This window comes from Choloepus didactylus, chromosome 1, assembly GCF_015220235.1.
Source record: "Choloepus didactylus isolate mChoDid1 chromosome 1, mChoDid1.pri, whole genome shotgun sequence".
Classification (NCBI taxonomy): Eukaryota; Metazoa; Chordata; class Mammalia; order Pilosa; family Megalonychidae; genus Choloepus; species Choloepus didactylus.
This window is the reverse complement of record NC_051307.1, coordinates 105281835-105426013: the sequence shown is the minus strand read 5'-3', so window position 1 is coordinate 105426013 and position 144179 is coordinate 105281835. Positions and strand designations below refer to the sequence as shown.

General features: G+C 38.6%; 5 protein-coding genes, 4 non-coding genes and 1 pseudogene across 14 annotated transcripts in view; 9 read left to right on the top strand and 1 right to left on the bottom strand.

Annotated features, from left to right (window-relative positions):
- The window catches only part of HRG (histidine rich glycoprotein), an 8594-nt gene extending 5309 nt beyond the window's left edge, over positions 1–3285 (top strand). Inside the window, exons 5-7 of the mRNA XM_037838757.1 lie at positions 218–298; positions 1220–1321; positions 2484–3285. Of these exons, the coding sequence (XP_037694685.1) occupies positions 218–298; positions 1220–1321; positions 2484–3209 (909 nt within the window). The 3' untranslated portion in view covers positions 3210–3285. The remainder of the gene's footprint in view (positions 1–217; positions 299–1219; positions 1322–2483) is intronic.
- A 5010-nt stretch (positions 3286–8295) lies between these two features.
- On the top strand, positions 8296–47547 carry KNG1 (kininogen 1). Its single transcript, XM_037838744.1, has 11 exons — positions 8296–8637; positions 10506–10616; positions 12682–12766; positions 16272–16444; positions 17566–17673; positions 37269–37353; positions 38198–38370; positions 43041–43148; positions 43271–43357; positions 44822–44899; positions 46936–47547. Exons 1-11 carry the CDS (start codon positions 8446–8448, stop codon positions 47014–47016), a joined length of 1281 nt encoding a protein of 426 aa, XP_037694672.1. The 5' UTR covers positions 8296–8445; the 3' UTR covers positions 47017–47547.
- A 34183-nt stretch (positions 47548–81730) lies between these two features.
- On the top strand, positions 81731–87980 carry EIF4A2 (eukaryotic translation initiation factor 4A2). 4 transcript variants are annotated; one of them, XR_005217350.1, is made up of 12 exons: positions 81755–81843; positions 82649–82697; positions 82786–82918; positions 83200–83339; positions 84100–84268; positions 84381–84490; positions 84703–84846; positions 85153–85290; positions 85540–85629; positions 85853–85932; positions 86380–86490; positions 87195–87333. XR_005217350.1 is itself a non-coding variant. In XM_037838695.1 (11 exons), the coding sequence occupies exons 1-11, from the start codon at positions 81815–81817 to the stop codon at positions 87337–87339; spliced, it is 1224 nt and encodes a 407-aa protein (XP_037694623.1). In that variant the 5' UTR covers positions 81731–81814; the 3' UTR covers positions 87340–87980. The 4 variants fall into 4 exon arrangements, 2 of the variants coding, with proteins under 2 accessions (XP_037694623.1, XP_037694613.1); XR_005217351.1 differs by having other exon boundaries at positions 86380–86486; positions 87195–87318; XM_037838695.1 differs by lacking the exon at positions 86380–86490 and having other exon boundaries at positions 81731–81843; positions 82652–82697; positions 87195–87980.
- On the top strand, positions 83030–83098 carry LOC119510778. The gene has a single exon (XR_005212025.1). It is a non-coding gene; the product is annotated as a small nucleolar RNA SNORD2 (small nucleolar RNA).
- Positions 84888–85065, top strand: LOC119510758. The gene has a single exon (XR_005212013.1). It is a non-coding gene; the product is annotated as a small nucleolar RNA SNORA81 (small nucleolar RNA).
- On the top strand, positions 85345–85477 carry LOC119510585. Its single transcript, XR_005211974.1, has one exon. It is a non-coding gene; the product is annotated as a small nucleolar RNA SNORA63 (small nucleolar RNA).
- LOC119510639 lies at positions 85658–85792 on the top strand. The gene has a single exon (XR_005211990.1). It is a non-coding gene; the product is annotated as a small nucleolar RNA SNORA4 (small nucleolar RNA).
- RFC4 (replication factor C subunit 4) lies at positions 87976–100261 on the bottom strand. 3 transcript variants are annotated; one of them, XM_037838717.1, is made up of 11 exons: positions 100164–100261; positions 98653–98794; positions 97166–97244; positions 94735–94814; positions 92951–93070; positions 91112–91255; positions 90800–90920; positions 89981–90106; positions 88398–88478; positions 88206–88319; positions 87976–88130 (listed from the first exon to the last, which is right to left on the bottom strand). In XM_037838717.1, exons 2-11 carry the CDS (start codon positions 98781–98783, stop codon positions 88035–88037), a joined length of 1092 nt encoding a protein of 363 aa, XP_037694645.1. In that variant the 5' UTR covers positions 98784–98794; positions 100164–100261; the 3' UTR covers positions 87976–88034. The 3 variants fall into 3 exon arrangements, with proteins under 3 accessions (XP_037694645.1, XP_037694651.1, XP_037694659.1); XM_037838723.1 differs by lacking the exon at positions 88206–88319; XM_037838731.1 differs by lacking the exons at positions 88206–88319; positions 88398–88478.
- An 8222-nt stretch (positions 100262–108483) lies between these two features.
- On the top strand, positions 108484–108687 carry LOC119519721 (annotated as a pseudogene).
- A 10364-nt stretch (positions 108688–119051) lies between these two features.
- LOC119519634 lies at positions 119052–125994 on the top strand. Its single transcript, XM_037817430.1, has 5 exons — positions 119052–119057; positions 123575–123765; positions 124673–124757; positions 124951–125230; positions 125307–125994. The coding sequence occupies exons 1-5, from the start codon at positions 119052–119054 to the stop codon at positions 125435–125437; spliced, it is 693 nt and encodes a 230-aa protein (XP_037673358.1). The 3' UTR covers positions 125438–125994.
- The last annotated feature ends 18185 nt before the right edge of the window (positions 125995–144179 follow it).

Sequence of the window (144179 nt, the reverse complement as noted above, 5' to 3'; positions counted from 1 at the left end):
GAGTGGTATTCATTCAATCACTTACGTGATTTAAAATAAAAAAAGCAGACATCATAAGAAAAATGGAACATGTTACTGATTTTAAATCCTCATAGTGCTCACAGGGAATTTGATAGAGGTAATAGAGGTATCTACTGCTTTTTTTTTTTTTTTTTTTTTTTACTGTTTTGTTTTACTGTTTATGTTCCTGAAATTGTTTTGATCCGATCCATTCCAGAGAGGAGAAGAAAGAACCAATTACTATCTGGACTTTTCCATGAGGAACTGCTCCAGACACCGATTTCCCAGGCCCTTTAATGTGAGTATAATGAAAGTCTGTGAAATAATGTCACATTTAGAGAGCACTATGTGCCAGGCACTCATCTAAGGGTTTTATACATATGTGAACTTACTTAACCTTCACACAATCCTGTGCGATAAACTATTTTTAATCACTGATTTATAGGTAAAGAAACTAAGAGACAGAGAAGTTAGGTTAATTATGATAGTATGATCTTATCTTATACATATAATTATACCTAAATTTAAAACTGAGTTATTTAAACCATTAAGATTCACTAAAACTACTAGTCAGCTTGTATTAAAACCTGTACATATGGCTTTTTCATTCACTTCATTCACTTTATCTCATTTATTACTCACAATGATCCCATTTGACAAATGAGGGGGTAACTGAGTGTTCAACAAAGTAAGAATCTTGTTCAATGTTCACAAGAGAGCTGAGATTAGAACCCATTTCTCCTAATGTTCATTACAGGAGGATTTGACATGGTCCAAGAAGACCCTTCTTTACACTGGCTCCCTCCATTCCAACATTTTCCTCCAAGGGACCAGCCAGTTCTGTGAATCCCTCTTCTACATGGTTCCTCATTCTCTGTAGGCACAGGCAACTCATGCCTGCAGTGCCAAAGGGTTGGCCCAAAGCAAGGCAGCACTGCTGTGGTACCCCCACAACCTCCCTCGGGCAAGCCCAGTCTTGGCGACTGCTCAGGAGAGAGAACTACAGCAACTTGTGATGAAACACTTCGGAACCCGCACTTATTGTTAAATAACTGGTGGGAATGTTTGATGATACTACCCTGATTTTTCTAAAGCTCTTCTTCCTTTCCTGAATGTCTGGAAGCCCATGACTGTAGCTGGACGCATTCACATACCTGCAAACTCAACACACACATACACACACACAACACACACTAACAGCCTTCTCTTTCCCTTATAGCTCTTTGGATTCTGCAGAGCATTGTTATCATATGATGTCGGAGCCTCTGACTTGGAAACCCCAAAAGACCTTGACGTAAACTGTGAAGTCTTCAACCTGGAGGTGGGTTGCCTAAGCAGCCTTTGACATGAGCAGTGCCCATGAAGTGGGATTTGATTCTTATGACTCTGTGTGTCTGGGGATGGGGGTGGGCAGACGACTGTTCTCTATTGCATAGAGGGACTTTTACCTAATGCTACTTTGTAAGAAGTAGGTCAACCAGAAAAATGTGAAACTGGAGAAAGAGGGGAAAAGGAAAAAAAGAGAGAGAACAGGCCCTTGGAGAAAGAAATCTAATTGCTGGTTAGACACAAAAACTATGAAAACATTTTTCAAGGATTGGGAAAGGGTGAGATTTTGAGCAGAAAAATAAAAGCATGACCAATTCAATCAGCCTTGACTCAACTTGAATATGGTCCTTTGTCAGGATTCCACTGCTGAGACTTAATAATTGTTAGCTTTTATATTAGGCATACACCCTACCCTAGGGGAATGAATTGGCCTCAAATTTATCATATAAAATAAGGAGCAAAACAATAGTTTATATTTGTCTCAGAAAGCTTTGTTCTGTTTTATGGGTGAGCACAAAGATGTTCTTCACAGTAATTTTATATTAGTAAAAAAAAAACTGAAGATTATCCAAATGTCCAAGTGCCAAGCCAAAAAGGGGAGCGGGGACAGTTCTGGCACCACAAACATGGCTCCATAGATTTAAAAAAAAATAAAACCTGAACAAGAAGGAAAGTGAGGAGGCAAAATGCTCATCTTCCAGGAGGAACGGATGCTTATATCTTAGAGACTCGAGCTTTGTTGAGAATATAAATTATAAGGCACTATTTTTCAAATGTTGGTCTCTATAATACAGTTTCACCACTTTATTTTGAAATGAGAAAAAAACGATAGTGAAGAAAGCTTCTCATAATTCAACCTTTATCCCATCTAAATGACCACCCTTTCTTTACTCTGAGTCTTTTTTTTCTGACCCTGTGTAGTAAAAATATTATTTCTCATGTGAAATAATGGTGGTTGTAAATGATAGTTTTTGTCTACATTTTAAATGCCAACATGACTTGATACAAATTTAATGACCTTTTGTTGGTATCCTATTTTAAAAATTGATTTGAGGAATCCAAAAGTCTAGAAACATATGTCTAAATCAAATTAAACATCTAACTTCTCCTTTTGTGTGAAATGGTGATATGCACTTTTCTGTGTCCTTTACCAGGAACATAGAAACTTCAGTGGTCGACAACCCCATTCCGGTGGGCATGAGCATTCTCCTGCTGGCAATCCCCCACTTAAGCCCAATGGGCTCAGAGAGCAGCATCGTCCCCACAAGCCACATGGATTTGGATGCCCACCTCCCCTAGAAGATAAAGATCATCCAGGTAGACCACCATTTCAAGCAGGAGATCCTCCACCATTGCCCCCTCCAGGGTCAAGATGTCATCAAGCCCATTTTTGCAAGAACAGAACCCATGATTCCAGTGAGCACCATCCCCAGGGACATCATCCCCAGGGACACCATCCCCATAGACACCGTCCCCATGGACACCGTCCCCATGGACACCACCCCCATGGACACCATCCCCCTCACCATGATTTCCATGACGATGGACCCTGTGACCCACCAGAACACGGCAAATATCCCCATGATCAACATCGCCATGGCCATGGCCCACCACCACGGCATTCAGAAGAAAGAGGTCCAGATAAAAAACACTTTCCCTTCCCCTGGAGACACATTGGTTATGTTTACCGACTCCCCCCACTGAAGAAAGATGAAGTTCTTCCTCCTCCAGAAGCCAATTTTCCCAGCTTCCCATCACCAAATCAGAATAAGCCAGAGATTCAGCCCTTCCCTCAATCAGCCTCTGAATCATGTCCAGGGAAGTTCCAGATTGAGTTTCCACAAGTCTTGAAGTTTTTTGCATCAATAATTCCAAAATAAAATCTGATTTCCTGGATGGGGAAAAATGAGTAATGTTCAAATTAGAATTATTAAATAAAATGTGATCAGTAATAAATGTAAAATTACAAGTTATTTTAACCTTACTCTCATGCTCAGCCTAGGGCAAAATGTGAGTAGGGAGGAGACTGCATGAGGAGAGATATAAGGAGAGGAGGGGAAAGATGTCAGGGCTATAAGAACTCAGTCACGTGACCACACCTAATGCAAGAAAGGCCAGGAAATGAAATCTAGCTGTATGTCAAGGAGGAAAGGGAAATGGATTTGGTGAATACCTGGCCAGTTACTGTCACAATCACCATTTTTTCAAAGAAGGAAAATGGGGCCCAAAGAGGTTTAATTAGTTTCATAGGATCTTAGAGTTAGTAAATTGTGGGACTTGGAATAGAACCTTGATTGGTCCTCCTCAAAGACACATTCTTTCCTCTATTACACCGCCTGTCTATACCGCCAAGCCCTGTTTTTTGAGTTTTTATTTGTAACACCACCATTCAGCCTTGACTAGTCAGTCCTCTCTACCTCCTCCTGGGCCTTGTACTGTCAGTCACTGCTTCACTCTCCCAGCTTCAGCTTTTCCTTCTCTGATGGCTCGTCCTTCCTCTCAGCCTAAGAACCTAGCCAAGTCTCTTTCACTCTTTTTTTTTTTCTTTTTTTTTTTGAATTCTGTAAACTTTACTTTCGTCATTGGTAAAGGAGAGGTAATGGTACCTATGTCACTGCATTGTTGTGAAATTAAATGATTGTAAAGTGCCAAATACAGAATCAAAATGATCACTCAAGAAATGGTGGCTGGTATTGGAATTATTTAGAACAATTTTGAGGTTCTTAATACATATAACCAAAATGTTTGCCAAACAGGTTATGAGAACATTACACCCATCAACACTTACGAGATTCAAATTCATTTGAAGTGGGTGAGAGAGAATGGAATTGGAGCATGATTAGCCAGCATTTAAACACTGAGGATCCTTGGTTGTTCGAGAATTTATCATCTTAGGACCTACAATGAGATTAACTGCAGATGTATCATGACACAAAAATATTTACTAATCAACTGACCCTCAAGCAAATAATCTCTCAGTAAAACATCCCTTAACACTAACATCTATAAACATCCTTATCAGATTCTCTGATTTCAGATATGAGATTAACTGCAGATGTATCATGACACAAAAATATTTACTAATCAACTGACCCTCAAGCAAATAATCTCTCAGTAAAACATCCCTTAACACTAACATCTATAAACATCCTTATCAGATTCTCTGATTTCAGATATGGTTCCAAAAATATAATGCAAGTTGACTGCAAAGTGAAATGGCAAATATTATTTATAATATGTGCTAAAGTAGAACTGTTTTTACCAAGAGCAAAACCATCATCAAATGAGGATCTGACAGATTTGGATCCAATAAGTAACAGAGAATCTTGAAGAATGATTTCAGGAGAGGTGTTTCAGAAAATAATCTGAAGGCCCTTAAGGAATTTAATGAGGTTTTCTGATATTTTCACAAAAATTTTAAAAGACTCCCTTTATGATTATGTTGTAATTCAAAGATAATGAATGTGGAAAATTATATCACATCTTGGGGGGGTGTTTTATACACACACATATACACACCCGCTAAATACACATACACACTTTTGATTCTTTAAGAATTTAAAATATAACCTAAGACTTGTTTTTCTTAGTGTGTTTTGTCCCTTAAGGTAAGATCCCAATCAGATATTCCTATCCCACACAGCAAAGACTTGCTGTGCACCACTGTGGATTCCACACCGTTCCTTCCCTGGTGGCTGTGCTCCCATCCCTTTCACTCCCACCAAAGAAAGCACTTCAGAATTTAGGGGTGGGAAGGATATGATCAAATACTTCTAGTTTATATCCAAGGTAATCAACCAAAAACCTTAAAACTTTTAATTATTACTCATATTCAGTCCTTATAATATACTTGAAACAACAGTTGTTTTGAGAGTGAACAAGTCACTCAAATATGGGGAGAAAGTATAAGTTGTCTTTACATTTTTATCTATTTTTCTAATGTCTACTTTTTGTTTTCTGATATACATATTAACACAGGAGTACATACATATGATTTATACAACTTCATATTGGGGCTGTATACATGATTTATTTTTCGGTAGGATGCAAAATCAAACATTTGGAAGGCCTGTTGGTTGAAGAGGGCTGAATGGGGGCTGGTTGCCAATCTTAGCAAACTGGAAGTGAATCCTTTCTCTTTTCATTCTACTGAAGACTCAAGAAGAAAGCAAGCCAGTCTGCTGGACTGCTCTATTTATTTCAGATGAGATCAAGTACTGGCACTTACTTCTGGCTCCATTTCATACCTGCAAGTTAGGCCCTTATGGGGCTGGCTTCCAAGCATCTTGCTAACCTATGAAGGCAATATAAAGGTGACTATTCTACTTGGTATAACATTATATCCTTTAGTAAATTGAGGTTATCCAACCAGTGAGAACCAATTAAATTGTTCTCTCTCAGCCCCAGGAAGCAAATAAACACTAACTACATGTTAGCTTAGGAGTATGGAAAGAATTATAACAGATAAGTGAAATCAGTAGTTAAGATTTTTATAAAGTTTAAATTTAAAACTGCCAACAATGATTACAATTGATATTTGTTTAAAGTAATACATTTGTAGCCCAAATAGTTCTTAAATTGTACATTTGAGGTTTTACCAACTTCATAAAAATACTTTGGGGATGGCTGTACCCACATTTCAATTACATGATTATTTCTTTGCCCATTCTTCTCTCTTCTCTTTACCGAATAACTTCTTTCAGATATGGTTCAAGACAGAATTTATCCTCCTTATATTTTGTCCACTGTGCTTTAGGCAAGATTTGTTGTCTCATGCTCAGGTCCAGTGCTCTCTTAATGCAAAACATTCTGTCACTATTAAGGTTCTCAGGAAGCCTTTTTATGGCTTCTTTTACATCTTCATTCTTGGCTATTGTATCTTCTTTCATTAACCCCAGTTTATTGAAACCTGTAACATTGTAACACCATTTACGAATAACATCCAGCCACCAGCCTGATGCTGCAACAGCAGGGCTCTGGCAATTTTGACCCCAGGGCCTCTTACACTCTTAATTTTTTCCTACATACTCCCCACCCCCCCACCCCCACCCCCCACTTAGAATCTACTTTCTTCTATCACCACGAACCTGAAACAGCTTCACTTCTCTCACCACGAACCTGAAATCACTTCAATAAATCAGGGATTTTTAACCCACCCACCGTAACATTTATAAAATTTATAAGAGCTAATTACCAGGCCCTGCACATATGCTACCACATCCACTTTTCAGAAACAAAACAAAGCCAAAAAGTTAAGGTAGTATTATTTTCTACATTTTACAGATGATGAAACTGAGGCCTGGAAAGTTTATGGGGCCCCTGAGTTGCTCGTGGCTACACAGCAATTAAGTAGCCGAGCTGGAGTGAAATCCAGGTTGGACCCATTGGCAAGCTGCTGTTCATGCTGCTGTCCACGGAGCCGCCAATCAGCCCACACTGACCCCTCGGGGAGACTGAAGTACCAAAGCTAGAAATTCTGTCAACAACCACAAAGAAGCCAGCTATATATATATATATATATATATATATTTTTTTTTTTTTTTTTTTTTTTTTGGTAAGAATTGAGGGCAAACATCCACCAAGGGCTAACTCAAGTCTTTAAACCTATCCACAGACCTCCTCTCTAGATGGTCTAACTTTATCAGAAAGGTGGTGTTTTCATTTCTTGGGGCCACTGCAACAAAGTACCACAAGCTGATGGCTTAAAACATTGGAAACATATTGTCACAAGTTCTGGAGGATAAAAGTCCAAAACCAAGGTGAAGGCAGGGCTATGCTCCCCCTGACACCTGTAGGGGAGAATCCTTCCATGCCTCTTCCTAGCTTCTGATAGTTTGCCAGCAATCAGAATCCTTCCATGCCTCTTCCTAGCTTCTGATAGTTTGCCAGCAATCCTTGGGCTTCTGTCTCAGTCATCACAAAGCCTTCTGCCCTTGCCTGTCTGTGTCTCATCTTCCCGTCTCATAAGGACCCCAGTCATATTGGATTAGGGCCCATCCTAATCTAGTTTGGCCTCATTTTTTTTTTTTTTTTTTTTTTTGGGGGGGGTGGGTTGGGGTATGGGGTTAAAGTATAGCTTTAATCCAACTTGGTGTGAGAGCAAAAGATGGCACGCAGTTGACGTCCTCTAGGGCAAAGTCACCGGCTGGAAAAGTTTGATGACGTCCCAATGTCCTGATGGCCTCATCTTAAGTAATCACACTGGCAAAGACCTTGCTTCCACATAAGGTCACATTCATGGGACTTGGGGTTAGGGCTTGACTATGTCTTTTGGGGGGACACAGTGGCACCCATCACAGGTTGCTTAGGCCTGGTGGGTAAGACAACCATGTCTACCAAACCAGGAACAAGAAGCAAGCATAGGGCATGCAGGGTGTCATTCAACCTGTCTCTGCTTGTATTTCCCCTCTGCTTCCTCCACCTGGGGAGCATTTTCCTTGGCAAAATTAATGCACTTGAGTGAATAAGTGCTGGCTTGGCCAGAGACCAGATAGATGCTTATATTTTATTTTCATCCACACCAATGTCTTGGTGGGGGATTCCTGGCACTCTGTTGGTGCCCCTGTGCATGGGCTTCCCAAGCCTGCAAAGTGATTGATAGCAGCCTGTTTCTATGCAGATATTCTGCAAAGAAATTTTATTTGGAAGTTGTTGCCATACATCGTACACATTGTTGCATTGTGCTTACATGCAGTGATCTTTGTAAATGGCTTTGGGAAAGTCGTAAGAAAATAACAGAGCCTGTAGTGGGGTTTTTCCACCTCCTTTATCAGATACTTTTTCGATATGCTAAATAAAGTACTTTGTGCAGTCACCTGGAAACGTGTTCTGTGCTCACCTATGCTTTTAGAAGGCAAACAAGCAGGTCAACAACCCCAGTGTTGTAATGTTCCAGCTTAAAATCTGTTTGGATAACCCAACATAGCAATTTGCCCTTTTGGAATAGGGCAATCGTGTGTGCCCCAGGAATCTGACCAGGCCTCCAGAGTGCTGAAGCAGAGCTAGGGAGAAGAGGACAGGGGAAAGAAAGGGTTGGAGATTGTTAAAATCGGCACCTAAGCTGGCTCCAGATTCTTGGTGAAGTCATCCCTCAGCGACTAGGGAGACTGTTAAGTCATGAAACTAATTGTCATCCTTTTCCTCTCCTCCAGGCTGCTACCAAGTCTGGCCCAGGAATCCTCAGAGGAAATTGACTGCAATGATGAGGATGTATTTAAGGCTGTGGATGCTGCCTTGAAGAAATACAATAATCAAAATCAAAGTGGCAACCAGTTTGTATTGTACCGCGTAACCAAGGTCACCAAGATGGTAAGTGAGCTGTGTTTAACTCTGAGGTCATTTGGGACCTGGGCTATCACTTGGATCCCAGTCCTCTGCCTCCTCCTTCCCTCCTAAGAACTGATGATCAAAGGTAGAAACTTACAGCTCTTGGAGAAGGTTACCACCACTCTCTGGCCTGGGTGTGGCGGGGTATGAGTAGCCCTCAGGCCTCCAAGGTTGGTTTCTTGGGTGATCAGAGAAGCAATATGCAGAGGTGAAGTGAACAAAGATAGAGTAATGTGAAAGGGACTAAACCAAGTGGGAGAATGCAAGAAGTCAGTTGGGCTATAAGAGAAATCACTGTATCTGAACCAAGACTAAAATAAAAAGATCTCCAGAACTCAGATGGGCAGGCAGTACTTTAGGGGTCTAAGAGGAGTCAGAAGTGAGATGAACACATGGTTCTACTGCTTTGGTCAAGATATCTACCATGAAGTCCATACGGTTGAATGTATCGAGTTTAACAGCGATGTTTTAGCTGGGCTTTAATTTTTTTTTTTTTTTTTTTTTTTTTTTTTAGTCACTGCACTGATGCATTAACGTAGGAGAAAATCCAGATAGGATGGCTGATACAAAGAAATACACATCTTTCAAGAGTTTACTTAAATAAATTTCACTATAAAAGGCTGTGTCTCTGGAATAGTAAAGCAATTGGTTATTACAGTGAAAAAAAAGCCCTCAAGATTTTGACATCATGAGGATAAAGCAAAAAGCAACAGTGGATGTATTTTTCTATGAAAGTAAAAGGGTGGCATTTTGTTTCACAATCTAGTACACTCATCTGAGGAGTTCTTCTGAGATAAGACTAAAATGAGCCGTCAGCCTTCTTGGTGCTCTCAAGCTACAGTTTATTAGTTCGTCTTTGTTAGCTAACATCATTAGCAAATGTGGTTTTTTATTCTAAAATGTCCACATCATCACTTTTTTATCTTTAATTTGCTATGTGGGCACAGCCTATACAACTGCCACCTAGTTTAGGGCATTTTATCCCTAAATTATCAAAATCTGATATGTGGAAGGCACCTTAGAGATGGTCACGTTTGACTCCATCATCTCCTAGATGTAAATACTATGACTCAAGCAGACCCCAAGAAAGCACTGCTTGGGATCAGGAGACCTGGGCTTTCTACCTTTCCAGCCTTAAAAAGATGACTGAGCTATACCCTGTCCTCTCGGGACCTCCCTACTCTCATTTGCAAAAGGAGGGGCTGGACAACATCACCTCTCAGATCCCTGAAGCTGTGACTTGCCAGGATTTTGCATCCGAAAGCTCACCTAAATGAGCACCTTTGTACTTTAAAACTTTTTATGATTATTTTATGACATCCTAAAAAAATTAGAAAACGAAGCTAATAAAAATACTAAAATCACCTACAATTAATCCCACCCTCCAGAGAAAACTGTTAACACTTTTTTAACATGAAAAATGATCTCTTTTTCCCTAATTGTAAAAGCAATTGTTTGTTTAAAAAAAAAAAGTCAGACAATAGAGGAAGGTTTGTTTAAAAAAGAAAGTGAAAGCCAACATAATCCCCCCACTGAGAGACAAACATTTTAACAGCTTGCTGCACATCCTTCCAGATGTTTTAGATATATATGTAACATATAAATCAGTTTTTACACAAATGGGTTAATGTTGCAGATACTTATTTGTAATCTTTAAAAAACATATTTGCCAATATATTGTGAACATTTTCCAAGTAGATATTTATAACTTTCAGTATTTTGAATGAACCCTGTGCTGTCTTTCAATCAAATCAAGATTAAATACTTATAACTACACCAGATCTCACTCAAATCTTTTGCAGTAGGGTCATTTGGATGAACACTAAATCACTTTGGTTACTATCTTTCAGGCTACCCCTGACGCATTTTATTCTCTCAAGTATCAAATCAAGGAAGGTGATTGTCCTGTTCAAAGTGGCAAGACGTGGCAGGACTGTGACTACAATGAAGCTGCAGGAGCTGTAAGTTTGTTGATCGTTTCCAAACCTCCAGTTTTCTCCATCAAGCCTGCCTGATTTTTTCACTTGTGCAGAGATTGATCAATATTGTTGCATCAGCTTATGAGAGATGCACGTAAACCCTCAAATGTGTAGAGAAGTCCAATGTTTCAAAACTGTGTTTTTCCAAAGACAGAAAGAGTATGGGGAGGCCACCTTTAAACATGGAGAAAGCCCTCCCATGAGAAGGGGACTCGAATGACCTACTGGGATACATGGCCCAGGCCCCAAAGAGACCACAGATCATATCTGGAGAAAGCCCCAGGGCTGGAGAATAGAGAGTGTGGGTGCCTCTATTGCACAGGCCTGAATATAAATCCTAACTCTGCCTCTAACTAGCTGTGTGCCTCTGGGCTAGTGTCCTGACCTCTCTGCTCTGGTGCTTTCTCTGTAAAATGGAGATAGTATTGACCTGATCAGATTGTCGGAGGATGAAAGGACATAAATTGTGCAAAGGACTTTTTTGTTTTTCATACCAAATTTTTTTTATTTTGAAACAATTCAGACTTACAGAAAAGTCACAAGAATAATACAAAGAATTCTCAAAACTCTTCATCAGGTTTCCTCATTGTTAACAGTTTGACACATTTGCTTTAGCTCTTTATATATGTACCTAATTTTTATTCTGAACCATTTGAAAATACATTGCAGACATGCCCGTTTACCCCTAGATATTTTCAGTGCGTATTTTCTAAGGACAAGGAGGTTCATTTTCATAACCACAGTATAACTGTCAATATCAGGAAATTTAACATAATACAGCACCGTAATCTACACACATTTTTCAGGTTTTGCTAATTATCTCATTAATATCATTTATAGCAATTTTCCTTATTCTGGTCTAAGATAGTCCAGGATCATGCCTTGCATTTAATTTTCACGTCTCAGTCATTGTTGGGAAAGTTCCTCAGCCTTTCTTTGGCTTTGATGACATTGACATTTTGGAAGAAACTTGTTTTAAAAACAATGCCTAACATCTGCCCACCACACCACAGCTGGTTTTGTTTTGCCTTAATTAAGGGAGGCTACAGACAGCATCTGCCTCAGAAGCAAGCTAGTCCTGTCTTTTCATAGTCCATGGATTTACCACTTGAATAGCAGAACACCAGCATCCTATTTGTGGTTTTAACATGACAGTCACATTCTATTATAAAAAGCACTGGACTCCCAGCAAGGAGTTAAGATTTGTAGCACTGATTATGCCCCTCGATGTTCTCATCTGTAAGGTGGGGATAATTAGCTGCTGGGCCCTGGATGAGCTACCTCACAGGGCTGTGGGGATGAGAGAGATGCTTTGTCCTGACTAGAATTGTGCCGGCTGCGTAGGATTTTTGCTAAAGTGAATATTTGCTGAAGAATGACAAGACAAAACAAAAAACATAACACTGTTCAATAATAAATAAATAATAAGTCAATTATGAAGTGCCTACTTCATATGTGGTGGGCTCTCTGTAGGGGCTTTAGGTATGTTTGACATTTACTTTTCATAACAACCTTGTGAGACAGATGTGGCGTTTCTTCTACAAAAGTGAGTAAACCAAGTCTTAGAGAGGCAAAGGGGCTTGACAAAGGTAACACAGCTAGCAAGTGGCAAAGTTGGGGCAGGACAGCACTATTTCTGTCTCCAAGGTCCCTGTTCTTTTTAATAAGCAAAACTGAATTTTATGCAAATATAATTAATCCCCTGAAATTCAAATGTAAATCAAGAGGAGGGTTTAGCAGACTGTTCCTAAGGCACTGCATATATCTTGGTGAAAAAGAAATCTCCAGGGTTCAACGTGAAGACTCAAACTTGAAAACCACATCCTTTATACTATCTCTCCTCTGATTTCTCATGAATATCGGTGGCTTAAAAAAAAAAAAATCATTTGGCTAGAAAAACATTCATTCTTGTGTCTCAAATCTGTTAGAAAAATCTTCACTTTTGAAAAAAAGGAAAGCCATATTGAGTGAGAGCACTAGGCAGACTTCTCCATCTGAAAGATTAAAATGAGTGGTGTCTCTTTTTTTCCCTCCTTTTTCTCTTTAGGCCACAGGAGAATGCACAGCTATAGTGGGAAAGAGACTGAATACGAACTTCAGCGTGAATAAGCAGACCTGCCACATCACTCCAGGTAGCTGATGTCTCCTGGGGCACTGCTCTGGGGAGAATAAACTACTCCTGAGTGCCAGAGCACAAAAAAGCTAGCCTGGGCATCTGCCCTCTCCTGGAGGGTGGCATTAGCAATGTCGGGTGCAGCTGCAGGGTGAGCTGGGGCGTGGGAGGGACAGAGGGGCAGAATCCTGAAGTTGGGGCCAGGCCCATTCCATCAGCCCCTCAGCATCATTGCCCAACTCTCTTCTTCCAGTGATGCATTGTATTACTTGAAGGAAGTGCAGGCAGCATCACGTAGAGAGAACAACATAGGTTTGAGGTCAGACCTGGCCTGGAATCCTTCAAAGCTCTTCTCTTTCTTGGATCTCCTCTTCCTTTTCTATAGAAGAGGTAACAGTAATTTCCACTTCAGAGAAGTGTTATGAGACTGAACTGAGATGAAGTACCTGAAGGCACAATGCCTAGCAATCATGTGTTAAAGAGAATAATGAGGGAAATTATCATAGCGAACACTTCAGCTTTGTACTAAGTACCTTACATGTATTAACATATTTAATCCTTGCAACAACTTTATTAGGTAGATATTAACATTCTCATTTTACAGATGAGGAAACCAAGGCCCAGAGCAATTAAGTAACCTGCCAAAGATCCCACCACTAGTAAGTAGCAGAGCTGGAATGGCAGGCCCTTGACACATGAGATTCCTTAAGAATATAATTACGGAGTAACTTTTTGACAAATACTTCTGCTGTCAATACCTTCCCTAACATGGCAGAAATGCCAAGTGCAGAAGAATGGGCCCAGCTAGGGGATGTCAATCACAAAAGCCTTCCTGAAATCTGTCCTCTGTAGGATAGGGTTTTTGTGCTTGACGCCTTTTAAGTAGCATCTCCAGACCTCACCAAAGTGGCAGCTGTTTTGTACCAGCCTTTGCCATCCATCTGTAACCCATAAAAACTCATATCCCTTGAGGCTCCAGTTCTTGTAAGAAGTTGCATTAACAAAGAAAAGAAATCACAAGTAATTAAAATGTTTATTTTAATTTTTAGAATCTCCCTAGAATTGTTGGAGTATGGTGGAAAATCATTCCATCACCCTGAAATACTGAGTTTACATCTTTCCTCACTCCCCTCACCCTCAAAATCTCCTACTCAACAAAGGCTACTCCATCTTTTTTCTTACCCCCATTCAGTCCTCTAAATAAAAACTGGCCCCTGTTCCAGTCTTCACCCCATCTTCGCTTTTACTTTATGTGTTAATCCTTATCCGCCCCCCCTTCACCAGCAATTTTCTCACCTCTCTCATGTAATTCCTCTCCAGTTGTTTAACTTTACCTAGTACCCTGATTCAACATCACTTTTCGCAAGAAGGAGAGGAGGTGGGGTCAGGGGCGGCAGTGTGGGGTGGGAGTAGGGACGGGGGTGAGGGCGCAAAGCAATGAATATTTGCCCAGTAATTTGTTTTTTCCTGAACGGCATACTTATGGAGAGAAGGCAAAGAAACAGTTGTAATGACAGTAGTGCTACTCTGCTAACACCTGAGGGACAGCCTCTAGGGTGCTACTGGCCTCCTGATTGAGACGGGGCTGCAGGCGCAGGCAGTGCTGAGACGCGCAGGGATGGGGAGGGCCCCGCCCGCCCGCACACCACTGGGCGAGGACGCCTCAGACACCCCGGTGTACCACTCCCTCATCTTTAGCTACTTTCCTCTTTCTATAGCATTTGTCTCCACTCATCAGGACGTGAGGGGTCTTACCTACATTACATGGTAATTTAATATTTTGCATCATTTTATTAAAAACCCTTTTGTGGTTCTCCATTCTTAGAGCAGACCATCCTTAACTCACTTGACAGTATATGAATGCACTGAAATTGCATAGAAAATGGTGTTTGTATATTTTCCTGGGGAGGAAGCCATAGTTTTTCTCAGAGTTGCCAAAGAATCCATGACCCTTTGAAAATACTTAACCACTGGCCCAGCTGAAGACTTTACCTACAGTTCACGCCTCAGTTACCTCTCCCTGCCTCACACTTAAGCTGTGGTAAAAGGTGGGTTATAAATAATTCCTTGTATAACCACATCCCACATCTCTATGCCTCATTCATCCACCTTTCTCAGGGAACCATCCATTCCTTCTCCCCTCATGCCTCATTTACCCGGTTCGTCCATTCTTCCCAGCTTGGCCAACTTCTCCTCAGGACAGGCTTTCTGGACCTCATTCTGTGCTCTTGCCCTTCCAAGCTCTTGCTGAATTATATTCCAATCATCTATCTGCATGTCTGCCTCTGGCGTTTGACTGCAGTCTTCTTCAGGGCACTGACCATTACTGATGCATTGATAGAACCAGGCCTCCTAGCACTGCACCTGGCGAGTAGTTGGTACACAATACAAGTTTGTTGAATTGAATTTATACAAAATGTATTAAGCCCCGAGCCAGGATTCAAGGAGCTTTAACACTTGAAACTAATGAACTATCTATGTCTTAATTTTTATAAGAGGATAAATTCATGTATTAGTTCTACAACTAAAAATTACTTCAACTCTTTAGCTGTAATTATAGAAACTGAGAAGCTGTTACTTGAGCAAAATCAAAGGAAATGACTAAGGTCTGATATTCATTGTAGGAGGAAAGAGGATGGTGAGGGAAAAGGTCAGAGCTCCTGGTTCTTTCCCTGGCGGTAGCACAGTTTAACCCCAGGCCAGTTTTAGAGTTTCTGAGGAGCGTTCCTGCGTTCCTGCAAACCCAGCCTGACTAAGCGCTAGATGCCCTTGAACTGCCTGGATGGAAGAGCTGCTTAAGTCCGCTGTCACAGTCCTCTTTAGGAAACAATCGTGACGGTTGCCCCAACTATAGGGCTGGCTCAAATGCCATCCACTCTTTATTCTGCCTCTTCTTTCCTCCAGAACTTCCCTAGACCCCATCCCTTTTCACCTCTGCCAAATCTGCACCCAGGAGCTGCTTTCTTGACTCACAACATGGGACTAGAGACAGGTGTCCACAGTGGTCAATTTCCTGAGTGTCTCCCTCCACACGGACTCCTCCACCACCACCAAGGGAGAGCTGCAGGCAAGGGGAGACGCTGACTGAGCTGCTTTTCCCCTGAGAGTCCTACATTTGTGCAGAACGTGTCCTCCCACCCTGGTCTGCCCCTCTTGGCAAGGGTCTTCTCTACTGCCTCCACTTCATAAACAGAACGGGGAAAGGTCATAAACAAAGACAGACCTGTAGTGCATTTTTTTTTTAATAAATACACTTTACATTAAAAAGATGACTTCAAAATAAATTTTAAATTATGATGCATGACACTGGGCATATAAGCAGTTCCTAAGTGAATATGTTTTTTCCTCTGACTAAAATGCAGTCTTGTGTTCTCTTTATTCTAATTGCATTCTATGATTTACCAGAAAATTTGTTTTTCAGGGCCTATTTTGTCTTATTTGCCAATCTGATTGCCATCAGAATGCTGGAAAATAAAGCCTGGTTTCAGTCGTTAACTCTGCCTTTTTGCCTACTCTCTGCTAAGCTGAGGGCCCCGTGGTGACAGAACAGTATCAGTGCGTCGGCTGTGTGCATCCTATCTCAATCCAGAGCCCAGAGCTGAAACCCATTTTGAGACATGCCATTGAGCATTTTAACAACAACACTAATCATCCCTACCTCTTTGCTGTTGGTGAAGTGAAAAAGGCTCAAAGTCAGGTTTGTTCTCTCATTTCTCCAACTCACACAATATTGTTAAATCTTTCTGATTAGGGTTTCAACACCTAAAATAAACCAGAAGGAAATTGTATTGTTATACGACTGGTGGTAAGGAGCTCTTCTGTATTTTCATATAGCTAGCACGGGAGACAAAGGGCTTCCAGTTTGGGCTAAATGATAAACAAACTGCAATATGTAAAGGGGGAAAGGAAGCTAATCAGAGCCCCTTCCTTTGAGCTTTGTTTTTAGTAAGTGGATAGTAAGCATTACATATTCTTCCTAGAAACAGTAAAATGGAAATGTCATTTTGGTCTTAAGATTTTAATAAAACTATGTCATCACCTGGATATCATGAGTTAAACAGAGCTCCAAAATATTAAATTGTATATAAATAAAAATTGACATGGCTTTCTGGGGACCCTCTAATTTATAGTTTCCAGATCATCTGGTCTTTTCATTGGTTCAGTTTACTAAGCCCTTACTGACAGTTGGCTGAGTCCCTTCTATTTTGTTCTCTAATTTTGAGTGACTTGCTTTGGTCAGTAACATTCCTTGCATTTAATAGACCTTCCAACTGGCCTTTGTGTGAGATGCATGTTCTATTCAATTATGTCCATATACATTTATCAGGGTGGGACCAGCCCTGAAAAGCAAAAAAATCTCACTACCTGGTAGTCTGGTAAACTGAAGACCCCCCCAATTAAAAGCCAATCCACCTCCAAACTTTTCTTTATTCATCTAGAAGAGCAGTAATAATATTTCACAAAATTCAATAGAACATTTTCTCTCTGCAGTCTGGCAGAGGAAAAATTGCTAGATCTTCCTTAAGGAAATATAGTAACGTATCTATATATTGCCTTTGTTTTCAGATACGTGTGTGTGCACACGCATGTGTCTGTGTGTCTGTATATGTGTGTGTGTTGAGGGGTGTGAGAGTTTCAAACTGCTCAATATTTATTCAGCAATGATTTTTGCCTAGTAATAGTTAACAGTTTATATTTATTGAACACTTACATCAGGCAGTGTTCTAAGTTTCACATAACATGATCATTGATATTTGATATCTCGCTGGGAATAATGTTTAAACTGCTTTTTAATACTCAACCCCAAAATTGTTCCAGGTGGTGGCTGGATGGAACTTTGAGATTACCTACTCAATAGTGCAAACTAATTGCTCCAAGGAGAATCTTCTGTTCTTAACTCCAGACTGCAAGTCCCTTTTGAATGGTGTAAGTAGGCAAAAATCTAATTATAAAGTTCTTAGCATTTTGTTTACAGTATTTACAAGTGTGGCAGCTATCAAGCTGTGTGAAAAGACTCCGTCACTAAAATTTTAAATGACATTCACCAGTTCATATCCACATGGGCTATAACTGCTGCTCCACCAGATTTTAAAAAGCTTAAGGATCCTGAAGCCCAAGTCACTGGTCAGGCAATCTTACCTACCTGGTTAAAGAATTGGCACATCTAACAATGAGGATTTACAGAATATAACCAGGATTCGGAATAGCTTAAAACAAAATGACGAATCAGTTAAGTTGATCTTTGTTATGTCTTCACTCTTCTGTACTCTCCTCTTCCTCCCCATGTGCTAAATGTCCTTATGGAGTTCCATAGCTATATCCAGGACAATTCCTCATTTCAAACTTTCCTGCTTGTTTTCTCATGTTCCCTACCCTAGTTTTATTATTATTTTTTTTTAAGTAGAGAAGTTGTAGGTTTACAGAACAATCATGCACAAAATACAAGATTCCCATATACCACCCTATTATTAACACACTGCATTGGTGTGGTACATGTTACAGTTATGAAAGCACATTTTTATAATTATACTGTTAACTGTAGTCTTGTGGTTTAACTTAGGGTTCACTGTGTTGTGCAGTTCCATGGATTTTTTAAAAATTTTTATTCTAGTAACATATATAAAACCTACAAGTTCTCCTTTTACCCCCATTCAAAAATATAATTCAGTGCTATTAATTATGTATATCATAATTAACATATGGCTGCCATCATCACCATCCATTAGCAAAACTTTTCCATTGTTCCAGTTAGAAACTCTGTATATTTTAAGACTTAACTCCTTATTCCCTACCCTACCACAACCCTTGGTAATCTATATTCTAGATTCTGACTCTGTGAGTTTGCTTATTCTAATTATTTCTTATCACTGAGGTCATACAATATTTTTCCTTTCCTGTCTGGCTTATTTCATTCAATATGATATCTTCAAGGTTTATGCATGTGTCGCATATGTCAGAACTTCATTCCTTTTTAGGACTCAGTAATACTCCATTGTGTGTATGTATCACAATTTGCCTAGCCATTCATCAATTGATGGACACTTGGGTTGCTTCCATCTTTTGGCAATAGTGAATAATATTGCTATGAAATCAGTGTGCAAATATCTGTTTGAGCTCCTGCTTTCAATTCTTTGGGTATATATCTAGTGTTGGGATTGCTGGGTCATATACTTAGCTTTCTGAGGAACCACCAAACTGTCTTTCATAGCAGCTGTACTATTTTACATTGCCACCAGGAATGAATGTGTCCCTATTTTTCTGCATTCTATCCAACACTTGTTATTTTCTGCTTTTTTTAAATTGCAGCCCCTCTAAGCGGTATGGAAATGATAATCTCACAGTGGTTTGGTTTTCCATTTCCTTGATGGCTAATGATGTTGAGTATCTTTTCATGTGCTTTTTGGCCATTTGTATATCTTCTTTGGAAAGATGTCTGTTCAAGCCTTTCGCCCATTTTTTAAATTGGGTTGCTTGTCTTATAGTTGTTAAAGTATTTATATATACTGGATATTAATCTTCTTTTGGAGATATGGTTTCCAAATATTTTCTTCCATTGTGTAGTTCTGTTTTTACTTTCCTAATAAAGTCCTTCAAGGTACAAAGGTCTTTTATTTTGATGAAGTCCCATTTTTCTATTTTTTTCTTTTGCTACTTATGTTTTGGGCTTTGGGTGTAATGTCTAAGAAATCACTGCCTAACACAAGGTCCTGAAGATGCTTCCCTAGGTTTTTTTCTAGGAGTTTGATAGTTCTAGCTCTTATATTTATGTCTTTGATCCATTTTGAGTTGATTTTTGTATATCAACTGGAGATCCAATTTTCTCAGCATTATTTGTTGAAGAAGCTATTCTTTCAATTGAGTAGTCTTCATCACCTTGTCAAAAATCAGTTGGCCATATGACAATACAATTAGAAGTTAATAATAGAGGGGCATATAGGGAAGAAATATATACCTATTGCAAACTATATACTACAGTTAGTAGTATTTCAACATTTTTTCATAAACAGTAATAAATATACTATACCAACACTACAAGTCAACAATTGAGGTGGTTGGTTAGGGATAGGGGAGGATTCAAGTTTCCTTTTCTTTTTTTCTTTTTTCATCTTTCACTTTATTTCTTGTTTGGAGTAATGAAAAGTTTCTAAAAATTGAACAAAAATTAAGTGTGATGATGGATGCACAGCTGTATGAGGGTACCCAGGGGCAAGAGATTGTACACTTTGGATCTTTGGATAATTGTGTGGTATTTGAACAATCCCAATAAAAATTAAAAAGGGAAAAATAAAAAAAGTTAAGAACAGGAAAAAAAAATCAGTTGGCCATAAATGTGAGGGGTGATTTCTGGGATCTCAATTCAATTCCATTGGTTTTTATATCTGTCCCTGTGTCCTTGTGCCAGTACCATACTGTTTTGATTACTATGGCTTTGTAATAAGTTTTAAGATCAGGAAGTGTGAGTCTTTGAACTTCATTCTTCTTTTTCAAGGTGGTTTTAGCTATTTAGGGCCCCTTACCCTTCCATATAAATTTGGTGATTGGTTTTTCCATTTCTGCAAGGAAGGTTGCTGGAATTTTTATTTGGATTGCATTTGAATCTATAAATTGTTTTCAGTGATATTGACATCTTAATATTTAGTTTTTCAATCCATGAACATGGAACATCCTTTCATTTATTTAGGTCTTCTTTTATTTCTTTTAGCAATATTTTGTACTTTTCTGTGTACAAGTACTTTACATCATTGGTCATATTTATTCTTAGATATTGTACCAGTTTGTATATATTATGTCCCCCAGAAAAAGCCATGTTCTTTGATGCAGTCTTGTGGGAGCAGATGTATTAGTGTGATTAAGTTGGAAACTTTGGATTAGGTTGCTTCCATAGAGATGTGACACCCAACTGTAGGTGATAACTCTGATTAGATAATTTCCATGGAGGCGTGGCCCTGCCAATTCAGTGTGGGCCTGGATTAGTTTACTAGAGCCCTATATAAAAGCTCAGACAGAAGGAGCTTGCTGCTGCAACTTACAGAGACATTTTGAAGATGGCCATTGAAACCAGAGTTTTGCTGACACTTTGGAGGTACTAGACCAGAGTTTGCCCCAAAAGGCTGATACAGAGACATTTTGGAGAACACCATTTTGAAACACAACCTGGGAGCAAACAGACACCAGCCACGTGCCTTCCCAGATAACAGAGGTTTTCTGGATGCCAATTTGGCCTTTCTCCAGTGAAGGTACCCTATTGTTGATGCCTTACTTTGGACACTTTATGGCCTTACGACTTTAACTGTGTAACTAAATAAACCCCCTTTATAAAAGCCAATCAATCTCCGGTGTTTTGCAAATTGCAGCTTTAGCAAACTGGAACAGATATTTTATTATTTTAGTTGCTATTGTGCATGGAATTTTTTTCTTGAGTTCTTGTTCTAATTGTTCATTGCTTGTGTACAGAAACACTACTGATTATGGGGTGTTGATCTTGTACCCTGCTATTTCGCTGAATTCATTCATTAGCTCTAGGAGCTGTGTTGTGAACTTTTGAGGATTTTCTGTATATAGGATCATATCATCTGCATATAGGGAAAGTTTTACTTCCTTTCCAATTTAGGTGCCTATATTTCTTTTTCTTGCCTAATTACTCTAGCAAGAACTTCTAGTATAATGTGGATTAACACTGTTGACAGTGGGCATCCTTGTCTTGTTTCTGACCTTTCAGTCTTTCACGATTAAATAGGATGTTAGCTGTGGGTGTTTCCTATATGCTCTTTATCATGTTGAGGAAGTTTCCTTCTATGCTTAATGTTCTAATTGTTTTTATCAAGAAGGAGTGCTGTATTTTGTCAATGATTTTCTGCATTGATTGGGATGACCATGTTTTTTTGTCCTTCATTCTGTTAATGTGGTGTATTACATTAACTGATTTTCTTATGTTGAACCAGGCTTGCATACCAGGGATAAATCCCAGTTGTTCATGGTGTAAAATTTTTTACAGTGCTGTTGGATTTGGTTTGCTAGTATTTTGTTGAGGATTTTTGCATCTATATTCATAAGAAAGATTGGTCTATAGTTTTCTTTTCTTGTGGTATCTTTATTATTCTTTGGTATGAGTGTGATGCTGGTCTTGTGGAATGAATTAGGGAGTGTTCCTTTTTCTGCAGCATTTTGGAAGAGTCTGAACAGAATTGGAGTTGTCTTCTTGGGTCATTTGGTAGAATTCACCTGTGAAGCCATCTGGTCCTGGGTTACCTTTGTTGGGAGATTCTTGATTAATGATTCAAACTCTTTACTACTATTTGGGTTATTGAGATCTTTTATTTCTTTTTCAGTCAGTGTAGATAGTTTGTGTGTTTCTAAGAATTTGTCCATTTCTTCTAGGTTATCTAATTTTTTGGCATACAGTTGTTCATGGTATCCACTTTAGTCCTTTTTATTTCAGTGGAGTCGGTAGTAATGTCTCCCTTTTCATTTCTGAGATTCATTATTTGTCCACATTCTTGTCTTCTTCATTGGTGTTTTCTGTATTTTTATTGTCTTCCTTTGGATAGGCCATCATTTCCTGTTTCTTTGTTTTTCTTGTACATTTCTGAGATTCATTCTCTTTTTTCTTTGTCAGCCTAGAAAAAGAATTGTCAGTTTTGTTGATCTTTTCAAAGAACCAACTTTTGGTTTTGTTGATTCTCTTATTGTTTTTTGTTTGTTTGTTTTCTATTCTATTTAAATCCACTGCAATCTTTGTTATTTCCTTCCATTTGCACGCTTTGGGTTTAGTTTGCTCTTCATCTTCCAGTTCTTCCAGATTTGAGGATAGGTCTCTGATTTTAAGTCTTTTTTTTTTTAATGTAAGCATTAGGAATTATAAATTTTCCTCTCCACATTGCCTTCGCTGCATCCCATAAGTTTGGGTATGTTGTATTTTCATTTTCATTCACCTCAAGATAGTTCCCAAATCTGCTTCTGATTTCTTCTTTAGCTCATTGGTTGTTTAAGAGTATATTGTTTAATTTCCACATATTTGTGAATTTTCTCTTTATCCCTGTTATTAATTTCTAGCTTCATCCTGTTGAGGTCAAAGAAAAAACATTGCATGATTTCAATATTTTTTAATTTATTTAGACTTATTTTGTGACCCAACATATTGTCTATCCTGGAGAATGATCCATGTGCTCTTGAGAAGAATGTGTATTCTGTTTTCATTGGGTGCAGTGTTCTATATATGTCTAGTAGGTCTAGTTGGTTTAGTGTATCATACAAATCCTGTACTTTCTTATTGAACTTCTGACTAGATGTTTTATCCATTATTGAGGGTGGAGTGTTAAAGCCTCCTACTATTAATGTAGAACCATTAATTTCTCCCTTCATTCCATTGCTTCTTGCCTCCATGGTTTCTGATGAGAAATTGCACTCAATCTTATTGGGATTCCCTTGTATGTAACACATTGCTTTTCTCTTGCAGCTTTCAGAACTCCGTCCTTGCCTTTTGCATTTGATAGTGTAATCAATCTATGATGGGGATTTATATCGTTTGGTGTTCTCTGAGCTTCTTGAATGTACATAGTCACATCTTTTACTAAGTTTTGGAAGTCTGTGTCATTATTTCTTTGATTATTCCTTCTTTCCCTTTCTCTCTTTCTTCTCCTTCTGGGACTTCCAAAACACATATACTGGTGCATCTGATGGTTCCCATAGCTGTCTTAGGCTATTTTTACTTTCTTTTTTTTCTTTCTCCTCCTCAGCCTGACTCAATTCAAGTGTCTCGCCTTTGCATTCACTGATTCTTTCTTCGGCAAGCTCCATTTTGCTCTTGAAACCCTCCTGAACATTTTTCATTTCAGTTATTATGGTCTTCAACTCCAGTAGTTCTGTTTGGTTCCTTTTTAAAATTCCTATCTTTTTACTTAGACTCTCATATTATTTATTCATTGTTTCCCTGATATCCTGTAGTTCTTTTCCTGTACTTTCTTTCATTTCCTTAAGCATCTTTAAGATCATTTTTTTAAAGAAAAGCTTTGTATGGAATGTCCACATTCTTGTCTTCTTCATTGGTGTTTTCTGTATTTTTATTGTCTTCCTTTGGATAGGCCATCATTTCCTGTTTCTTTGTTTTTCTTGTACTCATTGCACACTGCACATTTTAATATTTTAAAATGTTAACTCCGGGATTTACTCCCTAGGATACCTATTTTCTGGTTTTGTAACCAGCTGGTGATAACATAGAGATTTTCTCAAGCTTCAGCCTTCCTATCAGGAAGGTCTGCCCAAGGTGAATGCAGAGTGGAGGGCTTTACCTGTCTTGCTGGGACTCTGTCTTGTCCTGGGCTTTTGCTTGTTAGTTGCTTTGGAGTTGCCCGGTTTACAGAAGTTTGGTGGTACCCTCTCTTTCCCAGGGGACACACTTCCCTCTCCCAGGTATCTGAAACCAGCAGGCCTTTGTCCCAGACTCTCCACCTCTATAGTTTTTTTACACTCCTTTCATTATTCCATGCTACTTTTGCCAGGAGGGCAAATTCTGGGAGGGGCATTTCCCTGGGGAGGACTTTCCCAATTCAGTCTTTCCCAGCCAAAACAGGGCCAGAGACCCATGAAGGGGGTGCAGACTGGCTCCAAAGTGTCCTGTAAAGAGTGTCAGGAAGGGCTCCAAGTCATCTCCAACAGCTTTCCAAAGCTGAGCTTTCCCAGCCTGCCCAGCAAATGCTAGCTAACTTTCTCCCACAGCCCTGAGGAAGCCCTGTGTCTTAAAATTTCCAACACTGATGTTTTAGTTCCTCCTCCAGGGAAGTAGGTAGAAAGCCAGGAACTGCATGGACTGGACACTGCAGAGCAATTTGACTTTGGGCATACTTCATACAACACTCATGAACACATGGAACTGCTGAGATCAGCAAAATCTGTAAGTTTTTGTGGCCAGGGGACCCGCGCCCCTCCCTGCCAGGCTCAGTCCCATGGAAGGAGGGGCCATCAGCACTGAGAAGGAGAAGGGAGAACTGCAGTGGTGGCTGTTACCAGAAACTCATTCTACTGATCCAAACTCCAATCATAGGTAGACTGAGACCAGACACCACAGAATCTGGGAGCAGCCAGTCCAGCAGAGAGGAGATAGGGATAGTAAAAACAGCAAGAAAAATCCAAAAATAAAAGCTGAAGCTTTTTGGAGTTCTGGTGAACATAGGAAGGGGAAGGGCAGAGCTCAGGCCCTGAGGCTCATATGCAAATCCCGAAGAAAAACCGGTCTCTCTGCCTCCTGGACCTTTCCTTAATGGCCCTAATTGCTTTGTCTCTTAGCATTTCAATAACCCATTAGATCTGCAAGGAGGGTCCCCCCCTTTTTTTTATCTTTTTTTCTTTGTCTAAAACAATTACTCTAAGATGCCCAGTACAGAAAGCCTCAGAGACTTGCAATTTGGGCAGATCAAGACAAGAGCAGAACTAAGAGAGCCCTGAGACAAAAGGCAATAATCCAGTGGTTGAGAAAATTCACTAAACACCACAACTTCCCAAGAAAAGGGGGGCATCCTCTCACAGCCATCATCCTGGTGGACAGGGAACACCCCTGCCCATCACTGGCCCCATAGACCAGAGCTGCCCCAGACAACCCAGTGTGATGGAAGCGCTTCCAATAACACACACACACCACAAAATCAGGTGTGGACATTAGCCTTCCCTGCACCCTCAGCTGGTTGTCCCAGAGTTGGGAAGTTGGAGCAGTGTGAATTAACAGACCCCATTCAGCCATCATTTCAGCAAACTGGGAGCCTCCCTACACAGCCTTGCAGGCCAGAACTGCCCTGGGGGGATGGCACTCACCTGTGGCATGGCACAGTCATCCCTCAACAGAAAACCTGGGGGTGCACGGCCTGGAAGGGGGACCCACTCGCAAGTCCCAGGGACCACATGCCAATACCAAGGACTTGTGGGTAAGCGGCAAAGACAAACTGTGGCAGGACTGAACTGAAGGATTACACTATTGCAGCAGCTTTAAAACTCCAGGAACACCAGGGAGATTTGATTGTTAGAGCCACCCCCCCTCCCTGACCACCCAGACACACGCCCCATGTACAGGGTGGGCAACACCAACTACACATGCAAGCTTGGTACACCAATTGGACCCCCACAAGACTCACACCCCCACTCACCACAAAGACAAAGCAGGGGAGAACTGGCTTGAGGAGAACAGGTGGCTTGTGGACGCCACCTGCTGGTTAGTTAAAGTGTACTCCATGAAGCTGTAGATCTGACAATTTAGATATAAGGATTTCAATCGGTCTACAAATCCTAAAAGAACCCTATCAAGTTAAGCAAATGCCAAGAGGCCAAAAACAACAGAAAATTTTAAAGCATATGAAAAAACCAGATGATATGGATACCCCAAGCCCAAGCACCCAAATCAAAAGATCAGAGGAGACACAGTACCTGGAGCAATTAATCAAAGAACTAAAGATGAACGATGAGACCATGCCACAGGATATAAGGGACATGAAGAAGAGCATGGCACAGGATATAAAGGACATAAAGAAGACCCTCGAAGAGCATAAAGAAGACATTGCAAGAGTAAATAAAAAAATAGATGATCTTATGGAAATTAAAGAAACTGTTGACCAAATTAAAAAGATTCTGAATACTCATAGTACAAGACTAGAGGAAGTTGAACAATGAATCAGTACCTGGAAGATGACAGAATGGAAAATGAAAGAACAAAAGAAAGAATGGGGGAAAAATCGAAAAAATTGAAATGGACCTCAGGGATATGAAAGATAATATAAAATGTCCGAATATAAGACTCATTGGTGTTCCAGAAGGGGAAGAAAAGGGTAAAGGTCTAGAAAGAGTATTCAAAGAAATTGTTGGGGAAAACTTCCCAAACCTTCTACACAATATAAACACACAAATCATAAATGCCCAGCGAACTCCAAATAGAATAAATCCAAATAAGCCCACTCTGAGACATATTCTGATCACACTGTCAAATACAGAAGAGAAGGAGCAAGTTCTGAAAGCAGCAAGAGAAAAGCAATTCACCACATACAAAGGAAACAGCATAAGACTAAGTAGTGACTACTCAGCAGCCACCATGGAGGCGAGAAAGCAGTGGCATGACATATTTAAAATTCTGAGTGAGAAAAAATTCCAACCAAGAATACTTTATCCAGCACAAGATCTTAAAGAAGACATTGCAAGAGTAAATAAAAAAATAGATGATCTTATGGAAATTAATCTGATCTTTTGATTTGGGTGCTTGGGCTTGGGGTATCCATATCATCTGGTTTTTTCATATGCTTTAAAATTTTATGCAGCAAAGATCTCCTTCAAATTTGAGGGAGAGCTTAAATTTTTCACAGACAAACAAATGCTTAGAGAATTTGCTAACAAGAGACCTGCCCTACTGGAGATACTTAAGGGAGCCCTACAGACAGAGAAACAAAGAAAGGACAGAGAGACTTGGAGAAAGTTTCAGTGCTAAAGAGATTCAGTATGGGTACATTAAAGAATATTAATAAAGAGAGGGAAAAATATATATGACAAACATAAACCAAAGGATAAGATGGCTGATTCAAGAAATGCCTTCACAGTTATAATGTTGAATGTAAATGGATTAAACTCACCAATTAAAAGATATAGATTCACAGAATGGATAAAAAAAATGAACCATCAAAATGTTGCATACAAGAGACTCATCTTAGACACAGGGACACAAAAAAATTGAAAGTGAAAGGATGGAAAAAAATATTTCATGCAAGCTACAGCCAAAAGAAAGCAGGTGTAGCAATATTAATCTCAGATAAAATAGACTTTAAATGCAAAGATGTTATGAGAGACAAAGAAGGCCACTACATACTAATAAAGGGGCAACTCAACAAGAAGAAATGACAATCATAAATGTTTATGCACCCAATCAAGGTGCCACAAAATACATGAGAGAAACACTGTCAAAACTAAAGGAAGCAATTGATGTTTCCACAATAATTGTGGGAGACTTCAACACATCACTCTCTCCTATAGATATCAACCAGACAGAAGACCAGTAAGGAAAATGAAAACCTAAACAATCTGATAAATGGATTGGATTTAACAGACATATATAGAACATTACATCCCAAATCACCAGAATACACATTCGTCTCTAGAGCTCATGGAACTTTCTCCAGAATAGACCATATACTGGGACATAAAACAAGGCTCAATAAATTTAAAAGGATTGAAATTATGCAAAGCACATTCTCTGACCACAATGGAATACAATTAGAAGTCAATAACCATCAGAGACTTAGAAAATTCACAAATACCTGGAGGGTAAACAACACACTCCTAAACAATCAGTGGTTTAAAGAAGAAATAGCAAGAGAAATTGCTAAATATACAGATGAATGAAAATGAGAACACAACATACCAAAACCTATGGGATGCAGCAAAAGTGGTACTGAGGAGGAAATTTATAGCACTAAATGCATATATTAAAAAGGAAGAAAGAGCCAAAATCATAGAACTAATGGATCAACTGAAGAAGCTAGAAAACAAACAGCAAACCAATCCTAAATGAAGTAGAAGAAAAGAAATAACAAGGATTAAAGCAGAAATAAATTACATAGAGAACAAAAAAACAATAGGGAGGATAAATGTCACCAAAAGTTGGTTCTTTGAGAAGATCAACAAGATTGACAAGCCCCTAGCTAGACTGACAAAATCAAAAAGAGAGAAGACCCATATAATCAAAATACTGAATGAGAAATGTGACATTACTGCAGATCCCGAAGAAATTAAAAAAATATATAAGAGGGTACTATGAACAACTGTATGGCAACAAACTGGATAATGTAGAGGAAATGGACAATTTCCTGGAAACATATGAACAACCTAGACTGACAAGAGAGGAAACAGAAGACCTCAACCAACCAATCACAAGCAAAGAGATCCAATCAGTCATCAAAAATCTTCTCACAAATAAATGCCCAGGGCCAGATGGCTTCACAGGGGAATTCTACCAAACTTTCCAAAAAGAACTGACACCAATCTTACTTAAACTCTTTCAAAACATCAAAGAAAATGAAACACTACCTAACTCATTTTATGAAGCTAACATCAATCTAATACCAAAACCAGGCAAAGATGCTACAAAAAAGGAAAACTACCGGCCAATCTCCCTAATGAATATAGATGCAAAAATCCTCAACAAAATACTTGCAAATTGAATCCAAAGACACATTAAAAAAATCATACACCATGACCAAGTGGGGTTCATTCCAGGCGTGCAAGGATGGTTCAACATAAGAAAATCAATGTATTACAACACATTAACAAATCAAAAGGTAAAAATCAAGCAATCATCTCAATAGATGCTGAAAAAGCATTCGACAAAATCCAACTTCCCTTTTTGATAAAAACACTTCAAAATGTAGGAATTGAAGAAAACTTTCTCAATAAGATTAATAGCATATATGAAAAACCCACAGCCAGCATAGTACTCAATGGTGAGAGACTGAAAGCCTTTCCTCTAAGATCAGGAACAAGACAAGGATGCCCTCTGTCACCACTGTTATTCGACATTGTGCAGGAAGTGATAGCCAGGGCAATCTGGCAAGACAAAGAAATAAAAGGCATCCAAATTGGAAAGGAAGAAGTAAAACTGTCATTGTTTGCAGATGATATGATCTTATATTTGGAAAACCCTGAGAAATCGACAATACAGCTACTAGAGCTAATAAACAAATTTAGCAAAGTAGCAGGATACAAGATTAATGCACATAAGTCAGTAATGTTTCTATTTGCTAGAAATGAACAAACTGAAGAGACACTCAAGAAAAAGATAGCATTTTCAATAGCAACTAACAAAATCAAGTACCTAGGAATAAACTTAACCAAAGATGTAAAAGACCTATACAAAGGAAACTACATAACTCTACTAAAAGAAATAGAAGGGGACCTTAAAATATGGAAAAATATTCCATGTTCATGGATAGGAAGGCTAAATGTCATTAAGATGTCAATTCTGCCTGAACTCATCTACAGATTCAATGCAATCCCAATCAAAATTCCAACAACCCACTTTGCAGACTTGGAAAACCTATTAATCAAATTTATTTGGAAAGGGAAGATGCCTCGAATTGCTAAAGACACTCTAAAAAAGAAAAACGAAGTGGGAGGACTTACACTCCCTGACTTTGAAGCTTATTATAAAGCCACAGTTGTCAAAACAGCATGATACTGGCACAAAGATAGACATATTGATCAATGGAATCAAATTGAGAATTCAGAGATAGACCCCCAGATCTATGGCTGACTGATCTTTGATAAGGCCCCCAAAGTCACTGAACTGGGTCATAATGGTCTTTTCAACAAATGGGGCTGGGAGAGTTGGATATCCATATCCAAAAGAATGAAAGAAGACCCCTACCTCACACCCTACAAAAAAATTAACTCAAAATGGATCAAAGATCTCAATATGAAAGAAAGTACCATAAAACTCCTAGAAGATAACATAGAGAAACATCTTCAAGACCTTGTATTAGGCAGCCACTTCCTAGACTTTACACCCAAAGCACAAGCAATAAAAGAAAAAATAGATAAATGGGAACCTCTCAAGCTTAGAAGTTTCTGTACCTCAAAGGAATTTGTCAAAAATTTAAAGAGGCAGCCAACTCAATGGGAAAAAATTTTTAGAAACCATGTATCTGACAAAAGACTGATATCTTGCATATATAAAGAAATCCTACAACTCAATGACGATAGTACAGACAGCCCAATTATAAAATGGGCAAAAGATATGAAAAGACAGTTCTCTGAAGAGGAAATACAAATGGCCAAGAAACACATGAAAAAAATGTTCAGCTTCACTAGCTATTAGAGAGATGCAAATTAAGACCACAATGAGATACCATCTCACACCAATTAGAATGGCTGCCATTAAACAAACAGGAAACTACAAATCCTGGAGGGGATGTGGAGTAACTGGAACTCTTATTCATTGCTTGTGGGACTGTATAATGGTTCAGCCGCTCTGGAAGTCAGTCTAGCAGTTCCTTAGAAAACTAGATACAGAGTTATCCTTCAATCCAGTGATTGCACTTCTCGGTATATACCCGGAAGATCGGAAAGCAGTGACATGAACAGATATCTGCACACCAATGTTCATAGCAGCATTATTCACAATTGCCAAGAGATGGAAACAACCCAAATGTCCTTCAACAGATGAGTGGATAAATAAAATGTGGTATATACACACAATGGAATACTATGCGGCAGTAAGAAGGAACGATGTCGTGAAACATATGACAGCATGGATGAACCTTGAAGACATAATGCTGAGCGAAATAAGCCAGGCACAAAAAGAGAAATATTATATGCTACCACTAATGTGAACTTTGAAAAATGTAAAACAAATGGTTTATAATGTAGAATGTAGGGGAACTAGCGATAGAGAACAATTAAGGAAGGGGGAACAATAATCCAAGAAGAACAGATAAGCTACCGTGGGTAAATTTAAAGTTCTGGGAATGCCCAGGAATGACTATGGTCTGTTAATTTCTGATGGGTATAGTAGGAACAAGTTCACAGAAATGTTGCTATGTTAGGTTATTTTCTTGGGGTAGAGTAGGAACATGTTGGAAGTAAAGTAGTTGTCTTAGGTTAGTTGTCTTTTTCTTACTCCCTTGTTATGGTCTCTTCGAAATGTTCTTTTATTGTATGTTTTTTTAAATTTTTTTTATTTTTTTTATTTTTTATACAGTTGATTAAAAAAAAAAAACAAGGAAAAAATATGCAGAGCCCCCTTGAGGAGCTGGTGGAGAATGCAGGGATAATGGCCTGCCCCACCTCAATGGTTGCTCAAGTGCTCACATTCATAGGGGACTGGTGGTTTGATGGGTTGAGCCCTCTACCACAGGACTTGCCCTTGGGAAGACTGTTGCTACAAAAGAGAGGCTAGGCCTCCCTATAATTGTGCCTAAGAGCCTCCTCCCGAATGTCTCTTTGTTGCTCAGATGTGGCCCTCTCTCTCTAGCTAAGCCAACTTGAAAGGTGAAATCACTGCCCTCCCCCTTACATGGGATCAGACACCCAGGGGAGTGAATCTCCCTGGCAACGTGGAATATAACTCCCGGGGAGGAATGTAGACCCGGCTTCATGGGATGGAGAACATCTTCTTGACCAAAAGGGGGATGTGAAAGGAAATGAAATAAGCTTCAGTGGCAGAGAGATTCCAAAAGGAGCCGAGAGGTCACTCTGGTGGGCACTCTTACACACACTTTAGACAACCCTTTTTAGGTTCTAATGAATTGGGGTAGCTGGTGGTAGATACCTGAAACTATCAAACTACAACCCAGAACCCATGAATCTTGAAGACAATTGTATAAAAATGTAGCCTATGAGGGGTGACAATGAGATTGGGAAAGCCATAAGGACCACACTCCCCTTTGTCTAGTTTATGGATGGATGAGTAGAAAAATGGGGGAAGGAAACAAACAAACTGACAAAGGCGCCCAGTGTTCTTTTTTACTTTAATTGCTCTTTTTCACTTCAATTATTATTCTTGTTATTTTTGTGTGAGTGCTAATGAAGGTGTCAGGGATTGACTTTGGTGATGAAGGCACAGCTATGTAATGGTACTGTGAACAATCAAATGTACAATTGGTTTTGTATGACTGTACAATTGGTTTTGTATGTGAATATATCTCAATAAAATTAATACTTAAAAAATTTTTTTCCAACACCTCCTCCCCTGTCTAGGGAGGATGGAAACAAAGGCTGCAGCCGCCTTTTTTCAGGATGGAATTGAAACAGTGGCTGCCACTGCCTTTGTCTGGAGCAAGTTGATACAGTAGCTGCCCTCAGACCTGGGACCCAGGGATCTGAATTTGCTAATCAAAAGCCGTGCACCCCTGTTCTTTGGGAAGAGGATTTTTATGTCCCTTTCTGTTAGCAACAGCTAGCCAGGGGCTGGATCCTGTGTTGGCCTGCCATAAGAGTAGGGGATGGGCACTGGTAGCTGCCAGATGGAGAGAGCAATTTACAGTTCTTTATTGTAATTTATCAGTCCCTTCCTCCCACTCTTCCCAGGATGCTGTACCATGTTCTTCTGGCCTCTGAAGTTTCAAAATAGTTGTTTCAGACAGTTCTTGCCTGTTTAATAGTTATTTTGATGGGAGGACTGAGTCCTGGTGTTACCTACTCCACCATCTTCCCCGGAAGTCCTCCCTCATTGTGGTTTTTATTTGTATTTCCCTAATGGCTAATTATTTTGATCATGTTTTCATATGCTTTTTGGCCATTGGTATATCTTCTTTGCAGAAATGCATATTCAAGTCTTTTCCCCTTTTTTTAATTGGGTTGTCTGTCTTTTTGAGTATTAGGATTTCTTCATATATTCTGACAATTAAACCCATATCAGATATATGATTTTCAAATATTTTCTCCCATTGAGCAGGTTGTTTTTTACTTTCATGATAAAGTTCTTTGATGGACAAAAGTTTTTTTAATTTTGCTAAGGTCCTATTTATCTATTTTTTATTTTGCTGTTTGTACTTTGGGCGCAAAATGTAAGAAACCATTGCCTAACACAAGGTCCTGAAGATGCTTCCCTTTTTCTTCTAGGAGTTCTACAGTTCTGTCTCTTATATTTAGGTCTTTGATCCATTTTGAGTTGATTTTTTTAAATAATGTGAGGTGAGGGTCCACTTTCATTTTTTTTTGTAAATGAAGATCCAGTTTTCCCAGAAACAATTGTTGAAGGAATTATTCTTTCTCAATTGAGTGTTCTTTCCACCTTGTCAAAAATCATTTGGCTATGAGTATGATTTCTGATCTCTCAGCTCTTAATTTGATTCCATTGGTCAATATGTCTGCCCTGTGCCAGTACCATGCTTTTTAAATTATTATTATGGCTCTGTAATAAGTTTTCAGATCAGGAAGTGTGAGTCCTCCAACTTCATTCTTCTAGGATTTCAAATTTTAACCCCATGGTAACCACAGTAAATTATATGAAAACTATATCCAGATAGAAATGAGAAGTGACTCAATATGGCACAATAGAAAGAATCAAATAAATATGAAAGTAGGCATTAACAGTAGAACTGAGAGGCCAAAAGAGGTATAAGACTTACAAAGACTAAACAGCAAAATGGCAGAAAAAAGTCCTGCATTTTCAGTCATAACTTTAAATGTGAATGGATTAAACTCTCTGGACAAAAGGCAGAGAGAGACTGGATAAAAAAGCATGACCCAATTCTATGCTGTCCACAAGAAACTCACCTTAAATTCACAGACATAAGTAGGTTGAAAGTGAAAGGATGGAAAGAAACATACCATGCAAGTAGTAACCAAAAGAAAGCAGGAGTGGCTATATAATAGTGGATAAAATAGACTGTAAGTCAAAAACAGTTATGAGAGACAAAGATGTTATTACATACTGATAAAGGGGTCAATTCAAGAAGACATAACAATTATAAATATATATGCACTATCACAGAGCCTCTATACATGATGCAAATATTGACAGATTTAAATGGAGAAATTGATGGTTCTACATTAATAGTAGGAAACTTTAATATACCACTTTCAATAATGAATAGAACATTTTTAAACAGAAACTCAATAAGTAAATACAAGACTTAAACAAACTCCAAACCAACTAGACCCAACAGACATATGAGGAACACTTCACCCAACAACTGGTATTTACTGTACTTGACCAGCCCCTTCCTTCCACTCTTCCCTGGATGCTGTACAGTGTTCTACTGGACTCCAGAGTTTTGAAATGATTGATTTTGACAGTTCCTGTCTATTGAATAGCTGTTTTAGTGGAAGAGCTGATTCCTGGAGCATCTGACTCTGCCATCTTTCCACAATTCTCCTCTCCTACCTTTGCTTATAATGAACACAACCTGAGTCTCTATACTTTAATGGCCCCTTGTTTGCTTGCTACCTGGACCAAATTTATGTTAAAATTGTGTGTCTCAAGGTGGTAGTGGTTGGTAAATGTTAAGATGGCTAAGGCAGGATACTTTCCCAGGGATATCTGCATTTTAACAGAAGACTGCTTTAACCAAGGGATTGCTGCAACCCTTGTAATCTAATAATTCTGCTTTTAAAATTTTGTTATATGGGGGGAGAGAAATCCAAATTACAAGGTGATTGTTTCAGAATAATTCATAAGAAAACATTGGTAATCGCATGCCTAGTCAACATTAGTCATGGTGAAGTAAATTACAGTACATTCATACAGAATATGATTCAGCCATCAATAATTATGTTTACAGAGTTTTAAGGACATAACAAAATAGTTGTAATATGTTAAGTAGAAACCAAAAAATCAGAATACAAAACAGATTTATTCAAATATACAAAGGAAGTACAAAAAGTGATGGAAAACAATGTCCCAAAATACAGAATATAGTTAACTTTCAGTTAGTGGAATTATGGATGATTTTTCTGATTCTTTATACTTTCTGGTACTTTTCAGTACTTTCCAAATTTTCTACACTGAATATACATTTATTTTATAACGAGAGGGAAAAATTAAAAAGAGGAATCCTCTAAAAATATATATTCTAGCTACTATTTAACTTTGTCAGTTTGTCATCTGACCTTTTTGTGCTTAGTTAGCCCTCTATTTTTAAACTTAGTTAGCCATGTTACCTAGCTTTAATCCTTCAGATCCTCTTTGTGAGGCCTCAATTTAGTTTACTCTTTGCAACATAAAAATGCAAAACAAGTGACAAAACCAGTCGTATTTTTTGTATAACTTTCTGAGTCTCCGCTTCCTCATTTAAAAATAGGAAATAGCAATAGCACCTATCTCATGGAGTTGTTACAATAATTTAAAAAAATAATATAAAGGAAATATTCTGCCCACAAATGGTAAGAGTTGAGGGCTTGCTTTCCCAAGTTTGTTCCATGGACCAGCAGCATCAGCACCACTAGGGGGCTTGTTAGAAAAGCAGAATCTCTACCTTCCCTCCACAGCTCCTGGCTCAGAATCTGTACATTAACAAGATTCTCAGGTGATATATGTGCACATTAAAGTTTGCAAGTCACTGATGTAACTGGTCCACCAACTAGCTTTTAAAAATACTTGTTCCTAGACCCTTCCCTCAGATATTCTGATTTAATTGGTCTAAAGTGGGTCCCTGGAGTCCGAATGATCTCCAAGCTTCCCATGTGAATCTGATGTACTGACAGTTGAGACCCACTGGGCTGGCCACACCCAGCTTCCTCCTCCCATCCAAAAAATTAAGGTATTTATTATTGTGATGTTCCCTGATCTTTAAAAAATATGATTTGCATGATTTATCTGTTCCATTATTAGGAATACACATATTATAGAAGACCTCAAGAAAATGTAGAAATATACAAAAAAGAAAACATTGTACCTCATACCCAAAGACATCTGAGTGTATTTTGCTCTTACCTTTTTTTTTTTTTTTTTTTGATATGGACAATTTTTGGTGACTTTTTTCCTTTTAATAATTGTGATTAATTTATATGCTACATTTTTCATCTGAGAATTCTGCCATGTCATTACAACTCTTGGTAACTTCTTTCTAAATAATTGTATAATATTCTGGTAAAGATACCATAGTTTATTCTTAAAATTATTCTCCTATTTTGGGGCATTTGGGTTGCTTCAATTTTTTAAATTATAATTAATGTCATCAAACATCTTTAAGAATAAAGCTATTTCTATATTTGGTAATTTTCCTCAAAATAAAGTCTCAAGCTTACACATGGTACAAGATGATGTGAAAATTTTTAAAACTCTTGGTGCATATAGGTTAACTGTTTGCCAAAATGCGTCAGTTTACATTCTAATCAGCAATATCCTTGATAGAATAGTTTATCCCTGTTTGCAATAAAAGGTACCATTTAAATAGATCTTTAATATATTATTCAAGTTTTCTATGTCCTTATTTATTTTTTAATCTATTTGGCCTTAGAGTCATAGACATATTAAATTTTTCCACCACAATTATTTCTATCCATTTTTTATATATCTAATGTTTATTGCTTTATGTATTTTGATACCATGCTTTATAGACTGTACATTTTTAAAAATAAAATTGCATTTTTACCACTTTTATGATACTTTGTTACCTTGAATTTTACTTTGTCCAATGTTAATGAAACTTTAGCTTCATTTTTTGTTCATATTTGCCTGATACTTGTTTACTTTGTATGACTTTTGTTCATCCGTTTTGTTTTTAATTTAATGCAAAAGCCTTTGCCTTTCTATGAGACAATTTTCCCCATTTACTTATATGGTAAATATGTCTATTATAATGTCTATAATGTCTACAATAGGAATTCTTTTCATCTTATTTCCATGTTTCTATGTGTTTGTGTGTGTGTCTTTGTTGTAGTTATTGATGTAATTACCTAATTATTTCTTATTCTCTCTTTTGCAGGCAAACTATGTTTTGTTTCTTTTTTTTTCAATGTAATGATTTGAAAACTAAACATTTATTTTTTATTTTACTAGTTGTTTACCTTAAGGCTTCTGAAAAATATTTTTTAATTCTATACTTTTTAAAAACCAGGATACCGGTGAATGTAGAGATAGTGCATTTGTGAATCCTCAGCAAAGGATTGCTTCCTTCTCACAGCAATGTGACCTTTATCCAGGTACGGGATAATACATGCTGGGGCTCCAATAGTGGAATGTTGATCCCAGACAACTGCCTAGGTCTTTACATTTAAATTGTATTTTGGTTCCTATGATAAGCCACAAGGTCTGTGTAACCTTGAGGAGAGCCCTGAACCCCTTCCTGTCCAGTTGTCCTGCAGCAGGTGCAGCCGGCCACTCTGGGTGGCAGAGGAAAGTTTATTCTCTCTGGGCAAAGCTGGCCTCTGGGTAAAATGTCAGTCAGTCATCCTTGTGTACAAGATGTCCCTGAGTCAGGTGTTATTAATCAGGGAGACACTTGCATTTTTAATCACTCAGAATATAATCCTTTCAGTTAAATATTTTTTCTGCATGTGGTAAGAGGAAGGAGTGAGAGAGTGTGCGTTTATGGCTGAGTCAGTATTTCCTATAACAAGAGTTGGCTTTTCTCATACTTGGAAGATAGCTGCATACAGTTCATGACCAGAAGCAGTCCTGAGGCTGCCTGCTCACCAGGTCCATGGAACTTAAAATGTCTCCATTAGAGTCATTCCTTTAAGTTAAGAATTGCTTGTTACACAGTTTCCATCAAAAATGCAAAACTCAGAAGTGCAGCAAACTGATTGAACCACCACCTTAACACCTTCCGACTGAATATGTTTCCCTGAATGTATTGGGCTCTGGGACTCAGCGGAGAGGGGAAGCAGGAAAGCGCAGGTCATTCAGATAACTTTCTCCCACTCACTGCTGCCCAGTGCTGACAGGTGGCTTTCTTAAATGAGGATGCCGGATCATGCGCCGGAGAGATACTAGGCCAGGCTGCTGGTTCAGTGCGCATGCTGACTTTAAATCTGCTTCTTTTAGCTGAGGATTTTGTGCCACCACCTATCAAGATTTGCCCTGGCTGCCCCACCGACATACCTGCCAATAGCCCGGAGCTGGAGGAGGCTCTGAAGCATTCCATTGCAAAGTTTAATGCGGAGAATAACGAGACTTTCTATTTCAAGATTGACTCTGTACAAAAAGCAACAGTACAGGTCTGTGTTTTATGCTAGAAAAATAGTGATTCTGTAGTCTAAGTGCAACTGCTGACTAATTTTGCCTCTGATCTTGTCTCTGGATTGGGAGACAGTGTCCCTGGGAACAGGATTTGCTAGATTTGAATTTTAATTCCCAGTCTCGCTACATGCTTGATGTGTGATCTTGGACAAGTCGTTTAAAACATTCTTTCAGTTTTCTATCTGTAAAGGACTGGGTTGAGGATCATATAAGATAAAGTGTGTAAAATCACTTTTCAAACTCTGAAATGCTATATAGATACTAGCAACTATTAAATAATTAATGAAATTCAGGACTAGGAAAAGCAATGCTTGTTCCATACCTTTCTAGACTTGTCTCTCATTTTAACATCACCTAGTGCTTTGGGCTCAGCCCAGTCAGTCAGCCTATCACTTCCCAGACTCTCTTCACAGTCTTATTTCCATGTTGTTTCTCCTGCAGTTCCCTCTGCCTGGGTGCCTTTCCCTCCTACAAATATATCCCCTAAGGATTCCTGTCTCTTTCCATGCTATGTAACGAGTGCCCTTGGACAGACTCAGGAGGCCCAGCTCTACCACAACATCACTTGCTGGCGGACTCCCAGCTGTCACTTAAACTCACTGAGCCTTCATTTCCCTATCTGTAAAATGGGGAGCTTTATTAGAAGAATCCAAAACCCTTACAACTCCAATAATTTGCAACCAAGGTGTTCATGGACAGTTTCCTATTCAAGAGCCTCAAAACCAGCTTCCCCCAATACAAACTAAAGAAAAGTAATCAAATAGAGCCAAACTGTTATAGCAAGCCAAAATGATCTTTATAAGCTGATGAAAAAAAACTCCCTAAAATGTTCATACTTCTGGCTCAGTAATTGAACTAGGAATCTAAAATAGAAGTAGTCTTTAATTGTATCTTTAATTATAGCATCTTTAATTATAAAAGCAAAAAATTTTAAACTGTCAAAATAATCACTAAAATAGGAATGATTACATGATTTCTTGCAAGTGCTTAAAATGGCGTATTAAGCAGCAATTGAAGCGTATCTTTGTGAGGAGTTCTTGACGTGGGGAATGCCTTGTGTTATGATTTTCAGTGGAAAAAAAGGGGGCCACAAGATTTTATACACATTATGTTCTCAATGATGTTATAAAATGTACAGAAAACAATACTCATGCAATACAAGTATATCCAATTATTCACAATAGTGGTTTTTAGGGGATGGCACAATGGTCTATTTATTTTCACCTTTATAATTTTCTGGGTTAGTTTCATAACTGAAAAAAGAAATGAAACAAACTTTTGATCTCTCTACTACTCGGGCACTCATGCCTGGCTGGGACGCCATGATCCCTCGTTGGTTTCACTAGCACATCATCCAAGTTAGGCTTACTTGAAGGGAATACTACTCTTGCATTTTTCAGCTTTTCTCTTCACTTTATATTTTTGCTTTCCTGTGAATTTTCCTTATTCTTAATGATGTAGGACTAGTCCAGTACTCCACCATATATTGTACGTCAGAGGTATGCCATCAAAAGGCTACTGTTCATTCTCAAACATGAAACCTTCTCTTGGGTTTCACTGTAAATTAACTAATGGACCTTCTAGTACGTGTATGTGTTTTGAATTAGTTAAGTTGGACTTTAAATTTGGGTCCAGGTGGAGGTTGGGTGCAACCCAATGGGAAATGGAGACCATACCACATGAGAAAAGATAGTTTTTTACTCACAGGTCCCAGAGAGAGAGAAGAAGGCTTTGAGGGGTGGACTGGAAGCCTGATCAGCTCAGTTAGCTCAATCAGCAGGTGGAAGTGAGTCTGTGCCTCCAGAGGGGAAGGTTAGCAGATTTCTCACAGGAGTAAAGGATAGGCTGGTTTAAAGCAAATAAGCACAAAAAGGGAAAGGGACTGGGGACCTGAGGGCAGTGGGGACAGACAGCTCATCATTTGGGGCCCGCTGTGAGTTCTGGGTGAGGCCTGCGGGTGGGGAGGGTGGCGGCCACAGGTGTGAGTTTGAACTCTGGGGGTTTGTGCCCCAGGACTGAAAAGCTGCTTATTAACTAGGCCAAAGGTACTGCAGTGTTGAGGCAAATGGCTTGCCAAAGTATGATGGGTGCCAAGGCAGCACACAAAAACTTGTGATGGTTAGGGCAGTGTGTGTGTTTAGCTATAAGTTAAGGACATTAAGAGATACACCAATAGGTAACGCCATGAGCTAAAGGGAGTTGACAACTTTTCAGTTGCCAAATCTATCTGGAATATTGTGGGAATTTCAGATTTACTTTTAAGTGATGAATCCTTACTGATTTTTAATTAAAGAGACCACTTTGGCTTCTCAGACATGATCACTCAAGGCTACCTTCGTGAAAGCAGCCAATTCACTGTAAATCAATTTGCCATGTGACTAATTTGCTAAAAGCCAATCTCCAAATGACAAATTTGCCAAATTGCAGGAGAATTATTTTAAAGTTTTAGTTTTGTTTGACTTTGCTGGTCTTGTTTGGATGAATATCCATGCTGAGTTTGTTTCATGTTTCAGGTGCAAAAAAGTTCCTAAATCCTTCATTTTCCTTTGTGAATGATTGCAATTCCTATTTGGTACACTTTAGTTTGCCCTGTGCCTGCTTTCTGCTGCTGTCCCGGTGCTGGCAGTGTTCCTGCCCTGCCTCTGCTCAGATAAATATGCTTCAAGTATGTGTGTGTGCACACTCGGGAACTTTTCCTTAGACAAAGTCCTAGAGATGTCAAGAAAAAAGGTATATTTCTAGGACTTGTGGTGCAAATTGCCAAACAACTAGCAATTATGCCAATTTACATTCACATGGCATAGAGACTGGCAGATGATCTTGATTTGAATTATATTCCTACCAGCAGTGATTACGTCTGCATAATTGAGGCTCCACACCTGGCCAACACCAGGTAGCATCACTTTTTTAATCTTTGCCAACACGGAGGATTAAAAGTGATGTTGCATTGCTTTTTTAATGTGCATCTCTTTGGTTATTAATGAAGTTAAATATTTTTTTTTTCAATCTTACTATTTTAACTTCTCTGAAATACCTGTTCAAGTTCTTGGCCCACTTTTTTTTATTATAGTATTGGTCTTCATATGCATAAGAATATTGATTCTGCATCATATTTCTCCCCAGTCTGTGTTTTTCCTTTTTCCTTTCTTGTGATATTTGAAAATTGGTTTTCATATTCAAATTTAGACATTTTTCCCTTCCTTTAGGTTTCTTTCCTCTGCTTTTCACCAAAAAAAAAAGGCTTCCTCACTCTAAGATCTGATATATATTTGTTTATATTTTTCTAATCTTTAAAAATTTTTAATTCATTTGGAATTTATTTTGCTATATGCTGTTCTTTATTTTAAATTAAACATTGGACTGGCTGAGTTTAACCAGGAAAGACTTCTGATAAGAACGACACCTGATAATGATGATGATGTGGGTACAATCTTGAAGTCCTTGAATGGAAAACATTAAGGAGGGTTATTTAAATCCTCACTTCTGGACCCTGGATGGAATTTAGCCGTTAGCTGTGGTTTGTATGGCATATTATCAACTATCTTTGGTGACGTTGTATTGATCAACTTTAATGTCAAAAAGAAGATTGGATTAAGGTGCCCGCTGAATTGAGCAAGAGAATTCATGATCACCGAAGTATAAGCTCTCAGACCTTCTTGGACCTTCCCTCCAACTCTCACACACATCTTGATTTTTAAAACTTATTAATTTTTTCTTAAAATTTTAACCCTAATTACCACAAACAGCAACACAGTGTTAGAGGAGGAGTTTAGTTCTTATGACGGCTTTCCTTCCCTGCCTTCCTCCCGTCACACCTTTTCCCATGCTCTTAACGACCTGAAGAGGCAGGGATGGCTGTGTGGTTTGCTTTTATAAAAATGGGATAACACTATCACCTTGTAACTTCCTTTTCTCAATCATAGCCATCACTCCAAGCCAATAGATAGATATAGAACGCATGCATTATTTTTAATGGTTTGTCCACACCCACAAACCCAAATTTAAATCCTAAATACTGAATAGTTCAGTCAAGAAATTGGGCCACAACATGATAAATAGAAGACATTATGGTATAATGATTAAAATTGCTATTAGAGATTAAAATATTTGCTTAATATAAAAAAATTAAGAGAACCAAGATAGGAAATCCAAATGATTTTCCTAATCACATAATTGATTGCACACACAACTTCTATAGTAGTATTAATCCAATATTTTTCTGATTTAAGATTTGGTAGGGCAATAAGACATATTTAAAAAAAATGATTATTATGTTTTTCTTCCAATTTCTCTTAGATTCTATTACAACTTGAGCCTTTGAACTGCTGGTGAGTTTTGTAGCTGTTGAACAGTAATACTCAGGAAAACCTAATAATAAAAAGTATAGCCTGCTTTTCTTTTCCTCTTCTTAATGTTATCACATTTAGAAAACAAAATGTGACCAAACATTGGCCAACCATTTTAAACATGTATACAAATTAAAAATTCTGTTGTCAAACATTTACACTTTTCTTGTATAACTCTCACATGGTCCATGTAAAATCAAAATTTCAAGATTCCTGCTTAAAAAATCCTTAGAGTAAAAATATATTTCATTTATCACACAAATATTTGTTAAATCCCTACTTTGTGATAATTAATTTTCCAGGTGGTGGCTGGGCAGAAATTTTCTATTTTGTTCAAGGCCAGGGAGACTACATGTTCCAAGGAAACTAATCAAGAATTGACCGAAAGTTGTGAGACCAAGAAAAATGGAGTGAGTAGCAATTGAACGATCTACTTATTCCCTGGAAACCTAGCTAATTTTTTAGGAATCATGTGTTTAAATATCTCATGAATAACACCATTCTCTCTTTCGGTTTCTGTTTTCACGGATAGCGAATTCTATCCTGTGATGCTGAAGTTTATGTGATACCTTGGGCGAAACAAGTTTACCCTACTGTCAATTGCCAATCACCAGAAATGGTATGATTCTAACTACAATCTGCTTGGGGTCCAGTTGATGCAGACTGAAAAGCTACATTTGGGAGTTGAAAATGAATTTTGACTGAAATTAATTTGGGGAACTCTTTTAAAAATGGGGAGAAATCTCGTATTTCTGTGCTGATCTCTGTTTTACATGACTAGAAAAGAGAGCAGCAGTCGTCTTACTTCGGAACTTTGTCCATGTCCCGTTGGAGCTTCTGCAGGCTCTTACTTCAGTGAAGGGCTGGTCCTGCTGTGGGAAGCCAGTACTGTCTTTACACCTTCAAGGTGTGCCTGAGGCAAGGGTCAGCACTCATCCCTACACTCTGCTTACACCTAAGGAATTGTGAGCAATGCAAAGTCTCAGACCCCAGTCCACATCCACTGAAGCAGAGTGCATTTTCTCAAGGGGATTCATGGGCATTTTAAGGTTTGAGAAGTATTAGTTTACATCATTTTTTTAAAAAATTCTTAACAGAACCCTGGGAGGTAAGTAATACTTCCCTATTGTCAGGGATGAGAAAACTTGAGAGACTAAAAATTAGAGACACTCTGAGGTCCCAGAGTGAATAATATAATCCACAGCTTAGTCTGTTCCAGCCACAGTCCTCATGACAACCCTATAAGGCAGATGCTGGTATTATTCCTGTTTTATAAATGAGAAAAGGAAAGCTGAAGCAATTTGCCCAAGGTCACATAGCCAGTTTAACTAACGGCACTCAGGTTCAAATCTATATTAAATCGGAGCCCACACCCTCTTCACTGGAGAGCTGATAACTAGCGGAATCCAGCTTGTTTGACTCCAGAGCCCATGCACTTTCCACTACTGAACACTGCCTCCAAGCATCACGTTTTCACAGGCAATTAGAGTGTAGGGAGAAATAACTGATAAATTCACATGCTTTATGCAAGTTGCCTCTTCTTCATTTCTATTTTTCTAAGTTTTACCGTGTGTGGATATGAATATTACCTAATGCAAAGGTTAACCCAGGGCTGCATTTCAAGTTTGTGTATATAGTCTAATGTGTCTCAGTCCAACAAAGTGATTGTGGATATAGACTTCCTATATACTTGCTTCATAAAGTCACTTAGGGCCTTTTAGAATAAAAGTAGCAATTTTGGTAATAGAAATAGTGTCAATTAATAAATAGTTTGCATGGACTTACAGAATCATAGGCTATTAAAGCTTAGAAGGTTCTCTAGAACCTTCCCAGATGAAGAAAAAGAACTCTTCAGCTTATTTTAAAATATTATTAAGAACATTAGTCAATGTCCATAAATTTTAAAATAAAAGAGGAAAGAATATTATTCATTTTCATCCTGTCTGTAATATTAATATGGTATTTAAAATCTGGCAAAGATCTGTCCCATTGCAAACAAAGATTGCCAGGCCCCGATGCCTTCCTGCTTCATTCATAGTACGGTTTTCACTTTAATGCATTCATCATGATGTTTCCTGTTTAGACCACATTGCTGAGAAGGCCTCCAGGTTTTTCACCTTTCCGATCAGTACGAGTGGTGGAAACAGGAGAAGGAACAATTGTAAGTCCACCACACCCTTCCATGGCACCTATACAAGATGAAGAGCAGGATCCAGGAAAAGAACAAGAGCACACTCGTGGGCATGGCTGGGGCCATGTAAAGCAAATAAATCATGGCCTTGGCCACGGTAATAAACACGAGCATGGCCAAGGCCATGGGCACCAATGGAGACATGGCCTTGGCCATGGACATCAACAGAGACATGGTCTTGGCCATGGGCACCAGCAGGGAGATGGCCTTGGCCAGGGACATCAATGGGAACTTAACGATGACCTTGAAAACCAAGGGAGACGTGGCCTTGGCCATGGACATCAAAGGGGACGTGGCCCAGCCCATGGACATAAACATGAGCATGGTCATGGCCATGGAAAACATAAAATTAAAGGCAAAAAACATGAAAAGCCCGAGGGTTGGAGAACAGAGCATTTGGCAAGCTCTTCTGAAGATAGTACTACGTCTTCTGCACAAACACAAGAAAAGACAAAAGGGCCAACACCCACCCCTTCCCTAGCCCAGCCAGGTGTAGCAGGTACCTTTCCAGACTTTCAGGACTCAGATCTCATTGCAACTGTGATGTCTAATATACCTCCAGCTCCCACAATGAGTGATGATGACTGGATCCCTGATATCCAGATAAAGCCAAATGGTCTTTCATTTAACCTAATATCTGATTTTCCAGAAATAACTGCCCCCAAATGTCCTGGACGACCCTGGAAATCAGCTAATGGAATGACTCCAACTGTGAAAGTGAAAGAATTTCAAGATTTTGATCTCTTTGATGCTCTTTAATAATTTATGCAGCTGTTAGTATTCCTTTTACCCATCATCACCCCCATTTCCTAAACACAGATATCCACATATAATGAACCAAAAAACATAAAGATTCAGAACAGCCCAGAGAGAAGTGGTGAGACTCCCAACTGGGGCCCCATCGATCTCTATGGACTGCATGGAACTGTGTGCAGAATTCTAATTCCATTCTGAGTCTTCCTCACTAGTTTGCTAAGTTAGCACAGAAAATTGATAAACTAATGTGCCTTATGGCTTACTGCAAGTTGCTTTTCTGATAACAAATGTGCACCTTAAAGCCTACGTCATCAATTTTCATACAAAGATTCTTGGCATTCTGAGTAAATGGTGGCACTTGGTCCCTGAACACATGTGACAATAAGGGGAGTCAAGAGACTGCATGCTGAGCTCCTTAGTGAGGGAAAATAATAATCTTCTGAGGTCAAAGAGGATGGATAACAAGAAATAGACAGATTGGCTACAGGGAGAAAAGAAGGAAGAAAATTAATTGACTTCCTGTTTCCAAAATGGGCTAGTTATATCAAATAGTTACTCCCACTTGACAAAGCTATTCTGATAATTTCCTTTCTGTGTGAGAGTATTTCTCACAAGTGAGTAAATTCTGATTACTCATTCACTACTCTTTGCAATGAGGCTTTCAAATAGGAGTTTGCTGTTTGTTTATTTGTTGCAAAGGCTAGAATGAGTAACCCTTAGTTTTCAGAAATTCTGAGTTTAATGAAAAGAATGGAAGGAAGAGATAGTAATAAAGAAGTATGCTTGCTAAGGAACTCTCTTTTATAATTGGCAGGGGAATATCATTACATGTAATGCAAAGCTTGGTCAGAAATGTTATAAAGAAATTCCTGTCTAGCCTCACTCTATAATTGTATTGTTTTTTTGCTACCACTTTAAAGACTATTGACTTTTGCAAAAGAGAATAATATAATTTTCTTTCATTGCCTTATAGTACAAGGGAGGCATACATTTTATAACCCTTGCTGTACTTGTGCTTAGAGAAATAAGATATGGCTTTAAACAGCTATACTCACCTGCAGCTGCAGGTGTCACTGCTACTTTATTGGATATGTTTGAGCCTCTGAGTTTTTATTTCATTTCACATATCCTCTGTACTTTTAAATAAAGAACTGGTGATGGCGGGAGAAAGTCTCACCTTGTCAACTGGTTGCTTCACTTTCTTTATGGAATGATAATATCAGATTAATAGAGTTTTAATATACTTACAGAGGCACCTAAGGCCTTGCGAGTACACAGGCCGACCTCAGAAGGCAGGGGCAGAGCCAGCATCTGAGAGTGAGGTCTCTTGACCGCGGGGAGAATCTTCACACCCGGCACCATAGCCCCAGCACCCTCTGTCAGCAACTCTGACTGGAAGGACAAGAAGAAAGATGGGATAGAATTTAAATAGCGAAGAATGGCATTCTATCACTCTGTTCCTGGGTGAAATAAAGTTGAGTCTTGGTGTTCTCACTCCTGGTTAATTCACAGTGGTCTCCTTTCAGCCACTTCCAGGGCTACAGCTCTCGTGGCCCCAGTATGAAGCGCTCTCCCTAACCAAGGCAGGAATCCCTTTCGTGGGGCTTCCCTGCCACCAAGACTTCATTGTAGATGGTAAATCAAGAATTACTGGGCCATATTTCCACCTCTAACCTAAGCAATTTCTCTCTGCTTTTCCTTCTTCCCCCTTCTCCTGACTCCCAGCCTCAAGTTAAGAGTAATTTGTTTTTATTTTTTAATGGACCAGATAGATTACTAAAAAAGGAAAAAAAAATCTTTGTTACTGTGATGTCTACCAGCTTCTCATTATCAGCAAATAGCTATCCAAAAAAAAAAAAAAATTGAAAGAAAATTAGAAATGATGTTTCTGATCCAGGTAGGAGGAGAAACTAGAAAACCAATAGACTTAAAAATGGTAGAGATTTAAAACTTTATTTAATAAAATCTCTTATTGAATGCCTATTATAGCCATTTATGTACTGGACAGTTTCCTGCAGTGTATAAAGTGGTCTCACAGCCACTCTAAGGTGCTCCTAATCTTCCTTTCATGATGAGGAAATTGTAGCTCACAGTGCCCTGCCTAGAGTCACCCTGTTAATAAGTAACAGAGCTGTGACTCAAACCCAGACCTTTTGTACTCCGTCACACCTTGTCATCTTGAGGCTTTTATTATTGGTGTGGTTATGACAAAAAATACACCAAGATAATTTCTGACTCTTGCTAAATGTCTCATTGTGTTTGTTGCTGTTTCTGAGTCCTGTTCAGGGTAAACTAAACCTGAGTCAAGCAGCAGACATTGACTATTTGCCATATGCTTAGCACCAGGTCCTGCGATAAAGAGAAATGAATTTTAAAAGACGTAAATGCTTCTTTCAAAGAGTTTACAACCACACTGGAGAGGCCAAGACTTTCCATATGGAATAGGGACTGAATCCAAGCTCTGAGCATCTGTGGAGCAGTGAGCAGACCTGACCCGTGGGACAGGAAGATGTTGAAGAGGTGGAGGGAGAGATCAACCTGGAAAGGTTGAATGAAGCCAAATTGGGAGTTTAGGTTAGTGAAGTAGACGTAGGGTGCCGTTTACAGTCCCTGAGCAAAGACATGCTGTGGGCTTATCCTGTGGGCTCTGGGTAGCACTGGGTAGAATGACAGGACACTGCAATTAGGGCAGTGCTGTCGGCATCCCCAGACTACCACATTTTATCAGAAGAATGACCACTCAGGGAAGGTATATATATAAAGCCTACAGTTCTCACTTTAGTTAACAGCATGAAGTCTTTTCACTACAGGTCTTTGTTAGATAATATAGTCCTGAGTTCTCTGTGACCTAGCACCTACCCCTCCAGCTTCTTAAATATGTGCACCCTCCCCTGACTCCTGAGCCAGACCCATATCCATGTTTATGACATTGGCTCTGGAACCACACAGCCTCAACCATTTTTGTTTCTCTTCAGTGTAGGAATTTCCTATTGTCCAGTCCAACCCACATTCCTCATTGTCTTGGCCTAGCTCCTCAAACAGGATGTCCTTATTGGTTTTTTATCCTGTCCTCCATTTCCTGCTTCTGAGCCTGGTTCCAAAAGACCCATGTTTCATGGCCTCATCCCAGTCTGCTCTGCACCCCTGCTCCACCCCCTTCACTGCTGCTGTGCTGCCTTAGCTTATAGGAGAAGCCAGACCTTCCCAAAGCTCCTATGAGAAGACATGAGAGGACCCAGTACATAGAGTAACTACCCTCTCTTCTAGAAGCTCCAATGCCTCTCCCTGTAAGTTAAATGATCAGAAAGCAAAATATTATCTCAACACCTTGCAAAAATGCTTTTAATAAATTATTTAATGTTATACCTTCAGTCTTTATTTTACGAGACTCTCCATTTGAACACCATTCTTTTTCAGAACTTTAGTTGGAAGTATTGTCCAATGTATTCACATTAGAGGCAATATAGTGGGATGGTTCAGAATCAGGATTCATTAGTTAGATTGCCTAAGCCCAAAAGATGGCAAGTTATTTAACTTCTCAAGGCACCAGTTTCTGCATCTAAAATAACTAGGTTAATAATATACTCACCTCATAGGCATGTTGTGAGAACTAAAAGAGATAATCCCTGTAATTGGCATAATGTGTACACATGGTGAGCACTCAATAAAGGGTAGCTATTATTATATTACCAGACATACACAATATAGTACTTTTAGAGTTCAGCTCTGTAAACAAAATGCTTTTGTCAGACAATGAGAAATGTGTGACATAGCATACATCCCTCAGCCATACTCAGGATTCAAATGTTGTAAACAGTTAATATCAAGTGACTGGTAGTTTTTACTCCCTCATTTCTACTTCAGCAGGTTCTCAACCTTTGTTCACTAGAAACATAGTGAGCTGTTAAAACTTACTACAGGACATTAAAATAAATCCAAATCTCTAAGGGTAGTTCCTGCGTATTGGTATTTTTTAAAAGTTCTCCGTTGGTTCTAATGCAAAAGTTGAGAACAATTGACGTAGACATTCTCTGTTCTGTTTTCAACCTTAAATATCCAGTTTTACATTGTTCTACTTTATTAACCCTTGCAATTCTTTTTTAAAATAGCAATGTTGTGAAACTCACAAGAGATGGTGGGATGGGTGGATGCATGGATGACTGTCAGTATTATGTATAATAGGATTGCACAGAAGAATGGAGAGCACAGAATGGGTATAAAGGCAATTCAGAGAATTAATAAATTACATACTGAATATGAAGGATAGCTTTGACAAAATCCAGCACCCCTTCTTGATAAAAACGCTCATAAATAAGGAATATAAGGAAACATCCTCAACATGATAGAGGGCACATGTGAAAAATCCATAGCTATCATACTCAATGGCGAAAGACTGAAAACTTTCCCTCTAAGGTGAGGGACAAGACAAGGATGCCCACTGTCACCATTGTTATTCAACATTGTACTGGAAGTTCTAGCCAGAGCAATTAGGCAATAAAAAATAAAAGGCATTCAAATTGGAAAGGAAGAAGTAAAACTTACCCATGACAGGATCCTATACATAGAAAATCCTGAAAAACCCACAACAAAGCCACTAAAGCTAATAACTGAATTCAGCAAAGTGGCAGGGTACAAGAGCACTGCACAAAAATCAGTAGTGTTTCTACTGATTGCTACACTAGTAGTGAACAATATGAATAGGAATCAAGAAAAAATTCCACTTACAATTGAAACTAAAAGAATCAAATATATAGGAATAAATTTAACCAAGGATATAAAGGACTTGAACATGAAAAACTACAAAACATTGCTGAAAAAAATCAAAGTAGACCTGAATTAATGGAAGGACATTCCTTGTTCATGGGTAGGAAGACAAACTATGGTTAAGATGTCAATTCCACCCAAAATGATTTTCAGAGTCAATACAATCCCTATCAAAATCAACAGCATTCTTGTGGACCTGGCATCGTGGGACTGAGAGTATCTTCTTGACCAAAAGGGGGATGCAAAATGAGACAAAATAGTTTCAGTGGCTGAAAGATTTCAAATGGAGTCGAGAGGTCACTCTGGTGGACAGTCTTATGCACTATACAGATAACACCTCTTAGGCTTTAATGTATTGGAAAAGCTAGAAGTAAATACCTGAAACTACCAAACTCCAACCCAGCAGTCTGGACTCCTGAAGACAATTATATAATAATGTAGATTACAAGGGGTGACAGTGTGATTGTGAAGACCTTGTGGATCACACCCCCTTTATCTAGTGTATGGATGAGTAGAAAAATGGGGATAAAAACTAAAGGACAAATGGGGTGGGATGGGGGGATGATTTGGGTGTTCTTTTTTCACTTTTATTTTTTATTCTTGTTCTGGTTCTTTCTGATGTAAGGAAAATGTTCAGAGATAGATTGTGGTGATGAATGCATAACTATGTTATCATGCTGTGGACAGTGGATTGTATACCATGGATGAGTGTATGGTGTGTGAATGTATTTCAATAAAACTGAATTTAATTTAAAAAAAAAGAAAGAAATAAAAGGCATCCAAATTGGAAAAAAAAAATAAATCAACAGGATTCTTTGTAGAAATGGAAAAGTTAGTCATCAGATTCATATGGAAGGGTAAGTGGTCCTGAACAGTCAAAATCATCTTGAAAAAGAACAAAGTTGGATGACTTACATTTTCCAACTTTAAAACTTATTACAAAGCTACAATAATTGAAACAGCATGGTACTGGTACAAGGACAGACCAATAGACCAATGGAATCAAACTAAGAGTTCAGAAATAAACATTCACATCTATGGTCAAATGATTATTGGCAAGGGTGCCACAAGATTGCATCAAAGATAATGGCATTTTGGGGGACATAATACATCCAAACTGGCAGAGGAGCCTTATCAAAAATCAGTAAACCGTAGATTTGGGGGTCTATTTCCAAGTTCTCAATTTGATTCCATTGATCAATATGTCTATTTTTGTGCCAATACCATGCTGTTTTGACTACTGTGGTTTTATGGTAAGCTTCAAAATCAAGAAGTGTAAGTCCTCCCACTTCATTTTTCTTTTTTAGAATGATTTTAGCAATTTGAGGCATCTCTCCCTTGCAAATAAATTTGATAACTAGCTTTTCCAAGTCTGCAAAGTAGGTTGTTGGAATTTTGATTGGAATTGCATTGAATCTGTAGATCAGTTTGGGCAGGATTGACATCTTAACAACTTTAGCCTTCCTTTCTGTGAACACGGAATATCTTTCCATCTCTTTAGGTCCCCTTTTATTTCTTTTCATAAAGTTATCTAATTATTTCACATAAGTGAGATCATACAATATTTGTCCTTTTATGTCTGGCTTATTTCACCTAACTTGATGTCTTTAAAGTTGATGCATGTTGTAGCATGTATCAGAACTTCATTCCTTTTTTGGTAGAATAACTTCCTATTATATATATATATACACCACATTTTGTTTATTCATTCCTCTGTTGGTGGACATTTGGGTTGCTTCCACCATTTGACAAATGAGAATAATGCCACTATGAACATTAGTGTGCAAATACCTGCCTGAGTCTCTGCTTTCAATTTTTGGAGTATTTATGTAGTAATGGGATTGCCCAATCATATGGTAATTCTTTACTTTATCTGAGGAACTGCCAAATTATTTTCCACAGTGGTTGAACAATTTTACATTCTCACCAACAGTATGTGGAAGTTCCTATTTCTCCACAGCCTCTCCAACACTTGTTAATTTGTTTTTTAAATAGTAGCCATTCTAATGGCTGTAAAATGGTATCTCATTATGGGTTTGATTTGCATTTCCCTGATGGCTAATGATGTTGAACATCCTTTAAAGTTCTTATTGGGCATTTATATATCATCTTTGGAGAGATGTCTGTTCAAGTCTTTTGCCCATTTTTAAATTGGGGTGCTTATCTTTTTGATATTGGGTTGTAGAAATTCTTTTTATATTCTGCATATTTATCTCAAATGTATGGTCTCCAAATATTTTCTCCCTTTCTGCAGGTTGTCTTTCTACTTTCTTGATAAAATCTTTTGATGCACAAAAGTTTTAAATTTTGATGAAGTGCCATTTATCTTTTTTCTTTTGTTGCTCATGCTTTTGGTGTAAAGTCTAGGTACCCATTGCCTAACACAAGGTTCTAAAGATGTTTTCCTATGTATTCTTCTGGAAGTTTTATAGCTTTGATTCTTACATTTAGGACTTTGATTCATTTTGAGTTAATTTTTATATATGGTATGAGGTAGGGGTGCAAGGCGTCCACTTTCATTCTTTTGAACATGGATGTGCTGGTTTGGATATATTATGTCCTCCCAAAAGCCATATTCTTTAATGCAATCTTGTGGTGGCAGATTAATTATTCTTTCTGATGAGGGTGTGACCTCTTGATTGAATGTTTCCATGGAGATTTGACCCCACCTTTTCAGGGTAGGTCTTGATTAGTTTACTGGAGTCCTTTAAAGGGATCTCACACAGAGAGCAGAGAGATGAAAATGCCCTGGGATATGCTAAGCCATGACCCAGATACTTAGCTGAGAGAGACTTCTGTAGAGATGCTTGCTGAGGCTGATGCTTAGAGATGCTAAGAGATGCTAGCCAGAGATTGCTCTGGAGAAGCTAAGAGGGACAAACCCAGAGACATTTTGTAGGGCACCATTTTGAAACACAGGAGCTGAAACACAACCCAGGACAAGCAGACGCCAGCCACATGCCTTCCCAGCTGACAGAGGTTTTCCAGACACCATCAGCCATTCTTCAGTGAAGGTATCCTCTTGTTGATGCCTTAGTTTGGACACTTTTATGACCTTAGGACTGTAAGCTTGTAACCAAATAAACCCCCTTTGTAAAAGCCAATCCATTTCTTGTATTTTGTATTCTGGCAGCATTAGCAAGCAGGACCAATGGATATCCATTTTCCCAGCACCACTGGTCGAAGAGAGTATTCTTTCCCCCATTGGATGGACTTGGCACCCTTGCTTTTAATTTTAAGGTGTTACCATTTATCTATTTTTTCTTTCATTGCTTGTGCTTTAGGTGTAAGGTCTAAGAAGCAACCTCCTAATACTAGTTCTTGAAGATGTTTCCCTACCTTATCTTCTAGGAGTTTTGTGGTACTGTCTCTTAATTGAGGTCTTTGATCCACTAGGAGTTAATTTTTGTATAGGGTGTGAGGTAGGGGTCCTCTTTCATTCTTTTGGATATGGATATCCAATTCTCCCAGCCCCATTTGTTGAAGAGACTTTTAAATACCAGTTCAATGTATTTGGGGGCTGTTCTGGTTTGCTAATGCTGTTGTTATGCAAAACACCAGAAATGGATTGGCTTTTATAAAGGGGGGTTATTTGGTTACAGAGTTACAGTCTGAAGGCCATAAAGTGTCCAAGCTAAGGCATCAACAATAGGGTACTACACTGAAGGATGGCCATTGGTGTCCAGAAAACCTCTGTCAGCTCGGAAGGCACGTGGCTGGCATCCACTTGCTCCCAGATTGCATTTCAAAATGGCATTCTCCAAAATGTTGCCTTGGGGCATTTTGTCCTCTTTTAGCTGCAGCTCCTCTTCAAAATGTCACTCTCAGTTGTTCTCGAAAATGTCACTCTTAGCTGCTCTTAGTTCCTTCTGTTTGTGAACTCCTTTATACGGCTCCAGTGATCCAATTAACACCTACCCTGAATGAGCAGGATAACACCTGTATGGAAATTATCCAACCAAACATTTTACTCACAGTTCATTGAGTCACATCTCCATGGAAACAAAGAATTCCAATTTAATCAACACTAATACGTTTGCCCCCACAAGATTGCATCAAAGAACAAGGCATTTTGGAGAACACAATGCATCCAAACTGGCACACTATGTATCTGATAAGAAACTGGTATCTTGTATATATAAAGAAATCCTACAACTCAATGACAATAGTACAAACAGCCCAATTATAAAATGGGCAAAAGACATGAAAAGACATTTCTCTGAAGAAGAAATACAAATGGCTAAAAAACACATGAAAAAATGTTCATCTTCACTAGCGGTTAGGGAGACACAAATCAAGACCACAATGAGGTTTCATCTCACACCAATAAGAATGGCTGCCATTAAACAAATGGGAAACTACAAATGCTGTAGAGAATGGGGAGAAATTGGAACTTCTCAAAATTAAAAGCTTCTGTACTCAGCTGGTGGGACTGTATTCATTGCTGGTGGGGCTGTATAATGGTACAGCCACTCTGGAGGACAGTCTGGTGTTTCCTCAGAAAACTAGATATCGTTTTATCCTACGATTCAGCAATTTCACTTCTCAGTATTTACCCAAAAGATCTGAAAGCAGTGACATGAACAGATATTTGCACACTGATGTTCATAGCAGGATTGTTCATACTTGCCAAGAGATGGAAACAATCCAAATGACCCTCAACAGATGAGTGGATAAACAAAAGTGGTATATACATAAAATGGAATACTACACAGCAGTAAGAAGAAACAAGATCATAAAACATATGACAGCATGGATGAACCTTGAAGACATAATGCTGAGTGAAATAAGCCAGACACAAAGGGAGAGATAGTGTATGTTACCACTAATGTGAACTCCGTGAAAAATGTGAAATAAGTGTCTTCTAATGTAGAATATAGAGGACTTAGATAGAAGCTAGTGAAGGAGGACAATAGTCTAATATGTACAGAGATGATAATGAGGGTGCTCTTAACAGTACGAGAATGGTCAGGTGTGACTATGGCTTGTTAATGGGATTGTAAGTATCAGTGATGCATTGAAGGTGAACATGTTCGTAAATGGTTGTTTAAAGGCAAGCAACCCACAGAGTAGCACCACAAACCTAAATAAGTGCTAGCATGATATACTTACAAGGTATGATACTGGTACAGTCAGTTAACAACAGAGTGGTATTGAAAAACTACCCATTATGTATTAATGACTATATTGAATAGGAATATCTTATCAACTCTACACTAATACTAGGGATGAATAATTAGCAGCTGACAGGAGCTCTAGGATGTATTATGTTATGATAATTGTTTAAAGTTGAGAGTGATGATGATTGTACAACTAAGTGAAGATAATGTAAGAAACTGACCATTTATCTTGAGATAGGACATATATTAAGTGACTTTAGGAACCCACTACTTAATAAATCAAGCCCTCAATTTGAGGCTTGCTCTTGTGAAATTTAGGGTTGTAAATAGGAGGCTGAGCCTTCCTATAATTATGCCTAAGAGGAACCTCCAGGCAACCTCTTTTTTTGGTCAGAAATGGCCTTTCTCTAAGCCTAATTCGGTATATAAATTCATTAACCTCCACCTCCCACACCCGAGGGACATGACTTCCAGGGGAATGAATCTCCCTGGCGACATGGGACATGATTCCCAGGAATGAGCCTGGCCCTGGCAGTGAGGAATTGAAAATGCCTACTTGACCAAAAGGGGGCAAAAAAAAGTAACAAGCTGAGGTCACAGTGGCTGGGAGATCCCAAATAGAGTGGAGAGGCTACCCTGGAGGTTTCTCTTATGCAAGCTCTAGCTAGACATACCAAATGGCCACAGTATGCCATGCTCTTACCAAAGCAGTCCCCAAATACCTAGGTCCCTACCTGAGATTCTATAAAAGATGCACTCACTAAGTTTTATCTTTTAGAAACTTAAATCCACCAGAGCTTTCCTATACCAGGCAAGTCCTAAAACCCAGAGGCAATAGCCTCTTTAAAATAACTATCAGATGCAGCCCCCTTCCCCATACTGTTGACTCCGCCTTTCAAGATGAACAAATTAGGGTGGTCACTGCCTAGACCCCTGAAGATGGAGAAAGAGATTGAGAGGAAGGGGTAGCAATAAACAAGATAAGATTTAACAAAGTTCTATGAATACTGGAACTTTATATAATTATATATATATATATATATATATATATATATATATATATATATATATATATTTGATGCTGGGTGTTGGAATGGCTGGAAGGAGGTAAATGACATGGAACTGTAGCCTATAACATCCTTTGGAATTTGCTCTATAGCTGCTCATTGAATTGTGCCTTGAAGTTCTTCACCTTTCTGTAAATACCTGGTATTGCATAATAAGGAAAGAACTGAAACTGTGGAACTTGTAACCCACAACAATTTTTGAAATTACCTATATGGCTGCTTGTTGAGCTATACATCAAGAAATGTCACATTTCTGTATGTATGTTATATTTTACAGTAATGGAAATGGCTGAAGTTGTGGAAGTGTGACCCATGACATACTTTGAAATTTTCTAACTGCTTGTGAAATCATACTTTGAAAGTTATCACTGTTATGTATGTATGTTAAAGTTCACAATAAAATAAATGAATAAATAAAAGAAATAATTAGAATATGCAAATTCATAGAGTCAGAAACTAGAATACAGGGTTCCCAGGAGCCGGGTGAGGGTAGGGAATGGGGCATTAATACTTAATTAGTATGGATTTCTGTTTGTTGGTGATGGTGACACAACACTTGTGAATGTAACCAGCACTACTAGGTTGTATATTTGAAAGTGGATGAAATAGGAAATTTTAGGTTGTTACCAGAATAAAGAAATAAATAATATGTTACTGGAATTAAAAAATTAAAAAAAAAACACAACATAGAACTGTACAACACAGTGAACCCTAATGTAAACTATGGACTCTAGTTAATAGTGCAAGTATAATAATATCATTTCATCAGTTGCAACAAAGTTACCACATTAATGCAAAATGTCAATAGTAGGGAAAACTGGGTACATGGGAACTCTGTACTTTCTGCATGATTTTTCCAGGAACATACAACTGCTATAATAAAACAAATGAAGAAAAAAAGAAGGAATGATAGGAATAAATCAAAGATGAGCAAGAGGTTTTCCTGTTTAGGTGCCTAAGAGAATGGTGATGCCATTGACACAAATAAGGAAGCTGGGAGCTGGTCTGCACTTTCTAGGATCTCATAAATAGACTGACCTGAAATGTACATAACTTAGTATATTTCAATAGCTGAATAAAAATATGAAATCAATATGCGAATGGAGTGTAAAACACTACTACATCCCAGGTCAAATAATTTCCTTAACTCTGATACCTATCATACCTGCCATACAACAAGGTAGCATCCATTAAATAGTCATTGATTAGACTTGTGAAAAACATGCGAGGAACTGTATTACAGGACTCCTTATCATGTTAAAAAGAACAGGAAGCAAAGCAATTATTCTCTGAAAATAATCTCAACTTCTATTTCTACTGCTGAACTAGAAATTAGAATCTAGCAAAAGACCCTCATTATGATAGCCATTCTGTCTTATATCTTCTCTAAATGGCTCTTTGAGATGGTACCATATATGTGGGAATGACACTATTCTATCACAGCCACTGAATATGAATGAAAAAAATATATAAGTTATCAGTTTTTCAGGTAAGTAATATTTACCAGCAGGGTGATTTTGTATTGTGGCAACTTGGCTAAGCCAGACCTATGTTTCCAAGAAGTCCCTTTCCTATATGGATTGGAGTTGTCCAAAGGAGAAATTTGCATGAGATTTGGGAGACGGAAGTGAAGCAGCGGCCACTACTCTCTATAAGCCATCGTGGTAAGATGCTGTGAGAGAAACGGCACAGAAGTCCACCTGTCCTTGTTGTCCCTGTTGGGCAAGAAGCTCTTCCTCCTAAGTGCCAGTTGTGCTGACCTACTAGGTCCACCAGGGCTGACGGCCTTCCATTGATTTCTCCACTAGCTCCTTTTCACAGCCCTTCTGGCAGCTGGATGTTCCTGTCCAGACGTCCTTACACACTCTGACTTGTCCAGTGCACCAGGGCTTGAGGAAGGCTGAATTAGTTACTTTTCCTCTGATCTTCCACTTCCCTTTCTGGACTTGACTTTTCTAGCTCCTCCTGGTTCCTAAAATAAATCCCTTATGCCATAAAACTCACAGTGGTTCTGCTTTCCTGATCAAAGTTTGACTCTCACACAGGCGTTTTGTTTTCCCTGTCATTTTATATCAGGAGGGCATGTTCCGTTGTGGAACCACACCCAGCAGTTCAGTTAAACACTTGAGCATTTCCTAAGAAAATGAGTTCCTGCCTTCAGGATCACAGCTTATTGGGGGAACAGACATATAAGACAATGTATAAATCAACTTAAAGATTACAATGGAAGAGGTGTATTTAAGGTGCACAGAGAGCATAGAGAAGGAAGAGTAAAGCATGAGAGGCTGTAAGCAGGTTGAGAGAGCAGCGATCCGTCCATACAGCCTTGTATTCCCAGGGCTGCAGCCTGCTGCCTAACAGAAAAATAGTGCTCAACAAATATTTCTTGAATTGAACTAAGCTGAATTTGTGTAAGGCACAGTGTGAAGTCCTAGGATTACAGCAGAGAAAAAAAAACAGACACGCTTTATGCCCTCACTCAGTTTACAGCTTAGTGCGTTGATTCTCAAACTTGAGCGTACATTAGAATCTCCCAGGACCCCCCGCTAGACTTTCTTATTCAGTAGGTCTATGGAGGGGCCATGGAATTTGCATTTCTATCAGGTTCCCAGGAGAGCTAGTGCTGCTTATGCTGGGGACCATACTTTCAGAACCACTGATCAAATGCAATAGTTCTCTTAATCCTGGCTCTACATGTGAATCACTTGAGCAGCTTTTAAAACACAGCTTTCTAGGAGCATCACCCAGGCCTATTTAAAAGCTCCTGCAGGTGATTTTAATGTGTAGTCAGGCTTGAAACCACTAATTGGATGATTAGCAATCGTTACCATTTATTGCTTGCTTGCTATGCGCCAGACCCCATCAAAGATCTAATACATATTATTACATCTATGAACCCTATTTTACAGGTGAGAAAACTGAGGCTCAAAGACGTGAGCTATCCTGGCCAAGTGTTATGAGGGGAGTGAGGATTGAACCCAGCCCTCTCTGACAACAGGGTCCAAGCTTTTACCACCAGATGACAATGGCACATGGCTTCATGGAAAAAAAGCATCTCATTTGCATATTGAGAAGTCCTCCAGGAAGACAAAGGCGTAAAAGCATTTCAGGCAAAAGTACTGAGCTCCACATCTCTAGAGGTGCTGAAGCAGAGGCAGGAAGGGAGATTCTAGGAAGGATTTCTGAAGATAGAGATATCCTAGGAAGGATTTCTAGGGCAGGACAAGAAGACTGCTGTGACCCACCCCCCTCTAAGAGTCTAAAATTCTAGAATGAGGCAATCCAGAATCTGAAGGCTACTTCATTCACAGAGAAAGATTTGGGCAGTAGCATTTGCTTGAAAGGACCCTGAAAAAATGAGCATATGTCTCTTTACTGCATTTAGTTCCTCTTTTTTGGACATCTATTACCATTGGGTTCTGAAATCTTATTCTCCCCAACAACTCAATAATTTTAATAAATAAAAATCAGAACGGATGACCAAAATGTAGGACTAAGATTGAGGCTATTCATATTTAAAACTTCATTTAACACAACTATGTGATGATACTGTGAACCATTGATTGTACACTTTGGATGGATTGTATGATATGTGAATATATCTCAAAAAACTAAGAGAAAAAAATTCATTTTAATGTTGAAATTCACTATTAATTTTTCTCTAAGATGGCTTGTGTGTATTTTCTTGTTATATACTATTTTTATAAAGACTTTAATGTTTAGGATGAACATTTAGAAAATATAGAAAATACAGAAAAAATGTAAACAAGAAAATAAAAGCCATTTGAAATCTTGCCAACCAAAAGAAACTACTGTTGAAATTTTGGTTATAACTTTCCAGAAATGTTTTCACCGAGTATCTATAAGCATATGTAGTCCAAATTAGGAGTCATGCTTTAAATAACAGCATGTAACCTCCTTTCTTACCCAACATATATTATGACCATTTTTTATGTTTTTAGATATTATTCCCATAAATTATTTTAGAATTATAATAAATTATGTGAATACCTTATAGTAACGATATCCTGTTGAAAAACTGCAGTAGGTAAAGAAATTCAATAGGTATGGAATTTATTGTGCTATTATTGCATTGTCTCGTGGTTGACGTTACTAAATTGTTCCATAAAATAGGTGGAGAACACCTGAGTCACTAGGAGCTGACTCAGAAGAGGAACTAACGTTCCTTACTTTCTAATGAAGTGTTTGTACATTTGAGAGCTGGTCCAGTTTAACATTTTAATCTGCGAATTCTTCGTGAGCTTCAAGACCCAGGAGAGCCAGTTTTCCCCCACCGCCGGTAAATGGGAAATGGACCAATTCCCCGTAAGACAAACGTCTTACCAGGGAAGTTCCTGTTACTCAGATGCGGGGAACTGCTGCCCCCCAGCGGATAAATGCAGGAGTGAAGGTCTTACTTAGCTCAGGACTGAGCTTTCTCGTCTCAGCGGGGGAATGCTTGCCCCGCTTTTCCTTGTTGTTACAGGGTTGCTGTATAATTTCAGCTTGCCTGAGAGTTTATTAATTTGCTCTTCTAATTGGATATGATTTTTGTTTTTCTGTGTGAAAGCCCATATGAATCCAAGGGCTCTAGGACCCCAAAAGTGAGTCCAGCCTTTCTGAAGCATCTAGTGGTAAAAGCTCTTTGTTGTTGGAAGGCAGACATGGATGATATGACATAAGTTACAGACGATTGGTTTCAAGAGGCCACTAAGGCTTCATGTGAGAAACTAAGAGAAAGAGTCTTAAAGAGTCTCAAGAAAAGTGACATCAATCCTGAAGAAACATCCTGCAGGCCAGGAAGAAAAGGTAAACACTCTGCTGACCCTGACGCCAAGCAGCAAAATTACACTCTTTAACTTAGAGAAATGCATCAAAGAGATTAAAGAAGTTAGTTGTCAGAAGAGTGAAAGCGTTTTTGACTAGGTGACTTCCAATTGGAAAGTTTTAAGTTTCGCTGAGAGGTACAACTATATCTGACCAGAATAAAAGTAAAAAACATAAAAATTTTTATATGCAGGTAACTAAATTGTTAAATAAAATTTAAACAGTATTTCTATTGTTATCTAATATAATCACTCTAAATAGAGTTTTTAGATGAGAAAAAGGAAATTTTAACTTTTATTGAATGTCCTGGTGTCCCTCTTAGTTACAAAATAAAGAATAAAGATAGGCAAATGGACATCAAACCAACAATTAGCAGGAATAAAAAAGAAAAGACAAATTAAGAGACTCCAATTCTCCTTTCATTTGTAAAATGATTTCTATAAAGACACAGCTTCCAACTGAGACTTAAGAAATCCCTTTAACCAAGGTTTATGGGGTTTTCATATTGCTTTTAAAATATATGAATAAAGAGTAAAATATAATCCAACTCAATTCCTACTCAAATACTTTGACAGATTATTTTATGTATTTTGGATGTGAAAGATAGCTATGTGTCTTCTCTTGGTTTTACCATGTGAGAAACAAAAATGCAAACATGGCATTTTAGTTCATGTGAGAAATATGTTTTTTAAAATGCTAAATTAAATGAAATTCCAAAGTTCTAAACACTTGCCTTATGTCAAATAAGTTATCATTGCCCCCACTAATATTTTAAATTATGTAAACATAAAACATAAAACCTAGTGGGTGTACAGCTAGATAGAGTGTTTATTTGAATAACTGGCATCATTGGAAGCTGGTTTTAGAAAATCTCAGACAGCACTGCAATTTATGAAGACCTATAGCGTTGGTTCACTTACAATTTGTGTAAACTTATAAAATGTGATATTTCACTGATACAAGCTTAAAAACATTGATTACATTGAACTTTAGTGTGTCAACTTAAATATATTTTTCTAAAATCCTCAATTGTCTTTGGAGCCTTGGACCTATACTTACTAACGTACTTAGTTCATAATCAATATTTACCTGGGGACTTATAAAAATACTAAAATTCAGAATGCCGAGAACTGTGAAGGGTCTAAGGTTTTACCCTAATTTCAGACTAACAAGTTAGCCTGCCGTGGATTTATGGATGCTGACAGAAGATACAAGACTCCTGAGTCAGGGACGGTGTAACTCACTGCAATAGCATTAGCTAAAATATCAAAATTGTCCTGTTCCTTGAATCCCAGTTCCCACAGGGCAACACGAAGGGAGCCAGGTGATGCCTGTGCTGCACACACAGTGGACTGTGTTACAGGAGAAGAAATCCAAGTTTATGGAACCTGAATATTTTATAGTGGGCAGTAAGCCTGCCTGATCTTTGTCCTAGAGGGAGATGTGTTTATTTTACTGGATGGTAAATAAACCTGCCCTTTGCTCTGGAAAAACATATTATCTCTGTCTCCCAAAGTTGTTCATTATACAAACACCCTTGGAAAACAGTCTGCAGTCATTGCCTCTTAAGATGTGCAGAATGGTTAGCAACTCATGGAACTTTGTCTCCCAACACAGAAAGAAAAAATAAAACACAGCTCCTAAACAACACGTCTGTATACTTATTTATGCATAAGCGCATTTTGTCTTCATAAGACTCAGATTAAGATAAAATAAGTATAGACATTAAATTATTATATACTTTATAAAGTATTTTAGAAGCTAGAGTTTTAAAGCTTTAAATATTGTCATTTAAATTTATATGGTTATATAAGGGTGTGTGAATATGTACCTATCAAAGTATATGAAAGTTAATGAATGCTTTAGAATTATATATTATAGAGGAGAGACGACAGGTAGTTTGGGAAAAGAAAATTCATCTCTGGCTATGGCCCCTGTTGTCAACATGGAGCATATAACGGTTCTTTGCCTAAATTCTTTTCTGACATTGGTATCAGGAATTGTTATACCCGTTGGCATGTTACTCTCACTTTTCACAAGTGTGCTGACATTTATACTGATCTTTGTCATGCTTTGAATACTTTATAATTGGACACAACTGTAAAAACAACACAGGCTCCTGCTGCTAAAAGAATTCAAATTCCCACTGTTACCTCTGATATGGCTGGTATAAAACTTGCTATTCTTTGTCTAATTTTCATTCTCAGTTGCTTTTGCTGTTAATTTTTATCAACTGTCCTTCCTCTTAGGACTACTTTTTCAGATATTCCCTATCCCTAGGGATCTGGTCATAAATTCAGAAGTGTTTGGGCATCTACAGGATGTCTTTTTCACCCCAACCATTTTGCGGAGTCTTTTATAAATGTTAGAATTGATTTAATCAAGTGAAGAGTTGTTCATGTGAGTGTGCTCCAGTGACAGAGTGTGCCTGTTTAGGATAGATGGAAACAGGCTCATCTGCAAAGGCTGACACAATGACTATGAGCAAAAGAATTCTAAAGCACAATTGATTCCCAGGTTTGTAATATCCTTATCCATTAACAGCAGTTGGGATATACTTTACAGGATACTGTAAAGAAGCGTCTACGCCCTACGTATTTATATCAGTGCCCTCATTGACTCTTTCATATTAAATCATCAGAGGTAAGAAAATGTCAAAATGGAAATCTTACAAAAAGAAGAAGAAGAAAGAAAGAAGGAAGGGAGGGAGGGAGAAAGAAAAGGAGGAAGGACCAACCCACTGGCCAACGATTTTGAAAAAACTGGATTAAAGAAACACTGCTGAGAGCGAAGGAGTGGTAGTAGTGGTTCCCTCTGGGGAGAGGAGCTGGAGGGAAAGGGGTGTACAGAAGATTCTTTTTCACCATGTATCCTTTTTTTTTTTTTGCATTTTGTACAATATGTATTATTGCTTATTCAAAATGTGAATAAAATTTTTTAAAACCCTCCAAATTACAATTTCATTTTTGACCCAACAATTACACTTTCTTACAGATATATCTGTAATGTACAGATGATGATGGTGCAAAGTTAGTCCCTGCAATGTCCTGTGTACAGCAAAAGATTGGAAAGTAGCTAAATGTTCACTGAAGGGAATCAGTGAAATGAACTGTGTACATTCATACAATGGCATGCAATGCAAACCTAAGAAAGAATCAAAAAGTTCATTATGTAATGATATAGAATTGATGTCTCCAAAATATATTAATTAAAAAAAAAAAGACAAGAGGTAAAAAAAGTAGAGTATGCTATCATTTTCTGTAAAAAAAAAAGAGCAGACTGTAATAGAAATGCATTTCCTTGCTTATGCCTTGAAGATCTCTGAAGGTTGAAGAAGGAATTAATATCGTTGGTTGACTCTGGAGAGAATAATTGGGTGGTGGGGAGGGCTAGGAAGGTAACTTTTCACGGCATATGCTGTTATACCTTTTAAATCTTGTAAATAGATTATCTAACAAAGAAATAAATAATAAAGAAAGAGTAAGATAATAGTGAAGTGTTACCAATTTGCAAAATCCCTCATCCATATGCATTTCTACATATCAACCAGAGCACAATTGGCATCCCAGTAAAATCCATTTAGGCTATTTTGAAAATATCCTGAAACTATGTGAAGAAGAAAGAATATGGCAATGTAACTATACATAGAGGTAAAAAAGGAAACCAGGCTAATCTCTAACAATATGAAAACTTTTTAATATATAAATATACATGTATCATAGTGCACTCCTTCCTAAGAGCTTTTTAAAAAAACTTTTTTATTATGAAATAATTTTAGACTTACAGAAGAGTTGCAAAAAATAGCACAGACAGCACTGGTATTCCACTTTTCACCTAGCATCCCCTAATGCTAACAACTTTCCTAACCATAGGATAATTATCAAAACTAATAAATGGCTCCAGTTTGCCAATGCTGCCATTTTGCAAAACACCAGAAATGGATTGGCTTTTATAAAGGGATTTATTTGGTTATAAAGTTACAGCCTTAAGGCCATAAAGTGTCCAAGGTAAGACATCAACAATAAGGGTACTTCACTGAAGGACGGCCAGTGGCGTCTGGAACACCTCTGTTAGCTTGAAAGGCACATGGCTGGTGTCTGCTTGCTCCCAGGTTGCATTTCAAAATGGCATTCTCCAAAATGCTGCTCTTGAGACGTTTTGTCCTCTCTTGCCTGCAGCTCCTCTTTAAAATGTCATTCTCATTTGCTCTGAGGTCCCTCTGTGAGCTCTTTTTATAGGACTCCAGTGAACTGATCAAGACCCACCCTGAATGGGTGTGGCCATATTTCCATGGAAACATTCAATCAAGAGGTCACACTCTAATCAAAGGTGTCACCCACTGTTGGGAGGGTCACATCTCCATGGAAACACTCAATCAGAAGGTTCCAACCTAATCAACATATTAAGTCTGCCCCCACAAGTTTGCATTAAAGAATATGGCTTTTTCTGGGGGACATAATACACACAAAACAGCACATAAACTAATATTCATAAAATACTATTAACTAAACTGCAGACTTTATTGACTTCCTGTGAGCTTTTAAATTATATTTTAAACCTTGATTCAAAAAGCAAGCCATTAGAAATAACATACATGCATAATTTATTTTTGTTACACAGCAGTGATTTTTATTTATATTTTTAACTTTTTGTCACCAATATTTTGCAAATGTTCAAAATGGCTAGACATCTGGAAGATAAACACAAAAATTTTAAACATGGCAGAATTTTTTAAAATGGCTGGATAGCAATCTGAAGATTCAAATTTTTCATCTATGTGTACAATAAAGCAGACTGAATTTGTATTGGAAAATGTGGCATGCTGTAAAATTGTGGATTTGGCTTAAGAGACACCTTAAATAAAGTGTGACCTGGGGGAGGAGTTTATCTTTTCATCACTTGATCAGAAGTTCCAGTAGTCAAAAAATTGTGAATTACCTGTTTAAGTGAAAAGATTGGGACATGACTCCTAGGGATGAGTCTGAATTTGGCCTTGAGGGTTTGAGAAAGCCTTCTTGATCAAAAGGGGGAAGAGAAATGAAACAAAACAAAGTTTCAGTGGCTGAGAGAACTCAAATGGAGTTGAGAGGTCACTCTGGAGGGCATTCTTATCATTGTATAGATACCCTTTTTAGTTTTTAGTGTATTGGAAGAATAATTTCCATGGAAGTGTGGCCCCGCCCATTCAGGATGGGCCTTGATTGGTTTACTAGAGCACTATATAAGCTCAGACAGAAGGAGAGAGCTTGCTACAGCCAAGAAGGACACTTTGAAGAATGCACAGGAGCTCACAGCTAACTATAGCTGAGACAGACATTTTGAAGACAGCCATTGGAAGCTGATGCAGACATTCTGGAGAATGCCATTTTGAAACGCAACCTGGGAGCAAGCTGATGCTGGCCACGTGCCTTCCCAGCTAACAGGTTTTCCAGATGCCAGTGGCCTTTTCAGTGAAGGCACCCTTTGTTGATGGACACTTTATGGCCTTAAGACTGTATAACTGTGTAACCAAATAAATACCCTTTATAAATGCCAGTCCATTTCTGGTGTTTTGCAAAAGGGCAGCATTAGCAAACTGGAACAGTGTGGTAATGAAAATGTTCAAAAATTGATTGTGGTGATGAATGCACAACCATATAATGGTACTTTGAACAACTGATTGTAGACTTTGAAGGATTATATGGTATGTGACTATATTGCAATAAAATTGAATTTAAAAAAAAAAGATCACCTGCATGGTTTCAGCGTGCCTGGTCATTTTTTGTCCTGTACTACCGTGCAAAGCAAGGCCTGCCTTGTACTTACTTGAGAACTGTCACACAAATATGATAACTCCAAGAACTGGCCTCATGCCCACCACTAGAATGAAAGGTATATAAAGGGGGTCAAGCTCTCCTATCTTTTCTACTGGCTTCACTATTCTCCTGAACTTTCTGATTGTGAAAAAGAGTCACAATAAAAATCTAAGTAAGACTGACCCTCACTAAAAGTGATGGGTTTGAACCTAGTTACTATTACTGGACTCTTGGCTACGGGGACTCAGAGATAACAATAGATATCCTTGGCTGTTAGATCAATATTCAAAAGACAGCAATGCCTAGGGTATGGTCTACAAAGCCACCCATGAGAGGGATATCAATGCTTTGCCCTGGTACAAATTGCTAGAGAGCTGGACAGCTGTGAGTAAATCCTGCCTAAAGGTTCAGTGTGTAGTACTGGTCTACCCTAATGGAACTGAAACTTCTGAGTTTCATCTGAATAGGTAGAATATGGAGGTAGCAGCCTTACATTTAGCAATAGTACCTTCTTGTATCATATCACCAAGATATTGTATTGGTGCTATACTGGTAACCAGCGTTTGTGTCTACACTCTAGGCTGAACCAATAATGCAGTGGACTGCTATTTTGAAAGATTAAGCGTATAAAGCTACTTTTTTTCTGAATGAAAAATGCAAACTTTAAGGGAGACGGTAAAATAATCTTCAAGGATCCTTGTCTGTGGAACCTGCTCAACAGCAGTTGCCATGATACTGTTCTTGCTCTTGCTTTGTAGGATGTATCACCCATCGTTTGTCATCTTCCAACATTCCATTTGGAAAAGTGAGTCACTACAGTTTGGGGGTATAATAGTCCCATCATCACATGGACTGCCTGCTCTATAGATAAAGAAAGGACCTAGCCTGCTGTTTCAGTTTCCTAGGCTGCTCAAAGCAAATACCATGAAATGGACTGGGTTATACAATGGGAATTTATTTGCTCATGGTTTTGCAGCCAGGAAAATGTACAAATCAAGACGTCATCAAAAGGTGATGCTTTCTTTCCAAAGACCAACCGAGATGTTCCTTGGCTCCTCTGTCACATGGCAAGGCACATGGTGGCATCTGCTGGTCTCTCCTTTTTCTTCTGGGTTTTGTTGATTTTGACTTCTTGCTTCTGTAGCTTTCTCTCCCTCTCTCTAAATTTCATTCTCTTATAACGGACTCCAGTAAGAAGATTCAGATCCATCCTGAATGAGGTGGTTCACACCTTAATTGAAGTAGCCTCATTAAAAGGTCCTACTTACAATGATGGGTTTACACCTACAGGAAAGGATTAGATTTAAGAACATGTTTTTCTGGGGTACATACAGCTTCAAACCACTACATCTACCTTTTGGAACAAGACAATGAGGACAAGACCACTTCTCTAAACCTGCTCAGTACTGGCAGCAATAGGAACTCAGTTTACTTGGTAGATTTTCCTTTTCATGATCTACTTTAGTGATTCAACAGATTCAGTAGCTAATCCCAAATTAAAAAAAAGATAGGCAGGAAGCTTCCCATTGAAGATCCCCAAAGGATCTTCTGCAGTTTACTTCTTTTGGAATGTCAGGGAGTTTCATCCAGAAGCAGTACTCTTTGCCTTTTTATCACAGCCACACATTGACCAAAAACAGGTTTTCAGGTGTGTTTATATTTAAATCTATTAGAATCACAGTGTTATTTTTCTGGCACAGCCAGCAAACAGACAACTAGACACAGGGGTCTGAGGTTTTTCAACTGACCAACAGAAGAGACAATCCATTATATGGAGAGATAGATCACATTAAATCATGGCTATAAAAGTTCATCTACAATTTAAGTGAACAAAATCCATTTTCTACAGTAAACATAATATGTAGATAAGAGAAATAATGCAAAAAAAATGTATTTGTTTTGTGCTAGAAGGGAGACTAAACATGAATGTATAGCCCGAGAAGAATATGTAAGCAGCTCTGGATATCTCAGGAAGATTTAGGGTATTTCTTATCGAACATAACAAGAAAGAAAACCTTATAAATTACAATTAAACAAGATCTTTTCTCCTCCAGTTTGGTCTCTTTATTCCTGATATCACCAGATTGGACATATGCTTGACCCCAAACTCCTTAACTTACTGTGGAGGATAATGATTAGCCTAATACCTTGATTTTGAAGTTCTTAATGTAATAGGTGTCTTGCTCCTAAAGCTAATTAAATGACAGTGTAAGTTATAGTTTCTTTTATTTAGACCAAAGCTAAGTAAAAAATTTGAAGTTACTTTTCAAAAGGATTTTAAAGTAAAATAAAAATAAAAGCCTCTAGCAAGGGGCCACTATTCCTTGACTCTCATCTTCCTTCAGGGAAGACTCCACGTCTTTCCAAAGCAGAGACAATCTCAGAGAGCACTAGCTAGTTATGCATTGCCTAAATGTTTCACTGAGGACGGTGAGAAAGATGGGAGAGTGGTAGTTCTAGGGCCTATCCTTTTTGACAGAATACTATTGACATCATCAAAAACAATTTTCACCAGAAATAATTGACAATATTTATCTGGCTATTCACAGACTTCAACAGTCTACCATTACTGAATCAAAACTGGAAACCATGATCTGTATTTGCCTCTGCCAGTGTCTGGCTAATGACTATAGCTTCCAGTTGGCTTATGATGTGTCTGTATCTGCTTATCCCAAACAATCAGATGATTTTGGGTGGAGTATATTGACATACATTATTTATTTAATAGCTATATAATTATTTTAACCATCATTCAAAAATATAACAATTTAAATGTATGACTTCACTGGTGCTAAGTAAATGCAAGTTGATTTGTAAAAAATATTGGGTAAATAATTCAGATGGTACCCAGATATGGCAAAAATCTCAAAGTCTGAATAACTGAAGGACGACTGACTTTATTCCAAGAAAGCAAGGTCTGTAAACAGTTGTTTCTTTTCTCTGTCAAATCCACCCCAGCCTCAGATACAAGAACTGAATCTAAAAAGCACCCCACCCATTCCATCCTTCAGGCCCAGCTGCAAATTTTGGCAAACTCACCATAGAAAATGCACAAATAACATCAGGAGAAGTAACAGTAATAAAGCAACTATAATAGATGCATATGCAGGAGGAATCTGAGTTCAAAAGTTCCGTAGGGCTGTTCTGCCACACTGAGCTTCATTCCTTTACGTGATAGGATTCGGGAAAATTTCGTTTTTAAAAATGTTCTTTATTATTTAAAGTATTGTTTGTGCAATTAAACAATTAAGATAAAATTGCAAGTAGAACTGTTTGTTTGTTTTAGTTTTAGTTTTGTTTTGTTCTATTTTTCAATGCCTGGACAGTTTAAAACAGTTCCTTGTTAAAAGCATCTTTATATAAATCATCACCATTTTGGTAAGTAAAACAATTTCTCCCACTTAAATTTTCTTCTTGAAAATTGTGTTAGCTATTCGGGTTCCTTTGCCTTTCCACCTACAAATTTTAGAATAATCTTGTCATTCGATTTTTAACCATAAGCATAATGTTAGCTGTAGGTTTTTTTCAGATGCTCTTAATCAAGTTGAGGAAGTTCATCTCTATTTCTATTTTTCTGAAAATTTTTTTTTGTTACTCAGGAATGGGTGTTGAATGTTGTCAAATGCTTTTTTTTTTGCACCAATTCATGAATTCATGAATATCAATTCAATGATCACATGACTTTTCTTCTTTAGCTGTTAATATGGTGGATTACATTGATTGATTTTCAAATACTGAACCTGCCTTGTATCCCTGGAATAAAGCCCACTTGGTCATGGTGTATAATCCTTTTAAATAGTGATGAATGCTATTTGCTAATACTTTGTTAAGGATTTTTTTATCTCTACTCATGAAGGATAAGTTTGTGATTTTGTTTATTTGTACTGTCTTTTGTTTGGGTAACAGAGTAATACTTCATCGAATGAGTTGAGAAGTGTTCCTTCCTCTTTTATTTTCTGGAAAAGATTGTGTAGAATGGTGTTAATTTTCTCTAACCATTTGGTAATATTGTCAAGTGAAACACTGTGGGCCTGGAAAATTTCTTTCCTGAGAGGTTTTAAGTTATTAATTCAATTTCCTTAATAGTTATAGGATAGTCAAATGATCCATTTCATATTGGATGAGTCACGATCTACGTGTTTTTAGGGGCAGTAGCCTATTTCATCTAAGCTGCCAAATTTATATATATCGAGTTGCTCATAGTATTTCCTTATTATCCTTTAGATGTCTGTTGGATTTGTAGTGATATCCTCTGTTTCATTTCATATGGATAATTTGTGTCTTCTCTCTTTTTTTTTTATCAGTCATGCTAGAGGTCAGAAGTCTATTTTATCTGATTTCTTTTGATTAATGTTTTAATGATATTTATTTCCCCATGCTTTTACTTTAAACTTGCCTATATCCTTATATTTGAAGTGAGTTTCTCATAGACAGAACATGGTTGGGTCATTTTTTAAATCTACTCTACCAATCTCTGTTTTCTTAATTGGAATATTTAGGCCATTTACATTTAATGTAATTATTGATATGTTAGGGCTTAAATCTGCCATTTTGTTGTTTGTTTCCAGCTTGTTCTCTTTGTGTTTCAATTCTCTCTTTTCTTTTTCTTGTTTTCCTGTGGGTTACTTGAACATTTTTTTAGAATTTCATTTTGATTTATCTATAGTTTTTAGGGGTGTATTTTCACTTGTATAGATTTTCTTAGTGGTAGATCTAGGCATTAGGCATTGCATTATATATACATATACATATTTTTTCCTGGTGTCATCATTTTACCAGTTTGAATGAAGTATAGAAAACTTACCTCCCTTTAAAGCCCTTTCCTCTCCCAGTTTATAATATAATTGTCCTAAATAATTCCTCTACAAATATTTAGAATCACATCAGACAATGTTATAATTTTTGCTTCTATATTCAAACATACTTTAAAAATCTCGAGATGAAAAGGAATGTCTATTGATTTTACCCATATTTACACTTACCACAATCTTTGTTCTTTCCTGATGTTCCAAGATTCCTTCGTTTATCATTTTCTTCTTTTTAGGGGATTTTCCATTAGCTGCTATTCTACAGTAGGTGGCGGCAATAAATTCTGTTTTCCTTCATTTAAAAATATCTTGATTTTCCCTTCATTCTTGAAGGATATTTTTGCTGGGTATAGGGTTCTGGGTGGACAGTTCTTTTCTTTCATTACTTGAGAAAGACTGTATCACTTCCTACTGGCTTTCATGGTTTCTGATATCACTTAAATTGTTTTTCCCCTATAGGTAAAGTGTTGTTTTACTCTGGTTGCTTGTAAGTGTTTTCCCTTTGTCTTTAGTTTTCAGAAGTTTAATTAGGATGTGTTTTAGCATGGATTTTTTTGGTTTATCCTATTCATCATGGAATTATTTGGGTTTATCCTATTTGTTCAGCTTCTTGAATGTGTAGTTTTATGTCTAGTGACAAATTTCAGAAGTTTTTATTAAATAAAAATAAAAATTTTAAAAAAGAAACCAAACCCTGCTATGTCTGAAAAGAAGTTGTTTGAAAACAAAGTAGTTCACACAGAACACCCAAAACTATGCAAACCATTTTAGAAATAGACTCTAAACTATTTTAAAATATATGCCTCAACACAAATTCATATGAAATGTTTCTATGGACAATATTCAAATAAGAAAAATGAAAGAATTGTTACAAATAGGCAATGAAGTGGATAGCACATGATCAGTGAGTTTGCTTATCCTGATTAGAAAACACAATTTCCATTTTCAGTTTGGGTAGGAAAACTATTCCATCCCCCACCCCCCACCCCCAGTGAAGGGTCTGATATTCGACATTTGCATTAAGATTCATGGCATATTTCTTTGCTCACCAGCTATTCTGAGAGTATTGGTCACTTTATGAGCTGATTTTAAATATTTCTAGTACTATGCCATAGCAGAAATCTTTATAATAGTTGTTCCAGTTTGCTAATGCTGCCATTAAGCAAAATACCAGAAATGGATTGGCTTTTATAAAGGGGGTTTGTTTGGTTACACAGTTACAGTCTTAAGGCCATAAATTGTCCAGGGTAAGGCATCAACAATCAGGTACCTTCACTGAAGGATGGACAATGGTGTCCAGAAAATCTCTGTTAGCTGGGAAGGCATGTGACTGGCAACTGCTCCGGAGTTCTGATTTCAAAATCATTTTCTCCCAAGATGTTCCTCTCTAGCCTGCAGCTTTCAATGGGTGTCTTCAAAATGTCTCTCAGCTGTAGCTGCTCTGAGTTCCTTCTGTCTGTGAACTCTTTATATAGTGCCAGTGATTTAATTCAGACCCACTCTGAATGGGTGAGGTAACACCTCCATGGAAATTATCCAATCAAAGGTCTTGCCCACAGTTGATTGAATCACATCTCCATGGAAACACTCAATCAATAGGTTCCAACCTAATCAACACTAATATGTCTGTCCCCACAAGATTGCATTAAAGAATATGGCTTTTTCTGGGGGACCTAATATATACAAACCAGCACAATAGTGATCATCTACCATTTCTTCCTTCATCTTCCCTTATTATCTATTATTCTTTTTTACATAAGTGATTGGTCTGCATACCCTTGCAATGCCACATGCGGGTAATTTTCAGAATGAATTAAGCAAAATAATTCAACATTGTAATGAATTTTTGGTGGGCTAACCAGTGTCAGGAACTCTTTCCTATGCTTGGAGAAACTATCACTATATGAATTAAGGTGGGAGCAGAGCTTTACCCCCAACTATCAGAAACAAAAAAGATCAGAAGTCTGCTCCAGCTGACCTATGTACCTAGAGCTCTCTCAAATGTATGCTTCTGCCTGGAATTTTAATTCTAGTATGAGTAACATAAAGAAGTGTAGTAATGGTCTAGACCAGTAATTCTCAGAGCTCTCCAGGAATCCCTGTAGGCAACTGGGCCTTATCAGGGGGTCCACAATGTCAAAACTAATTTCATAATAATACTACATTATTTGCCTCTTTGACACTCATTGTATTATTAGTGTACAGTGGAGTTCTCCGGAGTCCCACATCACAATGGATTGAATGCAGAAACAGGAGAATCTGGCTGTACTTAATTAAGCCAGGCATTGAAGAGTTTTGATATATAAAGCAAAGAGGAAAAGAAAAACAAACAAACAAACAAACAAAAATAGGCTTCCCAACCCCGAAAAAAGAGTATATACTGTATATTATGGATTGAATCATGTCCGGCACAAAGACATGTTCAAGTCCCAACCCCTAGTCCTGCACATATGAACCCATTTGTAATTAGGATCTTTGAAGATGTTATTAGCTAAGTTGATGCCAAACTGAATCAGGGTGGGCTTTAGTCCGATAGGACTGGAGTCCTTATAAGCAGAGGAAATTTGGAGACAATAGGAGATAGATGGGGACAGATGGCCGTGTGACAGAAGCAGAGATTTGGTTAGGGATGGCAGGCAAGCCACCAGCAGAACAGACTGCAGAGAAAGCGTGTTCCTGCCAACACCTTGATCTCAGACTTCTAGCCTCCAAAGCTGAGACAATAAATTCTGTTGTTAAAGCCAAGCAGTCTGCGGTACTTTTTTTTTTCCCACTTACTTTTTATTCCGAGTTAAAACTATGTTAGTTATTTTTCGCTGTGTAAGAAACTTAAAGGCAAATTGTGTGAAGGAAGAGGCCTCGTTTGTCTTAGTTTCTGTTGTATTACACTTGGCACATTCTAGGGGTTCAATGAATGTACATTAAATGAATAAATGAATCAGTCAGTCAATAGAGTCTCTCTCAGTGATGTGGTAGCAGTCATAAAAGAACCAATCCCAGAACTCTCTGCTGCACATTCTCCTGAGTAGAGTCCAGACAAAATCTTCATGGAAGTTATTATAAATCATGGTTTCGCCATGAGGAGATGCCCCGGCATTCTGCATACCGCTGGCGGCATGGTGGCTGCTGCAGGTGAAGCCAGAGCAGGTGTTCCTGCTGCCACCAGGGCCACCAGTGCCTCAGACCTGGCTGCAGTAGTTGTTTATAGTAGCCCTGGCAAACTAAAACACTGTATGATTCCATTTGTATAAAATTCTAGAAAACGCAAACTAATCTATAATGCCAGAAAGCAGATCAGTAGTTGCCAGAGCAGGGATGGAGGGAGGGATGGATGACAAAGAGGCAGGAGAATAAAAAGAAAAAAAATTTTTTTGAGAAGTTTATAGACATTATTTCTTTGGGTACTTTTTCAGCCCTGCCCTCTTTCTCCTCTCCTTCTGGGAATCTAATGACATGAGTGTTAGATCCATTGTTATAGTCCCATTGGTCCCTGATGTTCTGTTTTTTGGTGTGTGTGTTTTAAAGTCTATTTTCTCTCTGTTGTTCAGATTAGGTAATTTCTATTGTTCTATCTTCTACTTCATTGATTCTTTCCTCTGTTCCCTTTATTCTGCTATTAGCCCAATTTTTATATCAATTGTATTCCTCAGTTCCAAAATTTCCATTTAGTTCTTTATTTATATCTCCTATTTCTTTACTGAGACTTTCTTTGTTAAAAATTTCCTTTTTTTTTTTTTCTTTCATTTGTTTGAAGCATGTTTGTAATTGGTCAATGAAGCATTTTTATCATGGCTCCGTTAAAGTCTGGGTCAGGTAATTCCAACATCTTGTCTTCCCATTGTTGACATCTATTATCTTTTTTCATTCAGTTTGAGATCTTCTTGGTGTGAGAAACAAGCACTATTCCTACAAGCACTATTCCTAAGAGAAATAAACGCTCACCCAATTGTGGAGATGAAAAGAATTTATTCACGATCTTGCAAGAATGGGCACACAACCAAAACATGGGGGGGTTGGCACCCAGAACAATAGACCCAGCACTATTTATTCCCTATGCCTAACTCGCAAGTCCCTCCCCTGTTTCTCCAGTGGCTGGATACTTCAGAGGTTACATTCTATTCCACAAGCCTAACTAGGCCCCACAAATTTGAAACATGCAGCCTGCCCAAATTGGAAACATTTGAAAAAAGTCTCCTGTGCAAACTTGAAACACTTGAAACAAGTCTCCACCCCTCTTTCCTTTATTCTTTAACTGCAGAGCCAGTCTGAGCTAGTTTGGTAACAACTTATGAAGCTATTTTAGGAACCTTTACTCCGAGTCTCCACATTTCAAGGATAGTGGGTAGGTAAACAGGAGGACCGGCCACCAATTACAGCTTGCTTCTTGACCCTCTGCCATTCCCCTGAGCTGCCCTGACCCTGTGTGAGAGCTAAACTTAATTTAATTCTCACATTGGTTCTTGGTATAACAAGAGATTTTCTATTAAAACCTGAGCATTTTTGTATTACACTATGTGACTCTAGACCTTCTTTAAATCTTCTGTTTTAGCTGGATTTCTCTGACTCCACTCAAGCAGAGGCAGAAGTGCACAGCCCCTTTACTGCCCCTTTACTGTCGGGTGGGGACAGATGACCAAGTTCCCTGCTCTTTCATAAAAATAGTGTTTTTATGGTTTTATGGATGGAGGATATCTTTGTTTTTAAGATACAACTCCAGTACCCCTTCTTATCACTGGGTAGGGATGAGAGTCCCGGCTTCCCAGGTGGTCTCCACTGGGACCGAGATGGGTTGGTCTCATTACCACTGGGCAATGGTGAAAGTCCTGATTCTCTACTAGGTCTCCTCTGACTCCACCCCAGTGGGAATAGATGGAGCATCTGATTCCGATCAAGTGGGGATAGAATTCCAGGCTCCCCTTGTGGTCTCCTCTGATGCCTCAGGGGGTGGGGGTACTCATTCCTGGCTGGTGGGGACAAAAGTCTCAGCTTCTTACCTGGTGTTTTCTGACACCATCCTGGTGGGCATATTGGGGACACCTTGTTATAGCCTTACAGGGTGAAAGTCTTGACTCCCCACTTTGCCTTTGCTGGTGTGGGTGTGGCTGCAGTTTTTCTGGGGTGTTTGGCTGGGATACAATAATCATTGTCTAAAAGGTTTCTGTCTTGCTTGATTTCAAAGCAGACTTGTACTTTTGCTTTTTTGTTTTTGTTTTTGTTTTGTCTGTTCTTGTTGGCATTTCTGGGTTACTGGCCTCTTTAGTTCCAAGGCAAAAAGAAAACCCAGGGAACATGTCACCATGGCTGTCCTGAGTTCCCTAGGCAGTATGCATATTTTTTCCCACCTTCCAGATGACTTTGTTTTTGTTTTACATATGGTGTCCAGGGCTTTTAGTTTTACTTAGTCGGAGGGATAGCGAAAAGTATGCCTATCTTCCTAGAAGCAGAAGTGCACCTCTTTTTTTTTTTTTTTTTTTTTCAGATTTTATTGAGATATATTCATTTATCATATATTCCACCCAAATTATACAATCAATATCTCACAGTATACTAGTGGACCTTTTTTTAATGGCTAAGTATATGCATGGCATACAATTTAACCAATATCTTTTTGATAGACATTTAGATTGTTTCTAGGTTTTTTCCTTATTAAAATAATGAGAAAGGGAATATCTTTGTTAATTGCAGGAGCCAGGAGATTGGGTGGGGGTGGGGTAGAGGGGGGGATTTTTGTGATAGTTCATGTATGGATAAAATCACTAACTGGAATTGTTGGGTCAAAGGACCTGTGCATTTTAATTCTTCATATTGCCCAAATAGCCTCAAAATGTTATGCTAATTTAAACTCCCACCAAAAAAATTAGAGTATTTGCTTTCCCACTGAGTATTGTCAAATTTTCTAATATTTGTCCACCTAATTGATAATTTTTCTAAGTAGTTTCTTGTCTATTTACTTTACTTTCTCAATTGGATTCAAAATGAGAATTGTGCGCTATTAATCTTGATGTTTGCAAGGGCCCAGCACTACCGTATCCACCTTAATAATTTTTTCTTGCTTGCTGTTGATGGTTTTAATGGTTCAAATAAAGGATTAGAGCTGATAATACAGAATTCTGACAAACTTTCATGATACTTCAAATAAAACAAAAAATTGCAAAAGATATTAAAAGCAGTTTTTTTCAAAGTGCTGTGGACTAACCTGAATCAAAATCATACAGGAGTAATGGAAAATCTGATGTTATGTGCTTCCCAATGGTATGAATGGAGAGAGATGCTTCACCAACTATATATAGTGTTCTTGCCAAAACCTGAATTTAATAATGAAGGAATAATCAGACAAATTGAAATTGTGGGACATCCCAAAACAAAAACAAACTGGCCTGGAATCTTCAAAAATGTCAATGTCATAAAAGAAAAAAAGTGGAGGCTAACTACTGTTCTAGATCAAAAGAGACTAAAGAGACTGGAAAACAAAATGCAATGTGTGATCCTCAATGGGATCCTCGATTTTTTTAAAAAGCCATAAAGTACATTATTGGGACATTTGAGGAATTTTGAATATAGATGGCTTTGTAGAGAATATTATTGTACTAATAGTTACTTTCTTGGGTATAATAGTATTTTTAAGGTTTTATGGATGGAGGATATCCTTGTTTTTATGACACAAGCTGAAGTGTCACTGTGTCTATGACTTTCAAAAGGTTCAGCAGAAAAAAACCATAAATATGAGAGAAAGAGCAAATGTAGTTAACAATTTAACAATTAACTGTTAATTGTTAAATGTGGCAAGAATTTTGTGTTCATTATTTTATTCTTGCAACTTTTCTATAGGTTTAAAAATTTTCAAAATAAAAAGCTGGCCCTACCTCAGATCAGATCTAGTGAATCTGAGTAGGGTTGGGTGGGTGGCAGGGCAGAGTCCACAAGTATCTGCATTTTGAATAGATCTTCCAATTGATTTTTATGCATTCCACAGTTGTAGATTTGATTTGAAGTACAATTTTAGTCTATGTAAGAGTAAAGCCAGAAATATCTCCATACATATCTTGGTTACATAAGAGTTTAACAACCTTGAATAAATGGAACCAAACCCAATCCTTTACAGAGTTCAACAGGGCCTTCCATTGTCCCCCTCATTTTTCTCCATTTTCCTCAACTCTTTACCTATCTTCACACATGGTTTTAAAAGGGTAGCGAGTGCCACCCTCCAAATTGCTTCTGTGGACAATGCCTACACAAAGCAGAATCTAGCCTCTGATTTCCTTCAGCAATAAATATTTAAGCAGTGAATAGCACTCCTGTTGCTATCTAGCTCTAGACAGTACTTTTTAAAGTTAAATGACAGATGTAGGGACATTATACTTGGTGCTTGCAAAACAACATTATTAAGTAATAAATGAGTTAAAGATCCAAAACATATTCTTACCAAATTTTGCATATCAATAGATTAGGAATGCATTGCCTTAAGTGTACAGCTGTCACTTAAAATAATGTAAGAGCCTCAAGATGCTCAAATCCCCTGAATGATGAGAATAAATAGTACTTTTTATAGAAAGATGTCACTACCAACATAAAGCATACTTTTTTAAGGCTGTAATGTTTTTCCATTAAGTAGCGATGAATTTGTACTAATTTCGTGGTTCCTCCTGAACACTGGCTTACAACTGCTAGATGTCCCAAGACATATGACAGCTAGATGGGTTTAGAATTGTCTGCTGAGGCTACCGAAGATCAAAACTAAACTAGATGGCTCACATAGGGAAATAATCTTTGATTTTCAGTATCATTTGCACTATAAATGGACTCACATACTCCATATTGGCACAAAAGCATTTTAGTTGCCTTTGAGATGGCTATCTAGTTTTAGCACCCCAGGTAAGTAGAAAAGTTTATCTTTTCAGTGAGGATAAAATGCAAGTGTGGCAAACACAGCATTTATTGGAAATACATTGTAGGGCTGCAGGCAATGTGGATCTGGGTTTAGACTCAGGTAATGAAGCTTTCTTACTCTGAAACCCCTTCAGCACTTATAAACCGTAGAATTTAGTCCTTGGTTGTCTCCTCTTAAGAGACTCTGGAAATTCCGCTCTAGCACTTAGCAGTAGTGCTAAACCTAAAGAAACTACTCAACAATTAGGTGTAAATTGTTTATTGATTTCACCCTAGGATTGACTGGTTTCACCTTAAGACTAAATCATTGGTGAATATTCTGATTTAGCACTTTCTTGAGTTTCTTAAATCCCAGGCTATTTTTAGATTTTGGATGAGACAATAAGAACCTCTAACCACCATGCTCAAATCTGGATTTGAACATGGGGGGGTGGGGGGATTGGGAGGATTGGGGGGTGGATGACGAGCAGTATCACTAGACTGAGGGCCAGGTCAACCCTGTCATCTCGCTGCTCCTAATTTTGGTGACAGTTCCTGCACGAAAATAACCAAATAAATAGACGGTGTCCTGTAAGAAAAACCAAACGTGGTATTTAGAGCCAAATATTTTCTATAATATAGAAAACTGGTTGTCAGTTTTTCTAATAATCAGATTCTAGGCTGGTCTCTTGAATGAATGAGAAAGTGTTCCTGAGTATTCGTGATAACAGCTTGCAGTGTTGGTAGAAGGATTGTATTTTAAAGTTAAATGATTAAATGTTTTTATTTTTATCAACGGGGCTGAGTTGGGCAACAGTTGAAAACCTTTGGAGCTTAAAGAATCATGCAGTTTCTTTAAGCAGCAAAGGACTGTCGCTCTCAATTTCAATAAATTAACATTCATTCTGTAAAAGCATTTAAAACTCAAAGGCTTTTGAAAAGATGACCAACACAGACCGAAATCAAAACATATCTAGATCCAAAGCGGCGTGAGAGCTGCAGACGCCAGAAGCATCCATTTCAATTCCTGCATTACCAAAAACTCCCCCTTAGCTTTTATCCATTTACAGAAGTTTATACTGCTTTTTTCCAGCATTCCTTACACCTGGTAGGGTACAATTATTAGCATTACTTTAAACAGGGAATGAGAAAAGAGCAGAAGCAACATGGGGAGAATAGTTGGTTACCCCAGTGATACTCGAAATGACGCTACGATTTCTTTTTTCCCCGCCAGTAAACCTGACTTTGAGACGCGCTGGATGCCGACATTTTTCCTAGCAGGAGTTCCACACTTCGATGACCAGACTGGATGCTTAAGCCTTGGGCTAAAGGCCAGGTGACTGTATATTGCAAATTAAATGGCGGTGCGTACAGGCAAAATGACCGATTCCCCTCCAGTGCGGAACGTGGACGCCCCGGCCTCCCCGGCACCCGAGAACCTGCGGCAAACGTAAGAGCCCGGACCCAGTCGCCCGCAGGGAAACCGCTTCAGCCACCCAGCCCCGCCCTGACTCCCCCGGGCCCGCCTCTGCGGCAGGGACGCGGAAACCCCGTAGGAGTAGGGCGGGCGGGGAACGCGACGTCTAGCGGTGGCTTGCTGCAATATTCTTCCGCCGCTCAGCAAAGAGTCCCTTCCCTTCCCGATGGTTCTGGGGTTTCCAGCCACCCTGGAATATCGAAGAATTACAAAGTGTGGATTTTTCCCATATTCTTCCTCATGGTTTTATCTGAGATAACAACCTCAGGATCACAGTTTTGTGGCTGATCGAAGAGCTATGAGAAAATTCCTCCGCAAGAAACGGGTTCCGGCCGCGAGCCTATAAAAAACGGGTGGCGCGGCTCCGCTGTCTTTCCAGTCGGGCGCTGAGGGGTTTTTCGGATCATGTCTGGTGGTTCTGCGGAGTATAACAGGTATGGCCCTCTTTCGGTGGTGTATTTTGTAGTGTGAAGGTCTTGGTGGCCCAGAGGAGGTTGTAGTTGATGGCTTGCAGGCAAGAAACTCCGAATTCAGAGACGTCTCTTTGGGGGTACAGTATCCGCTGTCTTTCGAGAAGCTTCCATAATGATTAATGTCCCGGATTGCAGAGAGACAACAAGGGTACGAAAATGGATTGGTTAAAAAAGTTCCACTTTTTTTTTTTTTCCTTCCAAGGACGTTCTGAAATGTCTTGTTTTCTCTCTTCCCTGCCTTGCGGAGCACAGTAAACATTTACTTAACTTAAAGCGGTGGCGCAGCCCGCATTCGGTTCTGTGTAACTGGGCGCGGAAGAGTTGTGTTCCCGGGTTTTGGAAGGGGGAATGGGGGCTGCGGCGTCTACCCGGCACTGTTAGAAGGCGGATGGGGCTGAGCCCAGGATAAGGGTGCCGGCGAACCGTTAGTATAGCCTTCCTCAGGCCTCTTCCACGGTGTCAATCACACCGGCTTGCGCAGTGTAAGGGGCGGAGCTCACCGCCTGGAGCTCTCGCGAGAGGCTGCACCGCCCAAGCGGAGCGCCTTGCGCTTTGGCCTGAGGGAAAGGGACCGGTGTCCGTGGGTTTGCATGAGGGACGTCCATACCTCAGTCATCAGAGGAGGAACGCTTTAGTTTGGGGTTCGGTATTTACTTTCTCTATTAGAAAATGCCTGCGTCGTTGAGTGTACTGTGGGAGACATCTGTTAATGCTTGTGGGAGGACAGGAGGCGAGCTTAGTGTTGTAACAGCAGAATTCTCGTCAGCAGAGAACATGGCGGCCCAGAGGGAATGGACCCGGATGGTGTCATCGAGGTAAGAAATGTGTGCTTTTTGAAACATAGGAAAGGTGAGTTTGTCCATCCCATTTACTCCCGCCCTTTTTTCCTTTTTACATTTACAGAGCAATTGGAATGAGATTGTTGATAACTTTGATGATATGAATTTAAAAGAATCTCTTCTTCGGGGTATCTATGCTTATGGTTTTGAGAAGCCTTCAGCTATTCAGCAGAGAGCTATTATTCCCTGTATTAAAGGTAAAGGACAATTCAGGGGGGTTCCTAAAATAATGGATTCACTGTTCTACACGCACCTGGGCCCTAAAAGGGAAAATAATCTTGGGTACTAGCACCAATTTGTATTCCTTAAAGTGAAATGATGGCAATCATCTTTCGGGACTGACCTGAAATGAAGAGAATACTCATTGCTGATCACTTAATTGTTTGGGCATAATTTATGTTCCAAATGGAATACATGGTGTGAACTAGAAGTGATGGTTTGATGTGGGATCGGTAAATATGTATCCTACTTTTTTTAGGGTATGATGTGATTGCTCAAGCTCAGTCAGGTACTGGCAAGACAGCCACATTTGCTATTTCCATCCTGCAACAGTTGGAGATTGAGTTCAAGGAGACCCAAGCACTAGTATTGGCCCCCACCAGAGAACTGGCTCAACAGGTATTGATAGTGTAGTTCAAAAAACTGCTTGCGTGTTGCATAGGTTTCAGGTTTCACAACTGTGAAGAATTTAAAACTGTATAAATTGTCCTACCAGAGCCCTCTTTTAATTATCCGTGCATGTAGAATTTTTGTCAAAAGTTAAATAGAAACTGGGTGTACAGGTACGGTTTGCAGGGTTGTATTCCAGCAGATTGAGAAATCAAAGCATTCTCTTCAGGGAGGACTAGATTTGTGCCCATTTTTAAGTTTGAATGCAGTTGTGCAACATGAAAACTGCAGTGACATGTTATTTGACTGTCTCAGTAGTTTGTGATGCATCTGTTGCATGCTATGTTTTCAAAGCTCACTGCTATATTGGCTGTGAAGTAAACTTTTCTAATAAAGTCACAGTACCCCACGGGAAGAGATTGTTTTTGTGAAGTATCAGTATGCTACTAGGTGTAATTGCAAAGCTTGTTTCACTATTTAGACCTCCCCCAACACATGAGGAATAATGTAGGAAAAGTTTCGTACTTCTTTAATTACTAACTGGTACTTGTAGGGAAATAAGACCCCAACTTTGGCAAAGCACGAGAATGAGGCAGTTTATGGGAATTAACTCAAAACATTTGGTCAGTTTGCATTTTAACCTTGGGAAGTAGTTATGTGCTGTGCATGCAAAACTTTGCAGACCAGTTATTTGATATGATCTGGAAGTTAGTAGAGCCTGTGAATCTACAGGATAAATAATTGAGGCTTTTTTTGTTACTGTTTTTAGATCCAAAAGGTAATTTTGGCTCTTGGAGATTATATGGGAGCAACTTGTCATGCCTGCATTGGTGGAACTAATGTTCGAAATGAGATGCAGAAACTGCAGGCTGAAGCACCACATATTGTTGTTGGTACTCCAGGGAGAGTGTTTGATATGTTAAACAGAAGGTATCTTTGTAAGTATTGCCCTTATCTTAAAGTGTAATTTGTTTCTATCATTGCTAAGTTGGGTGGGTAAAAGTAACCATGAAAATCTTAAGGATGATAGCATGACTTTGTTTTTAACAGCTCCAAAATGGATCAAAATGTTTGTTTTGGATGAAGCAGATGAAATGTTGAGCCGGGGGTTTAAGGATCAAATCTATGAGATTTTCCAAAAATTAAATACAAGTATTCAGGTGAGAGCTTTATTTCAATTCCTGTTCAGGGTTTATTATTGCAGGTACTGTCACAATAACTGGAGTGTTTAATTGTTACCCCCAAGAAGTCTATACATAACTATTTGTAGGGTCAATTCTAGAGTAGGATAGTCTTAGTATTTCTTTGAATATTACTGTGAAAGTTGTGCTACCTACAAGTGTGGTTTCATAGTTATTGTCTCTTTTTTAAGGTTGTGTTGCTTTCTGCCACAATGCCAACTGATGTGTTGGAAGTGACCAAAAAGTTCATGAGAGATCCAATTCGAATTCTGGTGAAGAAGGAAGAATTGACCCTTGAAGGAATCAAACAGTTTTATATTAATGTTGAAAGAGAGGTAATTTGTTTGTTATGTTAAGCATAAAATTGTAGCCCGATTCCTTCTTGTAAAAGCACTGTGCTAAAATTGCAGAAACTAGGACCATTTCTTAGTTTTTGTGATAATGCTAGCAGAGTACACACAGGAAGAAAAGTAAATGCACTAGATTGTAAAGACTGGGGTGGACCTCTTTCTTAATGTCCAGTGTCCTTTGTCTTAAAATTTGGTGCAAATATGTCATTAGGAAGATCTAATAGAATGAAATTCTAAGAAATGAAATTTGGAAACTAATGATTAACAACTCTTTTTTTGAAAACACTGTAGGAATGGAAGTTGGATACACTTTGTGACTTGTATGAGACGCTGACCATTACGCAGGCTGTTATTTTTCTCAATACAAGGCGCAAGGTGGACTGGCTTACTGAGAAAATGCATGCCAGGGACTTCACAGTTTCTGCACTGGTAAGAGATGTTCTAATTTAGTAAGGCTCATTGAAATTTCTGTACTTTTTGTCAAAGCAGGATTTAGACTACAATATAGCTGTTCAGTGCTGTGTTGTCGTTCCCCCTGCTCAAAATAAATTTGTTTCTTATCTATCCCTGTCTGCTTTACTCTTTGTAGCAGCCAGGGACGCTTGGTCTCATACAAGTTGATGGAATTAAATATTGACTTGACTGGTGATTCTTGAATTAAGGTTTGTTGATTTGCAGCATGGTGATATGGACCAGAAGGAAAGAGATGTTATCATGAGGGAATTCCGATCAGGGTCAAGCCGTGTTCTGATCACTACTGACTTGTTGGTGAGTCTCTTAACTGCTTTTTTTAATCACCCCAAAGTATCTTTTTAAGGGAAGGTTTTTTTAATAACCTTGACCAGTTTGGGCTATTTGGGAGAATAAAAGACCACACTCCACAGTGGGCTGTAGCACTTCCATAGCTCACTACTATTTGGTGGCCTACATTATATTATACATAGGTGGTGTAATTTTTTTTAGAATTTGAATACATACCATTGTTTTTCAGGCTCGCGGGATTGATGTGCAACAAGTGTCTTTGGTTATAAACTATGACCTACCTACCAATCGTGAAAACTATATTCACAGGTGAGTTGATGGTACCTTGACGCTTGTATTGAAGTGTGTTTTTAAATGTGATTTGTGTGAAAGGTAAAGTAACCTCAAATCGGGGAATTGAGTCTCTCAAGATGCAGACACTCATAAGATGTAATTAAAATTGGCCTTGGGAAGACATTCATTGGTCAGGAACACTTGACAGTGGGAAAACAGTTTTGTAAAAATGCTGCCCAAATTGGATTTCATACAGATGAAGTTGTTCTTAGATCTATTGGTCTTAGCTTTATGTTTTGAGCTTTTAGTTAAGTTCTTGTGTCCATGTGCTTTTTTGGCAGTTGATTCCTCTATAGTTGGGATTTTCCTGGTGTCGTCTTGGTAGCAATTTGATCCCTGGTTTAGTTATAGTGGCTTTATCCCTAAATAAATTGAATTGTACTTTGTTATGTGATGTAAAAAAAGACTTTTTAAAAAATACAGGAGTCGATAGCTGCAGTTGATGACGAGATGGCGCTCAGAAACGGCGTTGACGTAATTTAGGACGTGGAATCATAAGCGAAACAGCACACTGTTTGAATAAAGAGCGAGTCGGTATTTATATTTGTTTTTCTTTTGTCATGATTATTTGATATTTAAGTTGCTCCACCCAAGGCATTTTTGTATATCAGTTTATTAGGTGGTTTGTTTTGCCTGGTTTTTGTCAGGAAGGCAGTGAGTTGTGTTGGAGGGAAACACGTTTGAGTAATTGAGTTACAACGTGTGAGACAAACTGAGCAAAAAAGCAGTGATAAGTTTGGGTTACCATACCAAATATCTGTGTTTTCCCACTGCTGAAGAATTGTAACTTCTAGACAGTTAACCTCGCAGCATTTGTATTCACAGTTTACAGTTCCAGAAGTGCGTCGAAATGGATTTACATAACTTCTTTGTTTCATCCCTGGTGTTTACATCTGTCCCAAGCTGATAACCTGCTCTTGGCTGGCCCACTTTGGTATGGGCTTTAATTCACTACCCCAAACACAGTACTGTCATTTGCTTTTATAAATAATGCCCAAGACACATGATAAAATCTCATTTTGCAGCCAGACAAGCCTTGAATCCTTTTGGCACTAACTGCAAAGGAAGATTTTTTTCTCTAGATATTTTGACTAGCAGCTAGTGCTCCAATTAGAAGCACGAACTATAACCATGATAAGTAAACAGCAGCTGATAACAAGTGGATCGTCATATTCAGTAGTTCATGAAATATTTGGGAAGTAGCATTCTGATTGCTAATTTTTTTTTTTCTCATACAGAATTGGCAGAGGGGGTCGTTTTGGGAGGAAAGGTGTGGCTATTAACTTTGTTACTGAAGAAGACAAGAGGATTCTTCGGGACATTGAGACTTTCTACAATACTACAGTGGAGGAAATGCCAATGAATGTGGCTGACCTTATTTAATCCCTGGGATGAGAGTTTCGAATGCAGTGCTCGCTGTTGCTGAATAGGCGATCACAACGTGCATTGTGCTTCTTTCTTTGGGAATATTTGAATCTTGTCTCAATGCTCATAACGGATCAGAAATATAGATTTTGATAGCAAAGCGACTTGAGTCGTGAGCTCTTGTGAGGAAAGTCATCGGCTTTATCCTCTTTAGAGTTAGACTGTTGGGGGTTGGGTATAAAAGATGGGGTCTGTAAAATCTTTCTTTCTTAGAAATTTATTTCCTAGTTTTGTAGAAATGGTTGTATTAGATGTTCTTTATCATTTAATAATATACTTGTGGACTAAAAGATACAAGTGCTGTATAAAATCAGCCAATTATGTTAAACTAGCATATCTCCCTTTATTGTGTTTGTCATTAGCCTGAATTTAGAAAGGCCTTTAAAATTGATTTTTTTTTTTTAAAGAAAGCATTTGAATGTGTTTTGTTTGGTATTTATTCAATAAAGTATTTAATTAGTGCTAAGTGTGAACTTGGACCCTGTTGCTAAGCCCCAGCAAGTGATCATATCCTAGGTAGGGTTAAACCCAGTAAAATTGCCATATTGCACATGTCTTAATGAAGTTTGAATGTTAAATAAATTGTATATTCACTTTAAGGGAGTTATGATTACTTTTATTTACAAAACAGAAAATAGACGAAGTTACTCAGGCTAACAGTTCTGACTTAACTGTTGCATCACAGTGGCGCAAAGGCTGATCAACTGCAGATGTTCATCAGCACCATCTGCTAAGCATTTATCCACTTCCTATGAAAAGAAAAAAGGGTTTCAAATATAATTTCCTTAGTGTAAGTAAATAACGCATGCAAAGTACCTACTTACAGCAAGTTTTTCTGTGATGATGGATTTCTGTTTATCAGAAAGGTTATTTTCTACAACTACATCATGAAGTTGGTTTACAAGTTGAGTTGCTGTGTGACCCTCATCTATCACCTCCTGTAACAAAATTTGGGCAAATGATTGTTTTTCCCCCCTTCTACAAAATTGAGTAAACTAAGTAAACAGATTAATTACCTTTACAACAACTTCTAATTTGTCAAAAGAGCCACTCTGACATGAGTTAAAAATTCTGTCAATTGTCTCCGCTGGTATTACCTAAGAGTTAAATCAAAAAGGTTAAGTTCTTGTTTCAACTCTGTTCTTGTATTACTTGGACAGTTCATTGCAAAAGACTTAACAGCCTGTGTCACAGGACACAAGGTCAATACTGATCCCCAGAGTTAGGAACTGCAAATATATATATATAAAATATAAAAATTCTCATAAAAATCTTTTTATGCTCATGTACTCTACTGAGTCTAGATTTCAAAATTTATCCAGTTGAGAGATTTATCTTGCTCCCTGAAATGTTTGATGTTATGAACTTACTGTCACCTAGATGATGCCAATCTTGAAGTGCTTTTAGTCTAGTCACCACTAAAGAACAAGGGTGACTTCATGAAATGATGTTTTACCATTTAATGGTTCTGACAAAGTATACATTCCCTTCACCACAGAATATTTTTCAAGTTTCAGCATGTGAAAAACAGCTGCTCTGGTTAGAAAGTAGCTGACACTCGACCTACCCACTTTGATACCTACAGACTTGTTTTTACTGCCATCTGAACTGTACAAATCAGTGGCTTGCAATGTTATCACAATTCATCTAAATGATGAAATTTAGAGCATTTTCATTAGTCCAGAAAAAAACCCAAATCCTCCCATATCCCTTACCCTACCCCCCACTGTGGACCCATAGTATTGGTGTAGTACATTTGTTACTGTTGAAAGAATATTAAAATAGTACTGTTAACTATAATCCATAGTTTGCAATAAGTACCTTTTTTCCCATATACCCTATTAACTAACAGTGTCATACATTTGCTTTAGTTCATGAAAACTTTTTTACATTTGTACAGTTAATCATAGGCACTGTCCACCACAAGATTCACTGTACATCTTTTTATCACTGTAGGTCCAGTGGCTGTAACAGTTCCTCAGGGGACTGGCCAAAATCAGCAAAGCAGTCTGAAGCATCCATTCCCCAAATATTTTCTCCCATGTCAAGATGTCACTAGAGATTTATTGGCTTAAAAATTCCTTAATACCAAAAAAGTGAAAGGAGACTAATGGCTATCAGTCTCACTGTGTGATACGAAATGTCTGGCACGTTGATGAAAAATGCTTTAAGAGGTGAGCCCTGACTTGGGGAGTATCCTTAATTTTCTTTAATAAATAAATTCAACAAGTTGGATATTCCTCTTGTTTATATATGACCCACTGGCAGAATAGATTTTACACGCAGAACAGGATATCTGCTGAAAAGTAGTTTTATCCAGGAGGCATCACTTCTAAGTGTAAGAGTTGAAAATGTAGCGCTCTCTCTCGAAATGTGTTACTATTAAATATGCCTGGCTAACTCTGAAAAGGATCAATTCTAGTATTACCCCCTCTTGGAATCATTTTGATACTCCCAGGCAATACCCAAATTACACTTACTTATTAAGCACAGTACTTGGCCCACAGTAAGCATTCAGTATATATCTGTTGGATGATAATTTTCTAAAAGCCACAAAATAAGCCAACAAAAAGAAGAGCAGAATATCTAGTCCTCTTACCCCAGCAATATCTGTGATCACCTTCTCTGTGATCTCCTTTCCACCTGTTAATCGAGTAGCACTTTGAAGAAATGTAATAGCTTTTCTTAAGTCTCCTTCTGATACTTTAACAAGATAAGCTATTCCCTGAAGAGAAAAAAGACACTTTTTAACCTGTAAGAGCCAATTAATATTTTTTACTTTAATAAGCAACTAAAAAGTGAATACTGTTTTGGCCTAGAATTAATGGATTATTAAAAAAAGATTTCTGATTTGGAGGGAATATCATCAGTCTTACAGTGGCAGAAGTCATGGAGACAGCATCAATCCAATGGAAGGATAAAGAAAAGATCTAGCCTCTGAAACAAATTTGCAGAAACAGAGCTGTTTCACATTTATCCTATTTTTTTGATCACATAAAGTGAAGAAAAACTCAAAATTATGGTTAAGTTTAATTATAATGAAAAAGGGGCCTAGATATATTCATTCTATCACTGTACCAGAATTCCAACACATCAAATTGGTTCTTCAAGTGGAGTATTGGCTAAGAGACTAAAAATTTTGTCATTATGAAGAGATTTGTTGCAAAATTTGCATGATGTATAAAATCTGCCTCAGTTTTATGCCTTTGAAGGATTGATACATTACAACCTAGCTTAAATGACTCTTCCAGTAGAAAGAGAAAAGAGGAAAACTTCATAATTCCTAGACATTCCAGTTGCTACCCTATTAAACGTAAGTTTGCCTGAAGAACTGTTGCCAGGATTGAAGCAACACACATTTGATTCTTTCAGGGCCCCTCAAATGCACCTATTAAAGGAATTTGTATTACAACATTACCTCATTGCTAATTATGACCTTTTCCTTCTCAGCAATGTCTAGTAATCGCTGTTGTTGAATTTTATCTGACAGAGGTTTGAAGCGAAATTTGGAACATCTAGAGGTTAGAGGTTCAATTATTCTGAAAAAGATTAGATTGGAAAAAAAGTCATTGTTGAAAGAAGGAATTTCCCCCAAAGAATTTTTATCAAGAACAAATCAAGATTTGATGGAGAAGAAGGAAAGAAATATAGCCTTGAAAAATTTAAACTAGCTCTCTTTATAAATGGGAATATCAAAATTAGGTATCTATCTTCAGGGCAGTGTACATACCGACTGACATAGTTACAGATGAGACAGAATCTGGTGGTTTTAGACTCTTTTTCCATGGTACGTCTTAAAGCTGCCTGAGCAGCTGAAGTCATGGAATCCGCTTCATCCAGAATTACAATCTTAAAAGGAGGACATGGCTTACCACTGATTCAGAGAAACACACAGGAATTCAACATTAATATGTATAGTGCTTTTTGTTAATAGTTTTATTGAGATATAATCCACCTACCATAAAAGCCACCCATTTGAAATGTATAATTCAGTATCTTTTAGTATATTCATAGAGTTGTCCAACCATCAGCACAATCTAATTTTAGAACATTTTTGTCATCCCCCAAACAAACTTGTGACCCCCCCCTTAGGAGTCACACCCCTTCTTCCCACCTCCCCTAGCCTGAGGCAACCAATAATCCACTTTCTGTCCTTATATGTATTAGCTTATTCTGGACATTATTCAAATGAATGGAATCGTACAATAAATCTTTTGTGACTGCCTTTTTTCACAAAGCATGTTTTCAAAGTTCATCCAGGTGTATCATGTGGCATTATTTCATTCATTTTTATTCTTTTTTAATGCTAAATAATATGACATATGATATACCACATTTTATTCAACCATTCATCAGCTGATGGAGATTTGAGTTGTTTCCACATTTTGGCTTTTATGAATAATGGTGCTATGAACATTTGCATACACATTTTTGTGTGGACATACATTTTCACACAAAGGTGTGGAAGTGCTGGGTAATATGAGAACTATGTTTAATATTTAGAGGAACTGCCAAACTTTTCTGAGCAACTATACCATTTGACATTCCCACCAGCAATGTACAAGGGTTCCAATTTCTCCACACACTTGCCAACATTTGTTATTTTCTCTCTCTCTGATTATAACCATCCTAGTGGGTGTAAAGTGGTACCTCATCATGGTTTTGATTTACATTTCCCTAATGGCTCATGTTGATCAGCATCTTTTTATGTGCTTACTGGCCATTTGTGCATCATTCTTTGGAGAAATGTCTATTCAGGTCCTTTGCCCTTTTTAAAATTGGATTACTTGTTTTCTTACTATTGAGTTGAAAGAGTTCCTGGTATATTCTGGATACAATACCCTTATCAGATAAATGGTTTGCAAATATTTTCTCCTATTTTGTGGGCTGTCTTTTTACTTCCTGCATATTAATTTTTTGGTCGTCTGTCACATAGGTTTTTCTCCCACCAAAAGTGACATTAATACAGTTGGCTGAAAATTATACTAAGAAAACAGATTTTAAATGTGAAAGGTGGGAGGGAACTGAGAGAGGTCTTTAGTCCAACTGTCCATTCTTCATTTCACGTAAGAGGAAATTGGTTTCTACAGAGGCTGTGATTACATTGCTAATACCTAGCAGATAAGACAAATTGGTCATTTACTTCCTACAAATTCTGACCTGTGCTCTGATACAAAATATATGTCCTGAGGAGTATAAGTACTTGCCTCAGGATGGTACTCTTTTAATATTAATAATACTTCCTTTCACTCTAAACATTTCCTAGTTTGGACAAGAACTTAAATAGGCACTCTTACTACAAAATAGTCACAGAATCTTAAGATATCTGTCTGAAAGGGGAGATAACTTTCTTTTCTAATACAACTGCAAACATCAAGATTTTTATAAGTGTCCCACCAAATACCAAATTTGTTTAATAAACTGGACAAATAGCTATACAACTTAAAAATTAGCTATTATAATGGGATGGTCATTTCTGGTTTTAAATAATTTATCAAAAATATAATCTTAACATAAAAAAAGGAGTTGGAAATTTAGCACAAACATGCAATGGAAAGGGAAAACTCACTCTGAACGACTTCCTGACACAGTTAACTGAGCAAAATTCTTCACTTTTTCTCGAACTACTTGTATTCCACGTTCATCCGATGCATTTAATTCAAGAACTCTTAATCGAAAAAGTTCAGGCCTGTGTCAAAACGAAAAGGTAGGAAACATCATACAGTGCACAAGTAACTCAGGTTTAAACCACATTTAATGTCTGCACATTTTGCAGTAGTTTAAAATCCACCTAGGAAATAATATGGATATAAGGTACACAATTACTTCTGTATTCTTTCTCTTGCAGAGGCATGCAGTTATCATTTTGGCTTCTTTGCATGCATTTTAAAAAAATAGGTAGACGATATCACATAATAAAATTTTAAATCAATTTTCTACTTAGCACTGTATCATAAACATTTTACCATGTTATTAAAACCATTTTAAATGCTGCACACCCTGTCAAACCACTGTTTTGAAAACTTCCCTCCAGTTATTTTTCTACCTATAAATTTTTTTAAATAAAAAAGACAAGTGTTGACATTTACATAGTTTTGTTTTTATTTTTCCCAGTTAATGTGATACTCTTACTATTTTTCTATGGGCATAATATTTAGGAAGCTCTGTGTATCTGTTTTCTATTTCTAAAACCACATATATTATTAAATATGGAATTTGCAATTAAAATAAGTTATTTTAGTCTGTAAGGACAAACATTATTTTATAAAGCATATAAAAAAGTTATATATTCTGGGTTGAACAACTCCAGAGTAAGTTATAATAAACTACTTTACAGTTTCATTATGACTACATTGCTAAAGCTGCCTCAGCTTGGATTTAAGTTGCAGAATAATAAAAAATGCTTTTATAACTTCCTTGAGATATAAAAGTTGCTGTTAAATAAATCAAATAGGCTCAAAGCAACTTTCCCCTTTGTTCTCCTTTACATTTTGACAAAACTAATTATCCTTATATATTTGGTGGTTTCATATGTAGGATTTCAGATGAACCCTTGGGTTATATACCTAATATAAAAATTCTGGTTAAATTCAAGATAGCCTTTGTTATCTTGGTGCATGTGCCAGAGATTTCAGTCTGTGCTGCTGTGTATCTTTTAACTATATAGATAAAGGCTTCCTCTAGAATGGTTGGCTAAGCCAAGTGAGTGAATCTAGAAAGATGACTCCAAGAAGACAGCTCATGGGGAGATATTTTGGTGTACATAAAATCATATGGTATCAACTGCCACCTACTCTGCTTATACCCACGAGAACTGAGGACAAGGAGGTGGCATGGCTACTGCAGAGGCAGGGCCTCAGAAGTCCAGAGCAGAGGGAACTCAAGAAAAGGTGATGGTAGTCAGTAGCAACAGGTAGAGCAGAGTCTATCATACAACCACACATACGTGAACACAATCATTAAGATGGTGATGAAACTATCAGCATCACTGGGGACAGGTTGGGTCCTGAGGGACTCAAAAATTATAACCAAAAAGTTAAAGTGATCAGAGAATCATGAGGTGCCCTAAATTGCAGTACATTCAAATAACATTTGAACAAGGTTCAGAATGAGGATTACAAAGATGTGGACAAGCAAATTATTGAGGCAGGGGCATGAGGAAGGAGTAAGGGAAATAGGCCTACTGGATTAATAAAAAATTCAGAAACAAAAAACAAACCCACCAACCCCACAGTGAAATCAAATGCAAATTTTTAGAGGAGGAAAATCAGTACCAGACTTTTGGTGCCAAGTCTTCAGAAGAAATAAAAAAAAAAAAAAAAAAACCAACAGAAAAAAAAGATTTCAACTTACCCAAAGAGTTCCCTAGCTGCTGCCAAAATAGTGGATGTTTTTCCAGTTCCAGGTGGCCCATAAAACAAGAGATTAGGGAGCTGTAAAATTCAACTTTTAGTTTTTATAAATTGAATTCTGGCACAAATAGAAGAAAATGATAACTAAATGTCTCTGGAACAAGGAAATGACTTCCCTAATAGGGATGGTACACATATCTAAAGACAAGGATTTTTTAACCTTACTAGTATCATACTATTCAATTATAAATCCTGCTTTTTTCACAAAATACTATAACTTTTTCCCAAAATGTCTTTCTAATCTTTTAAACTGAATCAATACTTATGATTGCTAACACACTTAGGTGAAATTTTCAAAGCTGGAATTAGAAATCTCTTATTTCTGAAGGAAACCTGAGGTTTCTGTGATTCCTCATCTTGCCTCTCTGCTTAGGATCAGGAGGAATTTTGTTTTATAAAGATGCCAGCTGCTTCAAAAGGGGAAAGAGACCAATGGAGTAACTGGATTTGCCAATACTGAGGGAAAAGGAGTGAAGAAGACATCGCAGGGCTTTTGATGAGCTGAAGTTCTAAGAAAAGAAACATTAAAAAAATAAAAGCACCTATTTTACAGTTTCATTATGACTACATTGCTAAGGCTGGCTCAGCTTGGATTTAAGTTGCAGAATAATAAAAAAGTGCTTTTTATAACTTCTACATTACAAGTCAAAAGTCTTCCTTGAACACCCAATCTAAAGTGGGTTTCCCCTATTATTGTCTCATCACAGCTTTGTTGCACTTGTTGCAATCTGTACTTATTTATTATTATTTATTTAACGGTTGGGTTTAGTTGTAAAATGCCTGTCTACCTCACTAACTGGTAAGCTTAAGAAGGTCAAAACCCTTTATTCTATTCATATCTGTATCCTCAGCATCTAATGCAGTATCAGTACTCAATATTTGTCAAATAAATTAAACCCGACATATAGCTAAATATATTAGACTAAAGCTGTTATATTGATAATATATAATTTATGATACAAACTACAAGATACATTACTTAAAAGCAAAAACCAAAAGAACCCCTAGGCATCTTAGTTTTAAAGGTTATAACTATTGTTTTGATCTGTGCATTTTAAATGATTTATCCAGGTAACTATCACATACAATTTAAATAAATTCTTCAAAACATGGTAAATTAAACCATAACATTATATAATATTCTGATACATATGATCTATCTCAAAATTGTATGTGGAGTATCAAATCTTAAAATTGGCTTAGAAATTACTGGTTTTATTTCTAAGTTAGTCATTCATAAACCTTGTCTATGTAATTGATAAAGTATGTAACTGATAGACTACTACAAGCAACAGGGACATAGTAGGCTCTTTTATCTGCTAAAGTAAAGGAGCATCTATCATACTCAAAAAACACTGTCAGCTACATACCGAGATGACACTATTGGTGCAATAGTGGGGATGGATTTTGTTGATGAGTGATATGAGGCCTTCGAAGCCTTGAGGCCTCTAGAGGTCTTCAGCTCAGTGACTGGCCAGGTCCAGGACATAGGGTTTACTGGTGTACTTTATTCACTGAACTCACTAACTTATACTCTTTAAAATGAATGGCTGTTGCCAACTAAACACTGCCTCTTCACTTTAGGTGATATTTTCCTAATAAGAAAAAATTATTACACATTTATCATTTGGCAGTTATAGTTGAAATTCCCTAATTATTGGTTCCAAATCAATTTTTTTTTTCTGGTTGGTTTTGTTTTGTTTTCTGATGTTGCGTATTTTGTGTTCTAGGGACATGTAATCATAAATTTACCCTCTTGAATATGGTTCCTGGAGGAAATTTTATTTATTGACACAGAATGATCAAATACATTTTAAAGAAAGTAAGTTTCCTCCATCAATTCTACACTTGAGACTTGGGAGGATGTATAGTTGCTATTGTATGGCCAACATGTTTTTTGAGTAATTCCAGAAAATCAAGTCATGCTTTGAAAAAGTCTGAGTCTTAGTTTTATGAAAGTGATTGTTCTTTAAAAAAAAAAGGAGAAGAAATAAAATGGAGTTAAAAAAAAATTAATTTCTAAAGAAACTCCTCTGATTCTTCTTTATATCACATAATTTCTTCTTGTTTATTTGGTTTACTTGTTTATTGTCTCTCCCTACCAAAATAAAAGCACACAAGAAGCAGGACCTAGATGGCTTTGTTCAATGCTCTTTACTTGAGTACAACATAAACAATGTCACACTGGAGCAAACAGGTGATGCTCAATAAATATTTGTTGACTAATCGTATGTCGTAAAAATAGTTATCAAGACCTACTGTATATTCAGTATGGTACTTAATTTAATGGAGAAGGGGTTATAAAGAAAGGAAGTGGGTGAACAAAATAAGCGTTAAAGTTCCAGTGACATTAAATTCCACTATTTACTCACGTCAGCTCCTTCTAAAGACTTTTTCAGCACAGCAACCACTTCTTCCTGGAAAGCAACCTCATCCACACATTTTGGGCGACTGGAACAAAAAAAGAGAGGTTATTAAGTATATTACAATAGCCAAAGATGGGTCTCATGTTGCTTCTGCTAAAACATCAACAACAATTCTCAAATATCAGTAATGAAAAGAAAAACTGTTTCATAATTGGCAGTTGGTGGAAACCCTATTTGTATTTACTGTAAGCAAATACATGCTAAAGGAGTGAAATAATTTTTCAATTCTCATCTGCTTTGTTTCCATGTTACGCTTATAAAAATTAAGCAAAAGCCAATTGGTTAAAAATTAAACTCTTGCCTAGAAAGTAACATAATTTGACAAGACCATAAACCTAAGCTGAAAAGGGAGCACCCTTTCTAACCTCTGGATTGCTAATGCTAAAGTTCTTAATACCAATTTCTTCCATCACCTAACAGCACAAAAAAAGACTTATTCACTTCATTGAGGGCCAACAAACTTACAAGTTTTACCAATAGAAAGTATAATAAAATTATCTATTTTCACCTTACATTACTAATGATTTTAAGAGAAGCTAGAAGAAAGATATATATACCCAATCCTAAAATCAGGAATTGTGTTCAGTTACCCAATCAAAAGCTCTTCTTTGATCTATACTTTTCTAATAAGTCAGGTCAATGTTAGGCAGGAATTATGTAACATATTTTATCTGACATAGGGAAACCAGGATACTGTATAAGTCAGGGTTTGTATTCAAATGCCTGCAGGGGTCTAGCAGATAACAAGTGTGAAGAAGGCAGAGTATAAAACTAGAGAAAATAGTGGGGTCTATGACAAATTGAGAAACACATCCCTTCGAAAATTAAAAGTAGTACTCAAGTCCACCCAATTTCTGATATGTGAGAACTTGTACCCAGTATAGCCTAACCTTCTGAGAAGCTGAAAATCCCGATTTTTATTGGAAACCTCCCCCCCGCTTTTTAAAGCACTATTGGAACCAAAAAAAAACCTTTGAGGGTCCTATTTAACCCATACACCATCTGCAAACCCTTGGTAAATAATGATGCCACTCAGTGGTCACAATTACTTTACTTATAATATTGCTTAGCCGACTGACAATTTAGGTGCCAGTTAAAGTGTTATTTTTGCCAAAATCAAACAAACAAAAACCCAGCAAATTTCAACTATCAGTAATGAAAAGGGGAACAGACCAAGAGCTTTAGGCAGCTTTATAGATTCTCTGTTTTTTTTTTCACTATAGTATCCCAGCCTCTAAAACTGTGCTTAATTTAGAGAAGCCTTAGCTTATCTTTAAAATAGTGGAATTAAACTAGATCATTCTAAGGTATCTTTCAGTTCAAAGGTTCTATGACTTACATATTTGGGTGATTTTCAAGGACAACATCTAAGCAAAGCAAAACATTCCTGCCTTAAGTAAAATAAGTTATCAAAAAAACACAAATGTTCTTACTATTTTTCCACCCACGGAACAGGTTTGGCTTTCTTGTTTTCTCCACTGCTTCCTGCAGTGACAGGTACTCCTCGATCCTTGGTCAATGTCGGTTTAGTACTGATAGATGCGCCTTTTAGAAATGCCTGCATGGTTACTTCACCTGGATGGGTGCAAGGCAGAAAAGGAGAAGCTATTTTGAAACTGTCATGAGGAAGTCAAGTCTGAAAGCACATTTAGCCTTGTGCAAAGGCATCCAATAATTACTTACTAAATGAAGGACATCACCTCATGACCTAGGACTCTCTGGATGCACAGTTTATACAGCACTGGCTACAGAGATGTAAAAGAGGTCAAAGTCCTGAAGGAACCTACAACCTCTTTATAGTGAGGGACTTATAGAAAAAAGACACATCTTATGTCAGAAACCCAAACTCCATTTTTTAAGAGTTCCAAACCCTTTGATAAATATGATATCACTAATGGCCAAACTGTACAAGGTCTATACCGTGTCTCCATTTCAGTCATGGGCCTGGCTCTAGCTCAGACCCTGGGATGGGCTCAGCAATGAGGAGTGCTGGGACCATTGATGAGAACCTCCACTCAAGGACCTATTTTACTGGCAGTTAATGACTATTTTAAGGTTTTTTTTTTGGCCAGGAAAGGGGAGATGAGGGATTCTGTTGTTAAAAATGGAAGAAGCACTGTGCTTTTTTTTTTATATATAACGGTTCATTTTAAGAAATCATAACAATACGGAAAAGCATGAAGTTTTAAAACAGAAAAGTACCAACAGCTTGCCTGGTAACTTGCAGCAGTAGCAACAATTACGTATCATTCTCTGCAGTATCCTTCAGTGCCTAGAACAGTGCCTGGTACATGATAGATGCTCCATAATATTTGATGGATGAATGACCATCTAAGAGACTAAATTCCCCTTTTTTTGGTAAAAGGAGTTAAGGCCTATTTCAAAGGCAGTTGAATTCAATAAAACAATACGTGTACAAAAACATAGTGTTGTGCTTGGCATATTAGGTATATAATCAATAAAATATACTGTAATTATCTGTAGAGAGTCAAGGTTTTTAACATTATTATTGGGTTACCCCATTCCTGCCACAAGCTGATAAAGAGTAAAAAAGCCCAATGCAGGGCTCTGAAAGATAACTAGTACTAGCTAGTACTAAACTACCGCCTCACCGGGGCTAGGCTGCAACACTGGTTCAACTTCCGTGCGCGCTACAATGGAGGTGGAAGACATCCCAGGGGCATCGAGGGCACGGAAGTACAAGGCGACCGCGACCCTCGCGATTTCTCCGGCGGGGCCACCTGTTATCCTGCGCTTTCCGCAGGGGTACCTGGGCATAGTGTGGGCCCATCAGCCACTCGCCTCCAGTGCGAGGATGCCGAGGGCTCCTTCCTGGCGTTTCCGGGATATGAAAAGAGCGAAGTAGTCGTGAAGTCTTAGCTCCGTTCACCAATCTGGGAATAAAAGGCCCAGGCCCGGAGACACAGAATTGGGTAAAACTTACCGTTGCCGCGGTCACCGCAGTTGCCTCAGCTCCCACCACCAAACTAGTGGCGAAGAGTTGGGCGGGAAAACGTGGGCACGTAATGCGTCACTTCCGGTCCTGGGCGCACGCCCCTCGACCCCAGTGGCGGGTTGAGGTTTTCAATTTACGGAAGCAGTTCGCCCCTACGTAGTTTTATTTAAACATATGAGGAGACCTGTAGACTGGAGCAAACATGAGTTGGGAACTGTAAATAAAAGTTCACCCCGCACGGCACTTTCCTCCGACTCGAGACTGCAGGGCAAGACCATTCAGGGAGGAGTAGGAGCCAAGCGAGCTTAATTGCCGGGGCACAACTAACCGGGCATGCGCAGCGAACGTGGGCGGTGAGCGATCTGCTGCGGTTCCACCGCAAGGGCGGGAGCGCAGGGGATGCTCGGGGCTCAGTAACCCGCGGCCTACCCAAGCTCTCAGAGGCCTATTGTCTTTTTAGGCACGAGCTTGCAGTTCCTGTACCGCACCGTGAACTTCCTGTGTGTTTCATTGGCACTTTTTCAGTGACACGGCTTGCATCTACTTCACCCCAAAGGACGGGGTTGGGGAGGGTGGTGTTGGTTGTTCGTCAGAAGAGGGCATACTGCGATTCCCCGTCCTCTCCCTCTGGCTTTGTCGTACAGCAAACTGTGTGTAACTTTAAGGGCAAGCCCAGAAACGTCTGAAGGAAGATGCCTTTCCTGGCCTTTCTGAGTGCACATGGCTGATACCTCTGTTAGTGTTTGCCCGTTGCTGAGAGGCAGGAGCCCGCCACTCAATTAGAAAGGTCATGTTTGAACTCAGCTCAGAAGCTGGTGGTGCTGACACTCAAAATTTAAGTGACTCTCCCTCTATCCAGTGTATGGACAGATGAGTAGAAAAATGGGGACATAAAATTAAATGAACAGTAGGGGCGATGGGGGTGGGGTGGGGTGATTTGGGTGTTCTTTACCTGTATTTTTATTCTTATTTTTGTTTATTTTTTTGGAATAATGAAACTATTCAAAAATTAAGTTCGGTGATGAATGCACAACTATATGATGGTACTGTGAACAATTGCTTGTACACTATGGATGATTATAGGGTATATGAATATATCCCAATAAAACTGAGTTGAAGAAAAAAAATTAAGTGACTGACGAAAATGTTTAACCCCACCAAGGTACATGCACTGTGACCCCTAGGCAGGTATCTGAGGCCACCCTTTTTATCTTTCCTCACAACTTGGCTTAGCTCTGAATTTTCCCTAAATCCTATTGAAATCTGACCCTTCTTAAATGCTACCTTCTCAGGCCTTTACTAGTTACCATAACCTGTAAGATTGGTCTAGGTCTTCTACAAATTAAAATAATGATAAGTTTTGTTTGGCCTATAATCAACATGATACTCATTATTACTGTTACATGTTTATTCATTTATCTTGCAGTGAACACTCATGGAATACTCACTATTCTAGGTTCCGGGGATACAGCAGGAAACAAGTTGAAATGCTAGGCCCTCAAGCAGCTTTAGAGCCTAGAAGGGTGACAGACAATGTAATGTGTGTTATGCAAGAGAAAGTAGTAGGGGGCTGTGACAACATACATCCCAGGCCTAACCTAATCAAGGGGTTAACAAGATTAGCTAAGGATGCTTTATGCAACTTTGTAACTTCCAAAGGTCCTGTGTACAATCTCTAGACAGTATAAAAGGTGCACAGGTTATGTATCATCACTGGTCAAAACTCATCAAACTGCACACTTAATGTCTGCATGTTTTATTGTATGTAAATTATAACTCAATAAAGTTGATACAACAAAGATCCAGGAAGGTAGATGTTATAATATTGCCACCTAGACAAACACTACAAAGCCGCAGGGGGAAATATTTAATCCCATTTTACCTACAAGGAGACTGAGGCTAAGATGGATAAGGTTAATTTACCGAAAACCAAGCAGCAAATAAGCAGCAAAGCAAGAATTCCCATCCAGAGTTGTCAGAACTTGCAATAAGTCACCGGGTAGGGCCAGCACTGGTACAGAGGTGCCTCTATGCTAAGGTGAAAAAAGAGACCTGAATGGTAGCCTCTTTGGCCAACCAGTTACAAGAAAGTGCCTCCTTCCTCTAGGCATATTCAGCTCTGAAAGGGGTAAAAGACTTGATGATAAGAGATTTGACTTGGCTTTAGACTCCTCTTGCCCCATCGGCCAATCTTTATTGTACACAACTGCAGGCAGCATCCTAACCCAGACAGTTAATTTAGTTGCACACCAAGCATTGCCTCTGTCACCAGAATAAGAAATGACTTAATATAAATACATACTATTTTTTTTTGTATTATACATGGGCATTCATGTCATAAACCAGTTAATTATAGTAGCTTTTATTTGTTTTTTTTTAATGGCTAATTCAGTCAGTTATTGCTGTTGTTATGTGGAGATATATGAATTTTTTTATTTTAATTCCAGGGGTAATCAAGGAAACCAGATGCCTAGACAATTATGAGTCATATTAGGAAAAACAAAGATATTGCCCCATCAAAGGAACAAACTTACACTTTAAATGAGATACAGGAATTGAGACAACCAATTAAAGATTTTCAAACAAGTATGCTAAATCAATTCAAAAATCAAATCAATGAGTTGAGGGAAGATATGGCTAAAGAGATGAAGAATATAAAGACATTGGGTAAACATAAGGAAGAACGTAAAGTTTGAAAAAACAATTGGCAGAACTTATGGGAATGATGGCAACGTGGAATATGACTCCCGGGGAGGAATGTAGACCTGGCATCGTGGGACGGAGAACATCTTCTTGACCAAAAGGGGGATGTGAAAGGAAATGAAATAAGCTTCAGTGGCAGAGAGATTCCAAAAGGAGCCGAGAGGTCACTCTGGTGGGCACACTTATGCACACTTTAGACAACCCTTTTTAGGTTCTAAAGAATTGGGGTAGCTGGTGGTGGATACCTGAAACTATCAAACTACAACCCAGAACCCATGAATCTCAAAGACAGTTGTATAAAAATGTAGCTTATGAGGGGTGACAAGGGGATTGGGAAAGCCATAAGGACCACACTCCACTTTGTCTAGTTTATGGATGGATGAGTAGAAAAATAGGGGAAGGAAACAAACAGACAAAGGTACCCAGTATTCTTTTTTACTCCAATTGCTCTTTTTCACTCTAATTATTATTCTTGTTATTTTTGTGTGTGTGCTAATGAAGGTGCCAGGGATTGATTTGGGTGATGAATGTACCACTATGTAATGGTACTGTAAACAATCGAAAGTACGATTTGTTTTGTATGACTGCGTGGTATGTGAATATATCTCAATAAAATGAAGATTAAAAAAAAAAAAACTTATGGGAATGAGAGGCACAATACAAGAGATGAAAAACACAATGGAGACCTACAACAGCAGATCTGAACAGGCAAAAGAAAGGATTCATGAACTGGAGGACAGGACATCAAAACCCTACACACAAAAGAACAGATAGGGAAAAGAATGGAAAAATCTGAGCAGCGTCTCAGGGAATTGAATGACAACATGAAGCACATGAATAAATGTATCATGGGTGTCCCAGAAGGAGAAGAGAAGGGAAAAGGGCAAAAACAATAATGGAGAAAATAATCACTGAAAATTTCCCATCTCTTATGAAAGACATAAAATTACAGATCCAAGAAGTGCAGGCATACCCCAAACAGAATAGATCTGAATAGACCTATGATGAGACACTTAATAATCAGATTATCAAATGTCAAAGACAGAGAAAATTCTGAAAGCAGCAAGAGAAAAGCAATCCATCACATAAAAGGGAAGCTCGATAAGACTATGTGCAGATTTCTCAGCAGAAACCATGGAGGCGAGAAGGCAGTGGTATGATAAATTTAAGATACTGAAAGAGAAAAACTGCCAGCCAAGAATTCTATATCTGGCAAAACTGTCCTTCAAAAATGAGGGAGAGTTTAAACTATTCTCAGAAAAACAGCCACTGAGAGAGTTTGTGAACAAGATACCTGCTCTACAGGAAATACTAAAGGGAGCACTACAGACAGATAGGAAAAGACAGGAGAGAGAGGTTTGGAGCACAATATTGGGTGATGGTAGCACAATATTGTAAGTACACTGAACAAAGATGACTGTGTATGACTGTCTATGGTTGGAAGAGGAAGTTTAGGGGCATGTATGACACCAGAAGGAAAGACAGAACATAAAGACTGGGACCGTAATATTTAGTGAAACCTAGAGTGATCAATGATTGTGATTAAATGTACACATATAAGAATGTTTTTACATGAGGGAGAGCCAAATGAATGTCAACTTTGCAAGGTATTAAAAATGGGGTGGTATTGGGGGAAAAATACAATCAATGCAAACTAGAGTCTATAGTTAACAGTAATATTGTAATATGCTTCCATTAATTGCAACAAAGGCAATATACCAAAGCTAAATGTGTATAAGAGGGGAACATAGGGAGGGATGTGAGATTCTTGGCATTGGTGTTGTCTGATATTTTTATTGTATTTTATTTTTATTTTTTGTCTTGTTGCTTTTTAGTTGTCATTTTTTTTCTTTCTTTTCCTTTTTTTTTTTTTTTTCGCCTCTTCCTCTTTGTGGAAGAAATAGAAATGTCCATATATAGTTAGTGGTGGTGAATGCATAACTATGTGATTATACAGGGAACCACTGTTTGTTTACTTAGGATGGAATGTATGGTGTGTGAATAAAACTGTATAAAAAGTAAACAGAAGGATACAAGTGCCAGAGAAAATGTGGAGAAATGGATGTACCTAATCACCATTGCTGGGGAAGTAGAATGGTGAAGCCCATCTGGAGGGCAATGTGGTAGTTCCACAGGAAGCAAAGCATGGGATTGCTATATGGTCCTATAACTCAGTTATTGGGTATATAATTGGAAGAACTGAAAAGAGGGACACAAATGGACATTTGCACAGTGGGGTTTATATTGTCAGTATTCATGATTCACAGTGGATGGAGGTGGCCTAAGTGTGTATTGACTGATGATCATAATGGTGAACTGTGGTGTATACATACAATAGAATATTGAGCTGCTACAGGAAGGAGTGAAGTTGTGAGGTGAATGGACATGAGGACAGTATGTTGAGTGAAATAAACCAGAAATGAAAAGAAAAACACTATAATGCCTCACTGACATAGACTAACTATAATGTGCAAACTCTGAAAATTGAGTCTGAGAGCATAGGTTATCAGGGGAAGGCTTATTGTAAAGGTTCCTAGATTGTAAATCTTATAGCAGTTACATGTATTCCTGAGTTGTAATGGCTACTTCTAAATTCTGAGATGCTGAGCTCTTTGTGTATAACCTGGTTGGTCCCTGGAACTTTGTGTATCTGTGTGACACCTATGAATGTCAGCATTATCCCATACAACAAATGTTAAAGAGTCTGAAAAAAGAGATCAGACTTCAATTACAGATATGAATGAAATGGACTTGGTTAGGATTAACTAAATCAGACTAAAGGGTAAAGGACGATATTGACGGTCTTTTTAAAAGTTCAACTTCTGTGTGAGACCAAAGGAAAACATGTTTATTAGGTGCAAGATCTATATTTTTTGTAACACATTATATAATTTAACTTGTATGGTCAGTTTATTCAAACAACACAATTACATAGGATGTTGAATAGGGAGTGAAATCTGGTTGGTTTGTACAGGTTAGTGTGATGCCCCAATACAAACCAGAGTAATCTGGGCAGAGAATAAACATGCATTTGCAAAGTCCCCTTGGGGGACTGGGGGAATATGTGGAAATATTAAATTTCCCCACCTGAGGAATTAATGATATTCTCAAGCATTGGGGGCTACCAATTTAGAAGGCTTAGTCCTCGATCCTAGGGTTTGCCCTTATGAGGTTTGTTACTGTAAAGGAAAGGCTAAGCCTACTTAAAATTGAACCTAAGAGTCACAGAGAACCTCTTTTGTTTCTCAGAAGTAGCCTCTCTCTCTAAGCCAACTCTGTAGGTAAAGTCACTGCCCACCTCCCCATGGGACATGACTCCCAGGGGTGTAAATCTCCCTGGCAATATGGGATATGATTTGTGGGGATGAATCAGACTGAGGAGCAGAAAGAAAAATGAATTTAAAAAGTGAACAGAGCCTAAGGAACCTGTGTGCAATATCAAGCATACCAATATACACATTATGGGAGTCCCAAAAGGAGAAGAAATAAAGAAAGGGGCAGAAGGACTATTCAAAGAAATAATAGCAGAAAACTTCCCAAATGTAGTGAAAGACATGAACATATATATTCAAGAATCCAATAAAACCCAAACAGGATAAACTCACAGAGAACCACATAAAGACACAAACTGTCCAATGCCAAGGACAAGGAGAGAGTTCCAAAAGCTACAAGACAAAAGCAATGAGTTATGTAAAAGGAATTCCCAATAATATTAATGCTGATTTCTCATCAGAAACCATGGAGGCAAGAAGGTAATGGGATGAAATATTTAAGGTGCTGAAAGAAAACAACTGCTAACCAAGAATTTTATATCCAGTGAGACTTTCTTTTAGAATGAGGGAGAGATTAAAACATTTCCAGATAAACATAAGGTTTGGGAGTTCATCACCCTTAGACCTGCCCTAAAAGCAATGGTCAAAGGAATTCTTCAGAATGAAAGGAGAGGACAGTATACAGTGGGTCAAAGCAGCATGAAGAAACAAAGACCTCCAGTAAAGGTAACCCTATGGCTAATTATAAATGCCAGTACTATTGTATCAGATTTTTTGTTATGTAACTCCACTTTGTACTTCTTACAGTTTCTAAAATACAAATGAATAAAAGGTAATGATAAATCTATGGTTATAGACATACTATTTATAAAGATAAAATTTGTAACAAATACAACAAAAAGGTGGAAAGAGAGTGGGGTATAAGAACAGTGTATGTGTTATTGACATTAAGTTGGTATCAAATAAAACATGACTGTTACAGATTTGGATGTTAAATTTTAGCCCCGTGGTAACCACAAAGAAAGCACCTGAAAAATATATACAGAAAGAAATGAGGAGAGACTTGCGGTCGCAGTTGACTCGTCTGGGGGGGGGAGGTGGCGGCCGGTTGCCAAATCCTAGGCTCTCAGGATTGCTTGGAGGGTACCGGCGGCGGGGGCTCTTTCCCGGAGGCGAGGGCGAGGCGGGGGACTGGGCCCGGTCCCCGGCGTAGGCGTGCAAAGTATGGAGGGCGGCAAGAAAGGAACAGGCGGGACACGGTTCTTTTAGGGTGAAGAAGCCAAGAGAGTTTATTAGGGGAGAGTACAAGCTTATATCGGGCGTTTAGAGGGCGGGGTAGCTGTAGAGGTTAAAGGCTTGGATTGGTTCTGAGAGGGCGCGGAGGTTGATTGAAAAGGGGCGAGAGTTGCTCCGGTAACGGTGTCTGGCAACAATGTATGCGCACTGGTGGTAATGGGAGTTGCACTGGCAACGAGGAGTGTCCGGGCAAGATAAGGGGGTGGGGAAAAGGCGGTTCCCTCCGGCAAGCCTCCCCTAACAGTGTTATTTTGGGTGAGGAAATGGGGCCTGCCTCCGGCCTCACTTTCCCAAGCCCGGGGGGCTGTGGAGGGCGCTGTCGCCCGTGCCCACCACCCTCCCCAGGGGCTGATCAGGTCCCCCAGCCCAGGCCCGCCAAGTTGAAGCACGTAATCAGTGTCCCGCAGAGACTCAAAATGGTAAAATACCAAATCAAGTAAATATGAAAATAGGCATTAATGGAAGAATTGAGGGGCAAAAAAGGGATAAGATGAATAAAAAGAAAAAATAGCAAAGTGGCAGAAGTAGGCTCTATGTTGTCAGTAGTTATGTTAAATGTAAACGGATTAAACGCTCCAGTTAAAAGGGAGAGATTGACAGAATGGATAAGAAAGCATGGCTCAAATATATGCCATTTACAAGGGACTAACCTTAAATTCAAAGACACAGTAGGTTGAAAGTGAGAGTATAGAAAAAAATGTATACATACAATGCAAGTAGTAATCAAAAGAGAGGTGGAGTAGCTATATAGATATCCGATAAAATAGACTTTAAGTCAAAAACCGTCATGAGTAACAAAGAAGTTCACTGTTTACTGATAAAGGGTTCAATTCATTTAGAAGACATGACTATTATAAATATTTATGCACCTAATGGCAGAGCCCCCAAACACAAAGCAAATATTGATAGATTTGAAGGGAGACATAGACAGTTCTACATTAATAGTAGGAGCCTTCAATATACCACTTTCAATAATGGATAGAACATCTAGACAGATTAATAAGTAAATGCAAGATGTGAACAATACTACAAACCAGATGGTGGATCGGCTCATGCAGCTGCAAGATGCCATGAATGCACAGATTAGTTTTGTAAAGCCATTGCAGTGTTGCAGCAGTGTGGTCCTCCCACCTCTTTTAGTAGTTTCAAACAGCAATTAACAGAGATCAGCCAGCTAATCCTACAGAAGAGTATGCCCAGCTTTTTGCAGCACTGATTGCACAAACCACAAAAGACTTTGATGTTTTGATAGATTTTTTACCCACTGAAGAATCTACAGCTGCTTTACAGGTTGCTAGCTTGTATATGCTGGAAGAAGAAAACCATGAAGCTGCTACATGTCTGGAGGATGTTGTTTTTTGAGGGGATATGCTTCTGGAAAACACACAAAGTGTACTTGCTGATATAGTACAATCACAGCTAAAAACAAGACGTGGTACTGGTAGCCAAGCTCTTCCAGACTATTAATGCCATTGAATATGATGTGGCTGAGAAAAAAACTGCTTCAATGTAACTAAGAATTTTGCATCAAATTCGTATGTAAGCCTTAACAACATCATGTAAGCCTTACAAAAAAACTAAGCACTATGATGTGTTACTTCTTTATTTTTAACAGCCTTCTATTTTCACTCTTGAGAATAAGCTTGTAAAATTGTGATTGAAATGGTTTTAAACCATTATTATACCATTATTTTTTATTATCTGAATAAAGTTATTGAGGCATTTATTGCATTCATGGTCATAATATAATTAAACAGATGTACTATAAAATTCTATGGCGACAATTTCTGTATTTTATTTATCATATTTCTACAGTCCTTTTACATATCAAAACACCCTCAAGCCAGAGGAAAGATGGCAAGTGCAGAGATACGGGACATTTCAATTTAGGTTGGTGTCCTTCTGTCTCATTAGAGGTGGTATTGTATAAATCTGGAGCTGTGAGTGGGAAAAATTTTTGAAACTTGTTTTTAAGAAACTGAAAGGATTAGAGTGGCTGGATCAGAGATTAGGTCACTTTTATGCAAACCTTTTCTTCTGCCAGAATCTCATGCCCATCCTAGTTCATCTCCACATCTGTTTCTACATAAGAATCCTCCTTGGTGTCTGTGAAATTCCCATGCTGTTGTGAGAAAAATTTTCTTCATCTTGAACTATTTGTTCCCCTATCTTTTCACTTGTTTGCATTTTTTAAAATCCTTTCTCTTAATTTACTTGTCATAGTGAAGTATATTTCCTGAATCATCGATTCTTTCTTCCTCTCTTTATCACAGTATACTGTCTTCTGATCTTAATTAACCTCTCAACCTTTATTGCTGTATTCTAACCAGACCAGAACATACTTCTACTGCTTCAATTACTGCAAAACCATTTCCTCCATCCTACCTCAGCTTGTTATTGATAACATTTGTGTCAACATTAACAACTATGATTGCTCATCTAATTCTTAGATCTCCTTGAATCCACTAATTTTCTCCATTAGCAAATTAGAGTTGGGATGTGTTCTACTTTGAACTGGTTCTATCTCCTGAAGCTTTGTGTTTCAAAATATCCTTAGCTATATTTTGCTGTAATCTGTTGCTATTCAGAGTTTGTGTTTCTTGTGTAAGTTCAAGAACAATAGAGCATTCTGTCTGTTATTTCCATCACAATGAAGCTTTTCCACAATTCTTGAAAAATACTGCTTCATGGCTCAGGAGCATCAGCATTAACTCCAAAAGCTGTAGCAATGTATTGGCTTGGTATAGAAATTTTAGAACTTTTCATTTTTGTGTATATTATCATTGAAGTTTAATAAAAAGTACTTTGCTATAACAGGAAGAAGAAGAAGAAGAGGAAGAAGGAGGAGGAGGAGAAAGTTCTCAAATCACTGACTTAATGTCACAACTGGAAGATCTAGAAGAAGACCAGTAAACTAAATCCAAAGTGAGCAGGAAGAAGGAAATAACAAAGATTAGAGTGGACATAAATGAAATGGAGAACAAAAAACAATAGTGAGAATTCATGAAACCAAAAGTTGATTCTTGGAAAACACCAATAAAATCAACAAACCTTTAGCTAAAATGACGAAGTAAAAAAGAGGCCAACGAATCAGTAATATCAGAAATGATAGGAGAGACCTTACTATTGACCCTACAAAAATATAGAGGATTATAAGAGTATATTATGAATAACTGTATGCTAACAGTAGATATCCTAGATGAAATGAAAAAATTCCTAAAAACAGTCAAACTACCTACACTGACTTAGGAAGAAATAGAAGATCTCAATAGATCAGTAACTAGTGAAGAGATTGAATCAGTAATCAAAAACATCCCCCAAAAGGAAAGTCCAAGACTAGATAGCTTCACTGGTGAATTTTACCAAACATTCCGAGAAGAATTAACACCAACTCTGCTCACACTTTTCCAAAATATTGAAGAGGAGAAAATCCTCATTCTTTGACGCCAATATCACCCTCATATCAAAGTCAGATAAAGATACCACATGAATAGAAAATTACAGACTAGTATCCCTTCTGAATAGAGATGCAAAAAAATTCTCAACAAAATACTAGCAAACTGAATCCTAATAACATAGTAAAAGAATTATACAGCATGATCAAGTGGGATTTATCCCAGGTATGCAAGGGTGATTCAACTAATTTAATATACTGCATTAATAAAAAAAGAAACAAACCACACCTGATCATCTCAATTGATACAGAAAGGCATTTGACAAAATACAGCACCCCTTCTTGCTAAACAAACAAACAAACAAAAACTAACTTAGCAAACTAGGAATAGAAGGAAACTTCCTTAACATGATAAAAGGTATACATGAAAAAACCACTGCTAACATCATACATAATGGTGAAAAACTGAAAGCTCTCCCTCTAAGTTCAGGAAAAAGACAAGGATGCCCACTCTGACCACTGTTATTCAACATTATACTGGAAGTTCTAGCAAGAGCAATTAGCCAAGAAAAAGAAACAAACAGCACCCAAATTGGGAAGGAAGAAGTAAACTTTCCCTATTTGCAGATGACATGATCCTGTATACAAAAAAATCCCCAAAAATCCTGAAAAATCCAAAAAAAGTCTACTAGAAGAGAACCTAAGATGGTGGCTAGGTGAGATGGCAAAAAAACACGTCTGTGAAAAATACTAGATAAAAGCCAGAAAGTGACCCAGAACACCAGTTCCAGCGATGCACCAGCTGGACAAAGTCTGCTAAATCCACAGGGAGCTTGCATTTGGTGAAACTGGGAGTCTGCATTCTGAAACGAGAGAGTAAGCCAGCAGAAAGTCCGGCGGCCGTGCTGCGGTGTGGGGAAACTGCGGGTTGGTGTTTGGAGATGGACTAGTTCTTTAAAACAAAACAAAACAAAAGAAAACCTGGGAGTGGCTGCAGATACGGCAGTGAGAACCATGCAGTGAAGCACTGCAGGAGCAGGCTGTAGCCAACGCCTCGGTGTCTGGCATGGAGGACAGCCCTTCCCACACCTGCTCCTGATTGTCTCGGGGCCAGGGGGATAGAGGGAAGCCAAAAGGAGAAAGAAACCGCATCCCTTGAAGGTATCTCCCTGGTGGGCTGGAGACACTCCTGCCCAGGGACGGAGCCATAGCCCAGAGCCACGCCAAGAGTGTTTCCCACAGTGCCATGCACACACCACAATATCAGCCGTGGACAGTGGCCTTTAGTGCACACACAGCTAATTGTCCTGGAGCTGGGAAGGCGGAGCTGTGCGAAAAGGGGGAAATTAATACGCCCCATTCAACCATCTTTAAAGCAGGCTGGGAACGCCCCTGCATGGCCCAGCAGCCCAGGGCTTCCCTGGAGGGCCAGCATGCACTTGTGACATGGTGCAGCCTTCCCTCAGCAGAGGTCCTGGAAGAGCACAGCTGGGAAGAGGAACTCACTTGGAAATCCCAGGGACCCTACACCAATAACAAGGACTTGTGGGTCAGCGGTAGACACAATCTGTGGCAAGACTGAAATGAAGGCTTAGACTCTAGTAACAGCCTTAAATCTCCAGGAACACCTGGGAGGTTTGATTATTAAAGCTGCCCTGTCTCCCTAACCACCCAGACATACACCCCACATTCAGGGTGGACAGCACCAACAACACACCCAAACTTAGTGCACCAATTGAACCCAACAAGAATCAGATCCCCACACACCACAAAGACAAAGTTGAAGAGAACTGACTTGAGGGGAATAGGTGACTCATGAACGCCATCTGCTGGCTAGTTAGAGAAAGTATACGCCACCAAGCTGTAGATCTGAAAAATTAGATATCGGTATTATATCCAGAAAGAACCCTATCAAGTAAAGCAAATGCCTAGAGGCCAAAAATAACAGAAAATCTTAAAGCATATGATAAAACCAGACAATATGGAGAACCCAAACCCAAACACCCAAATCAAAAGATCAGCAGAGACACAGTACTTGGCACAATTAATCAAAGACCTAAAATCAAACAATGAGAGCATGGCACAGGACATAAAGGACATGAAGAAGAGCATGGCACAGGATATAAAGGACATAAAGGAGACCCTAGAAGAGCATAAAGGAGAAATTGTAAGAGTAAATAAAAAAATAGAAGATCTTATGGAAATAAAAGAAATTGTTGGCCAAATTAAAAAGACTCTGGATACTCATAATACAAGATTAGAGGAAGTTGAACAACAACTCAGTGTCCTTGATGACCGCAGAATGGAAAATGAAAGAACAAAAGAAAGAATGGGGGAAAAAAATCGAAAAAATCGAAATGGATCTCAGGGATATGATAGATAAAATAAAACCTCCAAATTTAAGACTCATTGGTGTCCCAGAAGGGGAAGCGAAGGGTAAAGGTCTTGAAAGAGTATTCAAAGAAATTGTTGGGGAAAACTTCCCCAACCTTCTACACAATATAAATACACAAAGCATAAATGCCCAGCGAACTCCAAACAGAATAAATCCAAATAAACCCACTCCAAGACATATTCTGAGCAGACTATCAAATACTGAAGAGAAGGAGCAAGTTCTGAAAGCAGCAAGAAAAAAGCAATTCACCACATACAAAGGAAACAACATAAGACTAAGTTGTGACTACTCAGTGGTCACCATGGAGGTGAGAAGGCAGTGGAATGACATATTTAAAATTCTGAGAGAGAGAAATTTCCAACCAAGAATACTTTGTCCAGCAAAACTCTCCTTCAAATTTGAGGGAGAGCTTAAATTTTTCACAGACAAACAAATGCTGAGAGATTTTGCTAATAAAAGACCTGCCCTACTTCAGATACTAAAGGGAACCCTACTGTCAGAGAAACAAAGAAAGGAGACAGAGATATAGAGAAATTTAACAGACATGTATAGAACATTACATCCCAATCACCAGGACACACATTTTTCTCTAGTGATCACGGATCTTTCTCCAGAATGGACCATATGCTGGGACATAAAACAAGCCTCAATAAATTAAAAAAACAACAACAAAACAACTGAATATATTCAAAGCACATTACATTCTCTGACCACAATGTGATACAAATAGAAGTCAACAATTTTTGATTTGTAACTCCACTATTTACTTCCTACAAGATATAAAATACATAAACTCTAATGACAAATCAGTGGCTTTGGACTCAATGTATGTCCTAGTTTGCTAATGCTGCCAGGATGCAAAACACCAGAAATAGATCGGCTTTTATAAAGGGGGTTTATTTGGTTACACAATTACAGTCCCAAGGCCATAAAGTGTCCAAGGTAACAAATCAGCAATCGGGTACCTTCACTGGAGGATGGCCAATGGTGTCCGGAAAACCTCTGTTAGCTGGGAAGGCATGTGGCTGGCGTCTGCTCCAAAGTTCTGGTTTTAAAACAGCTTTCTCCTAGGATATTCCTCTCTAGGCTGCAGTTCCTCGAAAATGTTGCTCTTAGTTGCACTTGGGGTATCAACTTAGACCCACCCTGAATGGGCAGAGCAATACCTCCATGGAAATTATCCAGAGTCATCACCCACAGCTGGGTGGGGCACATAACATCTGCCCACACAAGATTACATCAAAGATAATGGTGTTTGGGGGACATAATACATTCAAACTGGCACAATGTATAATAAGTAATTTCTGACAAGAACTACATAAAGGTGGGGGAATGGAGGAGTATAGGAACATAGTTTATGTCTCCTATTGAAGTTAAGTTGGTATCAAAGAAAAACAAGATTGTTATAGATTTAAGAGGTTCAATTTAAGCCCCATAGTAAACACAAAGAAATTATCAGAGATTATGACCATAGAGATGAAAAGTAGAGTATGGGTTACAAGAAGTGGGGGAAGGGGCAACGGGGAGTTAAGAAATGAGTGTAGGATTGCTGTTTGGGGTGAAGGGAAATTTCTAGTAATGGATGGTAGGAAGGTGATAGCATTACAACATTCTAAATGTAATTAATCCCACTAATGGAATGCTAGGGAGGGGTTGGAATGAGAAGATTTAGGCTGTATATATGTTTCCACAATTGAGAAAAAAAAAAAGAGAAAAAGACAGTCTAAATAGGCAATGACAATTAAATGCCAAGGATGATCCTGGATGGGATCTGAGGATGGAGGAAAGGAGGCTCAAAGGGACAGAGTTGGGACATAAGGAAAAAAAAAAAAGGAAATATAGAATGTAAGCTTTGTATCAATGTTGAATTTCTTGAACTTCCTAGCTGCACTTAATGAGAATACATAAAGGAATGTTCTTGTTCATGGGAAATGTATATGTGAATTATATTGTTTGTTCAAGGATGTGTGCAGCTTGCTCTCATACGTTCAGAAGACAGAGCAATAGACGATGGATGATAGGGAGGGAGGGAGGAAGAGAAAGAAAGAAATGGTGATGTGACAGGATGTTAAAGTTGGTGGATCGGGGTATTGGGGAAGGGGGGTCGGGGTATGCTGGAGTTCTGTGTATGGGTTTTGTATTGTTTTTGCAACTGTTCCTGTAACTTTGAATTTATTTCAAAATAAAATTAAAAAAAAAAAGGCTACTAGAGCTAATAAATGAATTCAGCAAAATGGTGGGGTACTAGATCACTGCACAAAAATTGACAATGTTTCTATACACTAGTAATGAACAATGTGAGAGGAAATCAAGAAAAAAAATCCATTTACGATAGCAACTAAAAGAATCAAATATTTAGGAATAAATCTAATCAAGGATGTAAAGGACTTGTACACAGAAAACTACAGAACATTGTTAACAAAATCAAAGTCCTAAGTAAATGGAAGGACATTCTGTATTCATGGAGGTTGAGACCACAGCTCCTGTTACTCTTATAGCAGGGAAAACACCTGAATAGAGAATGCGATTCTTATCACTGTCCCAGTTCTCTTGACTTTTCCCTCAAGCAAGGCATGCTGGGAGCTCAGCAGGATGGGAGCAAGAAGTAGGAGAGGATTCTAGGACCAAGTGAGCCAGGGACTGCAGAAACTTTCTTCTGAACTTCTGAGAAAAAAAAAAAAATCAAGAAATACACATTTAAATACATGCTTACCGTATTCTCAGTGTTTTGTGGCCTAGTTCCTTTTATACTTGTGTACTCAAATGTGCATGTTTGTAAAATAAATTAAAAATTGATACATTTGAGTGCTTTTTATTTTTCTTTCAGACTGAAATATGCTTCTTTATGCAGCATGCAAAGATTACTGGGTTAGGTACTTTTTTTCCCTTTAAAAGAAACATCAAATGCTTTGAGAGTTCACATTGATTACTCATTTTCTTAGCTTTACTACAAGTGTTTTTATTTTTAAAAGAATGCTATCAATTCCCACTCAGTGATTATGAGTAACTCAGGAAGTATACACTTCAGAGACATGCTCATCGAAATGTACGCATTTAAACTCGGGTTCATCAGGTAAAACTTAGCAAAAGGTCTCTGATTCAGCTCCGTAACCTAAGATCCCTCCTTCCACGTACCGTTGGGGCAGATTTGGCAGAAACTAATACTAACCACAAGGCAGCAGTTATTTTGTTGGCAATAGCATGTGGTTAAGCAAGGGCTTGTCTTACACATCAAGGCTCAAACCAGGTGCTGTCTCTTTGAACAAGTCTCTATGTGCCTTAAATTCTTAATCTTTTCTTTAACAATATGGTGGTGACACCTGTGAGGATTTAATGACAAGGAGCTCCTAGCGCAGCACCTGGTTAAGAGTAACCGTTCATTCATGTTAGCACTTTAGTACCATCCACTGTTCCTCCAAAGGAGGAAGATGAAATCTGGGGCTCAGGCTTCAGGGAACTGAGAATCTCCTTTTTAGTTTTAAAAAATTTAAAAGCTTTATTGACACACAGTGCATGTGCCATACAAGTCACCCACTTGAAGTGCCTTCCCCATCAGCTCAATGGTTTTTAGCATATTCACAAAGTTGTGCAATCATCATCACAATTTTAGAACATTTCATCACCTCCAAAAGAAACCCTGGATCCATTAGCAGTCACTCCCTATTTAACCCCAATGCTGTCTCAAGCCCTAGGCAACCACTAATTTACTTTCTGTTTCTATAGATTTGCCTATTCTGGACATTTCATATAAGTGGAATTATACACGGTGTGGTCTTTTGTCACTGACTTCTTTCACTTAGGATAATGTTTTTGAGGTTGTTCTGTGTTCTAATATGTATCAGTGCTTCATTCGTTTTACTTGCCAAAGAGTAAAACGAATTGTATGGATGTACCACATTTTGTCTATCCATTTGTAATTTGACAGACATTTGGGTTGTTTCCACCTATTGGCTATTATGACTAATGCTGCCACTAACATTTGTGTACAAGTTTTTGCGTGGACATAAGATTAGCAGATTAACAGTAGCAAATAGAGAATCTCAGAGCAGTATTTAATTTCTGTGCTGGTTTGAATGTATTATGTCCCCCAGAAAAAGCCAAATTCTTTGATGCAATCTTGTGGGGCAGACATATTAGTGGGGATTAAGTTGGAACATTTAGATTATTGTTGTTTGCATGGAAATATGCCCCATCCAACTGTGGGTAATAACTCTGATGAGCTATTTCCATGGAGGCATGGCCCCACCCATTCAGGGTGGGCCTTGATCAGTGGAGCCATATAAATGAGCTGACAAACAGAAGGAACTCAGTGCAGCTGAGAGTGACATTTTGAAGAGGAGCTACAGCCAAGAGAGACACTTAGAAGAAAGTACAAGAGCTGCAGATGAGAGACATTTTGACGACAGCCATTGAAAGCAGACTCTTGCTCCGGAGCAGCTAAGAGAGGACAAATACCCCAAGTGCAACTAAAAGTGACATTTTTTGAGGAACTGCAGCCTAGAGAGGAATGTCCTGGGAGAAAGCCATTTTGAAACCAGAACTTTGGAGCAGATGCCAGCCATGTACCTTCCCAGCTACAGAGGTTTTCCAGACACCATTGGCCATCCTCCAGTGAAGGTACCCAATTGCTGATGTGTTACCTTGGACACTTTATGGCCTTAAGACTGTAACTGTGTAACCAAATAAACCCCCTTTTATAAAAGCCAATCCATCTCTGGTGTTTTGCATTCCGGCAGCATTAGCAAACTAGAACAATTTCTTTTGGATATATACCTAGGAGTGGAATTGCTGGGTCATATGGTAACTCTATGTTTAATAATTTGAGGAACTGCCAGACTGTTTTCCAAAGCAGCTGAACCATTTATAAAGCTTCCTTAAAGCAACTACAACTATCCCAGTGAAAATGACTCCATTTCTGTGCTATAAGTTTTCCTAAATTATATATTAAATATTTACCTTTCTCTTCTATTAGGAGAAAGAAAAAGATTAATCCAAAAAATATATAGTTTCACCATTTAAAATCTATAGGGGAATTCTGGTGAACTAGATGGAAAAACAGTGGTCCTATTACGCCCTCTAGTGGACAAAAAGTGAAAAGCCAAATTTCGAGCAAAATGATCTAGCATGATTTTTTCAGTCTGACACCGACAACAAAAAAGTGTTTTCTGATCAGCATAATTTAAACTCTTTACAAAGTCAGCCTCTAAATAGATTAATTTAACTTGATGAAGCAAAATAACCCAGTATTCTTAAAACTAATCCCTAAAACATTTATATTTACAAACCACTATCTAGGAAGGTTGAAGGGAGGGAAGAGGGAATGCTCCTGAGTTCTTACAAGTACGAATTTTCATGGCCAACCTTTCCCATTTATATCATCAGGCTGTACCTATCACTCTTTGTGTTTATTTTGGCATATAGACTGGGAGTGTCCTGGAGCCTTTGAGAGTTATGTTTTCCCCCAAACACTGGGGGAAATCGGTGGAGAATAAAAATCACCCCATTCTTTTTCAAAAATGTACACCATCTTAAAATTCTGATTCTGCCCCAGGCCTGGTGGTCAATAGTCGCTGGCTGGCTGGTTGACCCCGGGAGCCACAGTTCCCTCCTCTGTAGAATGAGAAGCTTTGATTGGGGGATATTTTCTAAGATTTTGCCTGATTCTAAAAATTCCTCTGCCAGGAGCTTTTGGGTTTACAGAAGTAAAAAAGGTATTTTCCCTGTCTCCAAGTAGTCTGGGATCCAATGGAAAAGATATGCCTAAGTGCCCAGAGTGGGCTGTGGTTTGTGTTAGAAGAGATGCCCCCCAAGAGGACATGATGGTGAGCATTCCTGCTGCCCCCACCACCTCCCACAAAACTCCTTTCCTCCTCTGTCCTCTCTCGCCATCACCTTCTTTCAACCTTTCTCTCCCTTGTCCCCACTGTTTCCCTTCTGCTTCTCTTCCTTTTTTTCTCCCTCTGCCCTGCCCTAGAGTGGTGGTTCTCCAACCGTGGGTTTTAACTCACTAGTAGGTTATAAGATTAATTCAGGAGGTATGGATTAGCATTTTAAAAAAATTTTATTGTGGCAACATATACATACCATGAAATTTGCCGTTTAACCATTTTTAAGTGTAGAATGCAGTGGCATTAATTAAATTCACAGGATTGTGCGATCATCACCACCATCCATTACCAAAACTTTTTTTTTTTAGCCCCGATAAACCCATCATCCACTTTCTGTCTCTGTAAATTTGCCTATTTTAGATATTTCCTATAAGTGGAATCCTATAATACATATCCTTTTGAGTGGACCAGCAATTTTTTTTTTACGTTTTATTTTGAAATAAATTCAAAGTTATAGGAACAGTTGCAAAAACAATACAAACCCCATACACAGAACTCCAGCATACCCTGACCCCCCTGATACCCCGATCCACTAACTTTAACATGTTGTCAGACCGCTATTTCTTTCCCTCCCTCCCTCTCTCCCTATCTATCATCTATCATCTATCATCTATTGCTCTGTCTTCTGAACATATGAGAGCTAGCTGCACACATCCTTGAACAAACACTATAATTCATATATACAATTCCCATGAACAAGAACATTCTTTTATGCAATCCCATTAAGCGCAGCTAAGAAGTACAAGAGATTCAACAATGATACAAAGCTTATATTCTATATTTCCTTTTCCTTATGTCCCATCTGTGTCCCTTTGAGCCTCCTGTCCTCCATCCTCAGATCCCATCCAAGTTCATCCTTGGCATTCAATTTTCATTTATTTAGACTATCTTTCTTTTTTTTCTGAACTGTGGAAACATATATACAGCCTAAATCTTCCCATTCCACCCCCTCCCTAGCATTCCATTAGTGGGATTAATCACATTTAGAATATTGTAATGCTATCACCTTCCTACCATCCATTACTAGAAATTTCCCTTCACCCCAAACAGCAACCCTACACTCACTTCTTAACTCCCCATTGCCCCTTCTCCCATTTCTCTTAACCCATACTCTACTTTTCATGTCTATGGTCATATTCTCTGATAATTTCTTTGTGTTTACTGTGGGGCTTAAAATTAAACCCTTAAATCCATAACAATCTTGTTTTTCTTTGATATCAAATTAATTTCAATTGGACACATAAACTATGTACCTATACTCCTCCATTCCCCCACCTTTATATAGTTCTTGTCAAAAATTACATATTTTACATTGAGTTCAAAACCACTGATTTTTCATTAGAGTTTGTGTATTTTATATCTTATAGGAAGTAAATAGTGAAGTTACAATTAAAAAATTACTGACTTCTATTTGTATTCCATTGTGGTCACAGAATGTGCTTTGAATATGTTCAATTTTTTTTTTTTTTTTTAATTTACTGAGGCTTGTTTTATGTCCCAGCATATGGTCCATTCTGGAGAAAGATCCGTGATCACTAGAGAAAAATGAGTGTCCTGGTGATTTGGGATGTAAGGTTCTATATATGTCCGTTAAAATTCTCTATATCTCTTTCTCCTTTCTTCATTTCTCTTTTGGTAGGGTTTCCTTTAGTATCTGAAGTAGGGCAGGTCTTTTATTGGCAAAGTCTCTCAGCATTTGTTTGTCTGTGAAAAATTTAAGCTATCCCTCAAATTTGAAGGAGAGTATTGCTGGATAAAGTATTCTTGGTTGGAAAATTTTCTCTCTCAGAGTTTTAAATATGTTATGCCACTGCCTTCTCACTTCCATGGTGGCCGCTGAGTAGTCACAACTTAGTCTTATGTTGTTTCCTTTGTATGTGGTGAATTGCTTTTCTCTTGCTGCTTTCAGGACTTGCTCCTTCTCTTCAGTATTTGAGAGTCTGATCAGAATATGTCTTGGAGTGGGTTTATTTGGATTTATTCTATTTGGAGTTCACTGGGCATTTATGCTTTGTGTATTTATATTGTGTAGAAGGTTGGGGAAGTTTTCCCCAACAATTTCTTTGAATACTCTTTCAAGACCTTTACCCTTCGCTTCCCCTTCTGGGACACCAATGAGTCTTAAATTTGGAGGTTTTATTTTATCTATCATATCCCTGAGATCCATTTCGATTTTTTTTATTTTTTCCCCATTCTTTCTTTTGTTCTTTCATTTTCTGTTCTGTGGTCCTTGAGGAGGCTGAGTTGTTGTTCAACTTCCTCTAATCTTGTATTATGAGAATCCAGAGTCTTTTTAATTTGGCCAGCTGTTTCTTTTATTTCCATAAGGTATTCCATTTTTTTATTTACTCTTGCAATTTCTTCTTTATGCTCTTCTAGGGTCTTCTTTATGTCCTTTATATCCTGTGCCATGCTCTTCTTCATGTCCTTTATATCCCGAGCCATGCTCTTGTTGCCTGTCTGTAATTCTTTGATTAATTGTGCCAAGTACTGTGTCTCTTCTGATCTTTTGATTTGGGTGTTTGGGATCGGGTTCTCCATATCATCTGTTTTTATCATATGCATTAAGATTTTCTGTTGCTTTTGGCCTCTTGGCATTTGCTTTGCTTTATAGGATTCTTTCAAGTTGTAAAAAAAAAATACCAATCTAATTTTTCAGAAATACAAGTTGATGGTGTACACTTTTCTAACTAACCAGCAGATGGTGTCTGCGAGTCACCTATACCCCTCAAGTCAGTTGTCCCCAACTCTGTCTCTGTGGTGTGTGGGGAAATGATATTTGTGGAGTTCAGTTGGTGAATTCAGTTTGGGTTTGTTGTTGGAGCTGTTGGCCCTGAACGTGGTGCGTGTGTCTGGGTGGTCAGCGAGGCAGGGCCACTTTAATATTCAGACCTCCCAGGTGATCCCAGAGATTCAAGGCTGTTGCAAGAGTCTAAGCCTTCATTTCAGTTCTGCCCCAGACCCTCTCCGTCACTGACCCGCAAACCACCGGCATTGGCATCGAGTCCCTGGGTTTTCCGAGGGGGCCCCCATTCTCAGCTGTGATTTTCCAGGACCTCTGCTGAGGGAAGGCTGTGCTACGTCACTAGTACGCATCATCCCTCAAGGGAAGCCCCAGGCCACTGAGCTGTGCAGGGGCAAAGATTAGCATATAATTCTTGACTGGTGTAAGTTCTGAATGAAAGGCAGGTAGTGGAGCTGGGCCCCACCCCTTTCCTCTTAGAGAAGATAGACATCCTAGGGGGAGGTCATTAGCATTTCAATGGTCTCTCTCTACCTGTGCTATAGCCTTGTCTGGGTAACAGAACTGGGAACTGAAAATGGCCGAGGCTTTCTCCACTGAGTCGAAAAAGGAACAGAGCTAGTCCGAGGTGACCCTCCGGCTCTCCAAGGTCAGTCATCACCCAAAGCCTCTGTCTGCTTGCTGGGAATTCATACTTCGTAGTGAGCAGTTCACACTCACTAATTAAAACTCCAGTTGGAGCTCAGCTGAGCTATATTCGCTTGCTGGGAGAGAGCATCTCTCTGGCAACACAAGGGTTTGTAGTTCGAGCTGTGGGGGAGGGGTCTCCCGATTTGGATCTGCAGTTCTTACTTACAGATTTTATGCTGTGATCTCGGGCATTCCTCCCAATTCAGGTTAGTGTATGATGAGTGGACAGTCATGTTTGTCCCCCTGCAGTTATTCCGGATTATTTACTAGTTGTTTCTGTTTTTTTTTTTCAGTTGTTCCAGGGGGACTACTTAGTTTCCACTCCTCTCTATGCCGCCATCTTAGATCCCTTGTAGGAGACCAGCAATTTTTTAAAATGAAATAACAGTATAGAAAATATTTAAGGGCATAACTCAAAGTAAAGGTACACATTGTTGCATAAAACTTGTTTTAATATACGTGTCTGCATGTGTGTGTCTACTGTGTCAAGATGTAAAATTTATATCTTACTTTAAGACCTTAGGAGATCCCTGCTCTAGACTAAACTGGGTGGCTCGGCGGTGCCCAGGCATCACCCACTCACCTGTGGCACCGCGAGCTGAGGAGGCCCCGTGCCTGCCGCGTGACTGTCCAAGTGGATCCTTTGTCTTTCTCTTCTTTGTTGCAGGACGTGAGGGGGTCCACCAACAGGGAGGCAGAATCTAGGTCACTGAAGCGCTTGGAGGATTGGAGGATTGTTCCTCTTTCCAAGCTCAGGCAAATCCTTCCCTGGAGGTAGAGAATGTTCTAGGTGACCCCTCAAATAATTCTGTCAACCTTCACCCACTATTTGAGAGCCCTTCTGTGCTCAGTCCTCCGCCAAAGTCCCCCACTCCACTCCTTGCTTTCTGCAGGGTCCCTCAGGAGGTGGGGAGGGCGGCGCCCAGCCCAAGGCAGCCATTTTACCCTGAGGTGCCATTGACCCTTCTGAGTATCTGGAACTTAGATTAGGTCTTTCAGGTCCCATCTTGCCCCCCAGCCCTGCCCCCTCGGGCTGTGGGTGGTCTGTGGCTTATGGAGGTCTCAAAGCCCTGCCCACCACCCCCTGGCTCCCAGTGGTGCCTCCCTGGTCTCCGGCAGCCCGGGCACCATCGGGGGCACTGAGGCCGCGGAGCCCAGAGACATGGTCCTTCTGGTTCGCGCAGGGCGGAGGCTCTCTCCACTGCTCACGTAAGGCCTTTCACCTGTGCCCTCTGTTCCTCCTAAGGGATTAGTTATGCAGCTAACCCTCTGTCTGGTGCTGCCTCATGTTGGATCTTTTATGCAGATGGCTTGTCTCCCTAACGTGACTTGTGAGCGGTGTGAAGGCAGAGACCATGTCTTTTCTAGAGTGTGGCCATAAGGGCAGGGATGGTATAGAACCCAGCCTCAGTGCTCACAGGCTAAAGAGCTTGGCCAAGTGATTAAAGCTTTCCTATCTCAGTCTCCTCATCTGTAACAAGGGGCTAAGACCCTGTCAGCATGGCTGTGAGACTTAAAGTTTGACCAATGCCTAATATTACACGAGGTGCAAAGCAGTCACTGGGTGTTAGTGTCGAATCCAACCCCGGGCCTAGAATAGCTATGAAATGGATATAATCCACTGGTTAGCTAATTGATCACTGGAGAGAGAAGCAGAATGTATCTGCTTGTTCCTCTGATTTTTCCATATGGAAATTGGGAAAGGTAGAGGCTGCCAAGGAGACAGGAAATAGATAGTAATTAGGGGATTGAGAAAGAGGGAAGATGGAAAAGAAAGAGGAGGAAGGAGGAAAGGAGGGATGGTAGGAAGGGTATCAGGCATGCAGGAAAAAAAATTGCAGACAATGACTGTTTCCTTGGAGGAACAAAGAGGTGTGGGCCCTTGAACACCCAGTTCAGAGCTGGAAAAGAGAACCTGGAGCTCACAGACCCATCGTCCCTTGTTGTCCAGGTGAAGCAGCCTAGGCCCTGGGAGAATAAGAGAGATGGGGCAGAGTCATCCTGAGGACAGCGCTGCCTGCCACAGCCTGCCATTGGCAGGGGGGACCAGTCCTCCCGCTCCATGGGGCCCACGTTCTTCCCGGTTTTTTCTTTCTGTTCCTTTTCCTTTATGCAGCTCCAGCAGGGAGTTTATCTCCACGGAAACCTTGGAAGATGGCGAAGGTGCAGAAGACATGGAAAAGGAGAGCAGTGGGCTGAGTGTAATTTAATTCCTTATTTCTTTCATATTCTCTCTCATTCCTCCTGCTTTCTCTTCCTCTCCCCAATCCCTCTCTCCCCCCCTTTCATGAGTCTCACCCTGAAAGACCCTCCTAATCCCGGAAACTGAGGTCATGGATCTTCAAAGTGGTTTTAGGCCCTCCCAGTCCACCCCCACATCGCCCATTTCCTTAGCAAAGCGCTGGGTGCAGAATTAGGGGCTCCTGCTGGGGATCCGAGTTGGGGAGAGCTGGGCTGGGCCCCATCCTGCTGCAGGGAACCCCCCTGTGGGCCTCGCGCGGACCTGCGCCCCCCGCCCCCGGGAGCTCCAGGGTGCGCCATGGTCCCCTCCCTTCCAGCTCTCGAGAATCTTCCAGTTGGACAACAGTTACGAAACCTGCTCCTGCAAATCTGTTCCGCTGGGGACGGGAGAGAGCCTCCAGGGAGACACAGAAGAACGCGATGTGGAGGAAAGGTGAGTAGGAAAGAGGAAAGAAAAGTAAGCGAATTTGTTATCCATTGTTTCTCTGACTTTCTCCTTGGAATTGCAGGAGAACAAACAAAACCGAGGAGCTCCGTGGGGCGTCCAGCGGTTGCTTCTGCAGGGGAGACGACTAGTTTCCAGGCAAAAGCAGCGCAGGCGGGCAAGGGCTGCCTGAGGACCCCTTCCCCGGAGAACTGACGCTGGTTCCCGGCGCCCTCCCCGAGCCGTCAGCACCCGGTGCTGGGCGCGGCTGAGCCGCCCGGTGGCCGTCTCGGTTCCCGGGAGAGGCTGTACTGGGTGCTGAGGCCGCCGCCCACCCTGAAGCAGAAAGCCCCAACGAGCCTCGGAGCCTGCGGACGTGCGGCCCTGCGGGAGGCCAAAGAGCGCTCTGGGGGCCCCCCCACCCCCGCCCCGCGGAGCCCCCTCCTCCGGGTCCCTGCCTGCGGGGCCTCTGAGCTGCCCCCAAAGCCTGAGAGGCCCGCGGAGCCCACGGCTGCAGGGCTCAGCCCACGGTTCCCCAGAGCTGGCGCTTTTGACACTCTGGGCCGGGTGATTCTTTGCGGTGGAGGGCTGCCCCACGCCTTGTAGGGCATTTAGCAGCATCTCCCGCCTCTACCCGCTAGATGCCAGCAACACCCACTGGCCAAGTTGTGACAACCAAAGTATCTTAAGATAGTGCCAAATTTCTCGAGGGGGTGGAGGTAATGTGGGGAGGAAGGGAACAAAGTCAGTTTAGAACCACTTAGCCTTGGAGGAGTCAGTAGCTCACCCAAACCCAGCGGAGGCCGCAGACTGGGAGCCTCCAGCCTGGGGGCTGGGAATTTTTTTTTTTTTTTTTTTACTAAAATCCCCAGACACTGCTCATGTGCTGCTTGAATTGCCTAATTCCAGCGTTGGCTGGTTTCAGACAGAGCTTGTTTCCAAGTTAACTTCTGAGATGCTTTCTTTTAGATTTATTACTTTTAAAATTAGTTTTACAGTTATTTTTAGTTATTTACTTTTTTATGTTTAGCTTTATTAGTTATTTTTTAGTTAATTGCCAATTATTTTTTGTTAGTTTTCTTGTTATTTAATTTTGTAGGTTTGAAGTACCTGTGTTCAGTTATTTTATTTTCAAGGTTAGTTTTTGAGCTATTCATTTTCAGTAATTTATTTGTAGTTAATTAGCTTCGGACATATTTATTTGTAATTATTTATTTTTACAATTATTAATATCTGAGTTATTTATATTCATAGTTGTTCTACCTGTTATTGGAGTTTTTGAATTATTTATTTTTATAGTTACCTATTTGACTATCAAAAACTCCCTGGAAGATTTTTTTTTTTTTTTCATAGTCTTACTATTTTAATGTCAAAAAATGAAAAATCCCTACTGTCCATCGGTGGTAGAATGGATAAATAACTTGTTATAATGAGAATGAACAAATTATTGCTACTGGAAATAACATGGATATTTTTTTATGGATGTAATAGAGAAAGAAAGAAGACAGGCATAAAAAGGGAATAGTGCATATGGTTGCATAAAGTTCAGAAACAGGAAACGCAAATTAATGCTGGCAGGAATTAGGACTGTAGTTATCGTCACAGGTGAGTGAATGCAATGGTGCCAGAAGGGGCTTCTGGGGTGCTGGTAATACCTTTAATCTGAGGGATATTTATAAAGTTATATTCACTTTGTGAAAATTTGTAAGTTTTGTTTCTTCCCAAAGCTTGCCATTTAGATCTTTCCTCCAAACTGCTCATCTCTAAGTAAATGACAAAATCAAGTTTTCAACAAGATTGCTGCAGAACTGACACAGGGAGTCACTTGCATAATCAAAAGTACATTGCGTTGCACAATACAGCTCCTAACTTCCAACCAGCTGATGTTACATGCCGGGTATTGCTCCGGCTACATTCACATGTCATCCAATTGCACCTTCATCACAGCTCTGTGAAGAATTGCTATCAGTCTGGACATTTTTGGCAATGAGAAAAAGGAAGATTACAAAGGTATAGAGTCAAGATACATTCCCAGATCTTGGGTTTTAACTCCTGTGACCTTGCTTACACTGCACAGAGCCTTACATATTATTATTATTTATAATTAATTTTGTGAAAATCACTGTAATAATAGACACAATTTATTCTCACCGTTTGTCATCTTTAATCACTTTGCTAGCAACTCGCTACCAGCTAGCTCTTTTCTCTGCTGTGCCAAAGCCAAGGAGCCATTACCTAAATCACTTTGCTTATTTGTGTCATTATTTACACAGTATCTAAATACATCACCAGCTTGGAACAGCAAGTTGAAGAAATTATAGAGATTATTGACTAGCCAGGGACAAAATTAAAATTGGTTGGTGCAGACAGAGACTTAAACTATGGGTTCCTAAGGTTAAATGTTTCCTAAATAAGCCTTGGCCACAGCACTGCGAAGTTAATCAGAATCATTTTACACTTTGTAATCGATAGCTCTTCCTAGTTAGAACGAGTAGAGCTATTTTTTTTCTTTTTCATTTTTTTTTTTTTTTTTAAAAAGCTCCTTAATTTGTCCAGGTGAAATAAGCTTCAAAATACTGAGAGGGATATTTTCTATCAAAGTGAAATGTCACCACATTATTAGAGGCTTCTGCTTATCACCTGGCATTCTACCTGTTGATATTTAAAATGAGTATTAAATAAAATTTATGAAATGGGCAAGGCAAATGTCTTTCCCAGATTACTCCTTTCTTCTTTCATGATGTTTACTCTCACACCAGGTATCTTCCTTCCTCTTCTACTATCTCCATGCTGTCTTGAAATGATCTGTGTGGATGCAGGTTGGAGGCAGGGCAGCCTCTGAGGACAATTAAGTTACAGTACAGAAGGTGCAAGGGAATTGAAACACTTTTAAACATGCTTCAGTCCCTTTCTTAGGACCACAGGAGCTGGTCTACATGGTCTGCATGGAAATCCGGCCCTGTTTTGGCAGCTGGTAACTTGGCACAAATGGCTTCATAGCTTTGAACTTGAGTTTCTCACGGTTTTAGAGGATGGAAGTCTTGCACTGGCTCATGGTTTCAGAGACTGCAGGCTTGCTTCCTCCCGGCGCCGTAGGGTTCTGGCTGATGGGCAATTGCTGGAGCTGTTTGCCTTGCGTCTCCCCTGGAAGATTTTTAATTATTTAATTTTAGAGTTATTTATTTTTAGAGTGAAATGTTTTTAATGATTTTAGATGCTTTCTCTTTGGTTATTTAAGTTTTAGAGTTACTTATGTTCATCATTATTTATTTTCAGTTATTTAAAATTCTGAGTTATTTTTATATTTATTTATTTTGAGTTATTTAGTTTTTAATTATTTCATTTTCAGAATCATTTAGTTTTTGTTTTATATTTTTTGAATTTTGGTTTTCAGAGTTTTTGAGATATTTAGTTTTTGAGTTAATTTCAGAGTTATTCTCAGTTACTTCTTTTCCATCACGTTTTTGCCATTTTAAACATTTTTTCTGATCTGACTTTTTACTTTTATTTTCTAATTTATTTATTTTCTAATTAGCATTAGAATTGCTTTGTCTATCTGTCAGGGACCAGTCACTGATAGAGACACCACACCAGTTATTTTAACAGAGAGGATTTAATATGAAGAACTGTTATACAGCTAATGGAGAAATTTAAAAAAATGAGAATGAGGTGTCACGGAAATTTCAAATTAAGAAATGGCTACCACTCCAAATACTGAGGGAACAAAGAGAAGAGGTTAGGGTTATCAAAACTGAAGCTTATCAGCAGCCCCACATGGCTGGGAGGCAGCCCTCTGAGGAGGGGGTGCTGCCCCACTGGTGCAGGTGCCTCAGGAGCTTGGGGGGAGGGTCCTGGAGCTGGAAACAGAACTCTGAGGAGGGGGCGCAGCCAGCTGGTGCTGGTGTCTCTTAAGCTGCCCAACAAGGCTGGTTATAGGACTGTTGGGAAAATTGCAAACTGCACCTACTGGAGCCAACTGTCACCATCAGGGTGAAGACGGGTTGCCAGGGGAATTCTGACAGGAGGGAAGCAAACGGGAAGGGGCGCGTCCGTTCTGCCTCGTCCAGCCTCCCTGTTGGTTAGCTGTCACTATCGGCAGAGGCTGCCAGGGAGCAGCTGGAGAGGGAGGCAAGTGGTGTGCAGGCTCCCAGCTCCGCACCACAAAGCAGAGTGGAAGGGTGGGGGTGACGCTGAGAAATAAAGGCTCAAATACCAGCACACTGAGCTTTGGAGGTTTCCAGTTTTAGAAGTAGTTTTAGAGTCAGTTTCAGATTTAGTTTGTTTTGGAATTTTGTTAGGGTTGGTTTGATTTAACTTTTCACTGTACATGGGATCTGGCTGAGTCTTCAGTGCCTGGGATTTGTTTCTGGGATGAAGTGGGTCAACAAACAACACCTGAAAGAAATCTCTCCCTTGGGACTCAAGAAAATCCTGTTAGACATCAAGAAAACAAAAATAATGTGTCTCACTTTGTTCATAAAGAAGTCCTTTGACTAAGCAGCCAAAATGGGGCAGAGACTAATGGCTAACATCGGAGAAGGGCTACTCACCGCAATTGTCCAGCAGAATGTTCTTTGACATTGTTCAGAAAATGAAGCTATGTTGTTGTGGGGTTACCCTCTCCCACCCCTTTCCTAACAACAACGTATCCTTCCTGATAGCTGTAGAATGTGTTTCAAATTTGTAGGCTACAATTGTTACTCTTTACACAATAAACCCAAGTTCTTCCCAAATCTATAGGGAATCATATGTTCCACCTGCATTATTATTTTTTAAAAACAGTTTTATTTTCACACCATACAGTCCATCCTAAGTGTACAATCAATGGCTATTGGTAAAATCACATAGTTATGTATTCACCACTACAGTCAATATGAGAACATTCTCATTTCTTCCAAAGAAAAAACTCCCATTCCCCTTACATCCTCCTATTATTGACATTTAACTTTGGTATAGTGCCTTGTTACAATTAATGAAAGAATATTACAATGCCACTGTTAACTATAAGCCTTAGTTTACATTATTTGCATTTTTTCACATATAACACCCTACTATTAACACCTTGTAATAGTGACATATGTTTGTTCTAGTTCATATAAGAACTCTTATATTTATACAATTAACCACCATTATTGTCCACTCTGGGTTTTGCTAACTTATACAGCCCCCAGTTTTTATCCTCTAGCTTTCCTTCTGGTGACATTTGTGACTCTAGCCTTCCTCTTTCAACCATACTCACACTCAGCTTTGTTAATTACACTTACAGCATTGTACTACTATCAGACAGTATTGTGTTATTCACTGTCGAACCTTTACAATGAACCTTTTTGAACATTCTGTACTCCTTAGTCAACAATTGCCCAATTTCTGCCCACTTTTTATCTCCTGGTAACCTAGGCTCTCGAATTTAATTTTCAGAGTTTGCTCATTAAGGTTAGTTCATATTGGTGAGACCATACAATATTTGTCCTTTTGTTTCTGGCTTATTTTGCTTACCTGCATTTTTTTTGACCCATATTGTTCCAGTTTGAACATAAGAACATTAATTTATTCATGTAGGCATCACCCATTTCATTCTACACCTGTTTCCTGAGCAGCCACATCCTAAGGAAGGTGCTGGAGCCAGGAGAGACCAGGAGGGATGATGAGTGAGAAGCCCTCAGCCCAGCTGGGGGAGACACATGGGAACAAATCATCACAGCATGGTGTGCCTAGTACTTGGGAGCACAGAACACTGTCTCTGAGTCTTCCTGATGTGGCAGGGAAGGGGTGACATCTGAGCTGGGTCATAAGGAGAAGGCGTTTTTCAGGTGCAGCAGGAAAAGGGCATCCTAGGCTGAGGGAACAGCATGTGCAAAGGCACTGAGGCATGAAGGAGCGAGGCCCGCTGGGGAGGCTGAGATGTCAGGCTGCTGGGCCACAGGTTCAGAAGGCTACTGAAGCTAAGGGCTGGCCGGTTCTGTAGCAGACACTGCCTCACTTGGTTCTCACAGCAAGCCTACAAGAGAGGATGCAGCCTACTCACCTTCCAGGTCTTACTGCTCCAAACAGCTCAAAAGGCCCTCTGACGTGACACTTTTGGAAATCTTCAGCTCAATCCTGGTTTTATCCTTCTCTTGCCCCCATTTTCACCAGTCCGTTCACTCTTTCCCGCCTACCCTTGGAGGTGAGTCCCTCCCTCCTCCACCTTTTGATTCCTGCATCTTAAACATCCTAGGGAAGGAGGAGGGTTGAGACTAGCAGCTGTGAGGCAGTAGGTGGAGTCAGCTGCAGGGAAGCAGAGAAGAGAAGATCCACAGTGGGGAATCTATAGGGAGGGTCTGTGGACCAAAAGGGGGTGGGGGGCACAACGGGGGTCTTAGCGTGGCCAGTCAGGACTTCCTCCAACTGCTTTCGGCAACCTTTGCAAGGCTGTGCTGAGGACCGAATGGGGATGCCTTTCCCAAAGAGGGGGACCCACTTGAGATACATCCCAGTCTTGCCAGTTCAGCAGACTGGGATCTTAAAAAGCACGCCGGGCCCTTTGCTGCATTTACAGCATTGGGCATGACTATCTAGTCAAAAGAAAGCACAGTCCCACACAATACATGGTGGCATGTTTTCACTTTTTTAATAAGTTCATACATTCAGTTTTGACTGTGTATATATGCATATATGTATATGTATATATATTAATTTAACCCACTGAGTACATTAAAAAGTTTCTCATCAGAATTTGTTGCTTTTGCCTCTCCAATTATCTTACCAACCACAGTGTTTACATTTTACTATGAGAATATATAAAAAAACTACTAATGGATTCATGTCTTAGCTGGATGGAAAAATCTTCAGGATTCTGTTAGCCTCAGGAGACACATCATTTGGATCCTCTTAAATACTTTTGACCATTGAACTGCCAGCTACTCACTACAGAAACACAGCTCAAAGTTTTCTCAATCTTTCAGCCCTCAACCCTTTTCTGAATCTATGAACGTGGACACATGTGATCGTGCTGGCAGAATGCAAAGTGCCCAAACCTGCAGACCTCATGGGTGGAAGAACCTCTCCACAAACCTCACATCACAGGTGGGCACTTGTGTCCATTTTAATACTGGTCCACTCTGTCCTTCTACTCTGGACCAGAGGACACCGTGTCCTCTTCTCAAGGGCCAGTCACTCAGGAAATAGTTGCTGAATGAATTGTGGTTGTGGCACATTTTTAAGCACTTTGAAGGTAGGAAAAAAAAATAATGAATGGTTCTTCTGTGGGTAAAGCATTTATTATCTTACCATTTGCTTAGATAAGAAAGAATATCAAACAATGAAATGAAAATCTCCTAAAACTCTAGGAAGAATTGCTCAACCCATGTTTTTATAATATTGCCTGTTTTCCCCTAAAGGGACTCAGATTAAAGGTACTGGCTCAAGTGGTTAGGCTAAAGGCAGCCCTGAATCTGTAAAATTTGGTGGTGTTCTGAATGCATACTAAACACCAACTGTGCATTATGCAATATTTAGAGAAAATAGAAATCATCCAAATCAGCACTTCTCAAAGTGTGTTTTTCAGAACAGGCAAGAGAATATAAGAGCTCAGCAATTTCTTCCCTTAAGTTGCTCTGCAGAAAAAAACAAACAAAACACAAACATTTATCCAGGCTCAGAGAAATCCCACAGGAAGGAAATCTAAATACTTTTGTTAAATGCATCACTTTTCAAACTTTTTTGACCACGCAACTCTGTTTTTTTGTGAAACACATCCCACATATATTAGTAAGCTGTTATAACAAAGAAACCAAATCGTATAGTGACCTAAAGAATAAAGAAGTTTATTCTACCTCATGTAACTGTCCAGAGCAGGTAGGAAGACTGCTCTGTTCCACACAGTTATTCAGGATTATCAGCTTCTTCCATCTGGTTTCCCCATCCTCTAGAATATTCTCCTTGTCTGTATGGTCAAAATAGGGTCACAGTCATGTCCATGTTCCAGTTCCTAGGTAGGGAGTAGAGATTGAAAGATCACATGTGCAATATTTTAAGACACAGCCTAGAAGTGGCATGCATTACCTTCTCTCACATTCCAATGGTGATAACATAATTGCATGACCAATTCTGGCTTCAAGGAAGGCTAGGAATGTGTTTTAGTTTCCTAGGCTGCTCTAAGCAAATACATGAAACAGGTTGACTTAAACAATGGGAATTTATTAGCTTACAGTTTTGAGACCATAAAAATGTCCAAATCAAGGCATCATCAAGGATATGCTTTCTTCCCGAAGACTGGCTGCTGGTGATCCTTGGCTCCTTGCCACATGGCAAGGCACATGGTGATATCTCCTGGTCTCTTCCTTCTGTTCTGTATTCCAATTCAGCTTCCTGCTTCCTGTGGATTTTTCTCTCTGTGTATTTATTCTGTTTAGTAATAGGATTAAGACCCATCCTGAAGGAGGTGGGTCAAACCTTAACTGAAGTCTCATGAAAATGTCCCACTTATGATGGTTTTACACCACAGGAATTGAATAGATGTAAGAACATGTTTTTCTGGGATACATACAATTTCAACCCACTACAGAAGGGTAGTCCCTAGTAAGGGGTATTCTAGTTTCCTAGTTGCTAAAACAAATACAGTGGGTTGGCTTAAACAAAGGGAATTTATCGGCTCACACCTTTGAGGCTAGCTGAAATCCAAAATCAAGGTTCAGCAAGGCAATGATTTCTCTTTGAAGATGGTGACATTCTGGGGCTGGCTGCATGTGATCCTTGGTCTTTGACTTTTCCATCACAGACAATGCACATGGGCAGCATCTTCTCCTTTCTCTTCTGGGTTCTGTTGACTTCCAGCTTCTGGCTGCTCCCTGTGGCTCCTCTCTCTCTCTCTCTGTGGCTTCTCCCTGTGACTTCCACTCTGCTTAAAAAGGACTCCAGTTAACTGGATTAAAGTTCAATCTGATGAAGTTGGGCCACACCTTAACTGAAGTAATATCTTGAAGAGATCTTATTTACAACAGGTTCACATTCACCAGAATGCAGACTAAGACCAAGAACATGTCCAAACTGGAATATACAATTAAATCCACCACAGGGGGCCATTTCCCAGCTACTGGTCTTTTAATACGAGACATCTCATCATCACCCAGCTAGCAACAGAGCAGGAACTGATACAGGCTTTCTTATTCCTAGTCTGTGGTTCTCACTACCACATTAGCATTTCTGTACTCAGCAGTATATATGGAGTCCTCTCTGCTAGGCTCCATGTCAGAGTATGAGGATAGAACGTTTTATAAAACACAGTACCCTATTTGCATCTTTACTCTAGTAGCAAGTTTTATTCATGGATAAACTTTCACATATGACTTTAATAGTCACATCTTATAGCTTTTCATCATGTTGTTTTCATTTGCCAAGAAGATATATACTCCTGTTGAGCAGTAGGTAAAATGAATGGATAGAGAATTCTGAAATAGACCCCAATAACATTTGAACAGAGTATGTGGAAATGCATCTGACATTAGAATGGAAAAGATAAATATTTAGTAAAATGGTTAGTGTCGGGTCCACTAACTAGGAATATGGAAAAAATAAAGCTGTATTTTTTTTTTTTTTACCTCTTTTCTTAAAACAGGAGGAATTGCTATGCAATACCCCAAAGCCAAGGACCAGATTTTCTTTCTGTTGAAAAATGAAAACTCATGACCCTACCCAGTCTGGAAATCCCTGAGTTATATACCAGTAAACAGTGAACCAATCAAAGACTGCTAAATAAACTTGAAAGCCAATCAAAAAGGCTCTCTGGTTTCCAAAAATCCCACCCTATTAGAAAACTAGAAAATCCTACCCTAATAGAACACTCACCAAAGACTGTCAAAAGACTTTCTCCGTTTAGTCTATAAATAAACTCAGTCTCCTTTCAAACCCCAAATCTTTACCAGGCTGAAAGTGATGTTAGCTAACTCCTTTACAATAGTAAGCTCAGTCAGAAATTAGCATACAGGATACCAGGAGTAGGGGTTGGGATGGGGAATGGGGAGTTACTGCTTAATTGGTACAGAGTTTCTGTATAGGATGATGGAAAAGTTTTGGTAAAGGATGGTTTGATGGTAGCACAACATTGTGAATGTCATCAATTTGTATACTTGAAAGTGGTTAAATGGGAAATTTTATGTTGTACAAATGTTACTACAATAAAATTTTATGAGTAGTAAGCTCGGAATAAACAGCCTTTGATTAACTTGATGTGATCTTTGTCTTTTTGACAAAATAATTACAGGTCACTAAAATACGTGAATTAAAAGAAAAAGAAATCATGAACATTCTGGAAGAAAAAATACTTTAAAAAGTTACCTTGGAATGGGGAGAGTTTTTTCAGGCAAGACACAAAACCCAGAAGCCAAAAGGAAAATGCTAATAAAGTGGGCTAAATAGGAAGTAAACTTTTTTTATGAAATATTTTTTGTCAAAAGAGAAACACATGTTCAAAACATGTAACAAAGGACTAATTTCTTTGATATACAAAGCACTTTTAAAAATTCTTAAGAATAACAATTCAAAAAATGGGCAAAGGGGAAGAATTACAACTCATAGGAAAATAAATACAAATAACCACTAAATATATGAAAAGAAGTTCATCTTCACACATAATAAAAAAGGTGCAAATTAAAACAATGAGATACTTTGTTTTTATCCATCAGAATGTCAAACATTTAAATGTTTGACAGTATCCAATATTGACAAAGGTATAGGGAAATAGGTACTCTCATCCTATATAGGGAAGAGTATAAATTACTATTGGATTTTGGGGAGTCAATTTACAATAACTATCAAATTTGAAATATGAATACCTCTTAATTCTGCAATTCTATTTCTAGAAATTTATCCTTCATATATATACACACACAAATGAGCAAAAATATATGTGTACACAAAAAAGCAAAAAAAAGAAAAAGGTTTTTTATGTACAGGTTTTTGTTTGGACATAAGTTTTCATTTCTTCAGGATAAATGCCCAATAGTGTGACTGCTGTTCAGTTTGTTTGTTTTTTTTAATCTTGATTTCCTTTTACTGATTAACAATTGAGTAGGAAATTCAGTTCATAGATGGGTTCAAGAATGGACTACTATCGTCTTTTAAACATTTAGACCGCTTAGCTCTCCTTCTCTTTTCTTCCATTGCAATTTGCTTGTCCTTCTCTTCTAAGGTTTATCTCTGTGGAAGGTCTATGGATGATATTTGCTCTCTTCCTCTCTCTGTCTCTGCTGTTTAGTTTTTAAGAAACTGTCAAATTATCTTCCAGAGAGTCGATACTATTTTCTATTCCCACCAGCAATGTATGTGTGAGCCATTTTCTCCCCATCCTTGCCAACATTTGATATTATCACTATCTCTACTTTTAATTTTGGCCATTCTAGCATGCACATAGTGATATCCCATTGTGTTTTTAATTTACATTTCCCTAATGATTAATAATATTGAACATCTTTTAATGTGTCTACTTGCCATCCATATATACTGTTTGGTGAAATATTTGTTCAAGCCTCTTGTCTGTTTTCTAATTGGATTGTTTTTGTTTTCTTTTTTTTTTTTAAATGCTTTAACACTTCTTTAATCTTAATGCAAAACCTTTGTCTGATATAAAGTTTGAGAATATTTTATTTCTGTCGGTAGCTTTCTTCTCATCCTCTTCACAGAGCAAAAATTTTAATTTTGATGAACTCCAATTTGTCAATTTTTTTCTTTTATGGATTGTACTTTTGGTGTCACATCTAAGAACTCTTTTCATAACCGTAGGTCCTGAAGACTTTGTCCCGATGTTTTCTTATAATTATTGTGGTTTTATGTTTTACATTTAAATCTATGATACATTTTGAAGTAATTTATATATAATGTGAGAGGTTTAGGTCAAGTTTTATTTATTTGTTTATTTATTTTTGTCTGTGGATGTCCAATTGCTCCAGTAGCATTTGTTGAAAAGACTGTCATTCCTCCATTGAATTACTTTTGCACCTTTGTCAAAAATCAGTTAGATGTGTTTGTGTGGGTCAATTTCTGGGTTTTCTATTCCATTCTATTTATCACTGTATCCTTCCACCAATAACACAATTGTCTTGATTTTCATGGCTATATTTTAAGTCTCAAAGTTGGGTAGAATGATCCCTCCCACTTTATACCTTTATACTTCTTTTTCAAAATTGTTTTGGCAATTCTAGTTCCTTTGCCTTTCTTAATAAATTTTAGACTAAGCCTGTCTATGTCTACTGAAAAATCTTACTGCGATTGAAATAGTTGATATCTTTACTATGGTGAACCTTACAATTCACAAATATGGTATGCCTTTCCATTTATTTAAATCTTCTTTGATTTCTTTCATAAGCATTTTGTAATCTTCAGCATGTAGCTCGTATACATGCTTTGTTAGATTTTTTCATAATTACTTCCCCTTCCTTCTCTGGAGTGATTATAAATGGTACTGTATTTTTAACTTAGGTTTCCATGTGTTTGTTGCTAGTTTGTAGAAATAGGAATGATTTTTGCAAGTTGATCTTGTGTTCTGCAGCCTTGCTGAATTCACTTATTAGTTCCAGAAAGTGTTTATTTATGGATTCTTTGAGATTTTCTATATAAACATGTCATCTGCAAATAAGGGAGGTTTAACTCTTTTCCAATGTGTATGCCTTTTCTTTCCTGTTCTTGCCTTGTTTCACTGGAAACTTCCAGTATGATGCTGAATAAAAGTAGTGAGAGTGGAACAATACTCTTTATTTCTTCTAAACGCTTCAGATTACTGTCTAGCATCCTTTTGTTTCAGCCTGAAAGACCCCTTTAGGATTTCCTGTAGGGCAGGTCTTCTGGTAATGAACTCTTTCAGCTTTTGTTTACCTGTAAATGTCTTCATTTTGCCTTCATTTTCAAAAGATAATTTTTCCAGATACAGAATTCTTGGTTGACAGTTATTTTCCTAACAAACTTTATGTATGCCATCCTGACGTCTTCTGGCCTCCATAGTTTCTGATGAGAAATCTGCAATCTTATTGGGGATCCCTTGAATGTGACAAATGGCTTCTCTCTTGCTGCTTTCAAAATCTCTTTATCTCTGGATTTTGACAATTTCACTATGATGTGTAGATCTCTTAGTGTCTATCCTGTTTGGAGTTCATTGAGTTTCCTGGTTGTTTATATTCATGTCTTTCATCAGATTGGGGACATTTTCATGTTATATGCATGATGGTGCCCCACAGGTCCCATAAGCTCTGTTCATTTTTCTTCATTATTTTTCCTTTCTGCTCTTCACACTGGAAAATTTCAATTTCTTCAAGTTTGCTGATCCTTACTTCTGCCTGTTCAAAAATGCTTTTGAATCCATCTACTGAGTTTTTCACATCAATTAGCGTACTTTGCAGCTCCAAAATTTCTGTTTGTTTTTAAAAAATATATATAATTTCTATCTATTTTGTTCAGACAATATTTTCCTAATTTTCTTGAGTTCTTTATATGTGGATTCCTTTAGCGCATTGAACATATTTAAGATAGTTGATTTAAAGTCTTTGACTAATAGTTACAATGTATGAGCATCCTAAGGGATGGTTTCTGGCAAATTCTTTTTTTTTCCTGTGAATGGACCATACTTCCCTGTTTCTTTGTATGCTTTGTAATTTTTTGTTGAAAACCAGACATCTGAGTATTATATTGTTACAATTCTGGAAGTCTAGTTCTCCCACACCTCTAGGATTTCTAGCTTGTTGTTGCTATTGTTGTTACTGAAGGCTAGAGTCATTAATCTGTGACTTTTCCAAACTATTTTTGCTCCCAAATGGGGAATGGAAAGAGGAAAGAGGAAAAAAAAATATGTATTGCTTCTTTAAGACTCATTGGACACTTTAGCCTGAAGGGAGTTGGAACAATGGCTGTCCTCAGAGCTGGCCCCTAATTATCTGAAGTAGCTGATCAAAAACAGTGATCAGTGATCAAATCACACTTCCTGGGATTTGAGAGGGAAAAGTCCTTATAGCCCATCTTGGAACCAGCAAGCTGCACTAGGAGCCTGGCCTGCAGTCCCATTGCTGCCTGTCACTTGGTTGGGAGATGGTGAATGGTAGCCACTGCATGTAGTGTGAAGTTCACTGATATTTACTGCAATTTACCAGCCATTTAATCTTGCTCTTCCCTGGATGCTGCACAGTGTTCCACTGGATTCCAGAGTTTCAAGACAATTGATTCATACAGTTTTGCCCAGTTCAATAGCTGTTTCGGCAGAGGGACTGATTCCTGCAGCTTTCAATTCTGCAATCTTCCCAAAAGTCCTCTAGAGACTTCCTCTTTAACCTGTAGATTATTTAGAAGTGTTTTCAACTTTAAAGTGTTTGGAGATTTTCCCTTTATTTTTTGTTATTAATTTCTAGTTTGAGTCCATTATGATTAGAGAAAATACTATGCGTGATTTCAATTATTTTATATCTTTTTAAAAAATATCAAAAAGAGATTTTAATTCAGAAAAACATATTTCTCACACCTGTGTCCAGCATTGCTCTTACCTTTGGCATTACATAGACAGGCTAAATGATGTAATGATTAAGAGAGATGGCTCCTGAGTTCCAAGCCTGCTCCATCACTTACTAGCCCTGTGATCTATGGAAAGTTACTTTCCCTCTATGCCTCATTTTCCCCATCTATAGAAAAAATGATGACAACAATAATAGTAATGACTTCATGGGGTATTGTGAGTGAGATTTAAAATAAATTTAGAACAATGTGTGGCATATAGTAAAAGCTCAATAAATAATATTTCTTATCATTACACAATATTAGAATAGCCAATTTTCTCGTTATGGAAAATCAAATCCCAGGTTGACTAGAGGGGCAAAGTGGGACAGTGAAGGTGAGACTTTTATGATTGTTTCGATGAGGAAGATGTAAAATCAAAGTATTTGATCATAGTTGTAGTTCTTAAAACTTACCACTCACTAGAATCATCTGGGGAGCTTTTTTTTGAAACAAACCTTTTATTTTGAAATAATTTCAAACTTACAGAAAATTGTAAAAATCATATGAACCCCATACAGAAAACTCCAAACATACCTCCCCTCGATATTCAGATCACCAATTTTAACCTTTTGCCACCTTTGCTGTATCTATCTATCTATCTATCTATCTATCTATCTATCTATCTCTCTATCTATCTGTCATCTATCTCTCTATCAACTATCTGTGTCATCATGTGTTTTCTGAACATTTGAGGGCAGGTTTCACACATCATAATCCTTGAAAACATAATGATACTGTGTACAATTCCTATAAACAAGGATATTCACTTATGTAATCACCTTAAGTGTAGTTATCAAGTATAAGAAATTTAACATTGATATAAATCTTACATTCTATATTCCAATTTTTCTTATGTCCCAATAATATCCTTTTGAGACTCTTCTCCTCCATTCTTAGATCCCACCCAGTATCATGTATTGTATTTGATTGCCATTACCTCTTTAGTTTCTTTTATTAATTGTGTGGAAACAGCTATACAACATAAATTTTCCCACCCTATCTCCTTCCTAGCATACCTTTCAGTGGGACTAATCACATTCACAATATTACAGTACCCTCACCACCATCTATTACTGTTACTGTTCCTTCACCCCAAAAGAAACCCTACACTCATTTTGCATTAACTACCCATTGTCCTTGTTCCCTACCCCTGATAACCTATACTCAACTTTCTGTTTCTATGAGTTTGCATATTCTCTGACATTTTCTTTGTGGCTATCATGGGGCTTAAAATTAACATCTTAAATCTGTAACAATCTCTTTTGTTTGATACCAACTTAACTTCAATAGCATGTATAAACTATGTTCCTAAACCCCACTGCCCTCCAACCATTATGTAGTTTTGCCACAAACTGCATATTTATGCATTATGAGTCCAAAATCATTGATTTATCATTACATTTTATACATTTGCCTTGTTAATCTTGTAGGAAGTAAAAAGAGGAATTGTGAATTAAAAACATAATTATCTTTACTAGAGATCCTTATTTTTGTGGCTTCAGTCAGTTGTCCAGTGTCCTTTTTTTTTAACCTGCAGAACTCCCTTTGGCATTTCTCATAGGGCCAGTCTAGTGGTGAGAAAGTTCCTCCACTTTTGTTTATCTGGGAATGTCTTAATCCTTCCCTCATTTTTGAGAGTCAGTTTTGCCAGGTATAGAACTCTTGGCTGGCGAATTTTTGCTTTCAGCACTTAAATATGTCTTCCTACTTCATTTTTGCCTCCAGGGTTTCTGATGACAAATCAGCCCTTAATTTTTATTGAGGCTCCCTTGTATGTTACATCTTGTTTCTCTCTTGCAGCTTTCCTAATTCTCACTTTATCTTTGGCATTTGATGGTTTTATTATAATATGGTGCAATAAAATTGGGTTAATCCTTTTTGGAGTTTGGTGAGTGTCTTGGATGTGTGTATTCCTGTCTTTCATTAAATTAGAGATTTTTTTAGCAATTATTTCTTTGAATAATCTCTGCCCCTTTCCCTCTTTCTTCTCCTTTGGGGACTCCCACAATGCATATATATATTGTATGTGTGATGGTGTCCCACAGGTCCCTCAGGCTTTTTTCAATTTTTTTTTTTTATTCCTCCTTCTGCTCCTCAGCCTGGGTGATTTCAATTGTCTTCTCTTCAAGTTCACAGATTCTTTCTTCTGCCAGCTCCAAATTGTGGCTGAACCCCTCAAGGGAATTTTTAATTTCTGTTACTGTGGGCTTCAACTGTTGGGGTCCTTTTTATAATTTCCATCTCTCTACTGATATTCTGTTTGTGTTCATCTATTGTTTTCCTGATTTCCTTTAATTCTTTGTTCATATTTTCCTTTAGCTCTTTGAGCATATTTATGCCATTAAAAAAAGATCTCATTCTGGAATGCCCCAGGTCTGGTCCTCCCCAGGTCTGGTCCTCCTAATGCTTTAATCTTCTTTGCCTGGGCCATCACTTCCTATTTCTTTGAGTGTTATATAATCTTTTGTTGAAACCTGACATTTTGATATTTTAAAGTGTTAGCACTGGAATTTAGACTCTGAAGTGTCTGTTCCTTAAGTTTCTATCCAGATACTGTTATGACGGAGCATTCCTTGAATGCCAGCAGCTAACAAAAAAATTAAAGAAGCAAAAAAGAAAACAGTCTTTGTTGAAATGATCTATGGAAGTGTTCTCCTTCAAAGCTTGTCCATATGTTCCAGTTTGCTAATGCTGCCAAAATGCAAAATACCAGAAATGGATTGGCTTTTATAAAGGGGTTTTATTTGGTTACACAGTTACAGTCGTAAGGCCATAAAGTATCCAAGTTTTGGCATCAACAAGTATACCTTCACCAAAGGAAAACCAATGGCATCCAGAAAACCTCTGTTAATCAGCACGTGGCTGGCATCTGCTGATCCCAAGTTGTGTTCCAGCTTCTCCCTCAGCTCCTGTGCATTCTTCAAAGTGTCCTTCTTGGCTGCAGCACCTCTTTCTGTCTATGAACTCTTTTATAGGACTCCGGTGGTTCAATTAAGATCCACCCTGAATGGGTGGGGTAACACCTCCATGGAAATTATCCAATCAAAGTTGATTGAGTCACATCTCCATGGAAACACTCAATCAAAGATTCCAACCTAATCAACACTAGTACATCTGCCCCCACAAAATAGCATCAAAGATAATTGTGTTTTGGGGGACATAATACATCCAAACTGGCAAACCATACAATGAGGTTGGAGGATAGCTGTAAGACAAAGTGTAGGGGCCTTCCTGTTCCCTTCTGTGCATGAATCTTTTTTTAAATTCATTTTTATTGAGATATATTCACATACCATGCAGTCATACAAAGTGTACATTCAATCGTTCACAATACCGTTATATAGTTGTGCATACATCACCAAAATTAATTTTTGAACATTTTCATTACCACTCACACAAAAGTAATAAGAATAAAAATTAAAGTGAAAAAGAACAAATAAATTAAAAAAGAACACTGAGTGCCTTTTTTTTTTGCCCCCATTTTTCTACTCATCCATCCATATACTTGATAAAGGGGAGTGTGGTCCATATGGCTTTCGCAATCACATTGTCACTTCTCATAAGCTACATTTTTATACAATTGTCTTCAAGATTCATGGGTTCTGGGTTGTAGTTTGATAGTTTCAGGTATTTACTGCCAGCTATTCCAATTCGTTAGAACCTAAAAAGTGTTGTCTGTATTGTAAGAGTGCCCACCCGAGTGACCTCTCAGCTCCTTTTGGAATCTCTCTGCCACTGAAGCTTATTTCATTTCCTTTCACATCCCCCTTTTGGTCAAGAAGATGTTCTCTATCCCACGATGTCCTCTATCCCACGATGTCAGGTCTAGAATCCTCCCTGGGAGTCATATTCCATGTTGCCAGGGAGATTTACTCCCCTGGGTGTCAGATCCCATGTAGAGGGGAGGGCAGTGATTTCACCTGCCAAGTTGGCTTAGCTAGAGAGAGAGGCCCACATCTGAGCAACAAAGAGGCATCCAGGAAGAGACTCTTAGGCACAATTAGCCTCTCCTTCTGTGCGTGAATCTTATCTTGGGCATAAGTCTGTGGCCCTGGGAACTCCCCCATTTACATGGTTCTGAATGTCCCCTCTTCCTTAAGAAACAGTTTCCTAATGGTTCTGGGCATTGCACTGTATGTCCTACAGCTAACAAAGCCTTGCTCTAGGCATAAACTTGACTGCTCTCCTACAGCATTCTGTAGGAGAGCTCTATGAGCTGCCTTCTACATTTAGGGCAAGTTCTGGGACAGCAAGACCTCAGACCACCACCAGACAGATTGGGCCAGACGTACATGCTCCCAGTATGTGCAAAGTTTACTCTGCCCCCCCTCAAAATGACCAGTTTTCACAACATCCCTGGCTGGCAGCCAGACTGAGTACAGTCTTGGCAGGACTTTGGGGCTAAAGTCATTCCACCTTTTGCAATAGTTCAAATCTGCTGTAACCAGCT

What these genes read in the sequence shown, in the direction of transcription:
- KNG1 (XM_037838744.1), top strand. Translation starts at nt 8,446, where the DNA reads ATGAAACTAATTGTCATCCTTTTCCTCTCCTCCAGGCTGCTACCAAGT. An exon ending in ACAATGAAGCTGCAGGAGCT is followed by an intron (nt 10,617 to 12,681) that starts GTAAGTTTGTTG and finishes TTTTCTCTTTAG; the next exon opens with GCCACAGGAGAATGCACAGC. An exon ending in GCAAGTCCCTTTTGAATGGT is followed by an intron (nt 17,674 to 37,268) that starts GTAAGTAGGCAA and finishes TTTAAAAACCAG; the next exon opens with GATACCGGTGAATGTAGAGA.
- EIF4A2 (XM_037838685.1), top strand. Translation starts at nt 81,815, where the DNA reads ATGTCTGGTGGTTCTGCGGAGTATAACAG. An exon ending in CCAGAGAACTGGCTCAACAG is followed by an intron (nt 83,340 to 84,099) that starts GTATTGATAGTG and finishes TACTGTTTTTAG; the next exon opens with ATCCAAAAGGTAATTTTGGC. An exon ending in TGATCACTACTGACTTGTTG is followed by an intron (nt 85,630 to 85,852) that starts GTGAGTCTCTTA and finishes ATTGTTTTTCAG; the next exon opens with GCTCGCGGGATTGATGTGCA.
- RFC4 (XM_037838717.1), bottom strand. Translation starts at nt 98,783, where the DNA reads ATGCAGGCATTTCTAAAAGGCGCATCTATCAGTACTAAACCGACATTG. An exon ending in AGTCTTTAGAAGGAGCTGAC is followed by an intron (nt 94,815 to 97,165) that starts GTGAGTAAATAG and finishes TGAATTTTACAG; the next exon opens with CTCCCTAATCTCTTGTTTTA. An exon ending in TGATCACAGATATTGCTGGG is followed by an intron (nt 88,479 to 89,980) that starts GTAAGAGGACTA and finishes TTTAACTCTTAG; the next exon opens with GTAATACCAGCGGAGACAAT.
- LOC119519634 (XM_037817430.1), top strand. An exon ending in AGGCTCTCTCCACTGCTCAC is followed by an intron (nt 123,766 to 124,672) that starts GTAAGGCCTTTC and finishes TCCTTTATGCAG; the next exon opens with CTCCAGCAGGGAGTTTATCT. An exon ending in GAACGCGATGTGGAGGAAAG is followed by an intron (nt 125,231 to 125,306) that starts GTGAGTAGGAAA and finishes TTGGAATTGCAG; the next exon opens with GAGAACAAACAAAACCGAGG.